This window comes from Macaca fascicularis, chromosome 9, assembly GCF_037993035.2.
Source record: "Macaca fascicularis isolate 582-1 chromosome 9, T2T-MFA8v1.1".
NCBI classification, from domain to species: domain Eukaryota; kingdom Metazoa; phylum Chordata; class Mammalia; order Primates; family Cercopithecidae; genus Macaca; species Macaca fascicularis.
The window spans coordinates 29,210,440-29,354,618 of record NC_088383.1 but is presented as its reverse complement, the minus strand read 5'-3'; the positions used below and the strand labels follow the sequence as shown (position 1 = coordinate 29,354,618).

General features: G+C 40.0%; 2 protein-coding genes and 1 pseudogene across 45 annotated transcripts; 1 reads left to right on the top strand and 2 right to left on the bottom strand.

Annotated features, from left to right (window-relative positions):
- Positions 1 to 17,985: 17,985 nt before the first annotated feature.
- On the bottom strand, positions 17,986 to 22,444 carry LOC123575535 (non-histone chromosomal protein HMG-17 pseudogene; annotated as a pseudogene).
- A 10,533-nt stretch (positions 22,445 to 32,977) lies between these two features.
- On the bottom strand, positions 32,978 to 125,003 carry WAC (WW domain containing adaptor with coiled-coil). Of its 44 annotated transcripts, none has more exons than XM_015455698.4 (15): positions 124,763 to 125,003; positions 123,732 to 123,768; positions 123,428 to 123,532; positions 122,014 to 122,209; positions 72,651 to 72,757; positions 66,282 to 66,397; positions 65,301 to 65,413; positions 59,871 to 60,179; positions 47,631 to 47,876; positions 45,204 to 45,326; positions 44,114 to 44,262; positions 41,592 to 41,710; positions 39,906 to 40,095; positions 38,510 to 38,637; positions 32,978 to 36,409 (listed from the first exon to the last, which is right to left on the bottom strand). In XM_015455698.4, exons 4-15 carry the CDS (start codon positions 122,150 to 122,152, stop codon positions 36,340 to 36,342), a joined length of 1,809 nt encoding a protein of 602 aa, XP_015311184.1. In that variant the 5' UTR covers positions 122,153 to 122,209; positions 123,428 to 123,532; positions 123,732 to 123,768; positions 124,763 to 125,003; the 3' UTR covers positions 32,978 to 36,339. The 44 variants fall into 44 exon arrangements, 31 of the variants coding, with proteins under 31 accessions (XP_015311184.1, XP_073857388.1, XP_045255698.1 ...); XM_074001287.1 differs by having other exon boundaries at positions 39,906 to 40,092; XM_045399763.3 differs by lacking the exon at positions 124,763 to 125,003 and adding an exon at positions 124,147 to 124,652.
- LOC141407619 (uncharacterized) lies at positions 124,190 to 136,437 on the top strand. Its single transcript, XM_074000838.1, has 5 exons — positions 124,190 to 124,200; positions 124,257 to 124,275; positions 124,313 to 125,328; positions 131,789 to 131,849; positions 133,233 to 136,437. Exons 1-3 carry the CDS (start codon positions 124,190 to 124,192, stop codon positions 125,180 to 125,182), a joined length of 900 nt encoding a protein of 299 aa, XP_073856939.1. The 3' UTR covers positions 125,183 to 125,328; positions 131,789 to 131,849; positions 133,233 to 136,437.
- The last annotated feature ends 7,742 nt before the right edge of the window (positions 136,438 to 144,179 follow it).

Sequence of the window (144,179 nt, the reverse complement as noted above, 5' to 3'; positions counted from 1 at the left end):
GTCTGGCTAATTTTTGTATTTTTACTAGAGACGGGGTTTCACCATGTTGGCCAGGCTGGTCTCAAACTCCTGACCTCAGGTGATCCACCCCACCTCTGCCTCCCAAAGTGCTGAGATTACAGGTGTGAGCCACCGCGCCCAGCCCTGGGGCACTGTTTCAAACTAGAAAATTCCTTCTGGAGGTGCTAATTAGGGATCATTTTAACACGTGCAAAACTGTGTTATTCAGATTGCCATTTTTTTCCTGGTTCCGTCGCAAAACCCAGTAGAAATCTGAGTTGGAAGCCCTTACTCCTGCATTAGAACATGGCATGGAAATGATCTGGTGAAACAGTGAATTAATTTTCATTGTGTTTCAGTCATTGTCGTCAGTAGTATCAGTTTTCCTGTACTGTCCAATGTGCTGGAGAAGGACTCTCTGCATAGGATTGTCCAAAGATAAATTTTGATACTTAGTTCTCAGTTTTGATTTTTCAAATCTCTGATCACTTTCTTTTTTCTTTTGTTCTTTTTTTTTATTTTTTGAGACAGAGTTTCGCTCTTATTGCCCAGCCTGGAATGCAATGGCGCAATCTCAGCTCACCTCAACCTCTACCTCCCAGCTTCAAGCGATTCTGCTGCCTCAGCATCCCAAGTAGTTGGGATTTTAGGCATGCGCCACCACACCCAGCTAATGTTGTATTTTTAGTTGAGACACGGTTTCTTCATGTTGGTCAGGCTGGCCCTGAACTCCCGACCTCAGGTGATCCGCCTGCCTCGGCCTCCCAAAGTGCTGGGATTATAGGCTTTTTATTTTTTTAGAGATGGGGTCTCGCCCTGTTGCCCAGGCTGGTCTTGAACTCCTGGGATCCAGTGATCCACCCACTTTGGCCTCCTGAAGTGCTGGGATTACAGGCATAAGTCACTGCATCTGGCTCTGATTACTTTCTTAATTCCTTTCTGTCCGCAGCAAACATAATGAACAGCAAGTTCTTAGAAATATTTGGCAGAGAGTTAACATAAAGTGATGACTGCAAGCAGAATAAAGTCATTCTCCTCTGTAGGTAACTCTTCTGCATTAACTATTAGGAACTTCCTAAATAATGTTACTTAAGTGATGTGTCGGGCTCATTCTCGATCAGTCCTTCAGGGAATGCCAGTTGTGGAGAGGATGCTGTTGCTGTCTTTCATGATGAATGACCCAGTGCAGTTAAAGGGAATTCAGGCCTATTTAGTAGGATGGACACACACACGCACTCACACAAACACACTCACAATCACCTGTCACCTTAAATGTTTCTACTTTAGGACAAATGGGCTATCTCACAATGACTTAACTATGCTTGTCCTATGGTGAAACATTGACTCTTGACATAGGTTTTATGTTTGTTTGTTTGTTTTTCTTTTGGAGACAGAGTTTTGCTCTGTCGCCCAGGCTGGAGTGCAGTGGTGCAATCTTGATTCACTGTAACCTCCGCCTCCTGGGTTCAACCAATTCTCCTGCCTCAGCCTCCTGAGTAGCTGGGATTACAGGCGCCTGCCACCATACCTGGCTAATCGCCCGGCTAATTTTTTTGTATTTTTAGTAGAAATGGGGTTTCACCATGTTGGCCAGGCTGGTCTCAAACTCCTGACTCAGGTGATCTACCTGCCTCAGCCTCCCAAAGTGTTGGGGTTACAGGTGTGAGCCACTACGCCTGGCCAACATTGGCCTTTGGAATGAGAAATTAAAAACCATGTTCATTCATCCTGAGATTGTCCCCCCATCACAGGGTCCTACATTCCTCATCAGTGATGCTGAGAGATGAGTGGGGCATAGGGCGTCAGTTCTGACCAGTGGGAGTCTCCCAAGCCACAAGGGATGGAGACAATTGGGCTTTCTGGTCTTACAGTCAAAACCCTATCCTCCCAAGCCTATTTCCCTGAGACTAGACTCTAAGGAGAGAGGCAAGGGGAAATGCTGTGGCCTCAAGCCCTCTGGACGATGTGAAGTTTGGACAGTTGGTCTTGAGCAGCAGCTAGACAAAGATGAGCCCAGAACGACAGTAGTGGCTGAGCAGAGGGAGGGGGAAAGGACAAAGGCTGCCCTGATGCATGATGAGGGCATGGACAGGGGCACCAGGGCCAGGGGCAGGAACCAAACTTTCCCAAAGTCCTCAGTGAGTTGACAGAATACGTTTTTTAGTAAACTGGTTGAGGGTCATCCAGAGCAGGATGATTCTCCCTTGATATCTTCCTCGCTTGAATTTTTTTTTTTTTTTTTTTTTGTGATGGAGTCTCACTGTGTCACCCAGGCTGGAGTGCAGTGGTGTGATCTCAGCTCACTGTAACCTCCACCTCCCGGGTTCAAGTGATTCTCCTGCCTCAGCCTCCTGAGTAGCTGAGATTACAAGTGCTCACCACCACGAGTTGCTAATTTTTTTGTGTTTTTAGTACAGAGACGGAGTTTCACCATGTTGGCGAGGCTGGTCTCGAACTCCTGACCTCAGGTGATCTACCCACCTTGGCCTCCCAAAGTGCTGGGATTACAGGCAGGAGCCAACACGCCTGGCCCCATTCTTGGATTTTATGCACTCAATCAACTACCTTCTCACCTAAATTTGGTTGCATAGCTTTGGTGAAAGACCTCTCCTTCAGTGAAAAAATAATTTTAATACCTAATTCTTCATCTTACATAGTAGCACAATAAAATGCACCACATTCTGAAGAAATTTCAGAATTATGGGAATAAGAGTGAGGAAAATTCAGATGGACTACAATATCCATCACCTTAAACTCCAAAGACAGGTTGATATTTGCATATTTGTGTCTCAGCGTAGTGACTCACATCACACCTATAATCCCTAGCGCTTTGGGAGGCTGAGGCAGGAGAATTGCTTGAGGCCAGGAGTTCGAGACCAGTCTGGGCAACATAGTGAGATCTCATCTCTACAAAAAAATTAAAAAATTAGCCAAATGTGATGACGTGCATCTGTGGTCCCAGCTACTTGGAAGGCTGACGTGAGAGGATCACTTGAGCGCAGGAATTCAAGGACACGGTGAGCCATGATTATAACATTGCCCTCCAGCCTGGGTGACAGAGGGAGGCACTATCTCTAAAAATTAATTAATTAATTTAATTGATTTAAAAAACCATTTGGAGTCTGGGCGCAGTGGCTACACCTGTAATCTCAGCACTTTAGGAGGTCAAGGCAGGCAGATCACCTGAGGTGAGGAGTTTAAGACCAGCCTGGCCAACATGGTGAAACCCCGTCTCTACTAAAAATACAAAAAATTAGCCAGGCATGGTGGTGGGCACCTGTAGTCCCAGCTACTCGGGAGGCTTAGACAGGAGAATTGCTGAACCTGGGAGGCGGAGGTTGCAGTGAGCCGAGATTGCACCACTGCACTCCAGCCTGGGTGACAGAGCAAGACTGTCTCTAAAACAAAACAAAAAGCATTTGGCAAGCTGTGAAGATCCATTACTGGTATTCTATGAGACAGGTATCCTAGAAGGGACCGTGAATGGGAGAATGAGCTCAAAGGAAGAACAATGGGAAGATGCGGAACACAGACTTCTCCTGCTCACAGTCGTGCCTAAAGGCCACCATAGCTGTCTTTGGAATATCCAGCTCCTCAAATACAGTTCTATTGCTGGTGTTTGGTGTGTTCTACAGGCAGCATTTCAGTATGACTTACTCTAAACTGAAATGTTTCGGACTCCCTGCTCATGTTCCCTGGGTTGCTGACAAACAACCTACAGATAATCCCAGATGCCACCAGCACTTGGGATGCGAGGCCACTAGGCTACCGGGTCCCTGCCCATGCTAGGGAGCCGTCTTTCCCCACCCCCAGCTCATCAGCACTGGAGAGAGGAGGCAGGGGAAAGAATTGCCCCTAATGCACTGCTTTTGGTTTTTTCTTTTTTTCAAAAGTTGCACGAAGATAAAGCAAAGCTGTAGTTGATGCAGGCATGTTGTGTAGACGCTTGCAGTTCCACCGTCACCGTGCGCTCATTGGATAATAACACAACCCCAAGTAAAGGATGGTGGTTGCCGCTAATGTACTTCCATTCCACCGGGGTGAGGCCCACCAAGCAAATGGTCTGTTTGGAAAAAATATAAGGACATTTGCTCTCCTACCCAGAAATGACCTTTGAACTGAGAAGAAAATGAAAACATAGAAAGAAAAAAAAAGAATATGAATAAACATAACAGAGTTAGGTTATTGCACAGTGAGGTTCATCTTCTTCTAAAGTAACAAGAGTCACAACATGCATGCTGAAGTCTGATACACTCTCGATTCCTCCTTCCTGCTACGGGTTCCCCACTAATAACTTTATGAGCTCAGGCTGAAATGTCAACTTGAACTTTAGCGCTTGTGGCACAATCAACTATAACTCAGTTTAAGCTTACTTATTTTATTTGATTGAGTGTTTCAATTTACTCTGCACTTCCTGAGGTTCTTGGGTTAAAACAACATGATCTAATGCAATAAAAACTAGCAAAAATATATATTTATTCTTTATTTCCAGAAGCACAAGGCCAATTGAATCTACCCAAAGCATACCTAAACAGCGTTAATAAGCCTGCACGCTAAATGATTTTCTCTCCTTTCTTGGTGCCCACACATTCAATTGAGAAGCCCCTTGGTTTTGCAATGGCATATCAACCTACACAATTTCAGGACTAACCAAGCATGTCTGCAAGCTAAAAGGTGGTGTTAATAGTGAGTGCATAAGGAGGTTTCTGAATAGTTTTGAGGCAGATTAGGCCAAGGAGAAATAAGGTTTATTCTTCAAGGATTAATATTAATTTTGTAACTCCTGCCAGGAGTGTGGAGCATAAGAACTTTACAATTTTTTTTTTTTTGAGATGGAGTTTCACTCTTGTTGTCCAGTCCGGAGTGCAGTGGAGCAATCTTGGCTCACTGCAACCTTCGCCTCCCAGTTTCGAGCGATTCTCTTGCCTCAGCTTCCCGAGTAGTTGGGATTACAGACATGCGCCACCAGGTCCAGTTAATTTTTGTATTTTTAGTAGAGGCAGGGTTTCACCATGTTGGCCAAGCTGGTCTCAAACTCCTGACCTCAAGTAACCCACCTGCCTCTGCCTCCCAAAGTGCTGGGATTATAGGCGTGAGTCACTGTGCCCGGCCTGAACTTTATAATATTCTTGAAGACATAAAACCAGGAAAGGGGCCAGGGAGAAGCTGGTACTTGACTTGGACATTAAAGCAGGAACAGAAGATTTAAAAAGAGAGAGAGTGAAGGCAGGACAGCACAAGTGAGAGTGCCATGCATGCACCCAACAAATATTAATAGTGCATGAACTGGCTGGGTGCGGTGGCTCACGCCTGTAATCCCAGCATTTTGGGAGGCTGAGGTGAGTGGATCACTTGAGGTTGGGAGTTGGAGATCAGCCTGACCAACATGGAGAAACTCCGTCTCTACTAAAAATACCAAAAAAATTAGTTGGACCTGGTGGCGCACATCTGTGATCCCAGCTACTTGGGAGGCTGAAGCAGGAGAATTGCTTGAAGCCAGGAGGCAGAGGTTGCAGTGAGCTGAGATCATACCATTGCACTCCAGCCTGGGCAACAAGAGTGAAACTCTGTCTCCGAAAAAAAAAAAAAAGAAAGAAAGAAAAAGAAAAATAGTGCATGAACCATGTGCCGGGACCTGGACTAGATGCTAGGATACATCGGTGAATACAAATATCTCCTGGAACTTACATTGTCACGGAGGGAGACACACAATGGACAAGTAACATGTAGAGGTTACAGATGGTAATAGGTCCAATAGAGAACAGAGTTAGGAAGGGGTATGGGGGTCCCGAGTGAGTTAAAACAGAGTGACCTGGTGATGCCTCTCTGATAAAGTGACCATTTTAGTGAGACCACAAGGAATTAAGAGAGTGGGTTGTCCAGCTATAAGGAGGAAGTGTTCTGCAGAGGGTACAGTGAATGTAAACGCCCTGTGGTAGAACTATGCTCAAACAGAGAAAGCATGCATTCTCAACAGGCAGACAGCATCCCGAGGGAGTGAAAATTCATTCTTGGAAGATGAAGAAAAACTTACTCTTTTTTTTTTTTTGAGACGGAGTCTCGCTCTGTCACCCAGGCTGGAGTGCAGTGGCGCGATCTTGGCTCACTGCAAGCTCTGCCTCCCGGGTTCAAGCGATTCTCCTGCCTCAGCCTCCCTAGCAGCTGGGATTACAGGCACATGCCATCATGCCCAACTAATTTTTTGTATTTTTAGTAGAGATGGGGTTTCACCGTGTTAGCCAGGATGGTCTCTATCTCCTGACCTCGTGATCCTCCTGCCTTGGCCTCCCAAAATGCTGGGATTACAGGCATGAGCCATCACGCCAGGCCTTTTTTTTTTTTTTTTTTCTGGACAGTGTCTCACTCTGTTACCCAGGCTGGAGTGCAGTGGCGTCATCTCAGCTGACTGCAACCTCTGCCTCCCGGTTCAAGTGATTCTCATGCCTTGGCCACCTGAGTAGCTGGGACCGCAAGCATACGCCACCACACCCGGCTACTTTTTGTATTTTTGGTAGAGATGGGTTTCACCATGTTGGCCAGGCTGGTCTCCAACTCCTGACCTCAAGTGATCCACCTGCCTCAGCCTCCCAAAGTACTGAGATTACAGGCATGAGACACCACATCCTACCAAAACTTACTCTTTTAATGTATATAGCACAGATATAGATTCAGTAGATAACCAAACATCATATATTCATGGTATTAAAATTACTTGCCCCTGACAGGAGTGATAATTTTAAAAGATTGGAAAACACTGAGTTAGGGAACTAGTAAGGAAGCCAAAGTGGCCACAATGAAGTGAGCAAGGGAAAGTATAGAAGAAGGCAAAAAAAATATTGGGAAGTGGCTTTTATTCTGAGTAACACTGGGGATGATTGCAAGATTTTTAACAGAGCAGGGATGTGACTTAATTGAGATTTTAATAGCATCTCTCTGGCTGCTATGCTGAGCATAGACTGTAAAGAGACCAGTAGGAGGTGATTGCTGTATCCCAGGTGGAAGATGACGAAGCTTGGTCTGCAGTGGTAGAGGTGGAGGTGGTGAGAAGTGGGGGACTCCATATATATTTTGAAGATAACGCTGACGGGATATGCATGTATTGAATCTGGGGAATAAAAGAAAGATAAGAGTTGAGTATGACTCCAAGTTTGGCCAGAAGAACTAGAAGGATGGAGCCGTCATTGACTTAGATGGAGACCATTGGGAGAAGAGTAGGGAGAGGACTGTCAGCAGTTCAAATTTGGTGTGTTAAGTTTGAGGTGCCTAGTACATATCCAAACACAGATGCTGAGTAAGCAATTGAATGCAGGAGTCTGGAGTTCAGGGCAGAGACTCAGGCTGGAGATACAAATCTGGGTGTTATGCATTAGACATTAAATCTGTAAATTGCTTTAGGTAGTATTGTCATTTTAACAGTATTAATTCTTTCCATCCATGAGCATGGGGTGTTTTTCCATTTGTTTCTATCCTTGGCAATTTCTGTCACCAGTGTTTTGTAGTTTTCCTTGTTGGGGTCTTTCACCTCCTTGGTTTAATTTATTCCTAGACACTTTCCTGTAGCTATTGGAAATAGAATTGCCTTCTTGATTTTCTCCTTCAGCTAGTTCATTGTTTGTGTATAGAAATGCCGCTGATTTTTGTTTAAAAATTTTGTATCCTGCAATTTTCCTGAATTTATCAATTCAAATAGTTTTTTGGTAGAGCATTTAGGTTTTTCTACATATAAGATCATGTCATCTGCAAAAAGGGACAATTTTACTTCCTACTTTCCTATTTGGATGCCCTTTATTCCTTTCTCTTGCTTAGTTGCTATGGCTAGAACTTCTATTAATAATACTATATTGAATAAGAGTGATGAGAGTGGGTACAACATTAAAAGGAGGGGGGCAGGAAAAGAGGAACAGAGGAACAAAAAGAGAAAACTAATCAAATGAATGATCCAAACCCAGACATACCAATAATTATATTAAAGAGGAATGAACTAAACACTACAATTAAAAGGCAGAGATTGTCAGAATGGAAACTTACTCTATTTTTTTCTAAAAGAAATGCAGTTTAAATATAGAAACACATACATAGGCTAAAAGCAAATGGAAAAAGATGTACCATGCAAACAGTAAGCATAATAGGATTTGAGTGGCTATATTAAGGCCAGATAAAATAGACTTCAAGAAAAAAATATTTCTAGAGATGAAGAGGGACATTTAATTATAATTAAAATTATTCCACAGCTAATATTTTATTGAATGGGGAAAAACTGAAAGCTTTGCCTCTAAAAACTGAAACAAGACAAGTATACCCCTCTCATCACTCTTATTCAATATAGTATTATTAATGGAAGTTCCAGCCATAGCAACTAAGTAAGAGAAAGGAATAAAGAGCATCCAAATAGGAAAGTAGGAAGTAAAATTGTCCCTTTTTGCAGATGACATGATCTTATATATAGAAAAACCTAAATGCTCTACCAAAAAACTATTTGAATTGATAAATTCAGGAAAATTGCAGGATACAAAATTTTTAAACAAAAATCAGCAGCATTTCTGTACACAAACAATGAGCTAGCTGAAGGAGAAAATCAAGAAGGCAATTCTATTTCCAATAGCTACAGGAAAGTGTCTAGGAATAAATTTAACCAAGGAGGTGAAAGACCCCAACAAGGAAAACTACAAAACACTAATGACAGAAATTGCTGAGGATACAAACAAATGGAAAAACACCCCATGCTCATGGATGGAAAGAATTAATATTGTTAAAATGACAATACTACCTAAAGCAATTTACAGCTTTAATGCAATCTCTATCAAAATACCAATGACATTCTTCACAGAAATAGGGAGAAAAAATCCTATTATTTGTGTGGAACCACAAAAGACCTTGAAGCAATCCTAGCAAAAAGAACGAAGCTGGAGTCAGAACACTGCCAGACCCCAAAATATACTACAAAGCTGTAGTAACCCAAACAGCATGGTACAGGCATAAAAACAGACACATAGACCAATATAACAAAATAGAGAACTCAGAAATTAATGAGTATATCTACAGGCAACTAATTTTTGGCAAAAGTGCCAAGAACACTCATTGGGGAAAGGACAGTCTGTTCAATAAATGGTGCTGAGAAAACTGAATATTTATATGCAGAAGAATAAAACCAGACCACCACCTCTCAGCCTATATAAAAGTCAACTCAAAATGGATCAAAGCAGGTGGAAGGGGTGCATAAAAACATAAAAATAAAAATAATGGATCAGAGACCTAAGTATAAGACCTGAAACAATAAAAATACTAGAAGAAAGCATAGGGAAAATCCTCCAGGACACTGATTAGGAAAAGATTTTATGAATAAGACCTCCAAAAACACAGGCAACAAAAACAAAAATAAACAAATGGGATATATCAAACTAGAAAGCTTCTGCACAGCAAGGGAAGCAATCAACAGAATGAAAAAGCAGCCTACAGAATGGGAAAAATATTTGCAAACACCTTATCCAACAGGTAATTAATATCCAGAATATACAAGGAATTCTAACATCTCAACAGCAAAAAATAATCTGAGGTTGGGTGCGGGGGCTCACACCTGTAATCCCAGCACTTTGGGAGGCTGAGGCGGGTGCATCACCTGAAATCAGGAGTTTGAGACCAGCCCGGGCAACATGGTGAAACCCTGTCTCTACTAAAAATACAAAATTAGCCGGGTGTGGTGGCACACACCTGTAATCCCAGCTACTGGGGAGGCTGAGGCAGGAGAATCACTTGAACCCAGGAGGCGGAGGTTGCAGTGAGCCAAGCTTGCACCATTGCTTTCCAGCCTGGGTGACAGAGTGAGATACCATCTCAAAAAAAAAAAAATCTGATTAAAAAATGGGCAAATTATCTGAACAGACATTTCTCAAAAGAAGACATACGAATGGTCAACAAAGATATGAAAAAAATGCTCAGCATCACTAACCATCAGGGAAATGCAAATCAAAACCACTATAAGATATCATCTCACCCCAGTTAGGAGGACTATTGTCAAAATGACAAAAAGTAACAAATGCTGGCTAAGATGTAGAGAAAGGGGAACTCGTTACACATTGTTGGTGGGAAAGCAAACTATACAGCCACTATGGTGAATGGTATGAAGGTCCTTCAAAAAGCTACAAATGGAACTACCATATGATCCAGCAATCCTACTACTGGAAATTTATCCAAAGTCAAGGAAATCATTAGATCGAAGAGACACCCGTACTCCATGTTTATTACAGTACTATTCACAATAGACACGATATGGAATCAACCTAAATGTCCAACACCAGATAAATGGATAAAGAAACTGTGATATTTATACACCATGGAATACAATTCGGCCATAAAAAAATGAAATGTCATTTGAGGCAACATGGAAAGAACTAGAAGACATTATGTTAAGTGAAATCATCCAGGAACAGAAAGTTAAACACTGCATGTTCTCACTCACAGGTAGAAGCTAATAAAAGTTGATCACATAGAAGTAAAAAGTAGAACAGATCCTACTAGAAGCTGGAAAGGGTAGGGGAAAGAGAGGAATACGGAGATTTGTTAAAGGATACAAAATTACACTAGGAAGGAGGAATAAATTCTAGTGTTCTATAGCACTATAGAATGACTAGAGTTAACAATAATATATTAATATTACAAAGTTTCAAAGAGCTAGATGGAAAATATTGAATGTTCCTACCACAAAGAAATGATAAATATTTGTGAAGATGGATATGCTAATTGCCCTGATCTGATCACTATAAATTGTATGTATCAAAATATCACTATGTACCCCATAGGTATGTGCAATTATTATTTGCCAATTTAAAAAATAAACTAAATTTTAAAATTGTCCATTCATCAGGAAGACATAACCATATGTGTGTATATATATCTAATAATAGGTGTTTGAAACACATGAAGCAAATATTGATATAGTTAAAGAGAAGAGAGGCATTTTCACAATTATAGTTAGAGGTTTTAATATCTCTCAGCAATTAACAGAACAACTAGGTAAAGAATAGAAAATACACAGAAAGACCACGCATGGTGGCTCACGCCTGTAATCTCAGCTACACAGGAGGATTGCTTGAAGCCAGCAGTTTGAAACCAGCCTGGGCAACTTAGCAAGATCCCATCTTTATAAATAAATAAATAATACTTAGAAGTTCTGAACACTATTGACTACCTTCCTATAACACTACATCTAACAAGAACAGAATACAGATTATTTTCAAGTATGTGTGATACCAGGATAGACTATATATATGTATATTCTCTGACTATAATGGAATTAAATCAGAAATTAGTAACAGTAAAATAATTAGAAAAGCCACAAATATTTGAAAATTAAACACAGGCTGGGTATGGTGGCTCACACCTGTAATCCCAGCACTCTGGGGGGACGAGGTGGGCGGATCACCTGGGGTTGGGAGTTCAAGACCAGCCTGACTAACATGGAGAAACCCCATTTCTACTAAAAATACAAAATTAGCCTGGCGTGGTTGCGCATGCCTGTAATCCCAGCTACTCGGGAGGTTGAGGCAGGAGAATCGCTTGAACCCGGGAGGCGGAGGTTGTGGTGAGCTGAGATTGCACCACTGCACTCCAGCCTGGGCAACAAGAGCTTGACTCCATCTCAAAAACAATAACAACAACAACAAACAAACAAAAACAAAACAACAACAACAAAAAAACAAAAAACACGTCTCTGAAAAATCTATGGGTCAAAAGAAAACATTATCAGAGAAATTAGAAAAGATTTCCAACTAAATGATAATCAAAATAAGCCGGGCAGAGTGTTTCGCGTCTGTAATCCCAGCAATTTGGGAGGTTGAGGTCAGAGGATTGCTTGAAGCCAGGAGTTCCAAGACTAGTCTGGGCAACATAGTGAGATACTGTCTCTACAAAAAAATAAGAAAAAAACATTAGCCAAGTGTGCCTATAGTCTCAGCTACTCGGGAGGCTGAGTGGGGAGGCTCACTTGAGCCCAGGAGTTTGAGGCTGCAGTGAGCTATTATTGTACCACTGTGCTTCAGCCTGGGTGATACAGCAAGATGCTAACTATAAAAAAAAATAAAAAATAAAAATAAAAAAAGTGAAATACAGCCAAAGCCATGCTTAGAATCTAGATGCCCAGCATAGCTCACTCTAGTCTATATTTTGAATATTCCTGATCTTTTAATCCTGCCTCAACCAGGGAGAAGGTCTCACTGAATGCCTGGAGCTCTGCGAAGCCAAAGCTTCTTCAGGTACACACCCTCTTTTACAGGAGGCCTCGGAGCGGAAGGAGAAAGGAGCAGGCTGGCTGTGGTACACATTTACAAAAGATCCGCGATCAAAGGCCATAAAAGACAGCCGGTTTCTGCCAAGTCCGAGCACTTTAAACATCACCATTCTGAATAAACGACATGAGGAGATGCCCCAATAAGGTGCTGAAAACTGGAAAGGTAATTTTTCCCCACTCCCGTGTAGATACGTCATAGTCTTCGGCTTTTCAGTCCAACTCTGATTCAGTTTTCTAGATAAATAAACCCTCCCAAGACCTGATTCTGTAGCTTCGCCCGAGTGGACGTCATTCGACGTCAATGGAAGGTCTGCCAGCGTAAAAACGTCTTGACTGAGGCCTGAGCTGGTATTTGCTCAGGTACCTCCAAGGCTCAACAAGAGTTCTGCTTACGTGTCACCAGTAAAAGTCATTTGCCAAGGCATGAATAGTTTATAATCACAGTAGCATGGCAAGAGAAGTAGCTCTCACTTCTCTCTTGATTGACAGGTGTCAGTGTTGAAACTCATTTTGCCACCTCACACACCTGAACTCTCATTTCGCAGCTGCCTGTTGGTCTCCATGTTCTTCTGTTCCCTGAACCCATTTCTTGGTTAACTCAGATCACAGACACTCCCCTCCCCCAGGCTAGAGAGAAGCTCCTCGCTTCAACAGTCCACACTCACACCAGGACCAGTCTTGAGGCTGTGTCAAGAAGGCCCCACTTCCCTCTGTGTTCCTTTGGGCTTAGTGACCTCCACTATCTGGGAAGTCTTCCCTTTGTCAAACCCATACATTTTGCAAAGTTTTAAAATTTCATTTCCCGGCCAGGCACAGTGGCTCACACCTGTAATCCTAGTACTTTGGGAGGATGAGGCAGGCAGATCACTTGAGGCCACGAGTTCGAGACCAGCCTGGGCAACATGGAGAAACCCTGTCTCTACAAAAAATGCAAAAATTAGCCGGACGTGGTGGTGCACTCCTGTAATCCCAGTTACTTGGGAGGCTGGGGCAGGAGAATTGCTTGAACCTGGGAGGTGGAGGTTACCATGAGCCAAGATCGCACCACTGCACTCCAGGCTGGGAGATGGAGCAACACTCTGTCTCAACAACAACAACAAAAAAAAAAAAAGAAAAAAAAAATTCCCGTTGAATCAGCCTTAGCTGAGACAAAGAGAGTTGACTCCCATTCCTCCCATGATGCTCCTTTGTGTATTTTTTTTTTCACGATGGGGGTCTTCTTCTGTCCCCCAGGCTGGAGGGCAATGTCACAACCATGTCTCACTGCACCCTCTACCTCCCAGGCTCAGGTGATCCTCCCACCTCAGCCTCCCTAGTAGCTGGGACTACAGATGTGCGCCACCACATCCAGCTAATTTTTATTTTTGTTTTTTGGTCGAGATGGAGTCTTTCTCTGTTTCCCAAGCTGGTCTTGAACGCCTGGCCTTGAGCGATCCTCCTGCCTTGGCCTCTCAAAGTGCTGGGATTACAGGCATGAGCCAGTGCACCCAGCCAATCCTTCATGTATTTGAGGACCCTTGAATGACATGGACTAGCCCTATTAATGACATTAGTCACTCGAGTTCCTTTCTCAAGATTAGTCACCAATGTAGCTGTCCCATGGCCTCTCTTCCATCTCGGGGTACTGCTCCCTTTTTGCCAAGGTCAGCCCTGAATGCTCAGTCTGCTGAAGGCCTAACCAAGACAGCACACTGGCAGCCCTCAGCTCACTCGTCAGTTCCCTAGCAGTTCTGAGCCTAGGCTGTGTGCTGCTGTTCCTTCCTCCATGCCACCTCCCTTGGTGACTCTGTTTTCGCAGAGCATTGAGAAGCGGAGCTTATGGCAGGGCTTGAAAGGCGGGGACCCTACATGTGGCAAACAGCACTGATCACATCTGTGCCACTCCTTGGCACGCTGGATGGGGCAAGACGGCTTCAGTAGCTGCCTCTGCCTCCTCTGCCAAGAATAAATGCCCAGACCTTAACTTTTGTTTTTTTGTTTTGTTTTGGTTTTGGTTTTGTTTTGAGACGGAGTCTCGCTCTGTCGCCCAGGCGGGAGTGCAGTGGCGGGATCTCGGCTCACTACAAGCTCCACCTCCCGGGTTCAAGCCATTCCCCTGCCTCAGCCTCCCAAGCAGCTGGCATTACAGGCGCCCGCCACCACGCCCGGCCAATTTTTTGTATTTTTTAGTAGAGATGGGGTTTCACCGTGTTGGCCAGCATGGTCTCCATCTCCTGACCTCATGATCCACCCGCCTCGGCCTCCCAAAGTGCTGGGATTACAGGCTTGAGCCACCGCTCCCGGCCCCAGACCTTAACTTTTGTGAGAAGAACTTCCTGCACCATGTTCATTTCAGAGTGTGCCTCTTCTACTCACAAGACAGGGCTCTTCCCCAGCTGCAGCAGCAGCCTCAGGGCCACCACCTCGGGTTCAATGTGGAGACTCCAGACGCACAAGGCAGGGCCTGGAAGGGGCTCCAGGAGACAAGGCAGGGGGGATGGAGCACATGGGCAGCCTGCCTCTCTCTGCCAGTTTCATCCACCTCCGCCTGGGCCCCGCCATTCCGCAGGAGGAGAGGAGCTGGGTGTTGACGGGGAGAGAATTTACCTGCTTGGCACTCCAACCCATGGCTAAGGATCCTTCACCCACCAAACTTCACAGCAAGAAGGGTGAATGCAGCAGGACTCACCCTCCACCCCCCCACAGCCAGGAAGTAAAGGGAGGGCCCCCCAGTTCTGCACCCAAACTCCCTCTGGGAGCACCCTAGGCTCAATAAAGGGTTCTCCTTCCATCTTATTTTACTTCCAAATACTTATTTCCTTTTTATTTACTATTTATTACTATTATTAGAGACAGGATTTCACTCTGTTGCCCAGGCTGAAGTGCAGTGGCATAATCACAGCTCACTATAGCCTCGTCTTCTTGCCTCAGCCTCATGGTAGCTGGGACTACAGGCACCCATCACCACACCTGGCTAATATTGGTATTTTTTTGAAGAGACAGGGTCTTGCCATGCCGCGCAGGCTGGTCTTGAACTCCTGGGCTCAAGTGATGCAACCGCCTCGGCCTCCCAAAGTGCTAGGATTACAGGTGTGGTGGCTCACACCTGTAATCCCAACACTTTGGGAAGCCTAGGCAGGTAGATCACCTGAGGTCAGGAGTTCAAGTGCAGCCTGGCCAACATGGTGAAACCCTGTCTCTACTAAAAATACAAAAATTAACCAGGCATGGTGGTGGGCGCTTGTGATCCCAGCTACCCAGGAGGCTGGGGCAGGAGAATTGCTTGAACCCCGGAGGGAAAGGTTGCAGTGAGCTGAGATCCCACCACAGTACTCCAACATGGGCAACAAGAGCAAAAACTCCATCTCAGAAAAAAAAAAAGTGTGTGAAGAAGGCAGATTTCACGTTAGGTGTTTTTTTTTTAATCACAATACAATAATGAGGGTTAGCTTGAACACCTAATTTTTCACCTATTTTCCCCTTATTATTGAATTGTAAGCAATTTTCTTCTTGTCATTAAATATCTTGGAAAACAAAATAAACAAGTCATAAATTGTGAAGTAATGTTTGTAATACACACATCAATAAAAAAAGAGGATCTTCCCTATAGAAAGAGTTTCCTAAAATCCATATTTTATATGATCATTCTTCACTCATCAGATCACCAATATATAATAAGAATGACAGTGCCTGGGCCAGAAAGGGTGTGACAAAGGGCATTCTCTTCAATGTTGCTGGCCAGATTAACTGGTCCATAATGTTGGAGGTCAGTTTGGCATTGTCAAAAGTCTTAAAAATAGATATTCCTTTTGGCCCAGCAATTTTGCATCTCAGAATTTCTCCTAAATATTAAACAATCAAGTAATGTTACAGGTACAAGAATGTTATCTAAAGCACTATAAAAAATTAAGAAAAGCCTCCAGACCAGCTTATTGAAGCAGGCAAAAGAAATTTTTTAATTAAAAAACTTAAAAAAAAAAACCTGATGTCTAACAACAGATGGTTATCAGGAAATAAATGATGATATTGCTGTTCTTAGAATAATATGTGGGCAGTAAAAATAATCATGTGGTTCTATGTTCCTTGATATGCAATGATATCCATCTATATGTTAAGTGTAAAGAGAAGTTAACAAAACAATATGGATGGGATGATTCTAGTTTTGTAAAGATATATTTTGTTTGTATAAGTTAACTAATTAAAAATATCTGGAGAGATATGTGTGTGTGTGTGTGCATACATACATATATAAACAGTGGTTATCCTTGAATAGAATAAATAAAGGATATTTTATTTTCCTCCTTACATTTCAATATTTTCCAAGCAGTTTTTTTTCTTTGTTGATACAGGGATTCTGATCTGTTGCCCAGGCTAGAGTTCAATGGCACTATCATAGCTCACTTTGGCCTCAAACTCCAGGCTAAAGTGATCCTCCCACCTCAGCCTCCTGAGTAGCTGGGACTAAAGGCATGCACAACTATGTGCAATTTTTAATTTTTGTAGAGATGGGGTCTAACGATGTTTTCCAGGCTGGTCTCAAATTTCTGAGCTCAAACGATCCTCCTGCCTTGGCCTCTCAAAGTGTTGGGATTACAAGTGTGAACTACTGCAGCTGGCTTTTTTTTTTTTTTTTTTTAATGAGCATGTGTTAACTTTAAATTGGGCGTGGTTGTAGTAGTGGTAACTTTCCACTTTGGAAAAAAACATTTCACAAAAACATAATAAAATAGTTGTGGTCCTTCTACACGAAATGACTGAGCAGTTACCAAAAGTCCAATTTTGGTTTTGCATTTTCCCCCTAAGACAGAAAGCTCTATTTTGTCCACAATGCTCCTGGCAGAGGCTATGTTCCCTGCGTTCCCCCGCGTCTTCTCCCCAGCCCTTCTGAACAGGTTGGCTTGGTTCAACCTAAATAACAATCAGCTGGTTTGACTCTAAGTTAAGTCCTTGGAGCAGAAGGTACAGATTAGTTTAATCTCATAAATAAACTAATTCCTCTGGAAGCAAAGACAAGTCACAGCTTAATTCAGATCTTCTTCCAATCAATGAAATCCTCGCTGGTGTGGACCAGGCGATCAGCTCAGGCTAGCAGCCGGATGGGCAAGGACGCATGTGTCTGGCCAGGACCCTGGGACCCCAGCCAGTAACATACAGTACTAGTACCCTCACAGTGGTCATGTAATTTATCATTCAGACAGAGACCTTTTTTTTTTCTTGAGACAGAGTCTTGCTCTGTCACCCAGGCTGGAGTATAGTGGCATGACCTCGGCTTACAGGTATGTGCCACCATTCTGGCTAATTTTTGTATTTTTAGTAGAGACAGGGTTTCACCATGTCAGGCTGGTCTTGAACTCCTGACCTCGGGTGATCTGCCCGCCTCAGCCTCCCAAAGTGCTGGGATGATAGGCGTGAGCCACCTCACCCAGCATAGAAACACTTTTGAGAGGGATATTTAGGGTTACTTGAGGTGCCAGTTCAACAAACATAAGTAGAACATTGCCAAGAAAACCAGGCTGTAGGGTCGCCCTCCCCAAGGTGCTCATGGCTTTTAAGCTGAGATGGAGGCCTGCGGTCAGCACCTACACAAGCACAGTCCCACCTGCTCTGCCCTACTCAGGAATTCCTGAGAAATAAGAGCAGTCAGCTTCACCGGATTTATGGGTGACTTTAGGGTCTAACAGGGAGGGCTGAAAAAGAGCTCAGAAAACAAAGGTGGGTTCTTTCTTTTTTTTTTTCCAAGCCAAACTGTATCCAGCTTTATTAAAGATACTTTCCATAAACAATCATGGTATTTCAGGCAGGACATGGGCAGACAATCGTTAACAGCATACAACAACTTTCAAACTCCCTTCTTCAACGGACTACCCAAAATCAGAAAGCCACTGTAAAACCCAATGAAGTCTTCATCTGATGCTCTGAACAGGGAAAGTTTAGAGTGAGGGTTGACATTTCACATTTAACATGTTGTTTAACAACTTTTCACAAGCCGACCCTGACTTTCAGGAAGTGAAATGAAAATGGCAGAATTTATCTGAAGATCCACAATCTAGAAATGGAACCACTGCTGTTTTGACAGGTGCCATCTCAGTGGCATCACTGGGAAGTCCAGATTGCCTGACACACTGGTAACCAATGACTAGGGGTCAGTTCCCAACAGATGTCTGGGCTTAAGGGAGTTAAGTCTATGCTGAAAGATGGAAAGGGAGAAGAGGACATAAAAACAAATTTGTTTTTCCATAGCACAAGGCTTTTGTGCCAAGGTGGCCATGTGTGTCAAAGCCAGGGAGTCCCTCCTCCTGGGAACCAAGAGGAAGTCTCTCAAAACTAGAAGGGAAAGGTGTTTTCCCCACATCAATCCAGCTTTGAGACATTCTATTAGTGACATATGCCCCTTCCCCCAAAAACAACAACCAAGTGTTCGGTGTGCTAACAACATAGCTTAAAAAAAAAAAAAAAAAAAAAGACAAAATTCTGCATTTTTATAAAACCTGATAAAAAATAATATTTCAAACTGTACAGTCACCAGAAGTACACAGTTATCAAAAAGGCACACACGTCACTTGGCATCTCCAGCACCTTCAGCTTTCTCTGCCTGGTCTGTTTTGGCATTTCCGTTTTCTGCAGGGTTATTCCCCTCTTTGCCAGCATCAGCTTTTCCCTTTTTCCCTTTGGGTACCTTCTCTCCCTTCTTTGCAGGGGCCTTTTTAGGCTTGGGCTCTGGCTTTGGAGGAGCAGGTTTAGCAGACAACCTCGCGGATCTTCTTTGTGGTTCGTCCTTCACCTTGACTTTATCTTCTTTAGCATCCCTCTTCAGCCTTTCTCTTGGGCATGGTGGCGTCGGCGGCGGGACGTAGGTGCTGGACGCGGGATGCAGCGCGAGCGGGCTTTGGTCGGTCTGGGGGTCGTTCTTGCCTCTTCTTCTTCACACTGCTCGGGGTTCTTACTTTCTTATTTCACAAGCCTGGTTTTGCGTGTTTGGCAGGTGTTGCAGAAACCCCCTGAGCGGAATAGCCCAGTAGCATGCCTGGATAGAGAAACCCTGCTCCGTGCACACTTGCACGGAGCCGCCCTGAGTCCTTGCAGGCCTGCAGGCACAGACAGGGCCGCTTGGGAGGTCACTCCTGCAGCTTCCTGGGCGCTGTTATCTCCAGTCTGAGGCTGGACCCTGCTCTCTGAAACCTCACTCAGTCACTTTCTTTTTTTCTTTTCTTTCCTTTTTTTTTTTTTTTTTTTTTTTGAGACGGAGTCTTGCCCTGTTGCCCAGGCTGGAGTGCAGTGGCACGATCTCGGCTCACTGCAACCTCTACCTCCCAGGTTGAGGCAAGTCTCCTGCCTCAGCCTCCTGTGTAGCTAGGATTACAGGCGCCTGCCAACATGCCTGGTTGATTTTGTATTTTTACTAAAGACCGGGTTTCACCATGTTGGCCAGGCTGGTCTCAAACTCCTGACATCAAGTGATCCATCCTCCTTAGCCTCCTAAAGTGCTGGGATGACAGGCGTGAGCCACCGCACCTGGCCACACTCAGTCATTTTCTAAAGGAGCTTCTCTGAAAGACTAACATCACTGCTCCTCCCAATGACTTGAGGGATACCAAGACTAAAGGTGGAAATAGGGTCCCTCCATTGGATCACTGGGCCCTTCATGGATGCTGTGCTGCCCCCCACAGCCCATGGTGCTGCAGGGTGCCAAGAGCAACCTGTGCCATCCACAGCCTCCAATGCACCAAAGCTATGAGGTACCCTGTGCAGAACTGGGCAACCACCCATCTCACTCACTGCCAACTTTATTCTTCTAAAAACCTTGGAGTCATCCTCAACTCCTCTCTTTCTCTGAAACCATACATCCCATTCATCAGGCAGTTCTATTGAGCTGTCTTTAAAATCTCCCAGGACCCCGCCTCTTGTCACCATGTTGCTGCCTTGCCCTGGTCCAAGCTACCAGCAGGTGTACCTCGGTTATGGCGGTAGCCTCCTGAAGGGTATCCCTGCCTCTCTCCTCACCACCACCCCCCATTCAATGTGTTCTCAAGACATAGCCCTTGGAAATGTAAGTTAGATCATGTCACTGCCATGATCAAAACCCTCCAATGGGCACATCTTGCTTAGGGTAAAAGCCAGCGTTCTTACCAGGCCTCCAGGCCCTTTACCATCTGCACCATGTGTGCCCTGTTATGTTTCTCTCCTTCTCTTCTCCTTGTCTCCACACTGGTCACTCCATTCCTCCACACACTAGTAGTCCTGCTCTAACCTGGGGACCTTTGTGCCAGCAGTCTCTTCTTCTTATGTATGTATGTATGTATGTATTTATAAATTTATTTTTAGAGACAGCATCTCCCTCTGTCACTCACACCGGAGAACAGTGGTGCAATCTGAGCTCACTGCATCCTCGAACTCCTGGGCTCAAGCAATCCTCCCACTTCAGCATCCTCAGTAGCTAGGACTACAGGCATGCCTAGCTGATATTTTTTTCTTAAAATTTTTTGTAGAGATGGGGCCTTGCTGTGCTGCCCAGGCTGGTCTTGAACTCCTGGGTTCAGGTAATCCTCCCACCTCGGCCTCCCAAAGTGCTGGAATTACAGGCATGAGCCACTGTGCCAAGCAGTTTCGTCTTCATGACACTCCCTTAGCAATGGTCAAATCAACTCTTGGCATCAGTGTCACCTCTCAACCAAGTCTATTCTGACCACTCCATTTAAAACGGCAGTTGGTTCTTTTGGCAACATGCATGTCTGAATTTTCTTATCTGTCCTACTCCATATCACTTCCCACCTCCTAAATGACCACATAATTTACTTATCTATTATATTTACCATTTATTGTCTAATCCCCCACCGTGGAAGCTTGTGGGTTTCATGATGGCAGAGGTTTGTTACTGTTGTTGTTCACTGATGTATCCTAAGTACCTAGGACAGTTTCTGGCACATAAGCAGTTGCTCCATTAATATTTGTTGAATGAATGGGCTGAGTGCAGTGGCTCATACCTGTAATCCCAGTACTTTGGGAAGTCAAAGCGGGCAGATCACTTGAGGTCAGGACTTCGAGACCAGCCTGGACAACATGGTAAAAGTCCATCTCTACTAAAAATACAAAAATTAGCCAGGCATGATGGCACGTGCCTGTGATTCCAGCTACTCAAGAGGCTGAGGCAAGAGAATCGCTTGATCTTGAACTGTAGTGAACCGAGATGGCGCCATTGAACTCCAGCCTGGGCAACAGAATGAGACTTTGTCTCAAAAAAAAAAATTGTTGAATGAATGAGCAAAAAGACCATCTCTCTTTACGAATAGGCATGACACCTTGTCACTTGGGCATTGAAGCCACCATGCTTGTGCTCCTGCCTGTGAGTCCTAGAGTCTCTTGTGAAAATATTCCTTCCTCCTAATTCATAGGTACATCTGAATTTCAGAGATAATAGCACGCCTGAAATTAAACTCACCCCAGAGATGGAAGAAAACAGGAGAACTCCCTGAATGCAGCCTCTCCGATGTGGCTCCGTATCGGAGAACACATAGACGGTAAAATCCAGACTTAACCTCCCAACCACCCAATGACTACTTGGGCAGATGAATGACAACACCACGGGGTTGTGGCTTTTTTTGGTTATAGAGATTATTATATGGTGGGTATTTGATAAATGATTGAACCTTTTTATCTGCCTTTTTAGCCCAAGAAGCATGTTTGTAATTGCCATTACAAGGTGGTTGAGCATTTCCGAGGCTCATTACCATTGACTGGGCACCACCAGCTTGCTTGGTAGCTGCTCCTATGTGAGTCCTGTCTCGTAGCCCTGGCTACATAAATTAACTGACCTGGAATGGAAAGCTGACAGGTAAGAGAAATGTAGTGCGTGAAACAGTATGATATAGTTTTGATATTTGTCGTGGCCCAAATCTCATGCTGAAATGTAATTCCCAACGTTGGAGGTGGGGCGTGGTGGGAGGTGTTTCGATCATGGAGGTGGATTCCTCATGAATGGCTTGGGCTATCCCCTTGGTGACAAGTGAGCTCTCGCTCTGAGTTCACGTGAGATCTGGTCATTTAAAAGTGTGTGGGCCCCCCCTGCCCCCACTGTCAATCTCATTTGCTCCTGCTTTTCCGTGTGACATGCCTGCCCCCCCTTCACCTTCCGCCATGGTTGTAAGATTCGTGAGGCCTTCCCAGAAGTCGAGAAGATGTCGGCATCACGCTTCCTATACAGCCTGCAGAACCGTGAGCCAGTGAAACCTCTTTTCTTGATAAGTTACCCAGTATCAGGTTTTTCTTTACAGCAATGTAAGAACGGCCTAACACACAGTCATTGATGCAAAAACAAGTGACTAGTTAATGATGTTAATTCTCTTCATGACTTCTCTTTATTTTTATTTTTTATTTTTTTTGAGACGAATTTTCGGATTTCGCTTTTGTTGCCCAGGCTGGAGTGCAAGGGCGCCATCTCGGCTCACTGCAACCTCTGCCTCCTGGGTTCAAGCGATTCTCCTGCCTCAGACTCCCGAGTACCTGGGATTACAGGCACCCACCACCACACCCGGTTAATTTTGTAATTTTAGTAGAGATGGGGTTTCTCCATGTTGGTCAGGCTGGTCTCGAACTCCTGACCTCAGGTGATCTGCCCGCCTCGGCCTCCCAAAATGCTGGGATTACAGGCATGAACCACTGCTCCCAGCCCCTCTTCATGATTTCTAATTGTAGAAAGCAACAAATGAAGATGCAGTAGGGAGCCAAACACACACACACACACACGTATACACACACAAATACACACATGCACACATTCCTGGTTCAAATTAAACACTCTCAGGTGTTAAGTGTGGAATCAATTTATATTACTTTTTCTCTCAGAAGGATTTTTCAAGTTTCCTCCTCTTAAGGTTCAAAAAAAAAAAAGCTCCCAGGCGTTGGTTACAAAGCAGTCATTAATATTGCTTGCAGTTCTGCGGAGATAAAAGAGCATTTACTCACTGGTGAGTGCTCAACCCACTAACTGGCATCTGTCTGGCAAAGAGAAGAATGATGTGTCATTCAGTAGACTTGGCTTCTCCCAGCTGAATTCTGCTTCCTTTTATTCCTCTACGTGATCTGAGTAAAATAGTAAAGCTCAGAGTTAAGCAGGCCCATATGAACATCATCAGTCTCTTTACGCGTGTTTTTCTGTTTTAATTTTTGCTAACTCCTTAGAAATATAAACTTTACTATCTTACTAATGCCTGCTTTTCATCCAAGTATCATAGCTATAATAAATATAATTTCTTGAGCACTTTCTATGGGCCAGACTGGGCTGGGGCATTACCTACATGATCTCATTTAGTTTTTACAGCCACCATTCAGAGAAGATTACACAGCTGGGCACTGTGGCTCATGCCTGTAATCACAGCACTTTGAGGGGTTGAGGTGGATGGATCGCTTGAGCTCAGGAGTTCAATACCAGCCTGGGCAACACGATGAAACCTGTCTTTACCAAAAATACAAAAATGACAGTAGCTGTCATCCCAGCTACTCAGGAGGCTGAGATAGGAGGGTCACTTTAGCCTGGGAGGTTGCAGTGAGCACAGATCATGCCACTGCACTCCAGCCTGGGTGACAAAGCAAAACCCTGTCTCAAAAAAAAAAAAAAAAAAAAAAAGCCAGAGAAGGTCACCCAATCCCCTGGTGAGGCAAGAGGAAATCATATGCACTCTGAGAGCCGATTTGTGCAGTCTCATAACTAGAAATGAGCAGGGTTGACATTTGAACTCAGGTTCACCTGAATGTCTTTTTTTTTTTTTTTTTCTTTTTTTTCTTTCTTTTTTTTTTAGAGAGAGAGAGAGGCAGGGTCTTGCTTGGTCACCCAGGCTGGAATGCAGTGGCACAATTATGGCTCACTGTCACTGTAACCTCAACCTCATTCCTGGGCTCAAGAAATCCTCCCACCTCAGCCTCCAGAGTAGCTGGGACTATAGGTGCACCACCTTGCCCCGCTAATTTTTAAATTTTTTTTGTAGAGATGGGGTCTCGCTATGCTGCCTAGGCTGGTCTTGAACTCCTGGCCACTGCATTTCTTTTCACTGATTGTCTTGGCTGACAACTTGGTGCTCACTTTGGAGATTAATTCCACCTTGCCCTGTACTATAAACTCAACGTGTAGAGCAAGCCCAGGTCCTCCTGTGCCAGCTGAGTTCCAGCTTGTCCCCAAGCCTCTCAGGGCACTCACCTTTCTTAGTTTCTCTGCCTTCCAACCCAGGCTCTGTTGAGAATAGAGTTTTGCACAAATCCATGTTGTGAGTTCCACGTGAGCTGAGTTCCATGTGAACCTTTGTGCCCCTCTACTAGGTGCCCATTGTGTCCATAGTTGTTGAACTAAGCCTTGGCCTCCTCACCCATGACCTAACCCCTTTCCTAGTCTGTACAGGCTTTTGCCCTCTCACTTGCTGTCAGCCTCTGTCTGCCATCTTCCTGTACAGATCGATCACTGTTAGCTGGGCATGGTGGCTTACACCTCTAATCCCATGTACTTAGGAGTCCAAGGTGGGAGCACTGCTTGAGGGAGGCCAGGAGTTCCACACCAGCCTGGGCAATAGAGTGAGACCCCGTCTCTATAAAAAATTAAGAAATTAGCTGGGCATGATGGCGCATAACTGTAGTCCCAGCTACTCGGGAGACTGAGGTGGGAGAACCACTGGAGCCCAAGAGTTCAAGGCTACAATGAGCTATGACTATCTGACTGCACTCCAGCCCGGACAACAGAGCAAGACCCTGTCTCAAAACAAACAAACAAAAAGAGTCGCTGTCCACTTTGGGCTGTTGCTCACCTGCACTGCTAACCCTGTTCCACCCGCAGCAGCCCTATGTCCTTCTCCTCTAAGCCAGTCCATGGCATGGAGGTACAGAAGCCAAGTCAGCTTACACCGTGAGAGTGAATGGGAAGTAGATCCTTCCAGTCACAAGGCTTTGGGTTTTTCAGAGTGGTTAGAATAGGGTAGGCAGACGCTTCCTGCAGCTTCCATGTTGCTAAACAGTTTGCTCCTTTATTCCTTTCCTATGTCCTAGGCACGGTCTAGACTGCTGCCACTGCTCATGGATAAACGCAGATATAAGTGGCATGTGCATAGGGTCACCAGAATGGTAGCATTGAGGATCCTCCCCAGCTCAGAAAACTCTTATAAACACCAAATGATAAACCTGAGGCCAAAAGACAGCCAAAACCAGCCAAGGAATGATACACAAGGCAAGCATTCTCAAGGACACAAAGCTGAGTGTGCTGGGGCTGCCGTTTCGCATCTCACTTCCAGCTTGTCTGGACAGAAGAGCCTCAGAGCTATCAGCTTCCACAGGATGAGAGAGGTTCAGACAAAGAGCGAGAGCGAGTTTGCCAGAGTGTATGACTGCTTCCAGTTTGGGGGCCGGGGTCTTTATTCATTCAGTAATTTTTACCAAGCACTTTTGTTTTAGAGATCGGCTCTTGCTCTGTCACCAAGGCTGGACTGCAGTGGCACAGTCATGACTCACTGCAGCCTTGGACTCCAGGGCTCAAGCAATCCCCCTGCCTCAGCCTCCCAAGGAACTGGGATTACAGGTGGGTACCACTGTGCCCAGATAATTTTTGATTTTGGTAGAGACAGGGTGTTGAACTCCTGGCCTCAAGTAATCCTCCGACCTCAGCCTCCCAAAGTGCTGGGATGACAGGTGTGAGCCACCATGTCTGGCCTATGGCGCATGTCTCATGTGCCAGGCCCTACTCTAGGTGCTGGGGACCGAGCAGTCAATGAACAAGACCAAGTCCCTGCCCTTAGGGAGTTTATTTATTACTCGAGTAGCAGGAAAGAAATCATAAATACATTAAAAATAAAATGACCTTTCCTAATGCTCACAGATAAATTAGTGTAAGCTTAGAGAGGGCCACATGCCATGAAGAAAATACACAGAGTGGGCCAGGTACGGTGGCTCATGTCTGTAATCCCAGCACTTTGGGAGGCCAAGGCCAAACCTGAGGTCGGGAGTTGGAGACCAGCCTGGACAACATGGTGAAATCCCGTCTCTACTAAAAATACAAAAATTAGCTGGGCATGGTGGCGGGAGCCTGTAGTCCCAGCTACTTGGGAGGTTGAGGCAGAATTGCTTGAACCTGGGAGTTGGAGGTTGTAGTGAGCCGAGATTGTGCCACTTCACTCCAGTCTGGATGACAGAGCAAAACTCCATCAAAAAAAAAAAAGAAAAGAGAAGAAAATACCCAGAGTGACAGGATAGTGATACTAGGAAGGGAAGGTCCCCCGGGGAGGGGCACTGCAGCCGAGGCGTAGGAGGTGGAGGTGTGAAGGAACCGATCATGTGAGACTCTTGGGGGATCATTCCAGGCAGAGGAAACAGCTGGAGACAGCAGAGTGGATCTGCTCTAAGAAGGGGCGTTTGCGCAGCTCTTGAACAATGCTGGGTACAGATACCTAGAGGAAGAGGCGGGCATTCCCAGGAGAAAGGGGCAAGAGGAGCTGTGACAAGGGAGGGCACACACCAGCAGCAGGTAGAAGAAATCGGTGCAACGTAGGGTGGAGGTGGGCAGTGGCAAGAGCTGTCAGGGAGGGCTCTGGGTCAGCTTGCCGGCTGAGATGAGCCACCCAGTGACCCCGAGTCCTCTCCAACCTACTTCTCAGGAGAAGGCTGATGCTGTCCTATGAAGCAAAGCAGCTACTGTGCATGCTCCGGAGGGAGCTTGGCAAAGCCGGCTGAGGGCCTGAATGTTTCCATTCTAGGGTGGCTTTGTGCCCATATATTCTGAACCCAAAATCAAGATTCTTTGTCCATCAGGTATAAGTACACTTACGCTACAGGATGGACTCTGGAGGCCAATGGGGAGCTCTCCTGTGCTTGCAGCCTGTGGCGCAGTCCTGCTCTCAACACGTGGGTGCTGTCCACCTCCCTGACTCTGCAGAAGAAGCCACTGTCCACCCCTACCCAGGTAGCTCTGCAAGCAAGGTGACTAGAGCAGAGGCAGAAGAGGTTTTCGAGAGGACAAAGCCAGCAGTGGCTCAGTTGTGGAGAGAAGTGAGTCATTGTAGTTAAGCAGCCAGCACGTTGTATGCACTTGCACGGTGTCAGGCCCTGTGCTCAGGGCTTTCGTCACCCATATCCCTGCCAGTCATCCTACACAGGATAAAACAAAACGCAGCGTTCTCTAGGTCAAGTTGCTTGTCTGTGGCAAGTCAACTAGGAGGGGACAGAATGAGGGTTTGAATTCAGTAGATCACCTCCTGAGACAACGTACAGAATATCTTCCCCCAAAAGAGGTATGTTCATTAAGATAAGTTCTCTGTCATTTCCCACTTCCTATGTCTTTAGGGGTTTACTTGAAGTTCTGACATTTACTTTTGAAAGTGCAACCACCCTTCTCTTGCCCCATCCCTAGTTTCCCAGGGAGGCTTCTCATGGGTTAGTACTGGCTTGCTGAATGTAGCCCAACACCGCCACCTGGTGTTGAAGGCCCATGACAAGCCCAGTGACCACCACAGACATGGCTGAGACCCAACGGTCATGACGGCTGCTTTAAAGGGTTTTGTATTTTTTTTCGTTCTGACTCCAAAAGAACATGCTTATTGTAAAACATTTAAGTATGCTTGTAAGGAGTAAGTGGAAAAGCCTGCTTGCACAATAGAATGTGAAACCTACTCTGCTTTGACCTCCATAGGGATATTTCTCTAATTATTCCTATCCCCAAATTCCATCAAATTGTGTTTGCTTTTGTGATGACAGTTTTTTTTTTTTTTTTTTTTTTTTTTTTTTTTGAGACTGTCTCGCTCTGTCACTCAGGCTGGAATGCAATGGGGCGATCTCGGCTCACTGCAACCTCCACCTCCCAGGTTCAAGCGATTCTTGTGCCTCAGTCTCGCGAGTGGCGGGGACTACAGGCATGCACCGCCATGCCTGGCTAATTTTTGTATTTTCAGTAGAGACAGGGTTTTGCCATGTTGCCCAGTCTGGTCTCGAACTCTGACCTCAAGTGATCTGCCTGCTTTGGCCTCCCAAAATGCTGTGATTACAGGTGTGAGCTACTATGCCCAGCCTATTATAGTTATGTAGGATAACAGCCTTATTCTTAGGAGAGTCACACTGAAGTGTGCAGGGATACGTCCCACCATGTCTGCAATTGGCTTTCAAATGGTTCAAACAAGAGAGCATACAGAGACAGAGAAAGAGGTAGAGAAATAGGACCACGTTAATCACTGAATCTCAATGAGGAATATACGAGTAGGTGCTCACTGTATAAGTTCTTTCAACTTTTTATACATTTGATATTTTTCAAAATAAGAAGTCACAGCATCACTGTTGAGTGAGGACAGAGGAAAGACAGCTGGAATGTCAAACATCCACACTTAGGAAAGCTGACATGAGTGCCCTTCCATATGAGTGGGACTCCTAGGCGCTGCCTGGTGCTAACAAGCAAGCTGAATGATGTGGGATGGATTCCAGCCAAGAACCCCAATGGTAGCATTAAACCTTCTTGGAGATATGCAGTCTTCCCCTGCCTGAGAAGCTCAGTGGCCCCAACCAAACAAAACATGGTAAACTTTACACGGCATCAAATGCAATGCACCAGAGTGATTTGCAGCAAGAACCTCCTATTATGACCACCATCAGTGATTCTTTGGAAGCAGAGAGGATGCAGACAAGGGGGTCCCCATGACGAATGACTGCCAAGGCATCAATGCAAAGGCTTGGCATTTGCTCTGCAGTTTGCGCTGACCTTGTCCCCAGGCACAGTTTTCCTCTTTCCTGGTTCAACTACATGGGAACAGCTCAGTTCCTTCCTCTAGTGCTGGACACAGACACATTTCTCTTCCTAGGTTCTCACCTTCATTCTCTACCAGCAGCTTTTCTAACACTTTTGTGTTTTTACACTAAAGCAGGAAATGCTAGCTCCTAGCAAAGCCCACATGGAAAATAACAATAGGTGAAGAGACTCGATTAAAGTTCCCAAAGTGCTAGTTGATATCTTGTCTTGAGGGGTTAGGGCAGAGGGGAATGGGTGTGTGTGGAAGAAGTAGAATGAAAAGATCTCACCAGGATTGTGGGAACCAGAGAGTGCCACCATTTCTGAAGTTAATCGCTCCAGTCATCTGACAAATTCTTCTAGGAGACATGCATTTAACCAAAGTAAATGTTGAAAAAATTTTGCAATTCATTCACATAATGGAAACCCCACTGAGGAAAGCAGTGAAAAGGATTTTGTAATGAAGCCTCTCTTTCCCCAGATCTGCATCTTTTTGTCCCAGGGCTGCCTGCAGGGCTCCACCATATGACCTCATACCTGTGAGATTTCTTGAAGGCAATTCACACTGTGTTCAAACTGGAAATAGTTTTTTGCACATTTAAAAGAGGACCCTCGGCTGGGCGCGGTGGCTCACACCTGTAATCCCAGCACTTTGGTAGGCCAAGGCGGGTGGATCACCTGAGGTCAGGAGTTCAAGACCAGCCTGACCAACACGGTGAAACTCCATCTCTACAGATCACAAAAATTTAGCTGGGCATAATGGTGGGTACCTGTAATCCTGGCTACTCAGGAGGCTGAGGCAGGAGAATTGCTTGAACCTGGGAGGTGCAGGTGCAATGACCTGAGATGGTTGCAGTGAGCTTGAACCTCGGAAGCAGAGGTTGCAGTGAGCCCAGGCTGTACTCCAGCCTGGGCAACAGAATGAGACTCCCATCTCAAATATATATATATATATATATATATATATATATATATATAAAATTAGACAGTCTACAGTGCTATAGAATACTTTTATTTCTCCCATCTAGCTGTAATTTTATATCCTTTAACCAATTAATCAATTTCTCCCTATTCCCTCTCCCCTTCCCAGCCTCTAGTAACCACTTTCTATTTCTATGATATCAACTTGTTTAGGTTCTGCATATGAGAAGTATCTGTTCCTGGCTTATTTCACTTAACATAATGTCCTCCAGGGAATGACAGCCTTTCATTTTCTTAACGGCCAAATAGTATTCCATTGTGTATACGTACCACACTTTTATCCATCCACTGATAGACACTCGATTCCCTATCTTGGCTATTGTGAATAGTGCTTGCTGCAATAAACATGGGGTTGCAGATATCTCTTTGACATATGCTTTTCTTTAGATATAGGAAATGCTGCTAATGGAATTGCTGGATCATAGGTCATTCTATTTGTACTGTTTTTTATTTGTTTAAGACAGTGACTTGCTGTTTCGCCCAGGCTGGAGTGCAGTGGCGTGATCTTAGCCCACTGCAATCTTCGCCTCCCGGCTTCAAGTGATTCTCTTGCCTTAGCCTCCGGAGTAGCTGAGATTACAGGCATGCACCACTGTGCCTGGCCCTATTTGTAGTTTCTTAAGGAAACTCCATACTGCTCTCCATAATGGCTGTACTAGCATCACATTCCCACCAACAGTGATTGAGTTCCCTTTTCTCCAATCCTTGCCAGCATATTTTTCATCTGGTAATAGTCAAAAGTGGAGTTGATATCTCGTGGTTTTGATTTCCATTTCCCTGATTAATGGTATTGAGCATTTTTCATACCACTGTATTTTAGATAGTATCTTTGGAACTCTTGTGCTTGTGAAACAGATACAGACAAGTGGAGCCTGAAACTACTCTGACATTTTAAAAGTGAGCCCTCACCAACCATGGTAGTATTTTCAGTTTATCACTTTAACAGTTTATAAAGGTAATAAAATGTTAAGGCATCAAAATGTGGGGCAAAACATGAACTTTAAAAGACTTATTGACAAATATCTGTTGATTCTCCAACATGTGTTGATTCTTCTAGGTGATGGGGATACATAAGACACAAAAATGACAAAAATCACTGTCCATACATTCTGTTGTCCCAAGATAAAGCCTTTGAACTACTTAAAAGTGTAAGAAACATTTCATACTAGCACACTTACATACGCTGACCAAATTGGGCAATTAACAGAAGGCACCTTAAAAAAGGAAGCTTATTTATGGGGAAAACAGTGGCATGAAGTACCTGTTCAATCTTAATCTTCCCATCCATTGCAAAGGCAGGCAATTCTTACATCCTAGCCTTTTAAGATGGATATGGGTAGTACAGATGTTCTATTAGTGACACAGCTTAGAATGTGGTAAGTGCCTGGTTCCTGTTCTAAAAGCCAAAAGGGGCTAGTTGGATGTCAAGGCATCTTCTGAACCAGTTTCAGTCCTACCTAGTGAAACCAGGACAAACCCCAACCCCCATGCCTCACCCAATCCTGGCCTTAGAAGCAGGGTCACTTCCTACCAGTCCATCTCCCCAAGATTGGCACATCAGAAGCATCATCTCGTTTCTCATTGGCTTTACTCCTAAAATGTGTTCCTAAGAGGCTATGATTACTGGTTCAGTTGGTTACCCTTGCTTAGAGACTACATTTCATTAATGCTAACAATTTAGGACAGGTTTGCAGTTAGGTTTTGGTGACCAATTGTAATCATTTTTTTTAAAAAATGCTACTTGCTGTTCCTTTTCCATCTCTCAAGGTGAGGGGACCAACATCAAAACGAAGAAAAAAAATTCATTAACCCTTTTACATCTTCACAGGTTCGGATTCTGTCCAAAGCCCTTTATAAACATTCACAGTTCACTCAACACATCTGGTGTTGTTTTGAAGAAAACGTCAGTGAAGAAAGAGTGATGGAGGGTGCTTTTAGATGGTCTGAGACATCAAGAAAGGCAAAGAAAACCCAAAAAAAAGTCTAAGGCTGGTCTCGAACTCGAGCTCAAGCAATCCTTCCACCTTGTCCTCCCAAGTGCTAGGATTACAAGGGTAAGCCACTGTACCTGGCCCAGGAAAGGCCTCTTTAAGGAGACTGATAAGAGGCAGCAAGCTGTACCGATTTCTATCACGAGCTTTCTAGGCAGAAGAAATGCAAACCCGCAAGAGACTGCAGTGATGAAAACGTGGCAATAATCAGGGGCTTGAACGTGCAAGCCATGGTATGAGCTCTGGGTATTGTTCTGAGTATGAATCATTGCAGGATTACGTACAGAATGGCCTGGTGTCTACATTTCACTCTGTTGGCTGGAGAATAGATTGTGTATGTGTGAAGGTGGGGTGGAGAGAACCTTGGAAGATCTGAGTAGAAGCAGAAAGGTTAGGAGGTTGTGGCAGGGAGTTGCTTCAATGATCGTGGATTGGACTACAGAGGTAAACATTAAGGAAACATTTTCAAAGACAGCTTTGTGGGTCTTGATGGATTAAATATGGAGTGTAAAAAAAAATAAAGGATGACTTGATTTGGGTTTTGGGCAACTTTAACAATGACAGTGTCAATCACTAAAAAACTGAAAGTCGACAATAATCTAAGCACAAACCATGAGTTCTTTTTGACGCACATGCCGTGTTAAGGAAAGCATCTAAGTGGACTGTTTTTGGGAACTCAAAGAGATCAGGGCTGGAGATAATCTGGATGTAAAGTATAAAGTAGCACACGAATGGGATTTTTAGAGCCAAGAGCCTAGATGAGATCATCCAGGCAGGCTGCACATTAGGGCACTATCAAAGGTCATGATCAGGAAAAGGAGGGTACCGCAAATTAGAGCAGGACCTAAAGAGTCCCAACTTTATGCCACAATTTTCACTAACATGTTTCAGAGACTATTGAAACACACCGATTAAAATTTTAGCAGTAATCTGTATTTTAAATTTCCTTACTCAAATACAAATTATGCATTCTAAGACTTTCAAAACAGTTCTGAAATAACTGCACAATATAGTCAAAACATATTTATTACTTTTCAGTGTCATTTTGTACACTCCCGTACAAATACAAGAATATAGCTGTATTTACAGGTATTGAAAAGAAATCTGTATATTCAAACCCAACATCTAAATACAGTAGCTGGAAGTCCTGAACTACAACAGTTCCGGTGCGCAGAGTGAATTATTTCCCGCATTGCCTTCTCCCCTTTAAAACAGTTCCTCAAAGACACGGTGGTTTTTGAACATAATAAACTGTTTTGGAAATGGGTAACAATTCCTGGCAAAGTTTCAAGAACCTCCTTCCCAAGATTTTAGAAGTGTGAAACGTAAGATTTAGAAGAAAAATAAAACTACTCATTTGGGCTGTTAAAAGAAGCATAATGTCTTGAAACAGGGCTGAAACATGTTTTCAGTCTGGAATTACAGTCGCTTTAAAATCAGGTTAGACAAGTTAGAGAAATAAGCGTAGGAAAGCTGGATCTTTAGGGGAGTCTCTAATCTTCTTTCATCAAACATATTGTTACAATACCACGACATTTTAGAAGTTTGACTAGAGACTACTAATCTTTCAAAACGGGAGGAAAAAAAAACCACTCAAGAAGTTCCCTAGAGGCTATTCAGTATTTCTAATTATCTGAACCAAGGTACATGTTGAAATCCATGGCCAACTAGATAAGGAAATTCCAGTCCAGAACATTATGCTTGTTTTAATAGTTATTCCTATTCCCTAGTTAAAGTTAGGAGCTGGATACCATGTCTGTATTAAGGTGCAACATTTAAAATATTTCCACCAAATTTTGTTTTCTGTGTTTAAAAATTCACTACTGGCCAGGCGCAGTGGCTCACGCCTGTAATCCCAGCACTTTGGGAGGCCAAGGCAGGCAGATCGCCTGAGGTTGGGAGTTCGAGACCAGCCTGACCAACATGGAGAAACCCCACCTCTACTAAAAATACAGTATTAGCCAGGTGTGGTGGTACATGCCTGTAATCCCAGCTACTCGGAATGCTGAGACAGGAGAATCGCTTGAACCCAGGAGGCGGAGGTTGCAGTGAGCCGAGATCAGCCTGGGCAACAAGAGCGAAACTCTGTCTCAAACAACAATAATAATAATAATTCACTACTAAGAAATGTCAAATTAGGCGTTTTCTCCTAAATCTATGTGACTAATACATTTAGGGATGTAAACTTTAAAAAAAAAAAAAAAACATAGCTACACAGACCAGTAGACTATTAGCAAATCAAATTCAAATTTACCTAAATCACATTGCCATTTGATCAGGAAACATTTGCCTATTACAACAAGCTGCTCACTTCTTTCCAGAAAAGATACAATAAGGTTTCTAGCTTAACACAGCTCTTTGGGGTTTCATTTACATGCACTAATTCAATTCAGCATATGTTAACAATCTCACAGAGGTATGAACATGACAATAAATTAATGACATTTGTCTTACAAAGTACTCTTAAATTATAGGAAAATATCAGCTTCCAGTATAAGATTTTAATTCCTTTTAATTACACTGGAACATTTTTGTATTTTAGAAAACACCAACACTATCGCTTGCAGTTAACTTTTTGAGTTACTGAAAAGCCTCAACATTTAACTTCCATACTTTAAATATATGCTTAAAGCACAAGAACAATTTCAAAATTTATGTTAGCATCTGAGAATGTAATAACATTGACACTGATATCTAACATAAAAAATAAGCCCTTGGTGCTGGCAGTTTTGGAAGCACTTATCTTCCCCTACAGGAAAAAAAAAAAAAAAAAATCACCAGAAAACTCTAAACCTATTAAAAAAAGAAAAGAAAAGAAAAAACACCTTTCTAAATCAGATGGCAAGATTTTGAGGGTAAAAGATTTTTTGTGGGTGATTAAGTATTTTTTTTTTTCATGCAGAAACCCTTGTGATTTGATACATTACTGGCAGTGTGAAGCTAAGGCCATGTGACTAATATTTTAGCAAAGGAAAAAAAAAGTCAGGTAATTTTATAGTAGCAATAGTTTCTTTTTTTATTTTAATATACTTTAGGAAACAATATACAAAGCTGCGCTTTCCTGCTATTTTCAGATAACAGCAGGAAGCTCCAATTACACAAATTTAGCGTTTTGTGATGGCTAAGAACAGCAGTCAGCACCAGACTTGAACAGTTAGCTACAACACAAACATCCTTCCAAATGAAATGTAATAGCAAGACAGGTAAACCAGGGTTTAACAAATGACAACCACTTGGGAAGTGACTTAATCATTCTTGTTGAATTTCTTATTTCATTAAATATCTTATACACAATTTCCTGTTAATACGTTTTAAACAAAACCTCCCTTAAGGAATTATTTCAATAAAGTATAAATATTCAACAAGAACAGTTCGGATAAAGAATACCCAGGTAGTTCAAATTCTAATGTGCATTGACCGAAGGAAAAGAAAAATAACAATTTTTGTTTGTTTTAACATGTTTATTACAACAGATACAATTCACATCTGACTAGCTCTGTTTCCTCTTTCCCCTCCCACAACCATGTTCATTGGGCCATTTCCTTATATTTGAGCAATCAATGTACTTTAAGCACACATGCCTGTCCAGCAGTACTCTTAAGTCCATTCTTACGGGGTGCAAATGGATTTCAATAATTTATACAAACAAGTAGGTTATGCTCAATCACTGCAATTTTAAGCTACTGTACACAGGAATGAAAAGGTTATAGAAAAGTGCCATAGCAACAGTGCCTTAAGAAAGGAGATAAAGAGGAGCCTTAAAAAAATGGATAAAATCAGAATTTCAGAGGGAAATGGAACACACGGGAAATGAAAAACATTTCTCTGCAAAACAAATGGAGAAGCACTGCTCTTGATCAGGTGCAAGTGTGGAAACAGTTGTTTCATATTTTGTACACTGCCCATATGGTTCAAAAATCGTATCCTTAGACACAGATCGCCTGGCGCTTGCACTGAATTTTTGAAAATGCAAGATTTCTGAATGATAAATTAACCCCCCCAATTTTTTTTTTTTAAAAAAAGCTAATTTTGCAGACAGGTTTACATGTAAAAGGCTAGGTATTTAGCCACCTCAGCATTGATTAGTTTTGGATGTCTAAGCTCTGTTACACATGGCTTCCCATGGCTTCACTCTACAAAACATATTTACAACGTGAAGGATACATCTACAAGAAATCTACATTTCAAGGGTTTTACAAATCAATCTTGTATCTTTCCCCTGAATTGACTCTCACAGACCCCATCCCCTTGTCATTTCCTTTGCCCACCTTAACGGTCCAAAGTCTACTTAAATGCAGCTCAAAAATGTTAAGACTGGGCAACAGATTTACAGTTCCTGTTCTCAAAACCATGTGCAATTATTCACATCTTCACACCATGAAGGAATTCTGATTTTTTAGCTTTTCAAGTTCCTTAATTTGTTGTCTCAAAAATAGTATCCTGAAAAATAAAAGCAGACATTAGAATCTGTGTATATATACAAATATTACTGAAAACCCAAACTTTTATAATTACAATTTTTTAAATTAAAATAAGTGATTTCTGCCGGGCGCGGTGGCTCACGCCTGTAATCCCAGCACTTTGGGAGGCCGAGGTGAGTGGATCACCTGAGGTCGGGAGTTTGAGACCAGCCTGACCAACATGGAGAAACCCCGTCTCTACTAAAAATACAAAATTAGCCGGGCGTGGTGGCACATGCCTATAATCCCAGCTACTATGGAGGCTGAGGCAGGAGAATTGCTTGAACCTGGGAGGCAGAGGTTGCGGTGAGCTGAGATTGTGCCATTGCACTCCAGCCTGGGCAACAAGAGTGAAACTCCGTCTCAAAAATAACATAACATAACATAACATAACATAACATAACATAACATAACATAACATAACATAACATAAGTGATTTCTAATTAAGGCAAAATTTTTTTTATAATTTAACTATAAATTAGTTTATAGTTAAGACAAAGTAAATATTTAATACATAATATCTATTAAAGTATCAGGATGGTGAACGGGTATTTTAGTTTTCTAATTATTTATTTATTTATTTTGAGACAGAGTCTTGCTCTGTCACCCAGGCTGGAGTGCAGTGGCACGATCTTGGCTCACTGCAACCTCCGCCTCCCGGGTTCAAGCAATTCTCCCTGCCTCAGCCTCCCGAGTAGCTGGGATTACAGGCACACACCACCACGCCCAGCTAGTTTTTGTATTTTTAGTAGAGACAGGATTTCAACATGTTGGCCAGGCTGGTCTTGAACTCCTGACCTCAGGTGATTCACCCGCCTTAGCTCCCCCAAAGTGCTGGGGTTACAGGCGTGAGCCACTGCGCCCAGCCTTTTCTAACAATTTCTTAATAATTCCTTTGGCTATATAGACTTAAAATTTATTACTTTATAAACCGTATCATCACAAAGAAAGCAGTAGCTATTATACATGAAATAAACCTATACTGCATGTTTTCTGGCCCACTATATAGTAAAGAGTAGAATTAACCAGGTGTAAGAGATTAATCATTTAGAAGAGCAATTCTCAATGTAGATGTAGGTACATAAAAATGAAGCCAAAAACCAAAAACTGAAACACACAAACCCCACAGTTACCCAGATTCCCATGAATGTAAAAATATTTCCTGTTTTTACTCCTCTCTTCTGGGAACTATAATATTTATTGCCTGTAGCCATGAATTAGGCATAATCAGGCTGGCTTGATATTTGACTGTATATACTGTTTCCTAAGATGCAATAATGAATTCCTAAAAGTAGAATGATGTAACAAGCCAAAATGAAGTTTATGTTAGAATTACTTTCAGAGCAATCTGAGAGTACAAGAACCCAAGTTGTTACTCAAAGAGTACCTCTAGATATTTTAGTAACTGTAAATAAACTTACTTTTTCAAGTTGTACTATAAACTCCATTTGGTATTTACTAAATATTTATGGTTTCTTGACAAGATTAACTCTACCTGTAACTCTGTGACTTGCACAGACAGGACATAAAGCCACTGCCAAGTCTGTCCTCAATTCTGTAATAGGCATTAAAAAAAAAATACCTATGCTATTATTATTGTGACGTAGATATTCTACTTGAGTGAAACACTAGATCAAGAAATGCGACACAAGAGTTCAGGTGAAAAATACTGAGACAGCAGATACACTAAACTTGCTAGACAAATTCTTTCTATACTTTTCAAGAGATCTATTGGTGATGCAAGGACAAATAATCAGAAATTTCAATGGAAACACCCTCAGCAAGAGAGAACATTTATAATCAGTTGTGGTCAATATTTCATTTTTTTAATATATTATTGCAGCTTATGGAGTTATGAGAAAAGTCTAATGAAGCATTCATCATGGGTTAAGAGAAAATCGACAGGCTTTATCCATCACGAGGAATATTAATAACTTATGAAAATGCAATGATAGAATGTGATCAATGTATCAAAGAGAACTTTACATTTCATAAATAAAATGTCATTTACATTCTTTAGTTCGATTTAAGAATCATAATCCTGAGCAACATAAAAATGTATTTCAGTGAAAGACTTACCTTTGCTCTCGCAAAGTTGCTTGAATTTCACATACTCGGACTAAAGATCTTAAATTTTTTAATTCAGTACAAATTTCTGACATGTGAATAGTTCCCATGTTATGCGCTTCTTCGCGTAATCTTGATGCCTGTAATTAATGAACAAAACATAAAATATAAACATTAACATACACAAAATAAAACATTACATTTCTGAGTAAAATTTTATATTTAAGATTAGAGAATAATCCTTCTCCCTTAAATACACAAAAATGCTGGTGAATCTAATGGGGAAAATTAATTTCTTTTAAGAAACTGTCTATAAGGGTGGAAGGTACTTATTTTAGTATTTCTCTTCCAAGTTGGAGAAAATAGGATTTCCAATCTGAAGCTAATACAGCACTAAGAAAGAATGACGCATAATTTGTGGTTAATAAAAGATGCTGGGTCAGCCAAAGAGACTGTCATTTCTGCAAGTTCAGGAATTAGGTATTGATTCAAGAGCCTCACTATACTCCTCTCTATGGTAAGACACACGACATATTCTCTGCAAACTTTCGAACACCCCAGATGGTCAGTTATCTGATAAAAAGAGGCAAATCAACAGTAACTGGAATGTCCTAAGGTGTCTCACCCCAAAGCAAAATAAAACATTTTTTTTTTGGCGGGGGGGGGACAGAGTCTTACTCTGTCACCCAGGCTGGAGTGCAGTGGCACAATCTCGGCTCACTGCAACTTCTGTCTCCTGGGGTCAAGTAGTAATCCTGGTGCCTCAGGCTCCCGAGTAGCTGGAATTACAGGTACATGCCACCACGCCTGGCTAATTTTTGTACTTATGGTTAGAGATGGAGTTTCACCAATGTTGGCCAAGCTGGTCTCCAACTCCTGGCTGGCCACAAGTGATCCACTTGCCTCGGCCTCCCAAAGTGTTGGGATTACAGGTATGAGCCACTGCACTTGGCCAGTAGATTAACGGTGCTAATGGATTCTGAAACTATCAGAGCAGCTGAGTGGAAAAAGTACACTGGCTTTGAGCCACATCACTGTGTTAATGGGGTGACCTTGGGATCAAGGTTTTATGGACTATTTGGTCTTAAGGACTTCAATGGCAAAATGAGAAAACTCTTATCTACACTGCTTAGCTGTTTTAAGAAGTAGAGAAAATAAATATAAGGCAATAAGCACTGAGCTAACTGCTGAGTACCTGACAACAGGGGCTATAATTATGTTAAAATATTTTGTAAAACCAAAAAAGTTACCTTATATGTCAAATATTTTTTAAATGACTACAAAGTTAGAGATTTGTTATTTTAAGTATTGCTTGAATTCAGTGGTCTACATTAGATTTTCTAGAAGTTGATTAAGTTCTGTTTTGCTAATCACCCAAAGGTAAAATCTAGGCTGTACGTTAACATACCTGCTTCTCTGCATGATCTGCAGGCCATCCTTGAACGTGTTTTATGAGATTTTCACTGAAGTGTGCTGCTAGTGCAGGCGTTAATGAACACGTGGATCGGGCAGAAGAATTCTGTGGTACGACTGTTGCATTTGATGCATTACTACTATTAGAAGTATGATTGGGACCAGGTGAAGGACTTCTCTGGCTACTAGAAAACAGAATTGAATGTGTAATATGTTTAAAAGTAGTTTCTGGGTATCCTTATCCTATAAACTGCATGTTAGTACCTTTTATTAACTTAAAGATACCCAAATTCCTAAGAAAAATTTGTTATTTTAACATCAAATAAAGAGAATTAACAATCCAAAGTATATTATTCCTCAAAACACTTTAGGGGGAAAAAGCCTTTTTAACACGACTGTCAGAGTCTAATGTAAACTGTACTCTCCAAATCTGAGAGCAGAACCTGTTAACTTTGTGTACCACAAACACTAATAAGAATATAACTAAAAAATGGTCACATTTTAACAGCTATAGATATAATGCACATGTGAAGACTGTCTCATATACATCTAGGTAAGGGGAAAATATATATTGCCTTTGTTCAACGTCAGAACTGCTGAATCAGAGGGTGAAATAATGTGAAGCAAAATACAAACATTTTGTTGGATAGCACTGAGCAAGCATAGTGGCAAAACAAAACCAAAAAAATAACACTCTGAGATTGTTTATCTTCTTTTAAAACTGAATGGTTTGGGCCAGGGTTGGGGATATGGTGGCGAGAACCAAAAAATTTAATCACCCAAGTTGATCTCCTACCTGCTTCACCAGACTTGGCTCTGAATGAATTTCAGTTATTTCCAAAAACTAAATCTCCCAAAGGATGAAGAGTTTTCATCACTGAGGATATTTAAAATAATACTGCAGCCTCTAAAAACAATTTAAAAGAAGAATTTCCCAAAAATGTTCTGAGCAATGGCAACATTGCTGGAGTAAGTAGACAGCTTCCCAAGGTGATTAGTTTGAAGGGAACAACTCTCATTTGGAGGTATAAGTTCTGAAATGCTTGTTTAGAAAACAACAATAAAAACAACAGTTCAATTATTTTGCTACCTCATAGCATGAAATAAAAAATAGGAAAATCAATCAAATGAAAACCATTCATTCAACAAATGTCATTTAAAGTTGTGTTGTTAATGAACACAGAAAAGTGCTAACACAATACAGCAGTATAGAACTATCTAAAAGTCATCTGTATAGGGTCACAGTTAAGCTACTGGGAAAGCCTGACATACACGGGAAACATCGGCCCAAGTTTTAGATAGGAGACTTTGGCTTTCATCAATATACTCAAACCAAAACTGCTATGAGGAGGTTACAAAGCAATGTAATTCCAACAAATATTGTAAAATCATGTGCCTTTCTGGTACAAGTATCACAAATCTTTACCCCATCATATTCCACTGTGTAAAATTTTAAAGAGCCACTTTCTTCAAAATAACCCGGGCTTTACTACTAGAGACAATAACCTACCTCTTGTATACAGGTTTGTCTTTGTAAATTTTACAACATATAAGCCTACTTTAGAGTATTCATGGAGTTTAAAGTTGTTATATTTTACAGATACATCTTCAAACAATGCAATATACCAGTATACTATCATTAAACAAAACAATGTGGTCTCAATATACAATATCGACGTACCTTGAGCGCTGAAGACTTCGAGGAGAGACAGGTTCATGACCTTGCTGCTTGTCAGCAGTTACAGGCTGCTGTGTGGCTGACTGTGACACTGGTCCTTGCTTAACTACTGGAGTACTAACCTGAAATGTCAAAATCTGGTGAGATGGTCTCCAAATCTAATCCACATCTCTCCCCCCAAAATCTAGGTAATCGTCTTAGAACATGTAAAATATGGTGTTTTAAAGAAGACTGTCAAGTTCTAAAACTTCGGTATCTCATTTCTTTGTAAAAATGGCCCAAGGTCATAAAATTACTTCCCTATCAAACCAGTGTAAGAAACTAGCTCTCCTCCTTTACAACTCAGTTTTCTTTCCAATACATTATTATCTCTTCTGATTTGTTACTTTTATATCAATAAAAGTAAATATGTATGCTACCACATCATACACATATGGATGCTTAGATTTTAATGACATGGAGAAACAATGTGATTCGGCTATCAGAAAATGAGTTATGGCCCATATAAAGTTCATCATGAGTGTTTTTCAAAGAGATGTTACTCTACAGAGGTAGACTGAAGTCCATGATTGCCAATCAGGATACATATTATATTCAGAAGCCACAGAGAGAAAATAAGCAGTTTAAAATATAAGCTCTAAATTGAGGCACAAAGGCAGATGGAGTCCTTTGTGATAAGCCACACCTCACTGCTGTTTTTCTTTTGGTGGGGTGAGGGGATATGATTAATAATTCTCCCTAACAAATCTGGAACGTCCTGCTTAACTTCTGAATATTACCTATCAATTCTAGTCAAGTCTTATAAAGAACATTTTAGTAAGCACTAAAAGCTCAAATGTTCAATTATTTTAAAAACAACTTGAAGAAGTTTTCGGAACACAAAAAACTGATAGCTATCTGTTTAAAGGACTTTTTTTTTTTTTCTTCGAGACAGGGTCTTAGTCTGGTTGCCTAGTCTGGAGTGCAGAGTGACGTGATCTTGGCTCACTCCAACCTTGAATTCCCAGGCTCAGGTGATTCCCCCACCCCAGCCTCCTGAGTAGTACAAATTGCCATGCCCAAATAAGTTTTTTTTGTTGTTGTTTTTTAAAGACAGAGTTTTGCTCTCTCGCCCAGGCTGGAGTGCAGTGGCGTGATCTTGGCTCAACTGCACCTCCACTTTCCAGGTCAAGTGATTCTCATGCCTCAGCCTCCTGAGTAGCTGGGATTATAGGTCTGTGCCACTAATTTTGGTAATTTTAGTAGAGACTGGGTTTTGCCTGTTGGCCAGGCTTTTTTCAAACTCCTGGCCTCAAGTGATCTGCCTGCCTCGGCCTCCCCCAGTAAATTTTCAAATTATTTTTGTAGAGATGGGGTCTTGCTGTATTGCCCAGGGCCTAACTGAATCCTCCTGCCCTGGCCTCCTAAGTGCTGTAATTATGGGTGTGCGCCACTGCGCCCAGCCTGCTTAAAGGAGTTGAAATGCTCAGTTTACAAGTGACTATAAAACCAATACTGCCACTTATTTCACTTTTAACCACTATTTACTATACTCTTAAAATATCACCCTGAAGAAAAGTTCTAAGCTCCAAAAATAACCTATCTTTTGCTGAAACTCACATTTTAATTCTTTCCTCCTTAAAATACTGGTGAATGATAAGGAACTGCATGACAAACTAACAACTGTAACTTGGAATTTTAAAAATCAATCTAAATTGGCCCTAAAACATGCATTGATCAATGGCCAAGGTAGGGAAGGGATGAACAAACGGGAAGACTTAAAAGCTGACCAACCACCTCTTTCAAGTTGTATTTCAATGCATTTTTATTTTTGGGCTGCTGCTTAAGATCTTACAAATAATTGTTTGGCATTAAAAAGTTTGAAACAGCCCACTGTTTCAAAACTACTCAAAAGAAATTCCCCCTATATTTACCATTTAGCCCAGAAATTTTCTAACTGCACCTATGGAGCCAACCATGTGAGATTCTGCTGGGACAAATACAGGCAATATAAGCTTAGTAAAATGGGTCCCTGTATTCACAAACACCTAGGTTTCAAATTCTGACTCTACCACAAAAACTAGACTTAACTGAGAGTCTGATTTTCTTATCTATTAAATGAAGCAAGTGATGCTCATGATGTGAAAGTTGAACATACATTAAGTTCTTAGCACAAAAACTGCCTCATTTTTGAAATACAAATATGGCAAAGTTGCTGGAAAACATGTTCACTCATGTCTTTTGGAGTCTGAAAATTCTACAAATATTAAGACTCACAGTATACCCTCTTTATCTCACTCTCCATGTGACAAATCCCAAAACCATTAGGGAACAGACTCAGAAGGTGTATTAAAGCAGCACAGATTCAAAGCCCCCCTCTATCCCTCAGTGAACTGAGAAATTCTAGGCTGCATCTACTATCATACCTGTCATCCATTCCACCACTACACCTCATTCTCATAGAGCTTTTTCTGTAACAGATTCTAAAATGTTATTGATTTTCCAAAAGTAGTTTCTTTCCCAAATATCCCTCAAAGGTGACATACCTTTGGCTGTGATGAAACAGGAGGAGTACTGATCAAGGGTTTGATAGGGACTGTGTTAGTTTGAGGTGTGCTTATTCTTGGAGAAACATATGATCTTGGGGATGACGCATCAGACGTTAAAGACATTGGAGACTGATTAGATGGCTGGGCTGTAAAAGAGGGAAGCAATTAATTTTAAAGAAAAACAAAACAAAACAAAAAAACTAAGTCCTTTGTAATATATGTGGTAACAATCTTTGTATCACTCTAAACCCCCCACCCCCATATTACCCAGAGAACACTTATCGGAATAAATCAGAATCTGACCTTCTCACTGGGCCACACTGACTAAGTGAGCTGTGTGTTCAGAGGTAAGCACACCCAGTGTGGCCCACTCTCCTTTATGTGGCTGGAACAGGAAGCTAGGCCTGAACCTATTCTCACATGGAAGGCCTCCTCACCATCCTTATTTCTTCTTTCTTATTCTACATTTAGGCCCAGGTATCCCACGCAGTCTCCTGCTCATGAGGCTAGCCAGAGGGTTGCAAGAGTCTTTGCACCATTATACTTCCATTCCAGACAAGGCATTCCTGCTGTTTATCAGCTTTCTGACAAAGTGACCCTTTCACTTCCCATTTGCTCCTACGTGTATCTCTCTCCATTTGGATACCTTCATGAAGAGGGATATCTAATTCAAGGCAGAAAATGAGCATTTCCATATTATCCAGTCAAAAAACATCTAACGTCAATCTGAACCAAACTTCAACTCTTCAAATACATGCAATGTTCACAAAGATATATGGCATATCATAGTTTACTTTCAGCTTTGGCATAAAAAAACTCATTAACAAAGTCTGAATTAAATGCTGTATTAAATAATTACAGATTTGATGGCAATACCTTAAGACAAATGTCAAAACTTGCTTCATCTAAAAAGAAAGGAAATAAAAATACTACTGTATATGCCAGTGTTACCAAAAAAAATTGTAGCTAATCTCTTAAAAAACAAACAAAAAAAAACAGAAGAAAAAAACTACATACAAAAAGGGCTATTAATTCCAAAACAAAATCAAGATACCACTGTAGAGATATCTAAGATGAGTAAGAATACCTTGTGTAGAGAGCTGAGCAGCTTGAGAAATCAGAGACGTTATGTTGAAAGCAGATGGTCCAGCAGTAAGAAACTTATGAATTATAGACTGCAGAGAGGCTTGTGTCACAGCTGCTGTAAGAACTAAAAACACATTATTTCATACATTCGTATAAAAACAAGAGGCTTATGTGGCATTAGTAACAACTTGACAAGGAAGAGAACCCACAAGAAACTGGAATATTTCAATCTAGAACTCTCAAAATAAAAGCCTACTAGGAGTAATACAATGGGTCCCAAGATTTGAAACAATCTGAGGCACAGACAAAGAAACTTAATGGGTTTACAATAAAGGTAAACCAACAGAATTTCTTTTACACTAATAAATTAAGATGATCACCTGAACAAAGTCTCTCTACAAAATTTAATGAGTGTTCATAGGAACTTCCAATTACGTCAGAAACCTATTTGTGAGTGTTCAGTATGTTATATGAAATTAACTGGATAAACGATTGCTATTTCATATGACTGCCTTTTTAGACAAGCTGGCCATTCAAATCCTACATCAAGATCCACCCTAATAATCTAAAAATGGATAAAAAAAAGGGAGTATTGGCTGGACATGGTTAGCTCACAACCAGCACTTTGGGAGGCCGAGGCGGGTGGATCACCTAAGGTGAGGAGTTCGAGAGCAGCCTGCCCAACATAGTGAAACGCTGTCTCTATCAAAAATGCAAAAAATTAGCTGGGCATCGTGGCAGGTGCCTGTAATCCCAGCCACTAGGGAGGCTAGGGCAGGAGAATAGCTTGAACCTAGGAGGCGGAGGTTGCAGGGAGGCGGAGGTTGCAGTGAGCGAAGATTGTGCCATTGTACTCCAGCCTGGGCAACAAGAGCAAAAACTCCATCTCAAAAAAAAACAAAAAACAAAAAACAAAAAAAACCCCACGTATTTAGAAATACCATGTATTTTTGATGTGTTAGATATTTTATTATTGACATTAACTATTATTTCTTCAAGCATTTATTCTGGAGACAGGGTTGTGCAATCACAGCTCACCACAGCCTTCACCTTCCAGGCTTAAGTTATTCTCCCACCTCAGCCTCCCAAGTAGCTGCAACTACAGGCGTTCACCACCACGCCTGGCTATGTTTTTGTATTTTTAGTAGAGATGGGGTTTCACCATGTTGCCCAGGCTGGTCTCAAACACCTGGGCTTAAGTGGTCCACCAGTCTCGGCAAGTGCTGGGATAACAGGCATGAGCCATGGCATCTGGCCTCCTCAAACTATCTAAAAGCCCCACTTTGCCTAAATGAAACATTTACCTACCATACAAGAGAACTGTGTGGTTAGAGAATAAAATAAAAATACAAAGAAATTAAGGACAGTAAGAACAGACTAATGACCAACTAGCCTGAGATAGCTTTATTTTTAGGATAAGAACTTAACCACTTAACACTACTTTTATAAGTATATTATGTGAAAATGTACACAAAAAAATTGATCATTTTATTTTTATTTATTTATTTTGAGATGAAGTCTTGCTCTGTCAGCTAGGTTAGAGTGCAGAAGCACCATCTCAGCTCACTGCAACCTGCGCCTCCTGGGTTCAAGCGATTCTCGTACCTCAGCCTCCTGAGTAGCTGGGATTTACAGGCATGTGCCATCACGCCTGGTTAACTTTTGTATTTTTAGTAGAGACAGCGTTTCACCATCTTGGTCAGGCTGGTCTCAAACTCCTGACCTCAGGTGATCCACCTGCCTTGGCCTAAAAATTGATCATTCTCAACAGAAAATTTTGCAATGCTCTTAGGAATTAACATGTGACTCTGAATAGTTTGCAAATTAAACTGCATCTGTTTTTATTCAGACTTTTTCAAAGTGGCTGCCTAAATATTCTGAAACATAAATAGCATTACTGAAAAAGCAAGGCTGGAATTAAATAATGCAATTCACCAGAAAAAAATGGCAGTATTTTATCTAGTACCCATCTCCTCCCTTCTCAGAATTTTTTAAAAGTGTTTTAAGTAGCTACCCGAATTCCTACTTTTCTAGTAATTAGCATATTTTAAATATTCTGAGTAATTATTTATACAGATTTTTTAGAAACATACCAGAAGTTTTTATACCAATTTCAACAAATGCTCTACTGTTTTGATGTAAAATTTCACCATGAACATTACATACATAGAATGGCTTATCTCCAGTAACTACCAGACGCCTAACAAGTATTGAAAAATATACACAAGATCCAAGCACCACTAACTCAATTATACTACCAATGGTCTTAAACTACAATGGATATAAATTTCCAAACTCAAACCAAAAAAAAACAATATTCAACTATAAATTTCAAAAGAAAACAAAGACCATTCCTAAACTGAGGATTTTACTACTTACATAACTTTGCACAATGCAAATAAATTTTTAAAAACTTACGAAGATTTACCTTCATTTATTTTAGATATGTCCACATTAGAATTATTAAGCTGCAGCGTGGCTTGCAAAGCAGGAAGCAATTGTCTAAGAAGATTTGGGTCCTGAAGTAAGGGAGGTATCGGTGACTGTGGAACAGGAGAAACAGGGACCGCTGAAGCAGATGTTGGAGGTGCAGATGTGGGGTTCAGTCCAGAGGCAGAAGATGTGGAAGGAGTTGTGCAAGAATGTGATACGGATTTGTCTCCTGATGTAGATTCTAAATAAAAAGACAATAAGCCTGAAAAATTACTTGAATAGAGAAAATTAGAACAAACATCAAAAGAACATCTCTCATGTGCCAGGCGCCTAACATAAGTAATCTCATTTAACCCTTACATTGGCGCACACAGAGGATGCTCAGTAAACATTCAAGTGACTAGAATAATGATTTAGACATTTCTCACCCTACTTCGTAGGTAAGAAAGCTGAACAACAAAAGTCAGATAAACCTGAAGCCATAAAACCTGGTAAATCATACCCATATCTGATTTGAAAAGTACCAATCTGTCCACTAGCAACGCTATCTCAAAGACAATTATTTATTAACCACATATTCAAGTAAGCTTCCATTAGGATAAAGGGACAATATTATTCTACAGAATTTAATTTATATCTCATAAAATAAGGTGAAAAATGTTTATGGCCACAATAACAACCTACCTAAATATGACACTGGTCTTAACACGAATCAGGATAGGTACCAAGGTGGTTACAACCAGAATGGGCTAAAGACATGATGAGAAAAGACTTTTATACTTAATAACTGAGTTTTGTAACTACATACTTCCCTCCTGTAATTCAATATATAAGGCAATGAGCTATTTGTTTCAATTAAAGATTATTAAAATTTAAAAGGACACTTTCATAGTAAAAACAACCCACCTTACAGTATTTAGAAATAAAGGATGTATAAAATATGCATGGAAAATTATTTGAAAGCTGTTGTTTCAATTATTTATATAGATTTAAAGTACCTGTAATCAAAGCCCCAAGAGCACTGTTAATAGTATTTGACAAGCTAGTAACATAAATCCTGAAGATTCCATATCCTGAAGAAAAAGAACACTGCCAGCAGGACATGTCCTGCCAAATTTTTAAAAACTTACATTTAAAACAAAGCCAGTTAAAGATAGACTGAACTTTTGTGCAGGTATTTAAGTCTTTAAAACTATTAGAGGAAAACACAGAAAGGTATCTGTAACACCAAGCAGAAGACGTGTCAAGTTACAAAAAGCAAAACAATTATATTCAAAGTGGTAATCAGAATATTTAAAGAACTTCTATAAGTCAAAAAAGACAAACCGTCCAATAGAAAAATGTACAGAAGACATTATTTCAAAGAAGGAACTTGAATGCCTAGGAAATTCAAGAAAAGATGCTCAACTTCATTATCAGGAAAATGTAAAATAAAGCAACATAACCCTTTACACTCACCATAATGCAAAAATTTAAAAGTTAGACAATACCAAATGTTGGCAAAGAGTAATGAGAACATTTACTTAACATTTCTGGTGGATAATAAATTGATACAACCACACTGGAAAGTAATTTGGTATTATTTAGAAAAGTTGAAGAGACAAACACTACATGACCCAGTAATTCCCCTTTAGGTATACATCCTCAGAGAAACTCAGATATATGTAAATCAGGAGAAATATTCAAAGACTATCAGAACAGCATTGTTTGCTTTATTTTAGCACAAAACTAGAAACGATCTATTTAAGATTTTCAAGATCATATATACAGTAATAGCAAGCTTACTGAAAACAGACTTGCCTATGAGTCTTTTTACACTACTATAAATGCTCAAAAGAGCTAGGGATAATAGCTCTCTAAAGTGTGGATCTTATACCTGATTTAAATACAGTTCAAAAATGTGTTGATTAACCATGATGAACTCAGAAGGACTAAGATATTTTTATTTGTGTAAGGGTATACACTTTTAAAGGAGGGTGCTTGAATCCAGCAGACTGCCTATTATTTTCAGCTTTGCTGTTCTGGAGTCATAGACAAGCATAAAGAAACTCGAATAAAACGATAAAAGCTTTCCTTGTGAAAATTCTGCTGTCAGATGGATGTGGTGGCTCATGCCTATAATCCCAGCATTTTGTGAGGCTGAGGCAGGTGATTGCTTGAGCCCAGGATTTCAAAGACCAGCCTGGGCAACATGGGAAAACTCTGTCTCTACTAAAAATACAAAAAATTAGCCAGGTGTGGTGGCCTGCGCCTGGGGTACCAGCTACTTAGGAAGCTGAGGTGGGAGAATCACCTGAGCCACGAAGTCGTGGCTGCAGTAAGCCGTGATCAAGCCTCTGCTATCTAGTCTGGGCAATGGGAGTGAGACCTGGTCTTTATTTAAAAAAAACAAACGAACAAACGAACAAACAAAAAAACCCACTGCTGTCAGCTATTGTATTTTATGCGGCAATCAATTAGAGTCTATTAGCAGTATTCTCCAGATCGCATCCCTCTTAAAGGTTCTTTCACACACAATTTGGGGGCATCCTGATTAATATTAATAATGAAATACACTGTTTCTACTTACTGCATGAATTAAACTAGTATTAATATCCCCCTGAAATTATCTTCATTCTTTGTTATTTCTGTAAATTTTCTTCTGCTTTTAACAGAAACAAGTTGGAGAAGAAAGTGCAAGGTGTTTACAACTTTATTTGATGCTACCAAATCTACGAGACATGAAAAATTAACAGAAGGGCTTAAAACTCCTTCAGTGTTGCTCATCAAGACAAGCAAAAGGGAAAATACTCCAAAATCAAAAACAAATACACATCATCATTAACAAAAAACAGCAAAAACATCCTTAATTTCTATTTAATAAGTTTATTTACCCCAACAATAGACTTCTTTTGCAGTTTTGGGGAATTATAGGTGAGTACTGTGGAAATCAGTTGATCTTACTTAGTATTTATGGGACTCCTGGGCAAGTGACATCTCAGAAGGCCAGAATTTCTCTATGAAAAGGTTTGGTTTTATTAAACCTTCTAAGAAAGGTGTTAGTCCTCAACAGACTGCTCATCGGAATCACTTTTAAAGTTAAAAAACTAAACGAAACAGATACCTGGGCTCCAAGCCACATCTACTGAACGGAAGCCTGGGCATATCTAACAACTTGTAAAAGTTCTATGTGTGATTCTGGCACTACTTGCTGTTTATGCAAAAATAGACTGGAGAACCTCCAAGGTTCCTTTTAACTTTAAAAACAAAAGAAAAACAAAGCAAAAAAGAAAAAATATAGCACAACGTGGGGAACTGAGTTGAATAAGGATACAATCAAGGACAGAAGCAAAATCTTTCATCCAGCAGGTCTTCAGCATGCTGTATTTACACTTTATTGCTCCACTCACTCAACCAAAGACACACATACAAACGTCCTTCCATAGCATGTTGCAAGTTATTTATATATTTCTTATGTCACATGCCTCAATCTACATAAATAATACTAATAGCGGACTGAGTTTCATAATGCAAACATAAAATGCTATTCTGAGAGGTAGTTTTTATAGTTTTATCACTGAAATATTATAAAAGGTAAAAGTTTTATATTTAAAGTGTTGGTTGGGTGCCCCTTCCCTTTGGTTTGGAGTGCCCTTACTCCAAATCTAGCATATTACTCAGTATCCTCTATTACATAACATTTATTATCCCTCCTTTGTACTAGGAACATGAGCTTCCTCAGGAGAGGAACTGTGTTGTACTTTTTTTTTTTTTTCTGAGATATAGTCATTCTCTGTCACCCAGGCTGGAGTGCAGTGGCGCGATCTTGGCTCACTGCAATCTCTGCCTCCCAGGTTCAAGTGATTCTCCTGCCTCAGCTGGGATTACAGATGCATGCCACCACACCCAGCAAATTTTCTGTATTTTTAGTAGAGATGGGATTGTGCCATGTTGGCCAGGGTGGTCTTGAACTCCTCGCCTCAACTATCTGCTCATCTCGGCCTCCCAAAGTGCTGGGATTACAGGAATGAGCCACTGTGCCCGGCCTGTTGTACTTTTCTCTGTAGCCCTTGTAGAAAACAGGACTTGGCACCAAAATGGCATCAACATAAACTTGTTGCCTGGATGCCAGTTAATGACAGCATTCTTCAATACAGGTAACAGGAGCATGTACACGTGCATTTGCATTTAACTTCTAGGCCAATCATCTTTATTGGCCTCAAAACTGATAATGCTAAACAAACAAAAAAAAAAACTTGATAATGCTGGGAAGGTAGGCCTTATGCTTCCATCGATGTAACAGTCAAAGAAAATGATGAACAGCTCATTTTATGCTATATTCATAAAGCTAAGTAACACTATGTAAAGACAAATTTAAGTTATTTTAAATAATCTTATAAAATAACTCAAACCACCTTTTGTAAACACAAAGGCAATAAAACTTTGGAATAATTTTAAAAAAAACAGTGTATTTTTAGTATACAAATACCTAATTTTCATTAACACTTTCATTTGTCTGAAACCTTTTAGGCTAATTTGTTAGGATATGAGGCTAACATGCTTAATAACGTTTTACATGTTTGCAACAAACTGAACATCAATACAAAATCCACATCTTTGAAAACAGCTAAACACAAATGAATTTACATAAGAGAGAATGCAGTGTTTCTCATTAACAACTCAGTTCAATGCATTCTTCTGCTCTTGAAGAGTATCAGCATGACTCTCATTGCTTCAATGCAAACTTTTCCAAGCATTCAGGAAACCTAGACTACAGATCAAGCTCGTCCATGAGGCCTAGGACAGCTTTGAATGTGGCTCAACACAAATCTGTAAACTTTCTTAAAACATGCAATTTTTTAAAAAGCTCATCAGCTTTCATTAGCGTATTTTATGTGTGGACCAAGACAATTCTTCTTCTAATGCGGCCCAGGGAAGCCAAAAGATTGGACACTCCTACTTTAAATGGTCTTTCATAATCACTCTTTGGTAATGGAATACCTGGTTTTAGCTCTAGTGTTGACTTGTGTGTGCCTATGATCTTTCAAAAGATATTTTGTGATCTCTTCCTAAGCTATTTTAAACCTTCCTTCACTCTCCCATTTGATATTTCTGTGCCTTGTGTATCTCTGACCAATTATTTGGTATGTGCTATAAATGTCACCCTTCAATTTTAAGTTGTAAGTATTTGCTTTAAGAGACAACACTTCTTAATGCTTTGTAATTATAAATAATTCACTTGTATTTCCAAATTCTGCTGGGGTGGGGGGTGGCAGCTTACCAAAGACTAGACACATAAAAATCTGTTGCTATAACCTCTTTCTAGGGTTTAAATTATCACTTCAACTCTTCCTATAGGTACGCTTGCAAACTACTGTAAATAAAGCCAAACTTTATTTCTGAGCTGAATTTTTCTGGTATCTCAAATCCTTTTCAATATACGGAAGATCTAAAATGATACTGGTAATAAGTGCACTTCTAATCATTACTTTCCTGTTGTGTTTCGACAGTTGCTCTAATACTGAGCAGGACAAGGGAACACGTGAAACTCAAATTACTGCTACAAAGGCAGCCTGCTTTATTTTGTAATAGTGGTGTTACATGGGAGACACAGAGCAAATTATGAAGATGTATGTAAGTGTAGTAAGGAAAAAAACATAAAGTAGGTAGGTGACAACACCTAAATCTGACTTTAATTTTTAAATTCATGAGTATTTTTACTCATGTATCCTTCTAGATCTCAATGCATTTATAAATGTACATAAATACACTGATGTTTTATAATGAAGACAGTATCCTTTAACTTGTTTTATTCAACTGAGAAAATCTTCATGTTAATACATACAAAAGATAAGCAATTTCCAACAGACATTGCTAAAGTGACATCCCATACTAGCAAGACCCACTTACACACTCCACATACTGTGCTTCCCAGAAACATTCCATTGTTGTCACTAGTCTCAAGAGTGAAAAATATCCTCATAGTAATCTTAATTTTCAACATGCACTAGCAATCTTTCTCTTGCATTGTTTTTATCCTGGTAAAGTATACACAGCATCAAACTTACTATTTTAACCATTTTACAAGTATAAGGCAATGTCATTAAGTACATCCACATTTCTGTGCAGCTATCACGACTATACGTCTCCAGAACATTTTCATCTTCCCAAACAGAAACTTAACACCCACTCCCACCCCGGACACCACCGAACAGTCCCTGGTAACTACTATTCCAGTTTCTGTCTGTATGAATTTGCCCATTCTAGGTACCCTTGTATATGTGGAATCATAAAATGTGTCCTTCTCCTCCTGGCTTATTTCATGTAATATTCTTAAGGTTCATCCATGTTGTATGTAGCATGTATCAGAATTTCACTCTGCTGATGAACACTTGATTGTCTCTAATGTTTGTTCTGTTGTGAATTGCTAAGAACAACCACATGTAAGCACGTTTGAGTCTCTGCCTTTCTTTTGGGTATGTATCTAGAAATGGAACCGCTGGATCCTACACATAATCCTATGTTTAACTTTTTGAAGAACATACAAACTATATTCCAGAGTAGCTGCCTCATTTTACATTCCCACCAAAAGTACAAGGGTTTCAATTTTTCCACATCTTCCGAAACACCTATTTCCATTTTTTAATTATAATAGTCTTCCTAACGGGTATTAAGTGTTATTTCATTATGGTTTTTGAATTGCATTTCCCTAATGACTAATGAGGTTGAGCATCTCTTCATGTGCTTACTGGCCACCAGAATGTCTTGTTTGCAGAAATGTTTATTTGAGTCCTTTGCCCATTTATGAACTATGTTGTTTTATGTGGTTGAGCTGGACTTCTACGTATATTCATTCATACCTTATCAACATACATGATTTACAAATATTTTATTTCATTCTATGAATTGCATTTTCACTCCCTTTGATGTACAAGTTTTTTAATACTGATGAAGTCCAATGTGCCTGTTTTTTTCTTTTGTTGCCTGTGCTTTGGTATTATATTTCAAGAAATCATGGCCAACTCCAATACCATTTAGATTTTGTTTCCTTCCAAGTGTCTTAGTGTTTTAGTTCTTAACTTTAGGTCTTTGATCCATTCTCAGTGAATTTTTGTATTTGGTGCAATTGCCCTTTTCTTATTTTCTGTTCATAGTCTTTGTCTATTGTTCCATTGGATTGTCTTTCTCATAATGCTTTGTATCTTTTTATGTATCTTCAACATATCTTGTTACCTATGTTTCAAGTATTTTCTCCTGTCTGATAGTTATCTTTCAACCTTAGCTTATTGTTATTAACTTTCCATAAAGAAGTTTTAAATGTGTTATTTGTGGTCAAATTTATTAATTTTTAAAAAGACAAATCCATTTGGGTCTTGATGAATATTTTCCTTACCCTCAAACTACAAACAATATTTCCTAATACTCTTTTGATCAGTTATTTCTTCATTAAGTTGACTAAACCTAGTTAAACTTAATGACTAAGACTAAATTCCTACACCAATGTATTCCATTATTCAATAAATATTTGAATAACTATGGCCAATCTTTATAACTTTTCATGAGTAGTAACCCTGAAAATTATTTTAAAGCAAATCAACTGAGTGCTACCACTGCCAGTTAATGACCATCTACATCAGCTATAAGAGCCTAGCTTTAATACATACTGAAGTTTTTGACTTCATTCAATTGTCATTTAGTCTACAGATAGCATAAAAACAGAAGGGAATTTTACTTCAAGTGACTGACTCACACCTCATATTAACATGACTAGTCTGTCCTGCCCATTACATATGGCACCAGCATGTGAGTATGTGATTATTTACATACGTTCATACTGAGAGCTAGCTTGAGGTTACTAAATAGGTCTAATCCTATGGCTACTTTGTTTTGTTTTCACATTTATCTCTGCTAATAAATCGTAATTCTAAATCACTAAATAAGGAACTTATTGAATAAGGTTATTAAACTCTCCTGACAACCTGGTCATAGCAAACAGTAAGGACCCACGTTTCCTCTTTTGTCATTTCACAAATCTGGAAGGGATGACAGAGTTAGAGCAGGTTTAAAATGGCCACTGGGGAGCCAAATGATACAACTCAGTTTTACATTTTTTTTTTTTGGTGTATCAGAGTTTCTCTTTTTATGGTTGTCCAATAAAGTGATCATATATAGATGTTCAAATGTTCCCCTAACAAACAAATATAGACCTAAATGGGGTCACCTCACTCCCTTGTTTCACTCTACCTAACATCAAGACTGTTCTCTGCAAAAGTAAAGAGCTCTGCAGCTTTCTCTACCCTTCTGACCACTCACACAGGCACAAACCTTGAGTTGACCTTAGGTTCTTTCTCTCAAATGACACATTGGCATCAAACAGATATAAATCCATTGCTGGTATGCTTTAATCGGATGCACAACACATATACAAACTTCTTTTTCTTCAAATACTTTTTTAACCATGACCAGTGCAAGTGCTCCCAACTCTCAACACCTGTTCTTATAGCATCCATCTACAACAAATATTTATACATACAACATGGATGCCTATACAACATCCATTACACACGTTGTATAGGCATCCATCCAACATTTACACACTGTTGTATAGGCATCTACAACAAACATTTACACACTGCCTATTATTTGTCAACCACTAGGAATAGAGCAGTGGTTAAGAAAGACAAAGACTCTGCTCTTGTACACAGCATCCACCACTGACAACTTTAGACAGAGCTCAGCTATACTATTAGTGCTTAACACCAACAGGCCAACCTGATTTGAACCATCAGTGCTTAATATAAATTATTTAATTGTTAAGAAAAACCTAAACAAGTAAAATCACTAAGTTGATGAGAAGAGTCAATAGAAAGCTTAATTTAAATAACATGGATGTCCCCGTTGAGGAAAAAAAAAATATATGTCAAATAGACACTTCAGAAACACGAAGAACAATCTAAATGAACAATCTAAACAGACTAAATGGAAAACAACCTGTAAAGATTACAGTTGCTATAAAACTTATCTAAGGATGTAACAGTCTTCAATTAACATACAAGGAGAAGTACTTGGAAAGGCTGCACAATTTCCCCTATATAATAAACAGATAATTCCATGGTAGGTAATCGAGTTTCTTCCTACAAGTTTAAGAATACTACATATAAATTAGGCACATAATGCTTGTGATTAGCAAACACACTTCGTGAAATTTAAACTCGAATCTACTCTGTCAGAAATTTTACATTACGAGCATCCGAACTGACATAGATGTGCTGTATGTTAGTCTTTCATTATATTTGGTTTTGAGGAAAGAACAGGGTTGTGGAGAAGCTGCCTCTAACACTACATGTTTGAACTGGGGTAATGTTTAGGCTCTTCATTTCTAAGACAGAGATATTACCACCTTCCCTCACAGTGTTGTTTTAAGGAATAAACTAAAATGAACATAAGACAATTAGCATCAAACTGCATAGGGAAGGGTTAGAAGATGAATAAAGTATGAAATACAGTAAAACATAATGTTGAGCCCTAAAGGGGATATAATCTAATTGAAAAAACTGAAATTACAATGTTTAAGTTTTGTAACAATAGAGTACTGGATTCAACAGGACAGCAATCAAAGAAAGAACATGTTCTATTTAGCAAAAGCTCAGGACAGGAAAGATAATGGCAAGTCCTAAGAAATGTCCAAGTTTGCAACAGATGAATTAGAGAATTAAGAGTGAAATGGGTGGAGATCAAGCTAGCAAAACAGACTGCAACCATCCTGTCAAGTGCTTGCTATAATCTTATTAAGTATGGACTTTATCATTTGGATGTTTAAAAAACCACTAGAAGTTTCTAAGCAAGGAGCTGACACAATTCAATTTAAATTGTATAATGATGCCATTGTTAAGTGGATAGACTGGGTAAGAAGATAATCAGAAGATTATTTCAAGAGAACCTGGCCAGGCACTGTGGCTTGCACCTGTAATCCCAGCATGTTGGGAGGCCAAGGCCAGAGGACTGCTTGAGGCTAAAAGTTTGAGACCAGTCTAAGCAACACAGTGATTTTTACAAATTAACAAACAGGCCGGGCGCAGTGGCTCAAGCCTGTAATCCCAGCACTTTGGGAGGCCGAGACGGGCGGATCACGAGGTCAGGAGATCGAGACCATCCTGGGTAACACAGTGAAACCCCGTCTCTACTAAAAATACAAAAACTTAGCCGGGCGAGGTGGCAGGCGCCTGTAGTCCCAGCTACTCGGGAGGCTGAGGCAGGAGAATGGCGTGAACCCGGGAGGCGGAGCTTGCAGTGAGCTGAGATCCGGCCACTGCACTCCAGCCTGGGTGACAGAGCGAGACTCCGTCTCAAAAAAAAAAAAAATTAACAAACAGAGAGAGATGATCTGAATTTCAGTAAGTGAAATCTCCACGAAAGATTTTTACAATTAAAAGAGAGAATCTGAATTTCAATGAGTGCTAAGAAAGAGCGCCCAAGATTTGTCAATGGGTGGGTGGGTGAGAATGTTTAAGAATAAGGCAAAGTTAGGGAGAACAGTGTTGTCAATTACTGCAAATCTAAGAATAAATTGTGGGAAAAGGAGAAATTAGGGACACATTGTATATGAGGATATGTAACAAATACTGAGAGTTTACACCTAGACATATAAGTCTGAACTAGAACTAAAGATTTGGTAGTCATAACAGTAACAAAATGACTACCAAGGAATATGGTGAACAAGGAAAAGAACCAAACAGAGAAAAAAAGGCTGAGATGCTGATATGTAAGAAGCAGGAAGGAACAGAAATAGGCAACTGAAGGAGGGTAGTATCACAGAAGCCAGAGGAAGAATTTCAAAAAGGAGTTTAAAAGTGTTAAATGTACAAAGGTGACATGGGATAAATACTTTCAAAGGGCCATCAGAATTCTAACTGACAAGGATTTTTAAAATAAAGTTTTCTGTGAGCAAACTGTCAAAATTATAGGAACTTAAAAAACCAAAATGTCCTCTGGAAAATATAATAACTATAGCATTAATTCAGATTTCATCTCTCAGTATTTCTCTTTGCAAATTTAATTCTGTCACAGGGTAAATCCGACATGTTATTTATAAATGTTGGTACAAACCATCTTGACCGAATTTGACATCTGGAACAAGCATTAATCTGACACATTATGTACTGTATGATATATAAAGTATATGGCTGAATAACAAGGAAAATTCAAATAACATGCATAGTACATACGCATGTATTACAAACATATAACATGTAATATACGAAAATTTCAAACAACATGTATTGATAGTTTAGCTTCTGCTCAACTATAAATATTAATCTATATTAATCTAGATTTTAAGGGGGCTACAAGTTCTTTTTTAGGATTCTTTAAAATCACACTGTAGTTCAAGGAGAGGGGAAATCAGAAACAAAAGAAATTCAACTATTTGAGCCCTTTGCCAACAAATTAAATCAATGTGAATTAACGTATCAAGCCTCTCCTAAACCCACAGGACATTTAAAAGTGCATCAACACTTACTAATGGTCTGCTAATGGATTTACCCGTGACAATTTATTTACTGCGTTTTAATTTCCTTAGACTCTTAAAACATACTATGAAGTACAAGTTTCAGACTGTGAATGGTCTATGCAAATTTCATCACACTGCTTATGTTGTGTCACACCTTCTAAGTAGCTGTTCTTAAAATTTTTCTGTAACTTTTTAAACATGCTGTGATTATTGACACTGAGTTGGATAAACACAATTTGGGTTGCAATGTTTAACTTCCACTCCTCAGACTTAAGGTCCAATTCAGACATTAACACTCCTTATCTTATGGCCCACAACTTAATTTTCTAATCGCAAATTGAAACCAATAATGAAATGTTATACAGAATTAGTTTTAAAATATCTCTATTCCTATTAAGTATTAAGAGAAAACTGAGACGATTTATAAACTGTCAAGACAATGATCACAAAAACAGAAAATTGAAGAGACAGTTATTTGACTTTAAAAAATTACTTAAACCATTATTGTTACACATTAAGCACCTGACTTAATCCAGAGGCAAGAAACAGTTCTGAGGCTGGATAATTATAAATTAAAGAAAAAAGCTAAATATTGCTAACTCTACACCTAACTCTACACAGAAACATTCTAAAAGACTTTTTAAAAAATTTATAATTCGGAGACTTATAAGCCAAAGGAAATAATGTAATATATAAGAAACTTAGAAACTATAGTTCAACGTGCAGCATCTAGTAATAATGGCATACCTTTTCTTTCTGTTTTCTGTGCAGGGACAGAAGATGTGGGTGTAGGCAGTTTTGATAAAGTAGATGCTCCATTAGCATCAAATGATTTCTTTGGCTGGTGATCAGACTGTAGCGTAAATGGACTAGAAGGAACAGTGCTTGGGGTAGCAGTTGGATGAACCACTGGTTTGATGGGGTGCTGTACTGGCGTAGAACTACTGTGAGTCTCTGCTCTTGGCAGTCTGTAGTCTCTGTCATTGTGTCTGCTTGTTTGAGACAAAATATTCTGTGGGAGCAAACTACTGGCATCACTGGAATGCTTGTCTTCCACTTTAGTTCACAGTTCGAAAAAACAGATGTTGGAATGACAGAAGGGGGAAGAAAAAAGATTACATTAGAATCCTACCTTTAACATCAGCTAATTCAGCAACATACTTGTACTTACATATTCTTTTATAAAACTGCAAACCCAGTTAGTGTCTGCAGTTTACCACTGGCATGTAAATATGCAATACTGGAAGAAGAGGAGTTTTTGCTCAACTATAAATATTCATCTATACTCATATTTCAAGGGGGCTACACATTTTTTAAGGATTCCTTAGAATCACACTGTAGTTCAAACAAAACATACCAAAAACAACAACAACAACAACAAAAATCAACATATGGAGTTATAATACCGTCTCATAAAAATTTTTAAATTGTTTTAAAAGCAGAAAAAATAAATGCTTCATTGTTTTACACTATGGGTCATAGATTTTAATAACTGAATTATTCACAGTGGTTCGACTGCAAAGGAATATTAGGCTTTATTAGCCTGGTCTTTCTAAATACTACATTAGCTAATTAGTTGCCTCTAAAGCAGTTTATACGAAGGCTTAAATGAAATCATTTTAAGATGACTGAAGTTATGATGAACTGTGAATACAGTAAGTAAACCAATCTGTAGTATTTTTAGTAATGTTACAAATAACCAGAGAGTTAGTAATAAAATCATGATGCATAATGCTATTTGAAAATAGAAGTCCAACACCCGCAGCACAGTCAGAACAATCTACTTATCGCTAGGTGTATTAAAAACAAATCCTCTTTCAATTTAAAGCCACAAAAATACTTTAAGCTCAGAAATACTGAAAACAGTTTAAAATCTATCAACAATTTAAATAGCCACAAAAATACTTTAAGCTCAGAAATACTGAAAACAGTTTAAAATCTATCAACAATTTAAATAGCCACAAAAATACTTTAAGCTCAGAAATACTGAAAACAGTTTAAAATCTATCAACAATTTAAATTCTAACACCATGATTCCTCAAAACAGTACAAAAGAAGGAAAATTTCAACGATCATGTTAAAGTTCATTCGAAGTGTTCAATCTAAATTACAATATTCCCAACAATAACTAAAGAACTAAAATAACCTCCAAGGAGAGAAATAACCTCCAAGGAGAGAAATGACCTAAAATCTAAGCATGTGATGTACAATAATTTTACTAAAGTATGCCCTCTCTGTTGATTATTGCATTGTTTTTTCCAATTTACAGCTCCTCCAATTATAAAGACCAAGACAAAACAACGAAGGAGGAACATTCAAACTAGAAGTCAGTTTCAAAGTTGTCAGTACACAACCGCTACATGGTACACCACAACAAAAAGTACCGGAATACCATCCAAAAAAACAATCACATCAAAGCACAAGGTCTTCTGACAACGACTTAATATATAAAATTTAGTGTTATAAAGGATACAATATAAAAATCTACAAAAATGAACAGAATACAAACATCTGTTGTATGACAGTAATATATCAGTAAGCTATCAACTTGCATGAATATAAAATTTTAAAAATTTTATTCTACAGTTTCTACCTGCAATGAGGATACTACTAAGACAGAAACCTTTAGGGACAGACATAATAGGATAATATCATGCCCAACCCTGTATACAATTTTTATTTCCTCAACCAAGAAAACTTCCTTTCAGTTCTATAGGGCTAGTCAAAATGTATCAAGCACAGGTACTCCAATGGAAATTAAGGATGATACTTCTAACATTTTTAAGTTAAAAAGCAAAAAGGGCAGCAGCATTACAGGAACGGGGGAAGCTATAGCTGTAACAGCTTTCTATACTTACAACTCTAAATAAACACAGTTAAAGCAGTACCTATTTGCCACCCTCCCAGAGCGCAGTGCTTTGCTTGTCCTGACTGGAGAGAGGGGAGGTATGCTACTGGCATCTAGTGAGGAGAGGCCAGTTTTGGTGTTCAATAACCTACAAAACAGGAAAGCCTTCCATAACAAACAATTACTTCACCCAAAACGTCATTAGTGCTTCTGTTGAGAAAGGTGTCTCTAAACATAGAGCCATCAACATATAAAGCACAGATTCGCAAAAATAAAAATTAGTAGCAGTTAATAGCAAATTAAAAACTTTATCCATATAATTTTCAGCATCAGGTTGTGGAGAATATTAACATTTGATAAAATATTTTATGTTTTTTGGTTTTTTTTTGAGACAGTCTCACTCTGTCACCCAGGCTGTAGTGCAACAGCACGAATCTTGCCTCACTGAAATCTCTGCCTGCCTCAGCCTCCCAAGTGGCTGGGATTACAGGTGTGCACCACCATACTCAGCTAATTTTTGTATTTTTAGTACAGACGGGGTTTTGCCACATCGGCCAGGCTGGTCTCAAACTCGACCTCTGATGATCTACCCGACTCGGCCTCTCAAAGTGCTGGGATTACAGGCATGAGCCACCATGCCCAGCCTTTGTTAAAATATTTTAGTGCTTTACAAACACTTAATATATTGCAAAAAAACAAAAACAACGAAAACCTCATTAAAACCTACTTTATCTCTTTACATGTAAAAATCTTCCCAATCCTTCCCCCTCTGCCATCCCCTAAAGTTTTTTTTATTGGTAGTCAAGAACAAGCTTTAAGCCACACTCTACACAAATACCAATATACTCAACACAAGGGAACACTCTGCCAACATGTTTCTGATAGACTAAGTTAAACACTTGAATGGCTTATTGACTTTATTACTAAGTTGACCAATCTTTAAAAAAAGCAACACAGCTAAGGTTCTTTCTCAAACACTACCTAACTCAAAAAAAGTGTGAAACACGACTACATTTCAACACAAGCACAGACACAATGACTCATCATTTGCCTATCTAGGAATTTAAGTGAAGGCAGTAATCAGACAAGTGGGCAGATATGAATCATAATCTTGTTTATAGTAGGGAAAGGCTGAAAACTTCCCAAGTATTCATTGATAGGGGATTATTTATTGATGAAAGTTTACCTATGCAATCAATATAACAAATGCAGAAATATAAACAGACATAAAAACATATTCCTGATACATTACTGAATAACAGGTAAAAAACAGTAATATAGAATCCCATTTTTGAAATACATACATATGTAATTTGTATACACATTTATAAGCATACAGAAAAAAGTATATATTCCAAAATGTTTCAGGGTCATGGAATTTAAACGTTTTACCTAATTATTTACAAATATGGCATACTTTTGAAATCATGAAGAAAAACAAGTTACTATTTTTATACTTATCTAATACTTTTTTTTTTTGTAGACTCAGAGTCTTGCTCTGTCGCCCAAGCTGGAGTACAGTGGTGAAATCTCAGCTCACAGCAACCTCCGCCTCCTGGGTTCAATCGATTCTTCTGACTCAGCCTCCTGAGTGGCTGGGATTACAGGGCGCACCACCACACCCAGCTAATTTTTGTATTTTAGTAGAGACGGGGTTTCACCATGTTGGCCAGGATGGGCTCGATCTCTTGACTTCGTGATGCGCCTGCCTCGGCCTCCCAAAGTGCTGGGATTACAGGCGTGAGCCACCGCGCCCAGCCATCTGTCACTCATTTTCTATGCATCCCCTACCCTGCAATATGTTCAAAAAACCCACAAGCTGGGTGTAACTTGTTTATGTCTAGAGGAAAACCTCTCTCTCATTTTTAATTGACAAAAGTCAGTTAATTAAGATATAAAAAGAAATGGGACTAGAATCTAATTCTTCCACCTCAAAATTCAATGTTCAAAATTCAATGTTCTTCAATATGCCAACTTCAGTACTTTATATCATTTAAAAAATTATATACGATTTCACTGATTTAAAAATTTATTATTTCACACTTAATCCTGCAGATCTGTTACTGTTTCATCTTAAATATTGTCTCCCATCAAAAACTCAATAATCCCTCTGAGACCAAACACACCCCCCAACTTTTTGGTTTGAGTTACAGGAGCAGAACTGAAGCACTGAAGTTTAAGAATTCCCAGAAAACATCACCTTGAAATTCCTCCCAAAATTGCAAAACGAATCCTAGAAGTCTACGTGACAGTTAAATATTTTTAAATTTTTTTTTTTTTTTTTTTTTTTTTGAGACATAGTCTGACTCTGTTGCCAGGCTAGAGTGCAGTGGCAAGATCATAGCTCTCTGAAGACCCAAACTCCAAGGCTCAAGTCATCTTCTGGCCTCAGCCTCCCAAGTGGCTGGGACTACAGCTGAGTGGTTAATTTTTAATTCTGTGGATACTGGGTCTTGCCATGTTGCATAGGCCAGTCTCAAACTCTTGGCCTCAAGCCATCCTCCTGCCTCGGCCTCCCAAAGGGCTGGGATTGCAGCAGGCATGAGCCACAGCACCGGGAGTAAATTTGATTCAAGGTAAGGGAAGCCAGTGGAAATAGAGTACCTTTAATAAAGCTTCAAATTTGGAGAATGAATTACAAAACAAATGTATGGGATACAAAATTGTCCCACTAGCACAAAATCTGGCCTCAGAAGAACAATGAAGTATGCCCACAGTTTGATTTATAGATGAAGACCACCTTAGAACAAAATGGCTTAAGTTTTCTATTAGACATTTTAAAATTGTGTGCAAATTCAAACTAGAGATGTTACACAGATCTATGATCATGGTGAAATTTGTTTCTAAATACAAGGATAAACAAGTTACTCACTGGTAACATAAACAAACAAACAAAAAACAGTAGCTACTCTCATGTCACTTGTGTGTGGCTACGATTCAATTATTAGACTAAAACCTGATGAGATCTGTGTCCAGTTTAATAGGACACAACTTAAGGGCAGGCAGGTAGGGTGGGAGAGGAAGCTCCTGTTTGGGGAGATCAGGGGAAACCAATCTAAAACAAAATTCTACTGTTTGCAATTCAGCTCCATTATAGCCATAATGCGCAGCAGGAAACACATACGTATGCTACTCTACCATGTATCTTTTCCCTTTTCGGGGACCAAAATGGTGGCGGGTAGGGGATAATAAATCCAACGTAAAAGAATCTCTACATGTTTTGTATTTATTTTAATTTACATATGTAGATGGCGATGGACACAGATTTGAAAAATAAATAATACAAATAAATCAAACATACATTTCAAAGAAAAAAAATTAATACTTACTTCCACTGGCAAACCCACTAGTGGCTGTTGCTTGCATCACCTCTCTTCTGTAATCTCTATCTTTTGGGAAGCTGTTGACTGCCATCTTGTTTGCTTCTTTTTGTCTCTGTTCTCTAAAAATAAAAAAAATAAGATAAACACATAAAAATTACATCGAGGGCATGAGTTTCCATAATAAACAGCTCTGGCCAAATGCCTAACAAACGGTTATATAAAAAACAAAAGCAGTGAACATGGTCATAATTTAACTGGTGTGGGAGATGGAACGTGGCAAACAGAAACACTAATGTTTCTCACTAATGGCAAAACTATACCAATTAATTATACCACTAACGCCATAACCAAAGCTCATCAATTTTAACTCTACATGTGAAAGAAACATTATGGTCTTGTTAAGCTATTAATATTTCCATCAAAATTAAGATGCATAAATGTAGGTAAGTATTTTATTAATTATACTGACTATTCAAAAGGCCTTTGTGGACAGCTGCCTAGCTGTCCTAAAATTTTTCTTTTTTTTTGGAGATAGCATCTTGCTCTATTGCTCAGGTTGGAGTGCAGTGGCACCATCATGGCTCACTGCAGCTGTGGCCTCCTAGGCTGAAGCCATTTTCCCACCTCAGCCTCCTCAGTAGCTGGAACTACAAGTGCATGCTACCACTCACAGCTAACTTTTTGTAGAGACAGGGTCTCACTATGTGCCAGGGCTGGCCTCAAACTCCTGGGCTCAATCAATCCTCCAGTCTTGGCCTCCCAAAGTGCTGGGATTACTGGCACAAGCCACTGCACCCGGCCAGGTTTTTGTTTTTAAAAGTAAAGACAAATTATGGAAAAAATGATGGGGCAACCAACCACTGCAACTAAAAAGTGTAGATGGGTAGCACCATAAAAAAGCTAAATTAGAATGTTTAATGCTAGAAGATGTTAACCTGTAGAACCAAGCTAGAGAAATAATGTTTAATTAGATTAAAAGCTAATTACCTTTCAAGCCACTCTTTTGGTTTTTCCCACTGTGAAACTTCTGTTCGACAATTGTAGTAGTACTTTTTCCCAGAAGAGCTAATATGCTCAGACCAGTCATCTGCAGAATCATAAGGCTTAAAAATATATTTTTTACAATTAGAAAATGTTAATACTATGTAATCACATGAAATATCAAGAACATCAAAGCACACATACAGGAAAACACTTATGAGATAAAGGTACTCTGAACTAGAATGCAATTATCTGCATAAGTATTTATAAGACCTTAGTTTATGAAAGGCTTCAAAGAATAGAACTTCATAAAATACCAAAATTAAGTAGCATAAAAATTAGATTGTTAGACAAAGAAAACTGTGAAATTAACATCACCTTGATTTTAGAAAGCATGACAAAATCCCCCACAATTTTAACTGTTGAAATCCAGTAACATGGGGGTGAGGAATGCACTCTAGACTAGATGATGGCGTGAGATCGTCAGTTCTAAACTCTAAGGCACAATAATAATTACATATGGTATAAAAGAGAACAATCTTGCCTGTATTAACTGTTACTCAGTGACAAAAGGAACCAAAATATGTAAACATAAACAGAAAGCTAATTAAAAGCTATAAATTTGTTTCACCTTCAAAATCGACAAGATGGATCAGGTACACCTAACTAAAATCTTGTTCTCATGTAATATACAGGATTAGCAGTATCACTCATATTCCCATAACTAAAAATGGTCTTTCAAACATTCTCAGATACAGTCTCTTCCAGGTATTTTTACAGGCAATGTAACATCATAATGAAATTAGAAACATCAGAAAGGCCCAGTTTCCATGAAAAGAATCTCACAAAGATTAGTTAAGTTTCTGATTGGCCCCAGGAAATCTGGTAGAATCTCAAGTACCTTGGTTGAATTCCTTAATTAGTTTTTCAAAGGAGCTTACTGAAACAACATTGATTATATTTTGTCAAATAGCTAGAAAAGAGGATTTTGAGTGTTCCCAACACAAATGTTGGAGATGACAGACACACAAATTACTGATTTGAACATTATTAAATATACTGAATGTATCGAAACATCACCATATATCCCATAAATATGTACAATTGTCAATTTAGAAAAATAAAAAAAAATTTAAAAATATTAAACCACTTGAAAAAAGTAAAATGAAATAACGTACTATACTATCATAGCCTATCCTTCCAGGTTCACTGTATTGTGATACAATTTTCAAGCCTGAGGAAACAAAGTCTTATTCACTACCTTACCCTTGGCCCAGCTTTAATTTTAACAACTAGGAAACAAGCTGAGACAACATATAGACTTAAGAGCTGTCTATAGCTCACAAAAATAGTGATTTATCAAAGGACAAAAGACTCTGGTTTCCAAAGGCCTATTATTTCCACTAAATTAAAACCAAATTCTGGAAATTCCCCTAATAATTCTCACGGCAGTTGGAAAAAGATCACAGACTCTGTCATATATTTATATGCTCACGTTTACATCTCAAAATAATGAGGGTGGCAAAGCAGTCCTGTACCCCCACACCTCAAAAAGCAGTGGAGAGTTAATTCTCAATCCCACTAGCTTCCAGAAGCCTACAATCAAGCTTTAGGAGCCCAATCACAAAGGGCCAAATTCAGAAAGTTCTTCTCTACCACCCCCTCCTCCCTATACATAAATTATTATGCAACTGATCCCTTCTACGGATGTTATCTGGAAGATTTGGTTTGCTTGCCAAGTGGTTATGTGGAATTACTGGATTGAAGAGGTACAATGAGATTTGAGACTAGTGGACAGAGGACACCAGAGGTCAGCATGGTCTAGGCCAGTGCTCTTCCAAGTGATGGTTTGCCAACTTATCCTGGAGGAAATAAGGAGTTTGCATTTGAATATATAAACATACTGTTTCTTTCACAGAAGTTGTGCTTTAAGAGAAAAAAAAAAAAAGTCAGCTGAACTAAACATTGTATTTAAGTGATTAACATTCTGGCACAACCTCCAGGACAGAAAGTTCACAATCAGAGCACTGGTCTACCACGCTACATTGATTTTGCCTATCAAATTGTAGATTAGTTCAAGCTGATGTCTTACACTTAACAAAATTCCAGGGTAAAGCATACAATCACATATCAACAACTTTATTTTCTCCACCCCACTGCCATCCTCAAGGGGTTAAGGAAAAAGAAACCCTTCAAATTATGGGATAACTTTTACAATGCTGATGTGCAACAGCAGGTGTCAAATTTCTTAACTTTACAAAAAGAATATCTAACATTGAGAACTTAAACAAAAGGCCTGCAAACATTTAAAGTTTTCTAGATTTGGCCTGGGATGGTTGCCAACATACGCTCTAAAGCAGCTCTCCAAGTGTTATCCAGGAAACCTTGGGGAACCCCAAGACCCTTTCACAAGACCAAAACTATTTTCATAATAATACTAACATGATTTTTTTCTTCCTCGTTTTATCACAAGCATACAGTGAAGTTTACCCAGAGGCTCAACAAAACACTGGATGTATCACAACAGATTGAATGAAGCAGCAGATAGGAAGTTATGAAATTCTAAGTGTCTTTTTCTATTAAGTCAAATATTACCAAGATGTTCAATATCTATTTTTTTAAAAATTAGTTACTTTTCATAAAGATGTTACATATGTTACCATATAATGGGTTTACAATTGATATTTTAAATGAAATATTAAAATTTCACAGTTTTAATTTTTAATATGGTAGATATTGATGAGACTCAAACTTTTTCTTTCTGTTTTTCCCCAAGATGAGGTCTTGCTATACTTTGCCCAGGCTGGTTTTTAACTCCTGGGCTCAAGTGATCTTCCCTCCTCAGTCTCCCGAGTAGCCAGGACTACAAGTGACAAGCACCTCTCCTGGCTCAAGACTCAAAAGCTTCAAAGTATGCAGATGATACTTAGTTGATAACAAAAGGAGCTGGAATAGGAATGCAAACTCATACAGGATTGAACTTAAGCACATCTCGGCAAATTAAAATTGGCATAGAGTATTTAGAAGGGAAAATCTCAATTACAGTGTTTTTAAATAAAAATAAGCAATATTTTTTCAGCAATTCACAGCCCCCTTTGAAAAAATCAAATATGCACGACTAATTTGGTCTACAAGTCATACCATGATTTTTTATTTTACCTATTTTTTTTTTTTTTGAGACAGGGTCTTGCTGTCGGCCAGGCTGGAAGTGCAGTGGTGCAATCATAGCTCACTGCAGCAGCCTCAACCTTCTGGGCTCAAGCAATGCTTTGCTTCCAAGTAGTTGGGACCACAGGAACACACCACCACACTTAGCTAATTTTTTTTTTTTTTTAAGAGACAGGAGCTTCCTATGTTGCCCAGGCTGGTTTTAAACTCCAAGCCTCCAGTGACGCTCTTGCCTTGACATTCCAAAGTGCTGGGATTACAGTTGTGAGCCACTGCAACATTCCCATGATTTTTATTGTGAAGGAGGCATTCACCAATCTTTTCCTGATCTTTACCAGAAGTCAGGCTCTGTGGTAAACACCCCACAATAAATGTTTGTCATAGGACTTAGCAGGAAGTACATTAAATGTCAACGCCTTAATCTGATACTGAAAATAAAAGATAATTTAAACTGGGCTTTTAATAGTTAACTTGATTAAAAAAAAAAATCACCCACATACCCAAGTATCTGTGTAGATAACTCTAAAGCCAACTTTTCAAGTAAGATTAAATTTACAGTTTGTAAGGGCTGTTTGTGTCATTTCCACTAGGTACATTATAATACAAAAGACCACTACTTATAAGTTAATTATGTACCTACAGGTGAAATCAACAGAAACCAAAACCCAGATTCCAGAAACACAAAACATATCTGTTCTAGTAATGGTCTTCAACTTTCACTCACATAATTAAGTTCCCTGACACCCTTATGATTTGAATCATTCAAGCTTCTCTGATGCCCACTATTCATTCTTTCTGATTTCACTGGGTTAAACCCACTGCTCTAAAATCCAAATAATCAAAATCTGTCTTCCCTGAATGAGGTGTTTGTTTTGTTTGCATTTGTGTTTTACGAAAAAAACAATGCCCACAAGGGCTGCTGCAGTAAGAGTAGACAAATAGCAAACCTAAACTGTCAATGACAAGTGGAACTTCAGGTGTTACTTTGTAAATTAATAGAATGTTTTCCAGGAAAACAGGCAGATTCATTCTAAAATCCTGAATATACATCTCACTGAAAATGATTTGCTCCCCTTTCTCCCCACTCGGCCTAATCCTCCCTTCCCTACTTGAAGAAAAAAAAAAAAGGAAAAAGGAAATGCCTCATCACAAATAGTTTGACGATAGTATGCATGAAGTACTTAGCAAGACTGTTTTCTCAGTCTCAATCCCACCCCCTAGGATAGTCCGCTCTGTGATGCTAGGGCTGGGACAGTGCAAATTACTCTCTATTTAGCCAGGTGGCTTCCTTCCTGTTAGAAGCATTAATTAGATGAATGAAAGGTAGGAGAAAGGATCAGCCACAGTTGTTACCAGCACTGGACTACCATCCCACCACTAGAACTAGCTTCACCATACCCTCAGAGGTATTACCACGAGCTCTGTGGGGCTCCTCCTCTAGACTAGTAGGTTCTAAAACCCCAAATTCATCCTGTTGTTCCATAGCCCTGAGTGGTGATTACTGTATGTGTTACCTCAGGGTTCCTCCTTTTTTTTCAGTATCTGCTTAACCAATCCCATATATTTAATTCTGTGTTACAACAACATGATTTTCCTTTCTTTTTTGAGACAGAGTTTTGTTCTGTCGCCCAGGCTGGAATGCAATGGCGTGATCTTGGCTCACTGCAACCTCCGCCTCCCAGGTTCAAGTAATTCTCCTGCCTCAGCCTCCCAAGTAGCTGGGATTCCAGGTGCTTGCCACCACACCAGGATAATTGTTGTAATTACAGTAGAGACGGGGTTTCACCAGGTTGGCCAGGCTAGTCTTGAACTGCTGACCTCAAGTGATCCACCCGCCTTGGCCTCCCAAGTGCTGGGATTACAGGAGTGAGCCACCGTGCCTGGCCACTAGTGAAGTGCCTGGCCAACAGTATAATTTTCTAAATGAACACTAATACTATCTATTTTTATCCAAATATTATCCTAATGTCTCAATTTTCTATGGAAATGTACTATTCACACTGCTTCAAAAAGAAACAAAAAAATCTGAAGGTTTTTCAACGTCAATTAAGACACGATGATCACTCAAATACTCAAAGTAAAATCTGTTGGACTCAACCTACACCTCTGACGGCCTTCTCATTGTTTGTTCTTTCCCTATCATGTATTTTCCACACTGTTACCGGAGATAATTTTTTAAATTGCAAATATGATCTTATTTTACTGATAATATCCTTCAATACCTCTCCACTGCCTTATACATGTCTAATTAATATTCCTTGGCATGACATAGAACTTCTCATGATATGCCTCCCACTTACCTCTGTAAATTTAGCTCCTGCCATTTTCCCACACCGTCAAAATCCCAGCAGTTCTCTAAATGTGCTACACTATTTTACACTTCTACATCGTTAGGAGCTCTATTCCTTTGTATGCTATGAATTCCAGAGCTCGTTTACTGCCTAAGTTATAGTCAGACTGTTGGGAAGTATTAGTTATAGTTTACTATCTTCCTCACCCAAGCTGGGAGTCCTGTGTTGAGTGCCACCCCAAAGCAACTTTAACAGGCACTGCTGTTTACTTTTCTGTCTCTACCGCAGGTCCCAAATTTCCTTTAAGATGGGCCATATTCTATAATATATTCAGCTTAGCATATGCCTGGTGAATTAAAACCTTATTCTATGGTGAATTAAAAACTTCATTGAAACCTATGACTTAAAAAATTCAAAATAAGTTAATGTCATTAACCTAAACTTCTGAAAATATTTAAAATCCCTCATTGGGTTTCACGCCCTTGTGGACAGGTAACTGTATATCCCTAGTGTCTGGGAGAGTGTGTAAGACACAGTAGATAATAAATATATCCTATAAGGAGTTTACACACTATGGAAAGAAAGCTTAAGTTAGACCACTTTATAAGAAGTTTCAGCCTGAAGTTATTTTTATCTCAGATATCACAATGGAAAAACATTGCTTTGTACAGGAATCCTAATTAAGTAATACCAAAGATACTAGCTTCTCACAACGCTCAGTTCCATTAAAAAGACTGGCTCATTGGTTTAAAATAGGATAATGATATCAAGTAAACACATTAAGACTGTGATTCAAACTTTTTAAGACATTAGATTTTACAAGACTTCCCATGGGTTTTGTTTTGTTTTTTGTTTTTTTTTTTTTTTTTGCAATAAATTTCAAAGAAAAAATATTGGACATGTTTATAATACTTACTGCATCTGAAGTTTTGCTCGGGTTATTGCTTGGATTAGAAGAATGTGAATTTGAACTATGAAGAGCACTGTGGTTGTGTGAATTTTCTTGTGGAGAGTAACTGGTCCCTTAAGAAAATAAAGAATACAGTGAATTACAAGTAAACTGTATTTAATGTTTAATCTAAACTGTTTTCTATCATACATTATTGTATATCTCTAAATGAACATCTTACATAAGCATTAGGAATATATACACAGTCATACTTTTTATAGTATATAAAGTATCTGTGAACCTACTAAAGAAGTGGCTTTATATGCCCTGGAACAACAGCATATAACAAAACCTTTTTGAGAGAAACAAAACCTTATCTTTATCATTTGTAGCAACTTCTGGGTTTTCTTAAAGTTTTATTGGAGAAAAATAGAAGTACAACGTGCACAGAAAAATGGCACAAGAACTCAAATGATACAGAACTAAAAGTCACTGTTATCAGTATGTTTTTGCAACTGTATTTCAATTTCTTAATAGTTTCCCCTATTTGCCTTTTAATAGCTTTGCCAATTTTTCAAATAAAACAGCATCAACTTTTTTCAAGAAGTTAAAGAGTCTTAGGGAAGGTGCTCACTTATAAGATGATAAAGATGATCAAGAGTCTTTTCCTAACAGGTCCAACTCTATCTAAAAATTGCTTAAGAGTAACTCAGGTTTTATGAAAATCTGTACATGCCAGTGACCAGAGAAAAAAGTTTCTCTTGCTTTAAGAAAAACCAGGGTGTAAAAATCCAGACTTGCAAAAACACTTTGACAAATGACACAAAAAGGTTCACCACAGAAGTCTAATGTTAGTATTTCAATTTCATTCCACATAATTCTAGATTTTTCAGCAACAAAGTAACATAATCGAACTGGTATTTTTTTTTAATAAGTGATCTGGGAGTGGCATGGAGGCTACACTATTATGAACAAAAATGAAAAGTGCAGAGAGCAATTTAAATGCTCCAGTGGTCCAGGAATTATTAGTGAGAACCAGGGTGGATAAATGTAGAAATGAGTTAGGAATATTATTTCAATCAATAGAAACAACTAAATGGTAAGAGCAAAGGTGAACTCAGATAGATGATGACTATAAGGTTTTAGATATCCAAGTGAAAATGGTCCGCAGATTAATATAGAACTAGGAATTCAGAAGAAAAGGTTTAAGTAGATGTGGATTTGGAAGTGTTTTCTGTTACAGGTCAAAGGTAGGAGAGGGACTAACTGCTTTGTGTGTAAGCAGCAAGCACTAAAAGTTCATGGATGAAGTAAGAGTATGGAAGGAAAAAAGGCAATGGCCAAGATTTACCCTCAGATAAGGGTCTGCTTACAATGGAAACTATAAGCAGATTCAAAGACCCAAGAAAGCTAGTTATGTCACAAACTATCAAAGAGAATTACCTAACTACAATGGTTACTTAAGAACAACGTAGGTGGTATGACAGAGGACATTTCCTAAGAAGCCTGATGCTTGAGACGCCTAATGGGTTCTTCTACTTATTTTGATTTATCTTGCTGTACAGTATTATATTTATATAGAGAGAACACCCTAAAACCCCCTTGTAATAACAGGAAGCAAGAAATAAATCCTCAATAAAAGCTCTAAGAATGAACACAATCAAGAAGAAATCAGTCAAAAATAAGGTGAACACTTTGGGAGGCCGAGGTGGGTGGATTACCTGAGGTCCAGGAATTTCGAGACCAGCCTGACCAACATGGTAAAACCCCATCTCTACTAAAAATACACAAGTTAGCTGGACGTGGTGGTTATGTGCCTGCAGTCCCAGCTACTCGGCAGGCTGAGGCAGGAGAATCACTTGAACCTGGGGAGTAGGTTGCAGTGAGCTGAGATCGTGCCACTGCGCTCCAGCCTGGGCGACAGAGCAAGACTCTGTCTCAAAAAAAAAAAAAGAAAATGAAAAAAGAAAAGAAAAAGGGGGGAAAAAAAAAAGACTGAGTATGCAGGAAAAGTTAGCAGAAGCCCAGAGACTGCTATCTTTAGAAAGGCTTTCTGGCACAGCTGGCCCTTGACAGACATGTGGGAAGCTAAATTTCCGGAGGGATCTCACAACCATAACTGATAAAGAGGTGAAAGAGGTGCTCACTGAGGCCAAGCACAGTGGCTTGCACCTGTAGTCTCAGACTAGGCAGAGGCAGGGGAATCCCTTGAGTCCAGGAATTCAAGACCAGCCTGGGTGACATAATGAGAACCTGTCTTCAAAGGAAAAAAAAAAAAAAGAATTGTTCATTGTACCTAAGCTGTTTGGGTATATAGTATGTTTTGTACTGAACAGCTGCTTTCCTACTGGAGTCTGAAATTTTGGTACATGCAAGGCGAAGAGTACATATATAACTCACCAAATCCAGTAAAAGCAGTGCACACTAAATCTCTAGTGAGCGTCCCTGGTAGACAACATTCCACAAGTGTGTCAATTTGTTGCTGGAGGAATTAAGTGCATCCTGTATCACTCTCTTAGGCAAGAATTCTTGGAAGCTTACACCTGGATTCCTTCAGATTTTGCCCCATGTGCCTTTTCTCTTTGCACCTGTCCACTGTAGTAAGTCACAGTCATAATAATGACTATGTTGAGTCCTGAGAGTCTGAGAGACTCACCAAACCTCACAAATGGTTTTAGGATCCCAAAACGCTTAGTAACAAAGGAAAATTAACACTTCAAGTTTTAAAGAAAATATGAGATCTATGCTGAAATTTCTACTTTTCAGATATAACTCCGAAGATTTTTTTAAAATCAGATTTACAACTGAATATAAGAAAGAAGTAGAAATAGTAATATGGATTACTAGAATATATATGCACTACTCGCAGAGCTGAGATTTCCCTGAAATTTCCCTAAGTTTGTCGACAGTGATGGGAAAAAAGCTAATCTTACTGACTGAAATAAACCCCAGAGTAATCCATTAAAAAGCCTGGTTTAGATACCCCACTCTGACATTTATTTGCACACATTTTTGAACGTTATGTTCTATGCTTAAATCTACGAAATGGAAGTGCCACATTCAAGGTTTACTGAAAGACATAACAGGTTTTCTACAAACATAAGGTGTATTATAAATGAGGTCCACTGACCTCTCATGAGGTTAAGATCCAGGAATTCACTCCACTTTAGTGACTATTCCTAAAGTCAATGAAAACTCAAATATTGACAAACATTCCAATTAATTATACTTCTAAAGAAACGGTATGCTTTCCACCAGCCTGATGGAAGTTACCAACTAACTTTTAGATCTAGTATATGTGTCTTCACAAGGCACAGCATAATAATCAAGTCTTTATAAAGCATCAAGGCACACCGGCCTAAGACTTCTCTAAAAGAGAAAATAGAATCAGTTGTTGATGGGGAAATTATTTTCAAAGACAGGAGTTTTTTGGATAGGGACCAGATTCCACATTCTATGGAGATTTACTAAGACTGCTTACCAAAAACAAAACTTGAAATGGGTGAGAAGTAAGATAAAGACATTTTTGTAAAAGACTAAGAATAAACTAACATTCTCAAACAGATTTCAAATTTACATAAGAGGTTTTATACAAAGCATGGCAGGCAATACATCTTTAGATTCCAACCAGAAGGATGCCCTTTGGACCTGAAGGTAGCGCAGATTTGCCCCTGAATAAAATGACAATAATAAGGTAAATAAAATTAACTGTCTCATAATAAAAGCTTCAGCTTATATTACCTTACATACTTTTTTTGGTATTTCATTTGAGACTTTTACTTAACTCATTCCAAACTGAAGTAATACACAAGCAGAAGAACAAAGTGATTGTGCGCATCCTCCCCCGGGCTGGGGTAATGGTGGTTATGATTTTCTAGAGCCATACCGAAAAGAAGTGCTACAACACAAAATTCCTTTTAAATCTCCTATCTTAAAATATCACATGAATTTTTATATGTGACCCCACAAGTTTTAGATTTCTCTTATTACAATACAGAATCTAAGGCTAAGAGAAAGAATACAGTAAGACTTCTGAACATATCCAGTAAGAGAAGAACCGATGCATAAAACTTGAACTCAGAATTTCAATCCCAAATCCAGTGAGTATTCAAGTACACAAAGGAAGATAATATATACATGCTGGTGAGAGACAGAGTGCATAAAGGGTACTTTTTACTGTATAAACAGCATTGCCTCCATTCCTTCATTGGGTCACACACTGACCCAAAGAAGCAACGGAGGTAGTGCTGTTTATACAGTCAAGTACCTTTACGCACTGTGTATATTACCAAGGAAAAGCTCGTTATTTAACGACAAAAAAAATCATCTACCCAAGAAACACTGTATCAGTGAATAACTGGGATAAAAATGTTTTAAATGCTGTACATTTAAACCAATCTCAAGAAATTAAAGCTAGGACTGATAAAGTTAAGTCTTAAAAGAGTCTAAGAAAACATGCTATTGGAAATGACTCCGTTTTGGGAGAAGGGCAGGACAGATAAAGGGGTTCTATACTTAAGCTTGCAACTTGAAGAACTTAAATGGTGAGCAAAATTCTCCCTTCCAGTGCTTAACCATGGCAGATTATAAAATGGAGATGTAACAACATGACTGGATGCTAGTTTCAGACCAGAGTCCAAGGGTCGGTACAAGAGAATGACATTTTCCCTGACAAAATCTGCAGTATTTCTGAGAGAATAATCCCTATCTGGCATCTTCTAAAACTTCAGAAGCTAAAATTTAAGTGTGAGAAGGACTATAACTTATAACTTATAGTTTCAAAGAGTGAGGGCCTAGGAGAATAACCAGAAAATGGTCCAAAAAAATTGATCAAAACATACCTGACTCAGCAAGAAATGGACATTAAGCAATTACAATGCCCTTCCATTTACAAAAGGGAACCAGGACATTAGGAGTAGGGAAAGCAGAGGGAGGATATACAACTCTATACGATTAAATGACAGTGGGAACGGCCATCAGCTTTCGAAAAGGTGGAACAACAGTTTTCAGTCTACTCAGGAGCAAAACATTGTGGCTTTTATGTCCTTATTCAGACCATGACAACCACCAGAATATATTACCAGATCCACAGACTTAGAAGTCTTAGTTAGTCTTTACTCTTTTTAAGACACTAAGGAAGGAACAGGCATATCTGTATACTAAATGAAATAATTCAAGGACATCTACCATCCGACACTGCTTTCAAACAAAAGCAAAAATAGGTAGCAATGAATAAAACTCAGTAGTGGATCTGAATCTTTAGTATATTAAAAATTGTAGACTTCAAGGTGGTCTTTCTCAGAGATTCTAATTCACAGTCATTTTTAATTTTTTTAAAATTGTTTTGTTTTGAGACAGGATCTCTCAGTTACCCAAGCTGGAGTGCAGTGGCACGATCTTGGCTCACTGCAACCTCTGCCTCCCGGGCTCAAGAGATCCTTGAACCTCAGGGCCTCCCAAGTAGCTGGCACCACAGGTGGACGCTACCACATGCCACTAATTTTTGTATTTTTAGTAGATTCGCTATGTTGGCCAGGCTGTTCTCGAACTCCTGTCCTCAAGTGATCCACCTGCCTTGGTCTCCCAAAGTGCTGGGACTGCAGGCGTGAGCCACCACGCCTGGCTTAATACCTGAATTTTTAATAGGCATTCCCAGGATGTTTCTAGTGTAGTTAGCACCCAGGCCACACTTTGGGAAACACAGGTTTACAAAGCCAAATAGTAGAGGACACTCAACAAAATCTCCTCTGAGATGGCAATATGCTAAAAATAAACTGATGATCATACCCTCTTCACTTACAGAGATGATTATACTCTACAGGTCTCTTCCTAAGCCTTTTCCAGTACCTTCCAAGGATCCTCCTCTGTTACTTTGAATGCTGTACTACCTTTCAGGGTCCTTGGCCTTTCATCACTACTAACCAGCGGCCAGAGTACTTAAAAAGGGATCACCAAGAGAGCCACATATCTGTACTATACGGTATTCTTTGCTGTAACACGATAAATGTTTTCCTTGAAAAATCTTGAATTCTGCAAAACTGCATATTAAAAATAAAAAGTCTTATGGGAAAAATAGGAACAAAGACATTCAAAATTATGCAACTTTATTATCAGAGTACTAATAACTTGAATAGCACAGGCAAGCAGCTCAGCATGGTTATCAGTTACTTTCAAGAGATAATAATGCAAAAAAAAAAAAACCCATTAGGATAAAAATGTAGCTATTTGGGGGTAAGAACATGGAAATGGAAATGAAGTTCTAAGCATTATCCTTGACTAAAAAAAAATCTTTACACATGAACCAATAATACAACTTTAGTTTATAATAATGGCATCCTGCAATTTACCAACTGTATATCAAGAAACTTGGTGGTGAAAAGCAAAACTTACAGCTAACGAGGCTTTGTCTCTCGGGGGAGGGAAAAGTGGATCACAAGAAGTATTAACAATTTGACAGTTGGCTGTACAGTTACTCCCTCTACATTTGTGCTATTCAATGACGGTCACTGGCCACACATAGCTATTGAGCACTTGAAACATTGCTAATATGAATTGGGATTTTCTGTATGTGTAAAATATATACTAGATTCCAAGACTTAGGGAAAAACAAATGAAAAATATCACACTAATATGTTTATATTGATTACATGAAGTATTTTAGCTATATTTGGTTAAATAATAAATATAATTAAAATTCCAGATATTGGCTACTAAAAAAACTTAAAACTGTGTATCTGACTCACTGGAAAGCACTGCTCTAGATGAAGGTGCGCTAATACTTAGTGAAAGGGGGCCAGGGATGCCTACTGTACATTATACATGTCTCCCAAAGAACTGTCTAATGTCTGAAAATAAGCTGCTTGTAATTAACTGAGTCTAGAACCAAAATCTGCTTAGCACAGCATGCTGAATTTTCCAGGAATATAGCTGCTATGCAAACTGTACTGTATAAAACTTAACTCATTTTTACACATGAACCAATACAACTTTAGTTTATAATAAGGTCATTTTTTGGAACACTTTTATCAAAATGTTCACTACTTGGAAAAATCTCACTACTGACAATAATGCTACATATATATAATACATCTGCCTTACATCTGTCACAAACAAATGACATTAAGTAGATTCCTTTGTTAACAGTTAGGTCCAAACATTGAAGTGGCGGACATAAACACAAGATGATACAGTGAACAAATTTCATTCTTTAAAAAACAGCACTGCCATAGCTTATCTTAAACATATATATATATATATATATGGGGCTACATATTTTTAGCACAGTGCTACAAAGAGTTTGTGAAAATTACACATAACATTCATTCTATGTGCAGGTAGTAGCAGGTAATATACGTTATTATGTATGTATTACTATGGCGATTTTCTACCATACAGTTATGTGTTGCTTAAAGACAAGGTTAAGCAACATGTTGTGAAGCAATTTTGTCTTGCAAACATCGTAACAGTGTACTGACGCAAACCTAGATGGTGTAGGTTTGCGTCAGTACACAACGGCCTGTTGCTGTTTATACCAGCAACAGGTATAAACACAGGTATATACCACATAGCCAGACACCTTGGCTATGTGGTATAACCTACTGCTATGTGGTATAACCTACTGCTCCTAAGCCTTGGCTATGTGGTATAACGTACTGCTCCTGAGCCATAAACCTATACAGCCTGTAACTGTACTGAAGACTGTAGGCAACTATAATACACTGTTAGTATTTGTGTATCTGAGCATATCTAAACATAGAGAAGGTACAGTAAAAATATATTATGGGATTGCCTTCACATATACAGTCCTTCATTTATGGAAACATCATTATGCAACACGAGAGTTTAAAAATTACAACTTTTGTGTTTGAAAAGACACTATCAAAAAGTGAAAAGACAACATGTAGAATGTTGCTAATCATACATCCATATAAGACTTTTATCTAATTCTACCAGTAAGAACTCCAGAGCTCAATAAAAATAATCTGATTAAGAATGAGTAAAAAATCTGAACAAACATTTCCTCAAAGATGACACACAAACTTTCAAAGTGTGTATCAAAGACGAACAATGGCACTAGCCATTGCGGAAATGCAAACCAAACCTGCAGGAAGTAACACTTCACACCCACTAGAGTAAGTATAGCCAAAAAGACAGGCAAAAACAAGTGTTGGTGAGGATGCAGAGAAACTGGAAGGAACCCTCTCATACACACTGCTAATGTGAAAGTAAAATACTGCAGCTACTTTGGAAAACAGTCTGGTAGTTCCTGAAAATGTTAAGCATAGTTATCTGTAGCCATACAAAAGAACAAAATCATATCATATATACAAACAGAACACTGGGTACTCAGGGACATAACGATAGCAACCAACAGAAACTGGGGACTACTAGAAGGGGAGGAAAGGAGGAGATAAGGGTTGAAAAATTAACTGTTGGGTACTATGCTCACTACCTGGGTGATGGGATCATTCGTATCCCAAACCTCAGCATCACTCAATATACCCAAGTAACAAATCTTCAAATGTACCCAACTAAATCTTAAACAAACAAAAACTTAAAAACAGGATATCCTCTATTAGTTGAAGATATATACAAAATACTAATAACAAATAAGTGCTATATTCCTGGGTTAAATAAAACATCAATGTTTACCAAATAATAAGTTCTAAGCACCATTAATGTAACTTTTTCTTTGATTCATTCATTCATTCAAACATCTACTTGTGTACCTAAAATGTACTGGCATTATACTGGCAAACAAGAATAAAGCAGTGAAAAAGAGACCAAAAAAACCACCAACCAACCAATCAGTTATATGAGCCAGCAATTCCACGCCTAGGTATATATTCGGAAGAAATGAAAACACAGGCCCAAACACTAGTACACGAATGTTCATAATGCATTATTCTTGGCCAGGCACAGTGGCTCACACTTGTAATCCTAGCACTTTGGGAGGCTGAAGCAAGCTGATTGCCTGAGCTCAGGAGTTCGAGACCAGCTTGGGCAACATGGCAAAACCCCGTATCTACTAAAAATACCAAAAATTAGCCAGATGTGGTGCTGTGTGCCTGGAGTCCCAGCTACTGAGGAGGCTGAGACAGGAGAATCACTTGAACCCAGGAGGGGGAGGCTGCAGTGAGCTGAGACTGCACCACTGCACTCCAGCCTGGGCAACAGAGTGACACACTATCTCAAAAACAGCAACAGGCCGTGCGCAGTGGCTCACGCCTGTAAGCCCAGCACTTTGCACAGCCAAGGCAGGTGGACTGCCTGAGGTCAGGAGTTTGAGACCAGCCTGGCCAACATGGGGAAACCCCACCTCTACTAAAAATACAAAAATAAGCCAGGTGTGGTGACGCGTGACTGTAAACCCAGCTACTCGGAAGGCAGAGGCAGGAGAATCACTGGAACCTGGGAGGCAGAGGTTGTAGTGAGCCAAGATCATGTCACTGTACTCCAGCCTGGGGGACAGAGCAAGACTCTGTCTCAAAATAAATAAATAAATAAATAAATAATAATAATAATGTATTATTCTTAACAGTCAAAAATAAAAACAAACCAAGTGTTTACAATTGATAAGAAAACGTGGCATAATCATACAATATCATTTAGCAATAAAAACAAATGAATACTAATGCATGCTACAACGTGAATGAATCTCAAAAACATGCTAAGTGAAATACCCCAGTCACCAAAGATCATATATGGCATGAGTCCATTTATTCAAAACATTAAGAACAGACAAATCTGTCGAGACAGAAAATACAGTAATAGTTTCTTAGAGGTGAGGGCGAGGGGGGTATTGGGGGATGACAGTTACAGGGTAAGTAATGTATTAGAACACTGGTGACTACCAATTGTGAATATATTAAAAATCAGTGAACTATACACTTCAAATGGCTGAATGGTATGGTATGTGAATTACACATAAATAAAACTTATGCCCCCACCAAAAAAAGCAATCTACTGTACTTTACGTGTGACTTTAATTTGTCTAGCTTAGACACAGACCTTAATTCATCAGTTCTCGACACCTAATCCCATGGGATGCTTTGAATATAAAGTGGTGCACAACTGTGAATCTGGAATAAGCTGTATTGACATTCTCTTATGGCTTAAATGTACCTTACATGCTCTGAGAATTACTGGAGGAAAATTTTAACCCAGGAAGTGAAAGCCTAAGTACTGATACATAACACAACATGGGTGAGCCTTGAAAACACTAAGTGAAAGAAGCCAATCACAGAAGACCACACACTGTGTAATCACTTTATATGACATATCCAGAAAACAAAAATCTAGAGAGACAGAAAGCAGATCAGTAACTGGAGAGCTGGGCATTGAGAAGAAAAATGAAAGTGACTGCTAACAGGTATAGAGTAACTTTGGGTGGAGAGATGATAATTGGTATGTGAATTTCATCTCAATTTTTAAAACTCACCAGGAATTCCAGACTACCCTGGAGCAATATAGGGAGAGATTTTGTCTCTACAATAATACTAACAAATATCTTTAAAATAGAAAAAAATAGCCACGGAAAATATTTTTTAAAAGTTGAGATGGCTGGTCTAACCAAGTTAAGAGCCACTCCCTTCAGTGACATTAGCAATCAGGCAATCTGGGCTTCAGTTCAGACTTTGCCTCTACCTAGGTGGGGGCCTACCTTTGGTCACCTGTCAAGTAAGATATTGCCTGACACTGTACAGGGCTGCAATAATCACAACAAAGTCTGAAATGAGATACTTACGAATGTTACTAACTCCTTTTGACTCCTGCCATCTGACTTTTCACTAAGGAATTAGCTAAGATTTCAAGAGTAAGGTGTTTTTTTGTGTTTGAGACTGAGATTCGCTCTTGTCATCAAGGCTGGATTGCAATGGTGCGACCCTGGCTGGTCTAGAACTTCTGACCTCAAGTGATCAGCCTGTCTCCGCCTCCCAAAGTGCTGGGATTACAGGCGTGAGCCACCACACCCAGCCAAAAGTAAGATTTTTAAGATCCTTTATACATTCTGTATCTCCTCTCCTCTATCTCCCACTCTATTTCTTGGTCGTGTTTGATTTCTCAGCTTAAATACTACATCCTCAGAAAAGCCTTTCTTGACCACCCAATTTAAAGCAAGCCCCCATCATAGTACACATCTCTCCTTAATAGCTTTTTTTGTTTTTTTTTTTGAGACGGAGTCTCACTCTGTTGCCCAGGCCCAGAGTGTAGTGGTAGTATCTCGGCTCACTGCAAAATCTGCCACCTAGGTTAGAGCAATTCTCCTGCCTCAGCCTCTCAAGTAGCTGGGATTACACGCACCTGCCACCGCGCCCAGCTAATTTTTGTAGTTTTTGTAGAGATGGGGGTTTCACCATCTTGGCTAGGCTGGTCTTGAACTCCTGACCTCGTGATCCACCCTCCTCGGCCTCCCAAAGTGCTGGGATTACAGGCCTGAGCCACTGCACCTGGACAATAGCTACTTTTATGCAGTGTAATTACACTACATCCCATATTGCTCCATTTTCTTGTTTTTAAATTAGCTAAGTAGTTATTCTAAAGGAGGAAAGCATTCCTCTGAGAGAAAAAATACAAGTTAGTGTAAAACAGTAAGTTTTATAAAAAATTATCAAATTATAATAAGATTCTAAAGGGTGAGCAAGTAATATAGTTAAAAAACTGAGTATTATCCCTTTTCCAAGCTGACTGATTAGAGTTACAAGAACAGAAAGCAAAAAGAAACAGAGGCAGGTACCTGCACACACACACAGGTGTCTTCAAATAAGTTTACCTCCTGACCCTAATTAAGAAGTGGATTTCAACTTTGGAAGCCACATGGAACTCACTTCTCAATCTGAGGAGGAGTGAAAATGAGCACAAAGGAATCTTCAAGTACATACTGTGCTTTCATCTGTCTCAGTTACATTAAGATAGTAAGGCAAGCTACAAAAATCATCTCACACAGGAGATTTCAACTTGGTACAGTAGACAACAATCTTCAGTCAAGGGACACATTATTCACAACAGCATAAAAGTAGGAAAGTACATGGTGATAAAGATTCAGAGGGCAAAGCACAAGCAGTCTGACAGTAACATGGTTACTGCGCTTGCGATGTAACGTATGTGTAAAGCTATTATGCTAGACTACTAAGGGGCCTTGGATACTAAACTAAAGAAAGAACAGATCTCATCTTCTGAATAACAAATTCCAAAAGTATTTACTTTTCACTTTTAAGCATTTTTCGATGCTTCTGAATAGTACTAGTGGCATCACGAAAAAGCACATTAAAAGTATATATTTAAGGGCCGGGCATGGTGGCTCATGCCCGTAATCCCAGCACTTTGGAAGGCCGAGGTGGGTGGATCATCTGAGGTGAGGAGTTCAAGACCAGCCTAGCCAACATGGCAAAATCCCAGGTGTGGTGGCAAGCGCCTATAGTCCCAGCTACTCAGGGAGGCCAAGGCAGAAGAATCATCCGAACCCAGAAGATGGAGGTTGCAGTGAGCCGAGATTGCACCACTGAACTCCAGCCTGGGTGACAAAGAAAGACTCCATCGCCAAAAAAAAAAAGAAAAGAAAAAGCGTATCTTTAAGGATACCACAACTAAAGAAGAAGAGTCTTTCTAGAAAAACAGTTATCTAATTTTTCCCCAACTATTTAAAGCCACAGAGTTTTTACCTTACACGGCTGGTTGTTCATCTGTCAGATGTTAATTCGTATGTCAGCCTTTCCCTGACCAATAACTACTCTGCCTACCTCACTGTCACTACTGTTTGAATCACTATTTCCTTTTATATATTTTATATTGTCTGTCCTTCCACTAGAAGGGCACAGGGATCTTCCTGATATACTATTGCAATAATTTCATAATTACAACAGTGCCCAGGTCTGACAGTAGACTCCAAAATAAAATAAACGCATGAATGAAAGTCCAATACTTAAAAGTGGAGATGCTCCTATTGCAACAAGGATAGTGGGTGATTAAGGATCAACTCTTAGTTCAGTCTGTTCTTAGAACCTCTGGGCTCCATACAGCATCATTTAATAATAAGGGATACAGAGAATCTCTGCAGATGAGCTGCCAAAGACTGGTGATAACAAATCTTAGGGTCATATCCAAGAATATAAACATCATCTATTAAATACAACTGTTACAGCATACCAAAAAAAGTTTTAAGACAACACACTATACCTGTAATACCCACTAAAAATACTTAGAATAAAAGTTGATAATCAGTAACTTTAAAATTACTCTAGCCTCCACTCTATCTGTACAAAACAAAATAAATTGGAATAGTACTTTTCCTAAAAATATGTGATATTAAAGAGAGAAAAAAGGTAGCATATTACAGCAGAGTTACTTCAAGAAAAACTTTAAGTAAATTCTCCCTTACAGATAAGACAATTTCAATGCTGCTCATGTGTCTCAGCTGAGACATGTGTACACAAAGCAGTATTTATTCTAAAACTGCATCTGTTTTGGGTGCTTAGTCATCCTGCTTTTGAGCTGAGGCAACCAGAGGTGCATTTTTGGATAGAGCCATTGATAACCTAATATTGGACACTTTTGGTGCTGTTGAACTATGAAATGGTTGTTTATTCAAGGGAAAGTACATATTGCCGCACTGCCTAAACCAATTTTATACACAAAAAGAAACAGATGGAAATGTTACTTACTATAAGGTACTGTACTAAAAATAAAAACAATCTCCATGATTACTGGAGGGGAAGCCCCAAAAAATCATACTTGTTCATGTTCAATCTACATACCAATTTTACGACAACATGCTCTAGACATCTCTTCACTCTCCCTTCAGTCCCAATCTTTCCATTCCCCACCAACCTCCATGCCCAACCACAGCTCTAGCCAAACTGAGATTATAGAAGTTCATTGAGGAACGGTTTCAAACATTCATAGATTAATTCTCAGTGTATATACGCACCAGAAACAGATTCAATCATAAAAGTAATCAACTGCAAAATGCTGACAAACAGAATAAGAGAATTCACAACTATATACACCCCTTAGCACAGGAATACAAAATGTCTGAATAATCAGACTGTCAAAAATATAATTCTTAAATGTTAATGTCTTTAAGATATGCTATCAAACGAGCGCAGTTGATAAAATTCAAACAGATTTCCAACAAAGCATTAACAACTAATTGTAGGAATAGATGAAGGTTTCCTCAATATGAAAAAGTTTTTGCACAATAATCATTTACCACCAGGAACAAGAATGAAATTCTCGTAAGTCTAGTTTTACCATTGTTTTTTAAAACTGTAGTATTATTTTATCTGATTTTCTATAAAGAACAGTTATTAGTATCCACAGGCTACAGAAAAACACTTAGAAAAGTAAGTTTCCTTATAGTTTTTCTGTATGTACATATTGTAACCAAAAATAGAATCATGCTACTTTGTGCGGGGATTTTTCTATTTAGTATCCAGGAACTTCTTCATTCATCAATAAATGTGCCTCTACACCATTGTTTTTAACAGCAACATTATACTCCACATGTACAATGCATATACTGAATGTAATCACTGTGACATATGTGTTCTCTAATTACTATTTATCTGAGTGTTGGAATTCCCAACTCATATAAAAAGAACTTAGGCCGGGCACAGTGGCTCATGCCTGTAACCCCAGCACTTTGGGAGGTCGAGGTGGGCGGATCAAGAGGTCAGGAGTTCAAGACCAGCCTGACTAACATAGTGAAACCCCGTCTCTGTAAAAATTAGCCTCGCGTGGTGGCAGGTGCCTGTAATCCTAGCTACTCAGGAGGCTGAGACAGGAGAATCGCTTGAACCTGGGAGGCGGAGGTTGCAGCGAGCCAAGATGACGCCACTGCACTCCAGCCCGGGTGACAGTGCGAGACTCTATCTCACAAAAAAAAAAAAAAAAGAACTTAGCAGTATCTAATATTGAAATAATCATATGAAAGTTATCTTAAAAGACCTATTTCCAACTGACTTAAAAAGCCATTAACTCAGCAATTGGAATAATGTATTTTTGCAAACAACTCAGAAGAATCAGACATCAAATTGACACTGAAAATTACATTAAAAGTAAACTTTCAAAAAGATGACAGTTTGAGAACATGTTTCTGTATTTGCCCTCTATAACACCTATCAAAACTAAAGGGACTAAAAAGAAAATGTAATCAAATCTAACAAGTGAAGTCGTAACTCAACAAACCGTCTCTGACAAATCGTTTCAAGAGACAAATTAAATCCACACTGAGGCCGAGCGAGGTGGCTCGGGCCTGTAATCCCAGAGCTTTGGGAGGCTAGGGTTGGCGAATCACTTGAGCCCAGGAGTTCGAGACCAGCTTGGGCAACATAGTGAGACCACCCCCCATCTCTACAATGGTGTGGTGGTACCTGCCTTTAGTCCCAGCTACTTGGGGGGCTGGAGTGGGAGATCACTTAAGCCGAGAAGGAGAAGGTCAAGGCTGCAGTGAGCCATGATGGTGCACTGCACTCACTCCAGCTTGGGCAATAAAGCGAGACCTCATTTCCATTTAAAGAAAGAAAGAAAAAGAAGAAAAGCCCATACTGAAATGCAGGAAGGTACAAATTCCAATTCTTGTCAAGACTACATACTCTGAAAACTTATGGCAGGCAGAAGAGGTGGGAGAGAAGGGTCATCTGTACCAATAAACTGCCTTTTTTTGGCCCAATGATGTAGAGAATTCTCAGAAGGGAGCCCTGCCGCCACCCTACATCTTTGCCTGGATCCCCAGGTGTAATCTCTGAAAAAAGACTTCATCAAATACTGTAAACCTTCAGAGTAAATATGTAACCTCCTCACTTTATCGCTCTCTTCCAAATATATGCCTTTCGTACCTCTTTCCTTAACCTGGTCTCAGATTACAAACATCAAATTTTAAGGGCACAATTAAAATAATGTCCAAAAGAGTAAGACGCAGAATCAGAGAGTAATCATACTATCCACACACATGATCCACTCAAAACACACACGCACAAAGCCTGTACAGACATGGAAGTGGGGGTATACAACACAAAGAAAATACTTCAAAAGAAATTTCAGGAAACCAAAAACTTTAGGCAAACAAAGCCCCCCCACACAGGGGGAAAAAAAAAGGAGCTGGAATTTAGAGGAACTTAAGGAAAAAGATGAAAGTATTTAAAAAATTAAAACCACATTAGAAGTAGCAAAAGAATAACATGGCTGAAAGCAATGTCAATCACAAGGAAACAGAACACAGAAATACCATAAAGCACATCGGAAAAAAATGTAAAGTACTTAGAGATAAGATGTCCAATATGAAAGATGAAATCAATATATGCAAAACTGAAGGTCCTGGAAAAACAAACAGGGAGGACATTCAAGGGGATAATAAAACAAAACTTCCCTGAAATAAAAGAAGATCTGAATCTGCAGACTGAAAAAGACTCACCACATACCAGCAAAAACAAAGAACCAAAAAAAACTGACACATGTCCTCATATCCTGGTGGAGCTGCTGAATTTTACCCATTAAAAAAAATTCTAAAAGCTACCCAGCAGAAGCATGTCACTTACAAAACAAAAATGGGATGATGTTGGACTTTTCCACAGCAACACTAAATGCCAGAAGACAATGGAGTAATGTCTTATGCTAAGAGAAAAAAATCGGATGTGACCCAGAAAATTATTTTTCAATCTGAGATGTCATTCATGAGTAAAAGCAATAGGAAGACATTCTCAAATACACTGGGGAAGAGGAAACTACAGAATACAGACAATCAAAAGAAAAATCAACATACATTTGCAAATGGAGTAGCTGTACTTTGAGGACTGGCAGTGTACACCAAATCCAGCTAAACTCACCTGCTTACTGTCTGAGATCAACAGCCACTGATTACCATGTGCTTATTTTGACAACTTTATTTGTTTTGTGTCCAAGGACTGACATTATACAGTGAATACATTCTTTACACTTTTTCTATTTTTTTATAAAAACAGTCAACACTTGCCCCACCCTACTCCCAGCATATGCACATACAAACGTGCACACACAATAATCATTTAACAAACATTTAATTTACTGAACATTTACTATATAGCAAAGCAGGTATAAGACACCAAAAGAGTAAGACAGAAATTATTCTTCCCTGGAGCTTTGTCTGACTTTCCAAGCTTTATCAGGCATCGAACAAAACTGAAGTGCTTTTTAAGATTCCTAGTTCCATACCACCACTTTTAATAATCAGCAGATTTTCAGATATCTTTAACCTCTCAGGTGATTCTGACAGCCAGGTTTAGGAACCACAGATCTGCAATAGCTACAACATATACTACAACCTCTTCAGATCTCCTGTATCGTCTAAGGCAAAGTAAGTACCTTCGGTACTGTATTTTACTCTAATTTTTTTCAACACAATGGCAGTACTATAAGTATAAATGTCAGATTCTAGATTGTGCCACTGCTTTCTGCACACTCTTTAGTATTTTTAAACATTTCGAAAATACAGAGTGGCAGCAAAATTACCTGTGCAAACATACTAGCCCAAGAGTTTGATAGGCTCAAAATGAATTACCTTAAATACAAACAAGAAGTGTATTTGTTATAATCTGTACTGACCAAAATTAAAGTGCAGGTTGTACAGAAAGAGTTGCTTGTATTATTTTATGAGCAAAATGAAAAGCTAATTTGGTGCATTTAAAAATTAGCATCTAGCAAATTCCTTTTAAAAATTCAGGTATTAGCGTAACAACCTACAGAATAATTTAATGAGAGGACAACAGATAAAAACAGTAACAATTTATAATAATACTATTTGATAATTGATGACAATAAGCGAAGATTATTCTGCTTATAACTGTCACTAGAACATTAAGCAGAGCTGGGTGGGGTGGTGTACACTTGTAGTCCCAGCTACTCCAGAGGCTGAGGCAGGAGGATTGCTTGAGCCCAGGAGTTTCAGGCTGCAGTGAGTTATGATTGAACCACTGCCCTCCAGCCTGGGTGACAGAGCAAGACCCTATCTCTTTAGAACAAAAGTAAAAAATGTTAAGCAGCTAACCTGTCATATGAATTTTGCAATTGCACTCTTGGGAATTTATCACAGAGATACAAAAAGTTAGGCTGACACAAGAATCTGTACATGAATGTTGTAAGAGCTGTACTGCTAACAGCCTTAATCTGAAAATGATCCACATTTCCTTCAATGGCGTATGGTTAAACAAACTGTGGTATATTCAAACCAGCAGTAAAACAGGAACATGTAACAACTTGGATGGTTTTCAACGGAATTTTGCTGAGTGAAAAAAGCACATTTCAAAAGGGTAATACTATACCATTTATACATAACACATTCCTGAAATGACAAAACTAGAGACAGAACAGATTAATAGTTACTAGGGGTTATGGGAGGTTCGGCTGTGCCTTTAAAAGAGTAGCACAAAGAATTCCTGTGATGGAACTGCTCTGTATCTTGACTGTGGCAGTAGTCGCCTTAACCTATTCAAGCAACAACAACAAACTCAACCCTGCATGGAACAAAATACAAACACGGACACACAGTGCATGCAAATCTAGTAAAATCTCAATAGGGTCAATGGGGATTATCACTATCAATTTTGAGGCTGCCATACTATAGCTATGCAAGGTGTTACCACTGTGGCAAACTGGATGAAGGGTATATATTGAATTTCTCTGATTATTTTGTAATTGCAGGTAAATCTAGAACTATCTCAAAATGGATTTTTTTCCCCTAAAAAACTAGCTAAATGTAAATAGGTGAGGTTTAAACCCAAGTATAACCCTTTTATGTCTACTCTCCTGCCTATTAACAAGCATGAATAGTGTGGTTTTGTTCTCCTTGTCCCTAATGACAAAGACATTGTTAGTGGATATTCTTTTGTCACTGCTCCTCAGTATCGCCACTAACATTCCTTAATCTCCACTAATGTGTTTCATCACTCCCACTCCTCCTCTAACCACCATGGCCTTTTCTCTGTCTTCTCTTCTTCCATCTCTACGACTTCAGTCAGCATCAAAAATTAATCCAGCCGGGCGTGGTGGCTCACGCCTGTAATCCCAGCACTTTGGGAGGCCGAGGTGGGCGGATCACAAGGTCAGGAGATTGAGACCATGGTGAAACCCCGTCTCTACTAAAAATAGAAAAAATTAGCCGGGCGCAGGGGCGGGCGCGCCTGTAGTCCCAGCTACTCGGGAGGCTGAGGCAGGAGAATGGCGTGAACCCGGAAGGCGGAGCTTGCAGTGAGCCGAGATTGCGCCACTGCACTCCAGCCTGGGCGACAGAGCGAGACTCCGTCTCAAAAAAAAAAAAAAAAAAATCCAAAAAACTCATTTTCGCCTTCTAGTTACAACAATATTATCTCCCCACAGGACATTTTCCCTTCCCATTGTTCTTGTTACTAGGGTTTTTTTTTTTTTTTTTTTTTTTTGAAACAAGGTCTGGCTCTATCGTGCAGCGGCACAATCTTGGCTCACTGCAACCTCCACCTCCTAGGCTCAAGCCTTCCTCCCACCTCAGCCTCCTGAGTTGCTGGGACTACCGGTGTACACCACCATGCCTGGCTTATTTTTGTATTTTTCAGTAGAGATGAAGTTGCCCAGGCTGGTTTCAAACTGAGCTCAATGGATCTGCCCACCTCAGTTTCCTGAAGTGCTGGAATTACAGGTGTGAGCCACCACACCCAGTCTTTTTCTTCTACTTTCAGATTGGATGGCGTTTCAGAAAACAAACCTCTATTCAAAGAGTATTTTACTATAATTCTCATTAAAAATACTGCCTACTAGGCCAGGCCCAGTGGTTCACGCCTGTAATCCCAGCACTTTGGGAGGCCAAGGCAGTGGATCACAAGGTCAGGAGATTAAGACCATCCTGGCCAACATGGTGAAACCCAGTCTCTACTAAAAATACAAAAAAAAAAAAAAATTTGCTGGGTGTAGGCAGCATGCACCTGTAGTCCCAGCTACTCAGGAGGCTGAGGCAGGAGAATTGCTTGAACCCAGGAAGCAGAGGCTGCAGTGAGCCAATATTGTGCCACTGCACTCCAGCCTGGGTGACAGAGCAAAACTCCATCTCAAAATAAAATAAAATAAAATACTGCATACTAAATCTCTTGTGTTGCTATCATTAAATTGCCATAAATCTAAAACATGTTGAAGAACTAAAAAGACTAAAAATACCATATGTCAAAATATACTATAAAAATTCCCAAACTTAATTGATTACTGTTACGAAACACAGCGTTTTAAGAATTGTAATACATATTTCCTAAAATAGAAAACGGTTAGCTCTTTTGTTTTTCCTCCAAAATCTCACTTGTTCTACCTCCTAGAACATAATCACTAAGGTGGGCCATTAAGTGAAAATTAAGAAAAGACAGGAACACTGGGTATTACTAAACTTCCCAACTAGAAGGAAAAGAATCAAATTACTTGAAAAGAGTAATGCTAAAATGCTCGGTCAGATGCGGTGACTCACACCTGTAATCCCAGCACTTTGGGAGGCCGAGGCAGGCAGTTCACTTTAGGTCAGGAGTTCGAGACCACCCTGGCCAACATGGTGAAACACCACCTCTACTAAAAATAAAATAAAATAAAAATGAGTAAAATAGTCATGCTGAAAGAGTAATATAGTTCTCTGTACCTAACTCCAAAGAATTTTACTCAAACATAAAACACAAAAGAAAATAAAATTTTTGATTTTATTACACACTAATAATTGTCACAGATTTCACCATTTCATTTATTCTTCAAGAAAATCTTTGCAGAACGTAGTAAAAAATACATTTTTCCAGTCTGAAAACAGCATTTAAAAAAAAAAAAAAAAAGCCCAAAGCCACTAAGTGGGAAGACAACCACAGGTTAGAGTTTTTGCCCTAATACTAACTTTATTATTTTCATTCTGTCACTGTCAGTAATGCACTACAATTTATACAACATCTGATATTTGGTTACAGGACAGCCACAATGTAATTAGTTTAACCTCTTCAAATAAGCACAGAATGAGCTAATGTTTACTACCTTTATTATCTCATAAAAATGTTCTGAAAATATATTCAAATTCAGAAACAATAACACTCACTAAATCACCATATCATTCAGCATCTACTACGTGCAAAGACAACACATATCAGACCAAAAATCATGTTGTAAAATATTAGATCACTGTATCAGACCAAAAATCATGCTTGTAAAATGATCAGATCAATCATTGTATTTGCAACAAATCTTCAAATATTGTCACTGCTCTTAAGAAACTGGAAAAAACACATGGAAAATCTATTAGAAAACTGGCTGGGCCTGGTGGCTGATGCCTGTAATCTCAGCACTTTGGGAGGCTGAAGTAGGCGGATTACTTGAGGTCAGAGTTTGAGACCAGCCTGGCTAACAGGGCGAAACTCCGATTCTACTAAAAATACAAAAATTAGCCAGACGTGGTTGCGCACACCTGCAATCCCAACTACTCAAGAAGCTGAGGCAAGAGAATCATTTGAACCCAGGAGGCAAAGGTTGCAGTGAACCAAGATGGCGCCACTGCACTCCAGCCTGGGTGACACAGCGCGACTCCATCTCAAAAAGAAATTCTATTAGAAAACAGAACTAATCTCAGCTGTCTGTAGCATATCACAGATCATAATCACCTCCTGGTCTCCGCACCCTACCTGCTTCTCATCCCAACTATTCCAATTCAATGGGGGTAGAGGGTGGTTGGGAAGGTGTTGATGGTTTTGGGGTAAAACAATTCCACCTCAGATAAGGTATTAGATTCTCATAAGGAGTATACAACCTAGATTCCTCACATACACAGTTCACAATAAGGTTCTCATGCTCCTATGAGAATCTAATGCTGTGGTTGATCTGACAGGAGGCGGAGCTCCGGATGCAATGCTTGCTCAACTCCTGCTGTGAAGCCTGGTTGCTAACAGGCCACAGAAAGGTGCCAGTCTGTGGCCCAGGGGTTAAAGACCCCCTGGTTTCAAAGACCCTATATCATTTCACCCATTATCCCACCTAGCGAAAAAACTTCAGAGCTCCATAATCCTTATTTTTTCCCCACAGGGTCAAATTCCATTAAATATACACATGCTCTAATGTAAATTGTTTATGACATCTTTAAAAAACAAAACATTTAAAAGTGAACTTTTCATTTTGGGTTAAATTCTTGTCAAAGGAAAATCTGTAAAACTGCATTTTGGATAAATCCAAAATAGAAACAAGATAGTCAAATTAATGGGAATGACAAACAACAAAATCAGGACAATTCTGGGAAAAGAAGGGTTAGAGAATAAAACGACGGAGAAAGGGTGGTAGTACTTTCTTTATGTGTAATTGAGTGGCGAGTACCCAGTTCTGGAGAGCTGTAGCAGATCATCACCTTGTATGTTCGTGTAACTTGGACATCAATATTTCATGTTAAAAGATAGAACATAAGCTAAAATATTTTTAAATATCCCCAAATCCACTGATACTGCTCTCCATCAATGTCAATGCCCTCTAGGTTGCAGATTCTCAGTTATTACATTATCTGATCTACTGGTAGACCTAGACACAGTATACACTCACATATTCTTGAGACATCCTCTTCATCTGGCATTCAGTAGACTCTAGGTTCTCTTTCTACCTCACATGCCACTCCTCTGTCTCAAATTTGCTAGTCTCTCCTCATATCCTCGACTCCTCAACATCATAGTAACACAGGGATCACCCCAAAGCCTTAATAACTTCCTCTGTCTACAGCAGAAGTGTACAAATTAGGAAAATCTGCCTACTGGTCAAAGCTGGCAACACCCCTTCACTTCCATCTTGCCTGTGGCTGCTTTTACACTATATAGGCAAACTTGAATACTACTGCGTTTGCAAAAGGCTCTATAGCAGCAAAGCCAAAAATATTTACATGTGTCCTTTACAGAGTCTGCAGGCTCCTGGTCTTCACTCAATTTAAGAGTCTGGGTGGAATATACTAGTTTCACGGTTTTAAATTCCATTTACATGCAGATAACCTCAGCCCAAATTCGTGCCTTCAACTCTAGACTCTACCTACTTATTTGCCTACTCAACATCTGTTTGGTGTCTAAACCAGAATCTCAGGCATAAGACAACAAAAAAAACCCCAAAACTCCCGATTCTCCTCACACCACAAACATTTTGTCTATAGTCTTCCTCATCCCAATAAACAATTCCAGCTAATGCCTGCTTCGGCTTAAAATCTTTCCCCCAACACACACTCCCACTCCCAACAGGATCTCGCTCTGTTGCCCAGGCTGGAGTACAGTGGCATCAGGACAGCTCGTTAGACCTCCTAGTCTCAAGCTGTCTGTGATTGCCCCTCAGGTGCCTCCCATCCCCTAGCAGCTGGTACTACAGCTGCATACCACCATGCCTGGCTGATTTTTAGATTTTTTATTTTATTTTTCATAGAGACAGAGTCTCACTATGTTGCCCAGCCTGGTCTCGAACTCCTGGGCTCAAGCAGTCCTCCCACATCAGCCTCCCAAAGTGCTGGGATTGCAAGCATGAGACATAACTCCCAGCCTTATTCTTCCTTCTTAACTTCCAGTTCATCAATCAGTTGATTCTTTCAAAATATATCCAGAATCACATTACATCTATTGTCATTACCCTAATCCAAGTCATTCTATTCAGAAGAAAAACCAAAATCCTTTCCAAAAGCCTGCAAGACCTTACATGATCTAGCCCTTGTGAGAAAGAAAAGAAACATCTATCTGAGGAATGTGAACCCTTTCATCAGGCCCGGAGAGGCAATGATATTTGACATGAAGTCACGTCTCTCTCCCTGCTCAAGCTAAGTAATCACCTCTTGAAGTTTCTTGCAATGGGGGTTCTAGACTGACACCAAGGAGCCATAAATTAACCTAACACTGATACGCTGGACACCTTAACTTATCCCTTATCATTAACGATATATAATAATAATCAATGTTATTTCTGTAAACCAATGGGAACTACCATCAAACATCCTTGTATCAGCCCACTCCTTGTTTCCTTGTCTTTACAAACCTGCTTGTCACAAATGCCAATAGAGCACCTCCCAGTGTTTTGGGGGCTGCAGTCCTCAACCTTGGTCCAAAGGAAATCTCTGTATTAATTCTGCCTCCATTTTCTTCTTAGGTCAACTCTTGTTACCCCTTCCCTGAACTCATCTAATACTTTCCCACCAGAAAGACACTGGCAGCAATCTTGTTTAAACAAACACTCTCACCATAAGGCCTGGACATTTACTGTTCTCTGCCTAGAACACACTTCCCTCACTTCCATATCCATAGGCTTAGCTTCCTCATTTTACATAGAAAAGCAACTCCTACTTCCCAAGCATATCTTACTACTTCCTTTACCTAGCTTTATTTTTCTACAAGACAGCACTATCACCAACTCATATGCTATTGCACCCAAAAGAACATCAGACTTAAACACACATACATCAGGTTTCTCGAGAGCAGAGATTTAACTCATCTGTTGTCTACCATACCCACAGTACTTGACACACTAGGCTGCTTGACATATATATGTACTACATTAGTATCTGATGGAAAATATTATACCCACCTCCAAAGCTTTATTTTACACATTCTATTCCTTATATTAACAAATTGAGCTGGGTTGATTTGCACCAAATGAACTACACATATTCGTCATTCCAGGATTTTCTGATATTTTCCAACATTCCAATAACACCTAAAGCAATACTTGACTTCTAAGGGCCTGCCAATGTTATCAAGTAAAAAACCTACAGTGCACAAAAATTATATTCTACTCTTTGCAATGTATCTTTATTACAGGACAGCACCACCTTTGGATTCCTGGAATTACTTGAGTGCACCAGACTTTATTGATTCATTGTAAAGCAAACTCACTATTATTTTAGTTGCCTTCATTAATACCCACTATGTTAGTCTCTGATACAATGAAGGCAATGAGGAACAAAGTAAAAAATAGAAAATTCTGGAACACACACAGGTGGCTCACTTGTTTTTTACAATTTATATTTATACAAATAGACTGCTACACATAACTCAAAATAATTAAAATTAAAATGAAATAAACCCAGCTTCCTAATGAAAATGAAACACACTCAGCCAATCACAGGTGGCCAAACAGGTATTACTTACAGTGTCTTGAACTTCCCACTTGGACAGTCGAAATAAGGCAACTGCTCAAACATTAAGAAATCAAATAATTTCTTTGTTCTGCTTCTGCATTTACCCTATATAAGCTTTCCCCTCAAACACTGCAGGCTGAGCTCCCTAACTGCTTAAGGTCTGAGTGTAAATCACTCTCATCAATAAAATCTTTAAAATTTAAACATTAGTGAACAAAGTGGCAACAAAAAAAAAGGAGCAAAATAATTTCACAAAGTTTTCTCTCTAAAAATTGAGTTTTCTTGTAGATATTTCATAAGGAAAGAGCTAGGCCAAAAGATGACACAGAAGGAATTTCTCAAAGTGTTTCAAATGACCATCAGACTATTCTCTTTTTTTTTGAGACGGAGTCTTGCTATGTCACCCAGGCTGGAATGCAGTGGCACGATCTTGGCTCACTGCAACTTCTGCCACCTGGGTTCAAGCAATTCTCTTGCCTCAGCCTCTTTAGTCGCTGGGACTACAGGCGCCCGCCACCACGTCTGGCTAATTTTTTGTATTTTTAGTAGAGACGGGGTTTCACCGTGTTAGCCAGGATAGTCTCGATCTCCTGACCTCGTGATCTGCCCACCTCGGCCTCCCAAAGTGCTGGGATTACAGGCGTGAGGCACTGAGCCCGACCCCTAAGAGTATTTTCTTAACATCTATCAAAATCTATCCAAAGACATTTTTCCACATTCCAGGACCATTTTAATAAAGCCATTCCTTTTTCTAAAGACACAAGGTCTCATTCTGTCTCCCCGGCTGGAGTGCAGTGGCACAATGATGGCTCACTGCAGCCTCAACCTCCTAGGCTCAAGCAATCCTCCTGCCTCAGCCTCTCAAATAGGTAAGACCATAGGGGCACACCACCACGCCCAGCTAATTTAAAAAATTTTTTGTAGAGACAAGGTCTCACTATATTCAGGTGGGTCTTGAACACCTGACTTCAGGTGATTCTCCCACCTTGGCCTCCCCATATGCTAGGATTACAGGTGTAAGCCACCACACTCAGCCTACAGCTATTCCTTTTTCAATTTTGACGTTTATACAAAAGAAAATCTCATATCCTTTATATAGCTAATGATACTGTGTAATATTGACAGTTTTATAATATTATTACATTGCTTCAACAGGTGATTTTTATTGGCACTGACAATGCATTAAATTATGCCTAACAGTTTATTAGTCAATATTACAAGGCACTCAAATTTATCTTTAAAAATCTGGTACAGGAACCCGAGTCAGGATATAAACACCTACATTACCAGTTATTAGAAAAGGGCTGTTCAACTTAAATAATTGTGACTTAAACCTATCAAAATTCCAATGAAATTTTTAACACACACACAAAAAAAATTCAAAAGTTTGTATGGAACATAAAAAGACCACAAATAGCTAAGCATTTTGAGAAAGAACAAAGCTGGAGGTATCAATTTTTGATTTAAAACTGTCTTACAAAGCTATGGTAATAATAAAAAGAAGTACGGTTCTGGCATAAAAACAAAAACACACAACAATGCAACAGAACAGAATGCCAAAATAAACCCATGCTTCCACGGTCAACTAATCTTTGACAACAACACACAATGAGAAATGGAAATGGAAAGTCTCTTCAAAAAATGCTGCTGGGAAAACTGGATATCCGCATGCAGAAGAATGAAATTGGATCCTTGTCATACACTATATACAATCAGTAACTCAAAATGAACAACAACTGAAAACATAAGGTCCGAGACTGTAGAACTCCCACAAGAAAACATAGGGGACGAAACAGCTCTTTGACTTTGGTCTTGGCAATAACTTTTTTAATATTACACCAAAGGTACAGGCAACAAAAGCAAAAATACGTGTGACTATATCACACTAAAAAGCTTATTTCGCCAAAAAAGAAAAAAATCAACAAAACGAAAAGACAACCTATGAAACAGTAGAAAATATTTGCAAACCATGTATCTGATAAGGGGTTAAGTATCCAAAATCTGTAAGGAACTCATCAGCTTGATGGTAAAAAAAAAAAAAAATTTTAATGGGCAAAGACATTCAATTTACCATTTTTAAAACATACAAATGGTTGATAAGTATATTAAAAAGTGCTTAGCATCACTAATCATCAGAGAAATGCAAATAAAACTGCAATGATCTATTAGCTCACACCTCTTAGGATGGCTATCATGGAAAAAACAAGAGATAAGTGTTGGTGAGGGTGCAGAAGAGGGAACCTTTGTACGCTATTGGTGGGAGTAATGGAAATCAGCATAAAGGCTTCTTTAAAAACTAATAATAGAACTACCGTATGATCCAGCACACCTACAACTTGATATATATCCGAAGGAAAGGAAATCAGTATCTCAAAGAGATATACTCAATATCTGATCAGTGTTCTCATCCTCCACCATCTCCCAGGTGATGTCTAATCACCCTGGCAAATATTCAGCAGGAATCCTGCTCGGCTGGTGTCTTAGTTTTCTGTCGCTATAACTGAATACCAGATTGTGTAATTTAAAGAAGTTCATTTAGTTCATGGTTCTGGAAGCTGGAAAGTCGTATAGCACGGTGTCAGTCATCACATGACGAGAGGCCCAGTGCACACAAACTGAGGTCTCTTTTCCTCTTCTTACAAAGCCACCAATGCCATCATGGGGGCCCTATCCTGGTGACTTATCTAATCTTACTTCCCAAAGGCTCAACCTCCAAAAACCATCAACGTATGAATCTGGGAATTAAGTTTCCAACAAATAAAAATTTAAGGAACACACTCAAACCACAGCAGTTGGTTTAGCCAAATCCCCCCTTACCACTGTATGTTTCCTCTTAGTAATTTTCCATCCACTGACTCCTACACTACTCCTTGGCTATGAATTCCCACTTGCTCATGATGCATTCAGAGTTGAGCCCAACACTCCCACCAACTCCAAGACCTGGTTGCAGTTCTTATATCTACTGCAATCGTCCCGAAAAAAGAAAATCTTCCTTACTGTGCTTTAAACAAGTATCACTGAATAATATATTCTCTAACATAAGGCAGGAATGTGCCTGGAATGCTCAAAGAACTACAATGTTCATGTGAATGAGTAAACCTAAGTGAAGAGCATAACTCAGAGACATGAGGCTGGAGAGGTAAAAGGGCTAGGCAGGAGTAACAAGGTGTAGGGTCTCATGAGCCACTTGCAAGGACATCTGAGAGGGTTTTGAGCAGAAGAGTAACTTGAGCTCATTCCTACATAAAGGTACTGAAGAGTAGAAGGTTGGAAAGTAGAAAGACCGGTTAAGAAGGAGGCTCAAGATTATTGGCCTGGCAATTGGGAAACTGTAGTTTCTATTTAACAAAATGCAGAAGACCTGAGAAAAGCAGGTTTGGGAGGGGAAAACACACAATTCCACTTCAGACACTAAAATACTATCATCATAAACTATTATATGTGACAACAGATGTGCTAAGTAACTTAGACTGGGGTTGAGAGGATAGAGGAAGTAACTTTTAAGTTGAGGCCTGAAAAATAAGGAATTAACTAGGCAAAAGGAGTTGACGGAGCGAGAAAGAAAAAGCATGTGTGAGATACCTAAGATAAGTCAGAACTCTTACCGTCTTCAAAGAACATCTTAAACAAAAGAGCAAAGGGGAGGGGGGTGGAAAAGTAGAAAGACATAGGAGTTGACCACTGCGATGTCTGTGCTTTAAGGGCAATGGGAAGACAACAAAAGATTTTTACAGAAAGAAAGAGCAAATGTGCTTTTCTTAAAAGATGATTCTGACTGCAATGTAGAGAAAGAACTGGGAGGGAATGGTGGGGTAGTATGACTTTTAACTCAGGGCAAGAGACAATCATGGCCTAAGCTATAAAAAGCGAACAAATTCATGAGCTATTTGTGGATATTGAGGATAAGGGAGAATAATGAGCTAAGCAAAGTAAAGGAAACCAAAATACAAAAATGAACTTAAGTTAGTACAACTCCTAAGTTTTATTAAACCTCAGTAGTTCCTTCCATTCCACAGCAACAGAAGCAAACAACTTTACAAATATTTACTGATTCTAGATATCTGCATTTTGAAAAAATCCATTTTCACAAAAAATAAATCACATTTACAGTCGTGTCTCAGTATCCACAGGAGACTGGTTCTAAGATGTTCCCACTGATACCAAATTCCAGATGCTCAATTTCCTTATATGAAATAGTGTAGTATCTGCATATAACCTATGCACATCCTGTGTACTTAAAATCACCTCTGAGGCTGGGTGCAGTGGTTTATGCCTACAAATCCCAGCACTGTGGGAGGCAGAGGTGGGCTGATCACTTAAGGTCAGGAATTCGAGACCAACCTGGCCAACATGGCGAAACTCCATCTCTTACAAAAATTACGAAAATTAGCCAGGCGTGATGATGTGCGCCTGTAGTCCCAGCAACTTGGGAGACAGAGGGAGGAGAATTGCCTGAACCTGGGAGGTGGAGGCTGCAGTGAGCCAAAATAGCGCCACTGCACTCCAGCATGGTTAACAGAGCAAGACTCTGCCTCAAAAGAAAAAAAGAAATCTCTAGAATACTTATGATATCTATTACAATGTAAACAGTTCTTATACCCTATTCCTTAGGGAATAAGAAAGAAGTCTGTACATGTTCAGTAAAGACACAACCACCCTTTTATTCCCCAAATATTTTCTATCTGTGGTTGGGGAAACCACAGATGTGGAATCCATGGATACAGAAGGCTGACTGTATTAACATTTATAGTCTACCTTATATACCTTAACCTTAAAACTTTAACTTAAAACAATAACTCTTCCCTCAATCTTATATAGCACTATAAAATCGTATAATGCCTTTGTTCCTCAACACCATAAGTGTCTTAAGGAAAAAAGAAAAAGTCATACATTCAAATACAAATACACAAGAATTTCTGAAATATGAAATTCATTTTAAATTTAAAAAAATTAAATCCACCAGAAATAAAAATTGTATTTGCCCAGTGGATTAAGTTTAAAATGCTTAGTATCTACTATTTCAAGAGTTAAAATGAGTATTTCCTGAATTAAGCAGAAAATGAATACTGTATCTGGCGGGCAACTTAAGATTTACTAAATTGAAAGCTGTATTAACATAGTCACAAAGTAAACTACTTTTTACATACACAAAAATTACTTGTAGACAAATAGTACATACAGTATATACACCAAAAACTATAAAAGATTTCTGTTTATAATAGTTGTGAAAATTTTCAACCTTATTTCTCAATTTAAACCTAATAAATTCAGAGATAACTATTTTCCTGTTCTATCCTTCTCTAAATACTGATGAAAATATTAAATGAACGCTGGGGAAAATATTCCATTCATCTCCACACAAACAAATGAAGCCATAAACACTACCTCTGGCAGAGAAAGATACCATGGGCTGGCAGGACACAGAACAAATATTTGAAAGCAGAAATTAAAGTACAAAAATCAAAAGGCTCTCCTGTACAGGTCTCAAATCATTTATTCTGAAAAGGACCTTGGAGATTATCAAATTCAACCTTGTGTCTTTACCCAAGGAAGACCAAAAAAAAAAAAAAACAAAACAAAAAAAAGCAGCCAAGTGGTTTTAAGATTTGCTCATTGTCAAAACACTAAAAACCAAAATAAAAATGACAACATACAGACCACAAGACTGTTCTAAAACCTTTTTTCTCACTTCAATTCTTGTTATCGAGTTAACAATACTCTCTAGCAGCATACAACCCTAAATGATACGTAATATCCAAACCCAAAAAGGAACTTCCTCAAACACATTAGAATCCAGTCAATATTCAAAGAGTTCTGACTATATGATTCAACATTTTCAGTTTTAAATTTTATTTGGTGTAACTCCTTAACATGATGCTTTCACATTTACATTAAAAACCCAAAGGCCAACCAATAAGGGTCTTCTGAAGTAAAACTACACAAAACACAAGCTCTCTATACGCTTCTTTGAATCCCTCCATTGATAGCAACATTAATGATATTGAAAGAATTACAATAGAGGCTGGGCGCAGTGGCTCACACCTATAATCCCAGCACTCTGGGAGGCCGAGGTGGGCGGATCACAAGGTCAGGAGATCGAGAATCCTGGCTAACACCGTGAAACCCCATCTCTACTAACAATATAAAAAATTAGCCAGGTGTGGTGGCGGGCACCTGTAGTCCCTGCTACTTGGGAGGCTGAGGCAGGAGAATGGCGTGAACCCAGAAGGTGGAAGGTGCAGTGAGCCAAGACCACATCACTGCACTCCAGCCTAGGCGACAGAGCAAGACTCTGTCTCAAAAAAAAAAAGAAAAATTAAAATAGAAAGAGCGGGTAGTATCTAATGTCATTAAGGAAGAAACAGGGCTAACAAACCAAAATATAAAGCACCACTCTGACCAACAAGCCTAATTTTAACCACCTGATTCTGATCAATTCTGAGTCTAGGCAGAAAAGCCATAATGATACACCACTGCAGCATCCACAAAATTAAAGTTTTTTAAAGTCAGAAGATGGCTTTTCAAAAAACCACACATATACCTAAGAATAAATACTAAGAGAAAAAAAAATTGAAAAGTAACAAATAATTTGCTGATTTTTGAAAAGTAAACAGTATTACAATACACATACAAGGGCTGGATGTGGTGGCTCAAGCCTGTAATCCCAGCACTTTGGGAGGCCGAGGCGGGCGGATCACAAGGTCAGGAGATCCAGACCATCCTGGCTAACATGGTGAAACCCCGTCTCTACTAAAAATACAAAATAATTAGCCGGGCGTGGTGGCTGGCGCCTGTAGTCCCAGCTACTCTGTAGGCTGAGGCAGGAAAAGGCGTGACCTGGGAGGCGGAGCTTGCAGTGAGCTGAGATCGCGCCGCTGCACTCCAGCCTGGGTGACAGAGCGAGATTCCATCTCAAAAAAAAAAAAATACAAATATTAGTTGGGCATCATGGCGCATGCCTGTAATCCCAGTTCCTAGGGAGGCCGTGAGGCAGGAGAATCACTTGAACCCGGAAGGCAAAGGTTGCAGTGAGCAGAGATCGTGCCACTGCACTCCAGCCTGGGCAACAGAGCAAGAATGCATCTCAGAAAACACAGACACACACACACACACACACACACACACACACACACACACACACACACTGTAGACAGGAAACATAAAAGCATTTAACTTGTTTAAAATGACATCAATTCTCAAAACATTGTTTCTGAAAAACAATTTCAGATCCTACATCATTCACTCCAATATCTTAAGCTAATTCTTTAATCTCTGGGGATGGGTTTATTAAAAACAATAATTCAGTGAAAATAACAGTAAATAAGATAAAAGGCAATGTGGTTTATATTGTTTCAAATCAAAAATAAGATGGGATTGAAGAGAAACCAAGACTGATCTGCTATGTGGCCCCTGGTTTTTCTACAAGATGTGAATTCAACCCCAAAAAGACTTTACAACTGAGCCACTGCTGGATTGTAATAGCTATATGCTTTCAATAGGTTTACCTGTAAAAGTCACAGTTTTACTGTCAAAATGCACAAGCTCAAGAGCTAAAGCATGCCCATGTAATAGCTGCATTCTTTTTTTTCCCCTGATACAAAGTGATGAAAGTCACTTTACATCACTATAGTCACGTTAGAAATAAAATCACAACATAATCAATCACCAGTTCAAAACAATTAGCCATTCTTAAGGCTACAGGAAATAGAGCACTACATCTGAGAAGTTTTAGGGATGTACAAGTAGCTTCAAAAAGCTTACTTAATATTCAAATACAGGATATTTGGAAAACAGACCACCACTAACACCACCCCAAAATATCCCCATTATTCTACCTAATTTACTACAAAGAAAAACCATAAAAATCTCCTATTCAGATATGAATTTAAGAGGGTTTGAGAAACGATTTGGGAAAGAAACAATAAAATTAGTAGAGTCTGAACTGCAAAATTTAAAATGTCACTTCAGTATTCAAATCACATACAGCTTTTTATAGGATTACACTAATGCAACAGACACTAACAAGCAGTGCTACTTAAGAGACTGATAATGGTTTGGAATCAGCATATCAATTATGTACACGATTTTTAAGTTTACATGCTTATCATTTACACACTTTCCTGAAAGCCTGAAGAGACTATTTGCTTCCTCCACAAATAATACAAAAGCAACTTCAATTCAAACACTATAGGAACTCTGTAGTAGTAAATTCTTACGATTTTACGCTTAAACGCACTTAAAAAAGAAACTTTGAGGGACACCAGTTCTCTGAAGGTTACTGCCACTCACCTGTTTCTGAATATGTCAAATGACATATAAGACATTTAACATTTACTGAGCACGTATATATACACCACACCCCCCCGCCCACACACACACACAAATCGCTGCCTATTAGGAGCTCACAGTGTAGCAGGCAAACAACATACGTAAATAATTACAAATCTCTACAAAAGAGCTGTAATAAAGATAGGCCCAATGAAGGCTTCATAAAATAAAGTGGGACCTTGAAGGAGTAAGAGGTTTGGCAAAGGAAAAAATAGTAAGGTAGGAGTGGAGAGAGGACAGTTTTGGCTATGAAAACATACAATGGGACAACAGCATAAAAAAAAAATGTCTAGGACTGGGTAAGTGCTTTTACATGACTAGATTATAGACAAGGCAGAGAGTGGCTGAGAAAAGAGTAATGTGGGACTTTGGGTAATGGTGGCTCATGAAAAAAAAATTTTTTTTTTTTTTTTGAGACTAAGTCTTGCACTATCGCCCAGGCTGCAGTGCAGTGAGTGGCATGATCTCTGCTCACTGCAACCTCCACCTCCCAGGTTCAAGCGCTTCTCGGGCCTCATCAGTCTCCCACGTAGCTGGGATTACAGGTGCCAGCCACCACACCCAGATTAACTTTTTGTATTTTTAGTAGAGATGGGGTTTCAACCATGTTTGGCTGGCTGGTCTTGAACTCCTGACCTCGTGGATCTGCCTGCCTCGCCCCCCAAACTGCTGGGACTACAGGTGTGAGACACTGTGCCCGGCCATAACTTAAACTCTTTAAACTTCAAGTTATATTTACACAAGCCAAAAACCTAGTCTGAGATGCTAACTTTCTGGCATGGACATAACAGTTCTTTTCATTTCAGTAGCGTCTTATGTACATAAGAAAATGCATCTGATAAGTATATGTGGAAGCAGAGAGAAAAACTCGTATTTGGACAACTGTCATCAATACAACATAATTAAGACCTCTAAAATTCAGGCTTTCAGGGTTAATGAAAGTAATATGTTTAAATTTGTAGTTAATTTTTACTCAGCTTCGGGTAAGGAATGAGACAATAGGTCTCTAAACAAGATATTGCAGTATTTTAAAACAGGGCAATGAGTTCTGGAAGTTGCCCCTAAAAGAAAAGAATCAAGGACAACTCTCCAGGCATTAATCAGAACAGGGAACAGTCAAGTTAGAAAAAGATTTAGGAAGATTATCTATAGAACATTAGGTGGTGGCTGTCTAACAAGCAAAAAAGAGATATGTAGGCCTGGAAATCAAAGGAGTAACAGAAGCATGAGATACCCACAGCTACACCCAGGTAGGGTCTGAAAACTGAGAAAGCAGCAAAGACAGAACACCTCAGCAAATAGTAAATTTTCAGTCGCAGAGCTCAAGAATGAGATTAAAACAGCAGTACAGAAAGGAAAGCCAACGCCATAAAAAATCAAAAAGTTGGCTGGATGTGGTGGCTCACACCTATAATCCCAGCAGTTCGGGAGGCTGAGGCAGGATGATCATTTAAAGCCAGGAGCTCAAGACCAGCCTGGGTAACATGGCAAAACTCCGTCTCTATAAAAAATGCAAAAATTAGCCAGGAGTGGCAGCATGCGCCTGTAGGCTCAACTACCTGGGAGGCTGTGGCAGGAGGATCACTTGAGCTCAGGAATATTTTTGAGGCTGCAGTGAGCCATGATCATAGCCGTGCACTCCAGCCTGGGTGACAGGATGAGACTCTGCCTCAAAAACAAGACAAAACCAAAACAAAACTACAAAAATTGAGTTTCTTAGCTGTACTAGCCACATTTCAAATGTTCAATATACATGTGGCTGGTGGCTACCACACTGGACAGCTAAGACAGCAAACATTTTCAACCACATATTCTATTTGATAGAGTTGACCTAGTCTTGCATTCCCAAATATAAATAGACAACTATAAACAGCAAGCATCTGAGAACCCCAGTAACATGGATATGATGCAATAAACTCAAACCAGAAAAAAAAATGTATTTAACATGAAAAAAACTAAAAACCCAAATTCTCAAGAATATTTCTAGTAAATCAGTCATAAAATCACAAAAAGCTATGAAAAACTAAAAGCACAGCACCCAAAATAAAACTTGGAATAGCTGGATGAAATTAACACAGCTTTAAATATCAGGGAGTTGAAAGAAGATGCCAAGGGATTCTCCGCAGAGTCCAATGTACACTTAATTATTATCTAACTACTGCAACTCACTAATTTACCAGGCAAGACAGAAAAAGAATAGAACCAAAAAACATCTAACAGGAGTTCCAAAAGGACAAAAGTTACAAACAAGTAAAAGAGAAGAAAAAAAAAGAGTGTGGCAGATGACTCTTCAACGGATAGTGTCAGACAAAAAGGCACTAAGCATTCAGGGTATTGTCCAGGGTCTTTAGAAAATTAAAATGTTGGCCAGGCGTGGTGGCTCACTCCTGTAATCCCAGCACTTTGGGAGGCCGAGGCAGCTGGATCACCTGAGGTACAGAGTTCGAGACCAGCCTGGCTAACATGGTAAAACCCCGTTTCTACTAAAAATACAAAAAATTAGCTAGGTGTGGTGGCGTGCGCCTGTAATCCCAGCTACTCAGGAGGCTGAGGCAGAAGAAATCACTTGAACCCGCGAGACGGAGATTGCAGTGAGCCAAGATTGCGCCATTGCACTCCAGCTTGGGCAACAAGAGCGAAACGCTCTCTCGAAAAAAAAGAAAGAAAATTAAAATATAATTAAAAAAATAGGCCGGGCGCGGTGGCTCACGCCTGTAATCCCTGCACTTTGGGAGGCCGAGGCGGGCGGATCACAAGGTCAGGAGATCGAGACCATCCTGGCTAACACGGTGAAACTCCGTCTCTACTAAAATACAAAAAATTAGCCGGGCGCGGTGGCGGGCGCCTGTAGTCCCGGCTACTCTGGAGGCTGAGGCAGGAGAATGGCGCAAACCTGGGAGGTGGAGCTTGCAGTGAGCCGAGATGGTGCCACTGCACTCCAGCATGGGCGACAGAGTGAAGACTCTGCCTCAAAAAATAAAATAAAATAAAATAAAATAAAATAAATAAAACGCACTAATTAGAAGTAATGAAAAAAGGCCTACACTTACAAAGTGAGATTTGTGAAGTTTCAGACCCAACAATAAAGGAGGAAAAACTAAACTTTCAAGCTGGGTGGTAGAGTAAATTAGGAGTCATACATCCCAATGGGTATCTATCTATGAAAAAGAACTAGGTTTGGTATCAGCTTCGCGTTTCTAACATTGAACGGTAATCAGCATTTTAGAAATATCTTCAGGAAAAACAAATATTCAAGGATAAATGATTTTTTAATATAGCCAAAAGATAATTTATTCAGACCTGAAAACAAAATGAAGACATTTCCCAATATGCAAAGTCTTAGATTACAATTCACAAAAAAAGTTGTAAGTCTTTTTTTTCTTCTTTTTTTGAGATGGAGTCTCACTCTTGTTGCCCAGTCTGGAGTGCAGTGGCATGATCCAGGCTCACTGCATCCTCCGCCTCCTGGGCTCAAGTGATTCTCCTACCTCAGCCTCCCAAATAGCTGGGTGCATGCCACCACATGCAGCTAACTTTTGTATTTTTAGTAGAGACGAGGTTTCACCATGTTGGCCAGGCTGATGTCTAACTCTTGACCTCAGGTGATCCGCCCACTTTGCCCTCCCAAAGTGCTGGGATTACAGGAGTGAGCCACTGCACCTGGCCAAAAGCCCTAAGTCTTTAAGCAAACATATGTAACAGATAAAGCAAAAAGTGCTTTTAAAAATGAGAAATGAAATCAACTATGCTAGAAAATTATCCTATCTGTCAGAAAATCCTAAATCAAATAAAGATACAAAAGACATACTAATTATTCATTACATAATTAAAAAGCTTGATCTACTGACAGAGAGCTTTGTACCCAACAGGAAATACATTATTTTCAAATATCCAAAAAATACCGACAAAGTATCCAGAGATAGTAACAATCCTAGTTCCAAAAAGCCAAGAAAATTAGAAACAGTAAGCCTAACAGTCATTTACAAAACTGACTCATTTAGATTTTTAAAATACACTTCTTAAGAGATCTGGGTTAAAAAAAAAAAATCAAAACTGAAATTACATTTAGGCTTGAATAAAAAATGAGACATGACTCTTCAACTTTCCATCAAAACCTATGCAATATGAACAAAGCAGCAAAGTTTATAAAATTTACATGTTTAAATAAATAAAATTGGTCAAACTCAAAGGGGAGTTTAACGGTCTAAGTATTTCATTCTATTTTTCCAAAATAATTAACACTGGCATTTATTTAACAGCTATATAAAAAAGGAACTCTCATAACTATGCAAAAATAAAAAATTATTTTAGTTTTAGAAAGTAGTACTTTGAGGCCAGGCGCGGTGGCTCAAGCCTGTAATCCCAGCACTTTGGGAGGCCGAGACAGGCGGATCACGAGGTCAGGAGATCGAGACCATCCTAACACGGTGAAACCCCGTCTCTACTAAAAAATACAAAAAAACTAGCCGGGCGAGGTGGCGGGCGCCTGTAGTCCCAGCTACTCGGGAGGCTGAGGCAGGAGAATGGCATGAACCCGGGAGGCGGAGCTTGCAGTGAGCCGAGATCGCGCCACTGCCTGGGCGACAGCGCGAGACTCCGTCTCAAAAAAAAAAAAAAAAAAAGAAAGTAGTACTTTGGGACTTATTATTTTAAAAAATCAAAGTATCATAACTGCGATTCAGGTATCTGTGCATATATTAAGTATGAACGCTTAGAAGACTGTCAAGGACCCAGCAGGCAGCAGAACAGAAACCAGCCCCAATAACCACAGAAAAGCCTGAAGGCAGCAGAGAACAGTACTTCTAGCAGCCTGTCACTCTGTACCCCAACTTCTCCAGCTTTCTTCCATTACAATGAATCTTTTCACAATCAACAAGCACACAATTCTATGAAGTTAGAACAAATTATTAAATGCAGAAATATTTTATCATGATCCTCTCTTCATCCTAACCAAAGTATTCCCAGGATATCATAATTCACTAGTATTGCTTTTTCAGCTACCAGAAAGGATTAGTTCTATGAATATAGAACAGGTCAGAACCTTTCGGAAGATGCCAATAGTAGTAGGTCATGCTCTTTGGGCACACTTTCATACAAAGTCAGAAGTAATTAAAACCTACACAGAAAGACTAGCACTATATTTAAATATATCAACCACACACATTCTAATTTTCCTTTAAGATGCAAATACTCCTAAGGGTAAACTTCAAGAAATCTTTTGTTAACACCTAAGGTTGGCCTAAGTATACTTTACTAACTTGGGGAAAAGCTATTTTTCAAACCGAGATAAAAGCTAAATGAAATTTACCACTGATGTGTCTCAGGACAGCTTTATCTAGAGACGAGGGGTTATGGTGGAAATGTAGTACCTAAGTACGTATTATCTAAAGTAACACCAGTGGCTCCAGATACTACCCAATATATCTCACTGGCCTGTCCAATTAGAAACTTCTCTACTGCTAGGCATTAGATACCCTTGCCACAGGATATTAAGTTAGCTATTTAATAGCAATCACTTACAAATCCTATCTGTGAATCTAAAAGGCTATAGAGAATTCTTTGAAACAAGAACACATTACACGATTTGCCAAATAACCACTCTAATAATCAGACTGTTAATGATAAAACTCACATTCTCCAATGTCCGATTCAGAGTTCCTCTTCCCTTCTGTGTACTCTCCCTAAATCTGCAGTTTATAAATATTTAAATTAACCCAGTGTTTATTTTAAAATTGTTTTCTTTTTTTAGACCGAGTTTTGCTTTTGTTACCCAGGGTGCAACGAAATGGCGTGATCTCAGCTCACCACAACCTCCGCCTCACGGGTTCAAGCAATTCTCCTGCCTCAGCCTCCCGAGCAGCTGGGATTACAGGCATGCACCACCATGCCTCGCTAATTTTTTATTTTTAGTAGAGATTGGGTTTCTCCATGTTGGTCAGGCTAGTCTCTCCCAGCCTCAGGTGATCCGCCTACCTCGGCCTCCCAAAGTGCCAGGATTACAGGCATGAGCCATCGCGCCCGGCATAAAAACTCAGTTTTCTAGGCTCCATCGACTATTGCTTTGATTCTAGGTAATGGGGATGGAGTCAAGGAAGCTATAACTTTAAAAGTTTCTCAAGGGAGCCTAATAAGCAGCCTAATTTGGGAACCATTACTCTAAACCTGCACTGCTTTTTTTTTTTTTTTTTTTTTTTTTGAGACAGTCTCACTCTGTCACTCAGGCTGGAGTGCAGTGGTGCAATCCCGGGTTCAAGCGATTCTCCTGTCTCAGCTTCTCGAGTAGCTGGGATTACTGGTATGCACCACCGGGCTCCAGCTAATTTTTGTATTTTTAGTAGATACAGGGTTTTACCATGTTGCCCAGGGGCTGGTCTCAAACTCCTGAGCTCAGGTGATCTGCCCACCTTGGCCCCCCGAAGTTGGTGGCATTACAGGCGTGAGCCACCGCGCCTGGCCGTTTTCTGTTTTTTAACCCTTACATCTATCCCTAAAAATCTCTAAACCACAAAGTCCTGGAGATGGGCAAGTTCCAAGTCAGAATGTTCCCACAGCCCACATCATGTAGGTCTCATCTGGCAAAGTGTCCAGCATGTTTCTTCCTAACTCTAAACAAAGCAAGCAGCAGCAGCTTTAGAAGTAGCTACAGATTGCTAATCTGACACTAAATTTAATCACAGGAGTAACAGCATGCCTAATAATCTACTCTGTCACAGTCTGGGCACTGAGGTAAATGCTTTAGAAGTGTTAGATACACACAATCTCATTTAACCCCGCAAGAATCCTACAGGGATGGACAGAAACACTCAGAAACTAAGTAGTATGTTAGGTCACTTAGCTATGAGTGCTGAACCAAAACACAAACCTAACTGAAAAATGATTTTCCTAATTAGCTAGAAATATAAAGTAGGTATCAATATTCCCTGAGCCCCAAATGAAAACTACTTCTAGTCAGTCCTCTAAGATGGAGAGTCAACACCAAGAATTTGTTTAATCCACTATGCAAATATTAATACAAGCTTAAAAAAAGGGAACACGATGTGAAACAATTTTACCAAAAAATCTGGAAAGAAGCTGGACTCAGTGGCTCACGCCTGTAATCCCAGCACTTTGGGAGGCTGAGGCAAATGGATTACATGAGGCCAAGAGTTTGAGACCAGCCTGGCCAACACGACAAAACCCCGTCTCTACTAAAAATACAAAAATTAGCTGGGCACGGCGGTGTGCACCTGTAATCTCAGCTATTTGGGTGGCAGGAAAATCACTTGACCTGCGGAGGTGAGCTTGCAGTGAGCCGAGATTGAGCTGCTGCACTCCAGCCTGGGTTGACAGAGAGAGACCCTGCCTAAAACAACTACTACAAAAAAAAAAAAAAAAAAAAAAAAAAAACCAATTCTGGAAAGATTACAGAATACATAGTTCAAGGACCCATTACCTCCAACCTTGCTTTGCATAAATATGGCATTTCAGAAGTCAAGCATACAAAAAACTTTCTTTAGAGAAATAAAAATACGTGTGCAAGTCAGACAGGCCAACAGGGCAATCACATTCTTCAGAACTGCACTGTCCAAGTCAACAACCACCATTCACATGTGGCAATTAAACACATGAAATGTGGCTTGTCCAAACTGAAATGTGCTGTAAATATTAAACAGACACTGGATTTCAAAGATCTTATACAAAAAGGGAATATAAAGTACGTCATTAATAGTTTTTAAGATATCAATTACATGTTAAAATATTTTTTATATATTAGGTCAAATATACTTAAATTGATTCATTTTTACTTTTTTTTAAGCAAAGCTACTAGAAAAGTGCACATACAGTTTGCATTTGTGGCTAACATATTTCCACTGGACAGTGCTGCTATAGAACCGTTATTGGAGTGAAGCATAGGCATCACCCGAGATCTTGTTAAAAGGCCGATCTTTGGAACCCACCCCAGAATTACTGACTATAGTATCTCCAGGTGCTTAGTATACACATTCAAGTCTGAGGAACACTAATCCAAAATACTGTAATTTCATTCCCTTAAATTATAACAATCCAAATTTTTTTAATCTATCCGTTCAGTGAAATACTATGAAGTTTCAGGCACCATTCTAGGTCACAGGAATACAAGGTGGTTAAAACATTAAAACTCACTTCCTCTTCTGGTGGAGCTTATATTCCACAGAAGGCAAGCAAACAAAAACTAAAATACAGTCAGCTCTGCTATAACATTTATTTCCAAATACACAAATTTGTTTGAAAGCTGATATATCAGAAAACAGCAAATTTCCCACCCATGTGTATTTTCACCTGTGAGAAACACTAGTTACATCAAGCTGCACAGGAATTCGCAAGGCACAGATACACACAGCTCAAACATCTAATAGGTCTTAGTTCATTATGAATTATGAGTCAGGTCCATTCACATTTGATGTTACAAGTTTTTGTCTCATATCAGGTATCTTCCATCCATCACTTCACAGTAATTCATGAGCTGCAACCCTTCCAATGAGTGGCCACTTCCACAGAAGTCAGATTTTGGTCAAGGTAAAGTGCCATTGCGGTGCTAAAGTATTCCTTAACTATTTTATATGTATAAAACTAAGTTACAATTTTCATTAGGTTCTTATCTTTTTAAAATATGTCACTGACAATGTTTTTGGTTACTGTGCTCCTAACCCCTTTTTCCCCATAAATTGGTGTGGTGCAATTTTGCACAGCACAGTGACCTTCAGGAATGCCCATGTCATGTTATAGCACAATGACTATAAGTAAATCATAACAGGTCACCTTTATACAAGGAAGGAACAAGCGGGGCAAGGAAAGAATGATGAGAATGACTGTTTCACGGTGTTCAGCATGGGCAGAGAAGGCCCTGTGAGAGGGTGACACCTAAGCAGAGAACACATTACTGGAGTGAGCACAGTAGGAGAAACATAAAGGTGCATAATATGCAGAACCCCCGAGACAGGAACAAACTTCTGACTGCAGGGCCAGTATGGAGAGAGTAGCATAAACAAGAAGATAGTAGAAGAGGCTGAAAAAATACCCAGACACCACATTACACAGGATCTAAGTCTTGCTAAGAAACAAGGAGTCACTGGAGGGCCGTGAGCTTGAGAGAGATGTGAGGTGACTGGCATTTTAACTGGATCACTGTGGCTACTGTGTGGGGAAACAATTATATAAAGCAAAATGAACTCAGGAACACCAGGGGGCTCTTGCAGAATTCAAGCTGAGAAAAGCTGGTAGCCAGAACTAAAATGATAAAGTAGTGAGAATTAGTTAAACTTGGAGTTTAAAATTTAACTAATGTGGCAGAGATAAAATTTTATGTGAAGAGACTTCCTTTCCAGTTTCAACAACAGTAGGCTAAATACTTTATAATTTCATCAGCACAACAGGAATAATACTGATCAGCCTATTTCAAAGAGCTACTGTGGAGTCAGATGAGAAACAATATAGAAACCCTCTGAAAATTATAAAGCATCGTACAAATCCTGAAAAGGACTGTTCATACAATATATTTACAAGCCCCAAATAACTGGTTTTGTCAGGAGGTGGAGGTCGCAGTGAGGTGAGATTGAGATCGTGCCACTGCATTCCAGCCTGGGTACAAAGTGAGACTCTGTCTCAAAAAAAAAAACACACACACACACACACAAAAACTGGTTTTGTATGATTAAATTGACAATGAATTATATCTAATGCCTGGTCTTTCCAGCATCATTTAACAAAATGATGCACTACCCCCCAAACAATTCTGCACAACAGAGTAAGGTAACAGATGCTTAATAGAGACAAATTAAAATACATAAATTTTCTGTGATTTACAGACCAAAACCCTCAGTGTGTTACACCAAAAATTTTAAATACTTCTTGCACAACTAGAAAACAGTTCAATTAAGACTGTCTTAAAGGATCTAAGGATCTAAGTGAACTCATTCCAAAATATTATGATTGTAAAATAGAAATACCATTAAATCATAAACAATACATAATAACCATGTCTAAAAATATAAAAAATGTTAAAATGTGATGATGAGAAGCCATAAGACAAATGACTTGGTGCTGGTGTTCAAATTTAAAAATTTACATGCACAGATGCTTACATCACAGACAGTTTTCTAAAACTAAAAAAAACGCTGAAGAGTTGGAACATTAAGACTGCTACTCCTTCAATCTTATTCCATTTCTCTTGAAACAGAGTATGTTTCCTGTGTTTTCTAAATTGACCAATGGAAATCCAGTGCAAACATTTCTGCATAGTATTATCACTGAGAATAAATCAATGAAAAAAGGTCATGTGTCACTATTTTTACTAGACAAAAAATACTTTAGTCAATAGTATTAAAATCCAAACATTAGTATATTAGATTACATACAATATTTCCACTTTGTAAACAAGTCTTTAGATATGAGGGATTAAGAGAAAATGGACTTTTCCTAGTGAAATTTGTGTCATGCTTCCATGTCAAAATTTATTTTTGAAAATAAAACACTAATGTGACAACTGGGCCTAGAACTACACAAATACATTTTATCAGCATACTATAATTTGGCACGTTGTAACCACTGAGGGAAGATAGATGAAGATATTAGGAGGATAAAAGCAAAAATACCTTCAAACTAATTCATGCCATAGTAACCACCACCAAATAAGCTTTCAATACAAAAGCGTTTCATCTCTGACAATGTACAAAAGTTACCAAAGTTAGAGAACTAGTTTCTAGATGCAGCTGTCGCTATCTCTTCAATTTTATTAAATTTTCCCTCATTTGTAAAACTGTGAAATAAGGATACTACCTGTTGTCTTCCAATGTCAACATGAATATCAAAAGCAACTGTTAATTTCTATAGTACTTTCTATACATTTCTAATGTTAGTAATTTCTAACATTACTAACGCAAAGCATATTTCGAAGTCATCTAAATAAGGACAAGACCATGTTGCTCAACTGCCAGTCTATTATTCAATGTGAAAGACTCAAACTTTACTAATTATATTTAAAAAAAAAAAAGACAAATTATCGCCAAATAATCCCTACTAACTCCTTCAAAATGTTAACAGTAACTTTTGTTTGAAAGTTAGGGAGATGAAAATACATTTCCAAATTTTTCCAAAGATATAGCTAAATGACAAGATAAAAACTTCACTATGGGCCAGATGCGGTGGCTCACGCCTGTAATCCTAGCACTTTGGGAGGCCGAGGCAGGCAGATCACTTGAGGCCAGCAGTTTGAGACCAGCCTGGAAAACACGGTGAAACCCTGTTTCTACTAAAAATACAAAAATTAGCCTGGCATGATGGCGCACGTTTGTAATCCCAGCTACTTGGGACATTAAGGCAGAAGCATCGTTTGAACCCAGGAGTTAGAGGGTGCAGCCAGCCGGCATCACACCACTGCACTCCAGCCTGAACGACTCTTATCTCCAAAAAAAAAAAAAACAAAAACAAAAACAAAAAAAACCCTAACGATTGTACCTTAAGGTTTTTGCTTTTGGTTACTTTAAACAAAAAATCATATGTTTATAGACAGATCACAGACTATATAACAGTAACTAATTTCACAAAAAAACCTTTTAATTATACTCTCATATAACCTCTCTTAAATTTACAATACACATTATTTCCTTTAATAAATCTTAAAGGATAAACTCTCTAACTCTTTATACACGTTATGTTAAAGTCTTTTTTTTTTTTTTTTTTTTTTTTTTTTTTGAGATGGAGTCTCGCTCTGTCCCCCTGGCTGGAGTGCAGTGGCGTGATCTTGGCTCACTGCAAGTTCCGCCTCCCGGGATCACGCCATTCTCCTGCCTCAGCCTCCTGAGTAGCAGGGACTACAGGTGCCCACCACCGCGCCCAGCTAATTTTTTGTATTTTTAGTAGAGACGGGGTTTCACCGTGGTCTCGATCTCCTGACCTTGTGATCCGCCTGCCTTGGCCTCCCAAAGTGCTGAGATTACAGGCGTGAGCCACCGCGCCTGGCCAGCAAGTCTTATTTTAACTAATAAGGTTTTTGGGAGTAAAAACTCACAATCCCCGATTTCTCATTTTTTATAGTATACCTGAAAGTCCTTTCATACGTTACTTCCGAACGAGCATTTTTCAATGAAATCCAAGATGCTAAGAAATCTAGTAATTACTGAAAAATGCTGATGCCAGTAAAGCCTAATCCTAAAGAAAACAAACACTTTACAAGTTCCACATTTGTTTAACTTGCTTTGTAAAATACAAGTTACAAATCGTAGCATATAGGTTATTATTAGTAAAGAATATCATTAAATCTTCAAATAAAAAAGAAATTTGTAGTTCAATGAATATAGAAAGTAACCTGCTGTAACCTTAAGTTTTTTACATGCTTAGAGCTTAGATAATCCAACTCACTTGCATTTGATTTTTGCTAATGGTCTTGAACTTATATACATTAATTCTTTTTTCTTTTTTTAAAAAAGAGACGGGTCTCACTCTATCAACCCAGGCGAGAGTGTGGTGGCACAACCACAGCTCACTGTTAACCTCAAACTCCTGGGCTCAAGCAATTATCCCACATCAGCCTCCCAAGGAACTGGGATTACAGGCACTAGGACTACATGCAGGCATCACCGCACCCAGCCAATTAAATTTTTTTTTTTTTTTTTTTTTTAGTAGAGACAGGGTCTTGCTATGTTGCCAAGGCTAGTCTCAAACTCCTGGCTTCAAAGGACCCTCCCATCTCAACCTCCCAAGCAACCAGGATTACAGAGATGAAGCAGTGCCTGGCTGCTTTTTTTTTTTTCTTCTTCTTAAGACAGGGTCTCAATCGGTCTCCCACGCTGCAGTGCAGTGACACAATCTCAGCTCACTGCAACCTCCACCTCCTGGGTTCAAGTGATTCTCCTGCCCTAGTAGCTGAGATTACAGGCACTCATCACTGTGCCCAGCTAATTTTTATATCTGTAGTAGAGACAGGGTTTCACCATGTTGGCCAGGCTGGTCTCAAAACCTGACCTCAGGTGATCTGCCTGTCTCAGCCTCCCAAAGTGCTGAGATTACAGACGTGAGCCACTGAACCCACCTGAATTCATTTTTGGATAAAAATCCAAAGTAGTTTATAATGCCTGCAATAAAAATCATACATATACACTTTTAACAAGTTAGTGCCAAACACATCATTAGCAATAAGAGAAAAAATAAAACACCAAAAATCAAATTATGACTAAATATCTCAGTATTAAATGAGGAAAAATCACCATTTTACATTTTTTAAAGATAGTATTAATATCAAATATTTACTCTCAATTCCAGAATGGAGATATATCTCATATTATATTCCTATATAATATAAAGGAATATGGCAGCCAGGTCTGTTAGAGATGGCAGAGCCAGGAATGGAACTGCAGTATTAGCTGGAAGACTCCAGAAGACAACAAGCAGCTAAAAAGAAAATCAGAAAGTGGGGCCTAACTTAGCAAGTGATTAGATCAGAAAAACATCAAGTTTCTTGCAAATGAAGCTGAAGAAACATCAGGAAAGATGCAAATTTTTAAAAACGAAAAGTTAACAAGTACCTGGAGTTCACATAGGCAGAAAAATGAAAAAAACAAAGTGAAGAAAAAATAGGTACAGAAAAAGTAAGTGGCTAAAACACCACTAGCTCTTAAGAGTCAAAGTATTTAAGAATAGCTTCAAGGCCAGGATCACATCTTGATTCCCAGGAGTATCACACAAATGTTGGCACACAGTAAATGCCCCACGTTTGCTGAATGAATAAGCAACAGAATGTTCCTGGGATTACTTCACCTGTAAAAGAATTGGCTGAGCAAGGTTGGCTGGAAATGATTGAAAGCATTTATAAAGTAAGTTTCTTTGAATGAAAAACTGACTTCTTGCATTTGGGAATATACTGGATCACAGTCACTAAAATAAGAGCCAACCTGGAAGATGAGGTGTCATATTTTGTTACAATCACCAAATTTTTCAAAATAAAGTACAGTATAGTACAACCAATACCTCCTCTCCAAGAGCTAACATTTGAAATGAAATCTGCTATAGAAGAGTGGTTGGTAGACAGTACCATCTCGGGTTTTACATAACACTATGGAAAACATACCCACAAAACTGGTAACTCTAAAAGTTTAATTTTGCACCCCAATAACTTGTAACACTTTAATAATCAAATACACCTGCTACTACTGTTACAGACAAAAACGTGGTTTATCTGCATAAACAGCACTAAGCTATAACTACATTCAATAGAGAACTACTTTCTTCTCATCCGAATTATTCAAACCCAGTGCAATCTTCTGACCAGTATTAATTTTCTCAAACCACTAATTATGTAGAGGAAGCCAATGTTTCTCAATATATGATCACAATGAATAAAGCTGATTGCTATCATAGGAGGACAAAAGGGACCAGAAGATGCAAGGTATTTTTTTAAAGTAAGCAAAATATTAACGAATTAGTTGCCAATAGGGGCAAAAAGTCACATAATACTTTACTCAGTTTTCTTGGAAGCTTTTAATATTGTAAATCTACTTAAGATATATTATCTACGTGAGCAACATGTTACAGTAGGAAAGAATATAGATGTCTTTACTAAAATTGCTTTGTTCCTTAATGCATGCTTTTGACATGAAATGTAATTCTAGCAAATTTAGGGCAAATTAACTCTGAAAATAGTTACTGAGAATTGGTTTTGTTTACTTATTCTCAGCCTCCTACAACAAAGAGCTTGAGGCAAACTTATAATTGAAGACAGATGACTGTGCAAAAGAAATCAGACTAACTTTTAAAAAGAGTATTTCAATGAACCAGGTATCAAAATCACATCAGCGAAACTGAGAATACTGAAAAAATGTTTACAACAAAAAGCAAGAATGTATCCTCTAAGTAATGAATAATTTTTTAAATCTAGGAACTATCCTGAAAAAACATACTGAGTTTTTAAATTCATAATTTATCATCCTAATTAGAAAACAGATTTGAACACCTTAAAAAGTAACAAACTGGGGCCGGGCGCGGTGGCTCAAGCCTGTAATCCCAGCACTTTGGGAGGCCGAGACGGGTGGATCACGAGGTCAGGAGATCGAGACCATCCTGGCTAACACGGTGAAACCCCATCTCTACTAAAAAATACAAAAAACTAGCCGGGCAAGGTGGCGGGCGCCTGTAGTCCCAGCTACTCAGGAGGCTGAGGCAGGAGAATGGCGTAAACCCGGGAGGTGGAGCTTGCAGTGAGCTGAGATCCGGCCACTGCACCCCAGCCTGGGCGACAGAGCAAGACTCCGTCTCAAAAAAAAAAAAAAAAAAAAAAAAAAAAAAAAAAAAAAAGTAACAAACTGAAGCAACAACAAGGATCTCGAAATAAACTTAAATCTTTGTAAGTACAAAGTTCCTTTCTTGGAAAAACGTCCTGCATTTTCCCATCCTTAACAAAGTATGTTTTAAACTATATTCATAAATGCATTCCCTTGTTACCAGACACTAAAGTCCACTTTTTTTTTGTAATGGAGTCTCACTCTGTCACCCAGGCTGCAGTACAGTGGCACCATCTCAGGCTCACTGCAACCTCCACCAATCAGGTTCAAGTGATTCCCCTGCCTCAGCCTCCTGGGTAGCTGGGACTATAGGCGCCTGCCACCACCACCATGCCCAACTAACTTTTGTTTCTAATAAGAGACAGGTTTTCACCTGTTGGCCAGGCTGGTCTCGAACTCCTGACCTCAAGTAATCTGCCTACCTTGGCCTCCCAAGTGCTGAGATTACAGGCGTGAGCCACTGCACCCGGCCTTAGAGTCCACTTTTTAGATGCTCACATCAGCATCTTATTTCTACAGTAACTTGTTCAGAGTAAAAAAAAAAAAATTGATAGGATTAAAATATTTTAATGACATAACCGAAAAGTAACTTTTTCAAGCTAGAAATACTCTGCCGCCTATTGTTTTATATAGAGCTATTGTTAAACGTATATGTCAAAGTTTCAACAAGAAAGATACTCACCACCATCCCTCTCTCTAACTCTGTGAGTATGAACATTTTTGGCCTTACTGTGACCTGTGCTGTCACTGTATTTGTTTTCAGGACTATCAGATCTCCGCAACATTTTATTTGGTGGTGAAGGATCTGCGGCGTCTCGCATCTTTTCATGTCTGTGATCACCGCTACTGGGGTGACTCTTCGATGAATACTTAAGTGCCTGTAAAACATCACCCCCCCAAAAAAAGAGAGAAAGAATTGAAACCTTAAACTCCCTAAACTAATTTAAACATAAATTTTGGTGTATTATTACCAAATTTTATGAACTTACAAAATTAAAATTTCCACTTTCTGCTTTACTCTTTAAAGTTTCTCAGACAAAAAACCTAATGCTTGTTACAATAAGACTCCTGCTACAAATCATAATACTAAACATTTAAAAAGAAAAAAAAAACTCCATTATCTTATATATAAATCAAACCACCTTGGCACACTGATTCTGAAAAAAAACAAATCTGGCTAGGAATATTTAAAACCATTTTTTGACAGTCAAAAGAAAGCTAGAAATTCAGTACTACTATAATCAATTTCTGCTGTACAGCTGATATACACAAGCACATGTATAAATAAGCACATGCATATTTTTGCAAACCTACAAAAAAAAAAAATCCACACACTGGTTTCTCCAATTCTTTGATTCAAATAAGGCATTTCAGACCTAACTTCCTTACTCTCACAGGTGTGGGAAACAATTTTAAGGTATAAAAATATTGACCAAAATAAACTAATGTGAGTACTATTTCAAACCAAGTATAATGCACTCAAAATAATCGTTTAGCTTTATTCTAACACATATCTTAGGACAACCATGATGTACTAGTCTGTTGCAATGTGTAATTAGCTATGCTTTGGAGGACAGATTCACTAAGGTTTAATTTTTGACATATCCAATGTTTTACACATCAGAGGACGGTGTTTTCAAATTCAGCTGTACAACACAACTATCAGGTAGAAACCTGTTCTCTGGGCCTTTAAGATGTAGAAAGTGTTTCTGTAGTTATTTGGTGGTTAACAATCATTTATGAGGTTTGCCTCCTGAAAACTGGGGCCACTTCTAGCATAATCCTTAGAACTTTACACGCAACGACTGCAGTAACAAAAAGGAACCCACCTACCTAGAACCACCTACATCAGAATGATTATCCAAGTACCCAAAAACCTCAATTCTTACAGAAACAAAAGTACCATCTTTTACTTATAACGCAATTAACTATACCAAAAATATTAAAAAGGAAAAGAGGACAGTACTCTATAACCGACTTAAAAGTTTTAAGTCATTTAGCTATTTATCCCAAGTCCTTCACTTAATTTTAGTATCTTTACATTAACTTTCAGTTCCCCCCACACAATAAATAAATAAATAAGCCTCGGAAGTCACCTATCATCTCATCCCATCGATTCCTTCACCCGCAAATAATCCAGTCAGGTCTTTCTGGCTGCAAATGATTCTTTTTTCCTAAATCAGCGAACTCCCTCCAGTCACCTGTCAAAATAAGTCACTAAACCTTGCTGGAGAGCACTAATGGAACCAAACCTCGAATTTTAAGGGGACCCGCGGTGCTAGTTTCGGATGTGTTGCACCGAAGGGCCTGTATCGACTTCTGAGGCCTGCGCTCGAGTAGCAGTCCCTCCCTTCCCCCTTCGGCCCCTTCCAATCCCTCCACCCCGGCCTCGGCTGGTACCTGGTAAGGCTGCGAGTCCCCCCTCCGGTCGTGACAGCTGAAAAACAGGAAGAGAAGACAGCGACATAAGACACGGCGGGGGTGGGGGGTCCGGGGAAGAAGAAAACGGGTCCCCCGCCGCCCCTCCCCGCGGGAGACCTACCCAGCGCCCCGGCGCCGAGCCCCGCGCGCACACGGCGCAAACCCGGAGCCTCCGGGAGGGCCGGGGAGGGCGAAACGCCGCAAAGCCGGGCCCCCACTCCCCGCCACACTCCGTTCCCGCCCGCCCGCCCGCGCGGCCGCTCCTCCTCCCCAACCCAATCCGGATCAGGGTTAACAACAAAAATGGCGGCCGGGCCAGCTCCAGATAAGGAGGAACAGCCCCCCCGCCGTCGCCCCCCGCCGCCGCCCGGACCGAAACGAAAAGACAATTTACCCATCACTGAGTCTCTGCTGTTTCCTCGCATACATTACCATCAATGCCCGGCCTGTGAGTGTGTGTCGGGGAGGGGGGAGAGCGGCCGCAAGAGGCGGGCGGGCGCGCAGGCGGCGGCGGCGGCGGGCGGCGGGCAGCCCCGGCACCTGGGCCCGGCGCGCCCTAGGCGACTCTCAGCACCTCCCAGTTACTGGCGCCGGCGCTCCCGGGCCATCTCCCTCCGTCGACACCACGCTCACTCTCAGCCGGGGCAGCGGCGCCAACTACACGGCGGCAGCGCGAACCGGGGGGAGGGGGGCAAGACGACGCGTCCGGCTCAGCCCCGCGGAGAGCGACTGTCTCCTCCGCCTTCTCCTCCTCCTGCTCCGCCGCCTCCTTCCCTCCTCCCCCCGCCGCCGCCGCCGCCGCTGCTGCCGCCGCCTGGTCCTTCTCCTCCTCCTCCTCCCGCCGCCGCCGCCGCCGCTGGTGCCGCCGCTGCCGCTCCACCAACTACATCCGGGCAACTCGGACGCTGCCGCCTTCGGGAAACCTCGGCAGTTTCCGCCGCGCCCCTCCTCTCCTACCCTCGGCCTTCCTCCCCGCCCCGCGCGGGTCCGGAACGCCGCCCTCTGCAAACCTCGGCTGGCTCCGGCCTCTGTCCTCCTCTGAGGCCTGGCTCTCCTCCTCGCGACCCGTCAGCGCTTTCCTTCTTTTCCTCACTCGCGAGTCCGGCCACCGCCGTTCCTCTTTAGGGATAGTCTCGCTCGGGCGCCTGCTCGAGGCTGATCCCAGGGGCTCCGGGCTGCGCGGGGAGGGAGCCGCCTTCCGGAAGAGGACGGTGGGGCGCGAGGGAAGCCATCGCGGACTAAATAAGGGAGGCTGCGGCGGCTGCGCGTGCGCCCAGAGGCGCCGCGGGAGGGGGTGTTCTGCGAGCTCTCCCGCCGCTGCCCCCGCCCCTGCGCTCTTGGGCGGGGAGGTCGGAAACCCCCTGGCGAGACCACGGGCGGACGCTTCCCGAAGAGCTGCCTGGGCTGCAGCTGCGGAAGCCTCGCTCTAGGAAGCGGGGAGCGTGCTGCGGCGCCCTCTGGCCGCTGCTGGAAGCCGGAACCTAGCCCGAGCCGCTGCCCCTCACCGGACGCTGCGCGCGCCATCGGCCCTCCGCGGGGCAGGGGCTGCTTTGAGCTCGCCGGGCGCCCTTTGGCCGTAAGTCTCACCCTGGCCCCGAGGCGGGAAGGAGTGCGTGCTGTCCCGGCCAGAAACGGCTAAAAGGAAGGGCTGAGGGGTTCTGTGCCCAAGGCGGAAAGCCGTGCGCCAGGGCGGCCCTCAGCGGAGATGCCTGCACGGATCCGGGAGCGCCGCTCGGGGCAGGGAATGAAAGGGGCGCTTGAGACTGGAGATTTAGGGAGATGAGTTCCTTGGGAACAGCGCTGAACCGTTTCTCTGTCCCACCCTACCCCCCGCTTATTTTTTTGAGGCAGGCTCTCGCGCTGTGGTCCAGGCTGAGCGCAGTGACGCGATCACGGCACATTGCAGCCTCGACCTCGGGGGCTCAAGGGATCCTTCCACCTCAGCCTTCTGAGTAGCTGGGACCACGGGGATGCACCACCACGCCCGGCTAATTTTTTTTAAAAAGTGTTTCCGGAGATAGCGTCTCGCTGTATTACCCAGGCTGGTCTCGAACCCTTGTCCTGAAGCGATCCTCACGCCTCGGCCTCCCAAAGTGCTGGGATTACAGGCGTGAGCCACAGCGCTCGGCTTTTTACCCCTTTCTAACGTTTTCCATGCCCATCGGTGCCCTGCCCCACCCTCTCTTGATCTCTAACTTTTTCCTCTGTTTTTTCCTCGCTGAAGTCTGTTGGCTAAAGAAAATTCATGTGCAAGTTCTGGATGTGAATAAAGTCCTGAGGTGTGTTAAGTGAAACTGCTACAAATTTGATTTTATGGACTGCTGCAGGCACATTGAGAGGAGAAACGTCAAGTATACCAAACAACCGTTAGTTGAGAGTGGTGGTATTCGGGTGATTGGTTGACTTTTTTTTTGCACTAAACTCTTTGTAAGGCAACATTAGTTGAATGAAAAGAATTGTGATAAACATAAACGTGATTAACACAGAAGAGGCAAATACTAAACAAGTCAGAAGAAACAAGACCCTCTCCAAATAAACAGTAATAAAAAGTAACTGATTTATTTGGTATCCAAGAAGTTACAATACTGCTAGACCTAATAGAATGAAGAGATGGAATGATGTAGGGAGAAAGGCTCTGAAATCACAACTGGTTGGAAAAAAACTTTAATTGTATAATCTTATTTGTCACATCCACCTGCCAGATGTAAAGCTTATTGCTGTTTGTGGAGATGTGCAGACCAATAAAAAGCCTATTTAATGAAAGTATCAGTAACTTAAAAAAAAAAAAAAAAAATTGCCAGTGACTGAAATGATGAAAACAAAAAAAATTCGGTAGCATCTTAACATGCAATTTCTGACACATTTGTAGTGAATCCATTGAAGACAAACAGGAGTACAACAAATAACAAATATTACATAGAAACTTTTTGAAAACTGGTAGCAAAATTACTACTAATTTGTTTGATAACTAGATGTCTGCTGAAATCGGTATAAACCATTTGCTCAAAAGTAGCCAGGGATGGTGATACCTGCCTGTATTCCTGGCTACTCCAGAGGCTGAGGCTGAACAATCGCTTTAGTGCAGGAGTTCGAGACTGCAGTGAGTCATGATCACACCAGTGCACTCGGCCTGGACGACAGAGGGAGACCCTGTCTCAAAAAATAAATAGCCCGGATGTGGTGGCTCATGCCTGTAATCCCAGCACCTTGGGAGGCAGAGTCGGGTGGATCATTTTGAGGTCTGGAGTTTGAGACTACCCTGGCCAACACAGTGAAACCCCATCTCTACTGAAAATATAAAAGTTAGCCATGTGTGGTGGTGTGCGCCTGTAATCCCAGTTATTCAGGAGGCTGAAGCAGGAGAATCGCTTGAGCCTAGGAGGCGGAGGTTGTGGTGAACCAAGATCTCGCCACTGCACTCCAGTCTAGGTGACAGAGTAAGACTCTGTCTTTAAATAAAATCACATTACCAAAAGTCTGATCTGCTCTCCTTTACAGAAATACTTTATCTTCACTTCTACTCTTGAACCCACAGACTTCATTCCCACACTCCTGAACCTGTTCAAGATCATCTGTGGCGTCCATGTTTTCAAGCCTGATTTTTATTTCTCAGTCTTCATCTCACTTGTCAGCAGTATTTGACACAGCTGATAACTTTCTTCTCCCTAAAGTTCCTTATCTTACCTACCAGGATTTCATTTTCTTTCTTGCTTCTCTTCCTTCCCAAATGGCTGTTCCTTAGACTTCTTACCGGTTTCTCCTTCTTTTCCAGCCTCTAAATGCTGGAGTGGCCCAAGATTCAAATGCCACAACCTGCACTCCTCTGTTCTCTCTCCCTAGGCAATCTCATTCAGATCTCTGGCTGGATGAAACCCACATTTGAATCTCCAGTCCACACCTTTCCTCTGAACACAAGGCCAACACTTAAGTGCCTACTGTATAGCACTGCTTGAGTTTCTAACAGGCATCACCAACTTAATGTATTCAAAACCAAACTCTTAATCTCCCCCACCCCAAACAAGTCCTGCTGAGATCTTCCCAATCTCTTGAAGTGACAGCTCCATTCTTCGAGTGAAGGCTAAAAACTTTGGAATCATCTTTGTTTCTTTTATATCTCACATTGACTCTATCAACAAATTTTGCCAACATTATCTTCAAAATGTATCCACAATCTGATCTCTGTAACCCACCTCCACCACATTCACTCTGGTCCAAGCCACCATCATTACATCTGGACCGTGGCAAAGACTTTCTAACTGATCTTCCCCTTCTCTGCCTGCTTCCACATTGTTTGCTATCTCATACAGTGCAGTAATCCCTTAAAAAGTCAGACAGTATCATTCCAATCTTAAGAATAAAAGCCAAAGTTCTAGCCATGATCCACTAGCCATATGTAAACTGCCTCATGTAAACTGCCTCTGGCCTCTTATCACTGACTACTTGCTCTTTTTTTTTTTTTGAGACTGATTCTCACTCTGTTGCCAGGCTGGAGTGCAGTGGCATGATCTTGGCTCACTGCAACCTCTGCCTCCCAGGTTCAAGCAATTATCCTGCCGCAGCCTCCTGAGTAGCTGGGACTACAGGCGCTTGCCACCACACCCAGCTAATTTTTGTATTTTTAGTAGAGACAGGGTTTCACCATGTTGGCCAGGATGGTCTCCGTCTCTTGACCTCGTGATCCACCCACCTCAGCCTCCCAAAATGCTGGGATTTACAGGCGTGAGCCAGCAAGCCCAGCCCTACTTTCTCCTTTTCCCACCATTCTACCCTCCCTCCCTGTTTCTCCAATATACCAAGCATGCCTCTGCCTCAGGACCTTTGCACTGCTGTCCCTTTGCCTGCAATCCTCTTCCCCCTTAGTACCTGCTTGGCTCACACGCTCACTTCTTCAGGTCTTTGCTTAAGTCTTGTCTTGTTTAATTCAGAACTCTATGTGATGGCACCTTACCACCACGTTGCTCCCTTAACCCTGATCTATTTTTCTTAGACCATTTGCAATATATTTTGTTTATTAGTTGTTTCCCACTAGAATGAATGCTTCATGTGACATACCATAAATATTTGTTGAATGAAAGGATATTTGCCTGCAGAAACATATACAACAAAGATAGCAAAATTGAATTCTCAAGGGGAAAAAGCATAGGTTCTATTTCTGTTTGCTTTGCAAAACAATAAAAGAATTATAAATCCAGTCCTGTTCTCATAAATAAGATGGAGAATAAAGCTATATTATTCCTAATACAGGCAAATATTGTAATAGATAATATTTAAAAATATACATGAATTTGCATGTATAGCAAATCTTAAACCAGATTATTTACACTGCTATCTAATGATAGCAATGAGTTTGCAAATGAGTGAAAGTTTGCAAATGAGTAAAAGACCCGTATTTCAACTGTAGATTGAACACATACCAACCCATAGAGGGGAGAAACTGTCAACTCATAGGTTATATGTAGGTTGAGCAAGATTTTAACGTGATTCTGTTGAAGGAAGAACCGAAGAGTGAAATCCTCAAGCCTCTAGTTGTGAAAGGGACTTTTTTTTTTTTTTTTTTGAGACAGAGTCTGACTCTGTCACCAGGCTGGAGTGCAGTGGCGCGATCTCGGCTCACTATAACCTCCGCCTCCCAGGTTCAAGCGATTCTCCTGCCTCAGCCTCCTGGGTAGTTGGCACTACGGGCACATGCCACCACACCCAGCTAATTTTTGTATTTTTAGTAGATGGGATTTCACCATGTTGGCCAGGATGGTCTCGATGTCCTGACCTCATGATCCATCCACCTCAGCCTCCCAAACTGCTGGGATTACAGGCATGAACCACCGCGCCTGGCCAAAAGGGACTTTTAAAAGCTTTGCTGCAATTTCTAAAACATCATAAAATAAGGATGTATTCCCTAAAATTTTCACGTACTTCATTTCTATCTGTTTTTTCTCTGTCCTTGCCTTCCTCACAAACTCAGCGTACTATAGTGATTAAAGGCATGGATTTTAGAATCAGTATGACATTACATAGAGCTCTGGCTACATTATTGAGTAGCAACGTCACCTTGGGCAAATTACTAGTCTTGAGGATTATCCTGCTTTGTCTCTAAACTTGGCTTAATAGGACGTAGTGCTTTTTGTGAAAAGTAATCGAAATTGTGTAAATAATTTAGCAGTACCTGGCACGTACATGTTTTACTAATGGTGGTTATTCATTTTTTGAAAATAGTATTGAAGTTCTGTGTGTCAAGTCTTAGGAACATAGTGTTAAGCAAAGTCACTTGGATTTTGCTCTTATGGAGTTTATATTTTAATTAAGTATAATACATAACTAAAAGGAGATACTTTGGGGTCTCAGATTTGTGATATGAAGCTTTCATTCAATTATGAGGAAAAATAAGAAATTGCAACAGAAATTACTGTCTAGGAAAGGGGAGTAAAAACCTCCAGGACGTCACCATATCAACATATGGTGTACCCTTCTAGGCAGGGATGATGTAAATGATGCAATCAACACATCTTGGGAGAATTACTTACTGACTCAAGATTGGCCATTTTTTAAAGTTCTACCAGGTAATAGATACTAAATTTCAGCTAATATTGAGAAGCATACCCTAAACCCTTTACCTGTGTCTGGTGAAACTTCAGCCTGAGTTAACCCAACCATTCATTTTCTGAGCACCACTGAGCAGTTGCACGCCGCAGGAGATTATAAAATAATTGAATATACTGATGCCACTTCAGCCCCATCATCACCAAAATCAAATGACATAGTAATTTAGAAAGTAATAAGTGCTACAGAGAATAGTGGGGTAAGATAAAGTGTTGGATGGAGGAGTAATGTTTTCAAGTAGAGTGGTTATTGAGCACGTGGCATTTGAGCAAAGACTTGAAAGTGATGAGGTAGCAAGCTGTACAGGTGTCTGGAAAGGAATGTTTCTGGGAAAGGGAACAGCAAGAGCAAAGGTCCTGAGGAAAGACTGTGCCTAATGTGTTCAGAAATAATAAGGAAAGCTCTGTGGTTGAAGGGTAGTGACTGAGAGGGAAAATATTAGGAAATGAGGTGAGGTTAAAGGAGTGGGTGGAGGAACAGACTGTGAAGGATCTTATAGGCCATTATAAGAATACTGGCTTTTATTCTGAGTTAATGGGGAAGCCATTGAAGAGTTATGAGTAGAAAATGACACGGCTACTATATTGAAAATAGTCTATATTGCAAGGAAAGAAGCAGGGAAACTAGTTAGGATGCTACTGCATTGCCTGAGTGCCTAAGGTTACTGTTTCAAAGCAGAAAGTAAGCTTATCTAAGGCCATTTTCTTTACTTGTCCTTTCTTGCCACCCCTCCCCCCCGCTTTCAGTTCACCTTATATTATCAGTTATCCCTTTGAATATTCAAACTCTCTTTCATCTGGATTATTTCCACTGGTCTTTAAACATATCTAAATCCTACCACTAAAAACCCTTTCTTGACCCTATACTCTTAACTGCTCACTTCAGCCAAACATCCGCTAAGTCTTATTTGTGGTACCTCACGTGTTTCATTCTTTATTCTCGTATTTACATTTTAAGTCACTATAGTTTGACATCTGCCCCCATAATATTAGCAAAATAGATTTCCCCAAGGCAGTGGTTCTTCAAGAGGCAGTGCTGAGTCTCCAGGGGGCATTTGGAAATGTATGGCAGTATTTTTTTTATTATCACTGCTGTATTTTCTGTAGGACTTAAGGGTGAAGGGTGCTACCGATATTTAGTTACCAGAGGTCAAAGATGCTAAACATGTAGCAATGCGTAGGACAGTCCTTTATATTTAAAAGACTTGTCCTGCTCAAAATATCAATGTTGTCTCATTTAGAAATAGTGTTAAGGTCACAAACAACTTCTTTGTATCTATGTTTAACAAACTTTTTTTTCATTCTTTTTCTTACTCGATCTCAGAATATTTGACCTTGATAGCAACTCTCTTTGCATCGCCCTTTTCTCTCGCCTTCTGTGGCACAACACATTTTGTATTTTCTTATTCCTTATTTGACTGCTTCTCTCATTTTTCACAGGCTCATCCTCGTCTACTTCACTACCAAATGTTGAAGTTCTTCAAGAATCAGTCCTTTGGAGGTGATGTCATTGAAAATGATGAGTAGGAAACTCCAAGAACGCATTTCTGCACAAAACCAGTCAATACATTGGCAAAAAATGTCAGAATCAATTTTATATAAATTCTGGAAATTAGTCAAAGGTTTATAGTAACCAAGGAAACATCTTTTTAAAAAGATGGCTGAGGCTGGTTGCAGTGGCTCATGCCTGTAATCCCAGCACTTTGGGAAGCCAAAGTGAGCGGATCATTTGAGGTCAGGAGTTTGAGACCAGCAAAAAAAATTAGCTGGATGTGGATGCGGGCACCTGTAATCCCAGATACTCGGAAGGCTGAGGCAGGAGAATCACTTGAACTTAGGAGGTGGAGGTTGCAGTGAGCCAAGATCGTGTCACTGCACTCTAGCCTGGGTGACAGAGCGAGACTCTTGTCTCAAAAAAAAATGAAAAGAAAAGATGTCTGAATCCTGAATCTCAGGAGCGCTTTCTATCATTTAAACTTACCCTGGTGCCACCTCCCTGTCCAGCTTTGAAAACAATGACCTGCATTTCTGATATCTGTTCAACGACCTGCGTTTCTGATATCAGTTCCTGGTGCCAAAGGGAGCAGAATGGACCTTGTTTTCTTTTTTTCTTGGTTTTTTTTTTGAGTTGGAGTTTTGCTCATGTTGCTTAGTCTGGAGAGCAGTAGCACAGTCTCGGCTCACTGCGACCTCCGCCTCCAGGCTTCAAGCGATTCTCCTGCCTCAGCCTCTCGAGTAGCTGGGATCACAAGCGCCTGCCACCACGCCCGGCCAATTTTTGTATTTTTAGTTGAAATGGGGTTTTGCCATGTTGACCAGGCTGGTCTCGAACTCCTGACCTCAGGTGATCCACCTACCTCAGCCTCCAAAAGTGCTGGGATTACAGGTGTGAGCCATCATGCCTGGCCATGGACCTTGTTTTAAAAGAATTATGGAGACTTATTTTAGTTCACCTAACTTGGAAATCTCCTAAGGAAGAAAGGTGATTACAGGCATTTGTCAAAAATTTGTAAAGGCAAGTTTATTATCCTCTGCCATCTGGGGCAAAGAATAATAGCTAAGACAAACAATAGCCACACCAAAAAGCCTGGGAGGAAAAGCTAGAAAGTAAGATATTTTGGAGAATAAAGGCTTTTAAAACATCCACATATACCTGAGAACCCAAAAGGCCACATGCACACCCAGGGTGAGCAAATACTCAGAAAAGACTTGAGAGAGCCTTAAACTCTCACCTCTGGCTAACCATCAGGCTCTACTCAAAATAGGAAGTGAAAACTAAGGTGAATTTGTAAGTTGCTTAGCTGAATGTTGAAGGTGTGCCCCAACACTTACACAGAGCCCACTGGTAAAGACTGAGAGTGTTTTCTTTTTGTCTTGGTTTCAGGCATTTAAGGAAATCTGTTTCTCTGTTGAATCACTAGCTGCAAATTAAGCTAATAGAACGGAAGCTCTACTGGTTACACACAGCAACGAATACAGACTTTGTAAAGTTCAGAAAAGTTACCAAACAATAGTAACCATAACAAGTACCAACAACAAACTATGGGGAGGGAGGAGAATCTGATTTCCAGAGTTACCACATTATAATACTATTCAGAATGTCACATTTTTAGCAAATATTACAAGGCAAGGAAAAACCAAAAAAGTATGGCCCATACACAGGGAAAAAAGAAATTAATAGAAACTACCCCTGAAGAAGCACAGACTTTGGATGTACAAAACAAAGACTTTTCATCAACTCTTTTAGATATGCTAGAAGAGCTAAAGGAAACTGTGAACAGAGAACAAAAAAATTAGGAAAGCAATGTCTCATCAAATATCAACAGATTGAAATTGTAGAAAGGAACCAAATAGAAATTCTGGAATTGAAAAGTATTATAACTAAAACTAAAAATCCACTATTAGCAGCAGACTGGAGAAGTCAGAAGAAAGAATTAACAGGCTTCAAGATAGTTCAATTAAGATTATGCAGTCTGAGGAGCAGAAAGGAAAAAGAGTGAAGAAAAATGAACAGAGCATAAAAGACCTCTGGGACTCTATCAAGCATACCAGTATTTGCGTAATGGGAGTTCCAGAAGAAGAAGAGAGACAGAAAGGAACGTAAATAATATTTGAAGAAATAATGGTAGAAAATGTCCCAGATTTGATGAAATACATGAATCTAGATATTCAAAAGGCTCAAAGAACCCTAAATAGGGTAAACTCAAAAAGACCCACAGCAAGACACATCATAATTAAACTGTCAATAGTCAATGACAAAGAATCCTGCAAGCAGCAAGAGAGAAGCAATTCCTTACGTACAAAGGATTCTCAATAAGATTAATAGCTGACTCCTCATTAGAAACCACAGAGGCCAGGAGGCAGTGGGATAACATATTCAAAGTGCTGAAAGAAAAAACTGTCAAGAATTCTGTATTCAGCAAAACTATCCTTCAAAAGTGAAGGAGAAATTAAGACATTCACAGATAAGCAAAACCTGAGAGAGTATGTCACTAGTAGTCCTGCCCTGCAAGAAATACTAAACGGATCCTTCAGCCTGAAGTGAAGACACTAGACAGTAATTCAGATCCACATGAATAAATTAAAACCACTGATAAAGATTTAAATACATAGGTAGATATAAATGAAAACAATAATTATATTTGTGACAATGAAAGCACAATGCATAAAGGTGATTCATGATGATGAGGAAAGGATGAAGTATAGGAGCAAAAATTTTGTGTACTATTGAAACTAAGTTGGTATTTATTTGAAATAGATTGTTATAAATGAAAGAGTTAATGGTAATCCCTAGAGCAACTACTAAGAAAATAACTAAAAATTTTGAAAAGGGAATAAAAATGGTATGCTAGAAAATACCTAATACAAAAAAGACATAAGGGAGGAATTGAGGAAGATACAGGGAAAACAAATAGCTAGTGGCCATGACCTTCCTTGTTATAATTGCATTAAGTGTGAATGCTTTAAACTCCATTTAGCAGATGGAGAGATTGGGAGAATGGAGTCTTTTAAATCTTCTAACTATATCATGTTTATAAAAGACTCACTTTAGAACTAAAGAAATAAGTATATTGAAAGTGAGAGGGTGGCACCTTAGTTTTCTTTTTTTGTGTGAGATGGAGTTGTTTTTTGTGTGTGTGTTTGTGTGAGATGGAGTTTCTTTTTGCCCAGGCTGGAGTACAATGGCACGATCTTGGCTCACCACGACCTCCACCTCCTGGGTTCAAGCAATTCTCCTGCCTCCTGAGTAGCTGGGATTATAGGCATGCGCCACCACACCTGGCTAATTTGTATTTTTTAGTAGAGATGGGGTTTGTCCACGTTGGCCAGGCTGGTGTGTTGAACTCCCAACCTCAGGTGATCCACCACCTTGGCCTCCCGAAGTGCTGGAATTACAGGCGTGAACCACCATGCCCAGCCGGTACCTTAGTTTTCTTGTGCTGCCATACCAGAATACCTGAGACTGGGTAATTTATATAGAGTAGAAATTTATTTTCTCACAGTTTTGGAGTCTGAGAAATGCAAAATTATGACATTGGCAGGCTTGGTTGTCTGCTAAGAGCTGCTTTCTGCTTCCAAGATGACACCTTATTGCTGCATCCTCTATAGGGAAGGAATGTTGTTTTGTTTTTGTTTTTGGAGACAGAGTCTTGCTCTGTCCAACTGGAGTGCAGTGGCGCGATCTTGACTCACTACAACCTCCACCTCCCAGGTTCAAGCAATTTCAGCCTCTCGAGCAGCTGAGACTACAGGTGCACACCACCACACGTGGCTAATTTTTTGTATTTTAGTAGAGATGAGGTTTCACTGTGTTGCCCAGGCTGGTCTTGAACTCCTGAGCTCAGGCGATCCACCCACCTTGGCCTCCCAAAGTGTTAGAATTACAGGCATGAGCCACCGTGCCTAGGCTTTGGGGAGGAATGTTATATCCTCAACATGGCAGAAGGTAAAAGGGCAAAAAGGAATGAAATTCCTCATCAGGGCACTTAATCTCATTCATGAGGGGAGGAGCCCTCAAGACTTAACCACCTCTTCTTGGGGGGGCGCAGTGGCTCGTGCCTGTAATCCCAGCACTTTGGGAGGCTGAGGCGGGCAGATCACAAGGTCAGGAGATCGAGATCATCCTGGTGAACACAGTGAAAGCCCGTCTCTACTAAAAATACAAAAAATTAGCTGGGCATGGTGGCGGGCGCCTGCCAGGAGGCGGAGCTTACAGTGAGCAGAGATCGCGCCATGCACTCCAGCCTGGGTGAGACTCCAACTCAAAAAACAAAAGACTTAGCCACCTCTTAAAAGTCTCACCTCTTAACACCATCATGTTGGCCATTAAGTTTCAGTATCTGAATTTTGGAGGGCACATATTCAAACCGTAGCAAGTGGAAAAAGACATTCCAATTTATCTCAGGTTCACATCAAAGATTCTTCACAATAAAATATATTCACAAGTCTCAGTTTTAAAAGATTGAATTACAAAGTGTCTTCTCTGACTACAATGGAATAAAACTAAAAATAACATCCTTAAACAACCAATGGCTCAAATAAAGATTAAGAGAAATTAGAAAATACTCTGAAATGAATAAAAACAAAAATGCAGCACCCTAAAACATATGGAATGCAGCAAAAGCAGTGCTCAAAAGAAATTTTATAGCTGCACATGCCTACATTAAAAAATACCTAGAATTGGCCGGGCACTGTGGCTCACGCCTGTAATCCCAGCACTTTGGGAGGCCGAGGCAGGCAGATCATGAGGTCAGGAGATCAAGACCATCCCGGCTAACATGGTGAAACTCCGTCTCCACTAAAAATACAAAAACTTAGCTGAGTGTGGTGGCAGGTGCCTGTAGTCCCAGCTACTTGGGAGGCGGAGGCCAGAGAATGGCGTGAACCCGGGAGGTGGAGCTTGCAGTGAGCCCAGATCGCGCCACTGCGTTCCAGGCTGGGAGACAGAGCGAGACTCTGTCTCAAAAAAAAAAAACAAACAAAAAACCTAGAATCAGCAACCTAACCTTCCACCTTCAGGAACTAGAAAAGAGGAAATCAAACCCAAAGCTAGCAGAAGGAAGGAAATAATAAAGACTGGAGCAGAGATAAATGAAATACGCAGTAGAAAATAGAATCCACAAGACCAAAAGTGGATTGTTTGAAACAATAATGTTCACAAACCCTTAAAAAGACTGAGCAAGACAAAAAGATTCAGATTACTAAAATGAGGAATAAAGTGGGGACATTACTGCCAATCTTACAGAAATAAAACGGACTGTAAGGAAATACTATTAATTATATGCTAACAAATTAGATAACCTAGATAAAATGAACAAATTCCTAGAAGCACACAAACTACCAAAACTGACTCAAGAAAAAACAACCTATAATCATACTAGTTTAAAAAAAAAAAAAAAGTAAACCAGTTAAAAAAAAAAAAAAAAATTCCAAGAAAGGAAAGATCAGACCATGTGGCTTTACTGGTGACGTAAAATAAGAGTGCCAGTCCTTCTCAAACACTTGAAGTGGGGAAGAGGGAATACTTCTTAACTCATTATATCATGCCAGCGTTACCCTAGTACCAAATCCAGAGAAAGACATCACAAGAAAATAAAACTACAGTCCAATATTTCTAATGAATATAGATGGAAAGATCCTTAACAAAAGTGAATCCTGAATCACATTACAAGGATATCCACAGAAAAAACTGTTAGAGCTAATACCTCAATGTCACACGATGCCCAGGATCAACATACAAAAAATAGTTATATTTCTGTATCCTTGCAATGAACATTTCAAAGTGAAATTTAGAAAACTCATTTACAATAGCATCAAAAAGAATAAAATACTAATAAACAAGATGTAAGACTTGTACACTGAAAACTACAAAACATAGCTGAAATAAATTTTAAAAAACCTAAATAAAGTAGGCATTTTATATTCGTGTATTGGAAGACTTTGAAAATGGCAGTATTCCCCCAAATTGACCAACGGAATCAGTGAAATTCCTATCAAAATTCCAACTGCCGTTAATGTAGAAATGGGCAGGTTGATCCTAAAATTCATAAGAAATTACAAGGCTGCCAAAACAGTCTTGGAAAAGAACAAAGTTAGAAGACCCACATTTTGTGATTTCAAAATTTATCACAAAGGTACAGTAATCAAAAGAGTGGTACTGACATAAGGATAGATATATAGGCCAATAAAATAGAATTGAGAGCCCAGAAGTAAGCCTATACATCTGTGGTCAATTGATTTTTGACAAAGGTGTCAATATAGATCACTGAGGAATGGAATAGTATTTTTAACAAATGCTAGGCCGGGCGCGGTGGCTCAAGCCTGTAATCCCAGCACTTTGGGAGGCCGAGACGGGCGGATCACAAGGTCAGGAGATCGAGACCATCCTGGCTAACACAGTGAAACCCCGTCTCTACTAAAAATACAAAAAATTAGCCGGGCGTGGTGGCGGCGCCTGTAGTCCCAGCTACGCGGGAGGCTGAGGCAGGAGAATGGCCGGAACCCGGGAGGCAGAGCTTGCAGTGAGCCGAGATGGTGCCACTGCACTCCAGCCTGGGCGACAGAGCGAGACTCCGCCTCAAAAAAAAAAAAAAAAAAAAAAAAAAACAAATGCTGAGGCTACTGGGTATCCACCTGTAGTAGTATGGATTTGGACCCTTATCTTACACCACATGCAAACATTGTCGAAAGAAATAAAATACCTAAATATAAGAATGAAACTATACAACTATTGGAAGAAAATATTGGGGTAAGTCTACATGACCTGGGATTTGCCAGTGGATTCTTAGATATGATACCAAGAACTCAAGTAGCAACATGAAAAATAGATACAATTGGGCTTGATCAAAATTTCAATCCAAAACTTAAATTTACACATCAAACGACACAAGAAAGAGAAAAGAGAACCCACTGAGTGAGAGAAAATATTTGCAAGTCATATACCTGGTAAAGGTCAAATAACTCTTAGAAGTCATCAATTAAAAGACAACCCAAGTTAAAAATGGACAAAGGACTTGAATAGACATTTCTCCAAGGGAGATATTCTAATGGCCAAGTACATGAAAAGATGCTTTGCCTCATACCTTCCACCTTAAGGGAAATGCAAATCAAAACCACGAGATACCACTTTCTATACTCACTAGGGTGCTGTTATAAGTGTTGGCAAGGATGTGGAGAAATTGGAAAGCTAATAAATTGCTGGCGGGAATATAAAATTGTGCAGTCACTGTAAAATAGTTTGACAGTTCATCAAAATTTTAAACATAATTAACATATAACCCAGCAGTTCTCCTAAATATATACTCGAGGATAGAAAACAAATATTCAAACAAAAACTTCTACATGAATGTATACAGCAGCATTATAATAGCCAATAAGTAGAAACAACCCAAATGTTCATCAATAGATGAATGGACAAATTGTGGTATATTCATACAATGAAAAACTACTCAGCCATAAAAAGAAGTTACTTACTAGTATATGTTGCAACATGGATCAACCTTGAAAACATGCTAACTGAAAGGAAAAGCCACATTTATATGATTCTATTTATGTGAAACATATAAAAGAGGCACAACCATAGAGACAGAAAACATTGGTGGATGCTAGGGGTTAGGGAAATGTAGAAATGGGGAGTTGCTGCTTAATGGGTTTCTTTTTTGAGTGATGAAAATATTCAGATTTAGGTAGTGATGATACTTGCAAACATTGTGAATGTATTGGAAGGCACTGAATTGTACAGTAAAATGGTTAAAATGGTGAATTTTATGTCATGTGAATTTTAGGTCAATAATTTTTAAAAAGTAGCCCCTCTCTTAGTCCATTTTGTGCTGCTCTAACAGAATACCCGAAACTTTATAAAGAACAAATGTTGGCTGGGAACAGTGGCTCACGTCTGTAATCCCAGCACTTTGCGAGGCCGAAGTGGACAGATCACGAGGTCAGGAGTTCGAGACCAGCCTGACCATGGTGAAACCCCGTCTCTACTAAAAATAACAAAAAATAGCTGGGTGTGGTGGCGTGTCCCTGTAATCTCAGCTACTTGGGAGGCTGAGGCAGGAGAATTGCTTAAACCCAGGAGGTGGAAGTTGCAGTGCAGTGAGCTGCAATCAAGCCATTGTCCTCCAGCCTGGGTGACAGTGAGAGACCCTTGTCTGAAAAGAAAAAAAAAAAAAAAAGGAAATATATTGGCCCACAATTCTGGCAGATGAAGGAGCCACATCTAGTGAGGGCCTTCTTACTGCATCGTAACATGGTGGAAGGCATCACATCATGAGAGAGAGAGCAAGAAAAGGTGCTTTTGTTACAAGCCCATTCCATTATAACGAACCCACTCCCATGATAACAATCTATTCATGAGGACAGAGCCATCATGATCTATTCTCCTCTAATTAGGCCCTACCTCCCAACACTGTTGCATTGAAGATTAATTTTCCAACACAAGAACTTTAGGGGACACAATCCATAGCAGTCCCTCTCTTCACTATTTTTTTTCCATGAATTCTTCCACTCCCGTGGCTTTTGTGTGTAGTTAGCATCCATACACAGATGCTTCACTAGAGGCAGTTTGTATCTCCAACCCACATCTTTTTCTGAGTTCCAGATGTTTACTTACCTACCACCTCCACACATGTTTCAAATGCAACTTTGAAATATAAAACTGAGTTCATTACCTTTTCTCCTAAATTTGATTATCTGTGAATGTTTTCTGTCTCACTAAAGATAGCTTCCAGTCGTTGAGGGTTTACTGTGTGTTGGGACTAAAGTAAGTGTTAATCCATTAATTCACTTAATCCTCACAAAAACCTCAGATAATACTATTTTCCATTTGCAGTGAGAAAGTTGAAAGGTAAAATAACTTATTGAGGCTGGGCGCGGTGGCTCAAGCCTGTAATCCCAGCACTTTGGGAGGCCGAGACGGGTGGATCACGAGGTCAGGAAATCGAGACCATGCCGGCTAACACGGTGAAACCCCGTCTCTACTAAAAAATACAAAAAAACTAGCCGGGCGAGGTGGCGGGTGCCTGTAGTCCCAGCTACTCGGGAGGCTGAGGCAGGAGAATGGCGTAAACCCGGGAGGCGGAGCTTGCAGTAAGCCGAGATCTGGCCACTGCACACCAGCCTGGGTGACAGAGCAAGACTCCGTCTTAAAAAAACAAACAAACAAAAAAAAACAACTTATTGAAATCGTACACCTTTTAAGGAAAGGCTAGCCCTCAACAAAAGCAGCCTGACTTTTCAGAGCCTGTGTTCTTAATGCCATTGCTATACCATCCTCTACCTTTTTCTAGAGACCTAGAAGTCATCTTTGTCACTTCTTTACATGCTTTATACAATTTATCATGAGGTCCTATTGATTTGACTTCCTAAATAACTCTCACTCCATCCAATTCGTTTCATCTGCTACCACCAGCCTTATCCAAGCAGCCGTCTTTTGTCTATACAATGGCCTCTTAACTCCCATATTCACTGACAATACCTAATAAAAATATTTATAAGTATAAATTTGTATCTTACAGGTAGGGAATTTATATTCTTCTCTTTTTATGCACAAGGAACATTTCCAAATATTAATCATAAGATTGACCAACTAGAAAACCTTAGTGAATCTCGAAAAGTAGAAATCTTAAAAGCTACTTTTCAGATAGTGCACTAAAACCTAAAGTCAACAAAGATTATTTTTGTTTCTTGATGATTTTAACTGCTGGTTTACTATCAGTCTCTCCAACACTCCCGCCTTAATTCTAGGTGACTTTAATATGCACATCAATGATCTTTCCAATATCTTGACCTCCAGGTTCTTGGACACCTCTTTCATTCTACTTAAGCCACTCCTTTGGTCGTTCCCTAGTTAGATCTGCTTATTACCATTAACTGCAAACTCAATTATCTCAGCTTCATGCATCCACCTTTCTGACTGCCACATCCTGTTTTTCCAGCTTTCCCCTCTAGATCCCTAGCTCCTAATAACTATTGAACTTTGTTGGTAATTCTTTTTTTTTTTTTTTTTTTGGAGACAGAATCTCACTCTGTGTCACCCAGGCTGGAGTGCAGTGGCGAGAACTCGGCTCACTGCAAGCTCCACCTCCTGGGTTCATGCCATTCTCCTGCCTCAGCCCCCCAAGTAGCTGGGACTATAGGCGCCCGCCACCACGCCTGGCTAATTTTTTTGTATTTTTAGTAGAGACAGGATTTCACTGTGTTAGCCAGGGTGGTCTCGATCTCCTGACCTGGTGATCCGCCCACCTCAGCCTCCCAAAGCGCTGGGATTACAAGCGTGAGCCACTGCACCTGGCCCTTTGTTGCTAATTCTAATCTATTGATTCTATCCCTATTTCACTGCCCCTCACCCTTATTTTCCTCTTCCCTTGGCTTAAATTCCATAGCCAGTCATTGATTGGATATTCCTTTTACTCACTGGCAAAACCATAACCCTAATCATTACTTATCTACTCCATTCTTGCTCCCATGTAGCTGAACATGACTGGAAGAAATTTGCAAGAGTTTCACTTTAAATTCTTGAAGACAAACCTCATGTAACCTCAAAATGCTGCCACTCAATCAAATTATATTTTCTCCAAGTTTATACACTTGTAGTCAGCTTGGGCTGCTACAATAAAATATCATAAACTAGGTAGCTTATAAACAACAGACTTGTCTTCCTTACGGTTCTGGAGGCTGGGAAATTCATGATCAAGGCACTAGCAGATTTCGTGTCTCTTGAAGTCCAGCTTTCTGGTTCATGGATGGTGACTTCTCACTGTGAGAAGGTATGGTGGAAGGAAAGAGGGGTCCTTTCTCGAGCCTTTTTTATAAGGACACTAATCTCAATGATGAGGACCACCGCCCATAACCTAATCACCCTCCAAAGGTGATTAGGCCTTCCAATACCATCACCTTGTGGGTTAGCATTTCAACATATGAATTTTGAAGGGACACAAACATTCAGAGCATAACACTCCCTTTTCCTGAGATGATTTTATATAATTCTCTCTTTTCAAATATCCAACACTCTATTCCCAGTCTTACCCTCAATGATAACTCTTGTTCCTATTTCCTGGAGTAAATTGGAGCAATCAGAAGAGATCCCCTGCCACTAAATCTATCTTTCTAGCAGCTTCTGAACTCATATAATGTTCTTTCCAGCCTGTTACTATACATAAAAGGATGATGTCCATGCTCTCATCTAAAATCAGCCTCTGCTTGTGTACTAGATCAGGGTTGACAAAATGCAGCCTGTGTCCCAAATCCTGCTTTGTTTTTGTACAGCCCATAAGCCAAGAATAGTTTTTCCTTTTTTTTTTTTTTTTTTTTTTTTTTGAGACAGAGTCTCATTCTGTTACCCAGGCTGGCGTGTAGTGGCACGATCTCAGCTCACTGCAACCTCTACCACCCGGGTTCAAGTGGTTCTTCTGCCTCAGCCTCCCAAGTAGCTGGGACTACAGGCGCCCACCAACACGCCCGGCTAATTTTTGTATTTTTTAGTAGAGATGGGGTTTCACTATGTTGGCCAGGCTGGTCTTGAACTCCTGACCTTGTGATCTGCCCGCCTCAGCCTCCCAAAGTGCTGGGATTACAGGCGTGAGCCACTACACCCGGCTAGTTTTTACATTTTTAAGTGTTGAGGAGAAAAATGTATATACAGCAGAGACCGTGTGTGATCCACAAAGCCTAAAATATTTACTGTTTGGCTCTTTCCAAAACTGAATCCTGTACTAGATCACATTCCCTCACACCTACTTGAGAATAACAGCAATTCTTACTTCTGTCTTCTACATTAACCAGTGTTTGCCCTCATTCAAGATTATTTCCACTAGCATTCAAGCCTTCTGTTATTTCTTCCATCTTTAAACAAACCGAAAAAATCTCCATGCTACTTTTCTTGCCAGTTACTGTCCTGTTTCTTTGCTCCCCTTCAAAACACAGCACCTTGATTTTTATTTTTATTTTATTTTATTTTATTTTCAGAGTCTCACTGTTGCCCAGGCTGGAGTGCCATGGTGCAATCTCGGCTCACTGCAACCTCCACCTCCCGGGTTCAAGGGATTCTCCTGTCTCAGCCTGCTGAGTAGCTGGGATTACAGGCAGGCGCCACCACGCCCAGCTAATTTTTGTATTTTTAGTAGAGACAGGGTTTCACCATGTTGGCCAGGCTGGTCTTGAACTCCTGACCTCAGGCGATCCGCCCACCTCAGCCACCCAAGGTGCTGGGATTACAGGCACGAGCCACTGCGCCCAGCCAGCACCTTGAAATAATAGTCTTTAGTTGCTGTTTTGAATTCCTCCTTTCTAATTCTCACTTGAACCTACTCTAATCAGGCTTTCTGCCCTG

Excerpts from the sequence above, each read along its gene's own strand:
- WAC (XM_065520449.2), bottom strand. The coding sequence starts at position 124,187 with ATGGTAATGTATGCGAGGAAACAGCAGAGACTCAGTGATGG. Across the intron at positions 122,229-123,732 it reads GGGGACTCGCAGCCTTACCA|GGGGGGTGATGTTTTACAGG; the intron begins GGTACCAGCCGA and ends TCTCTTTTTTTG. Across the intron at positions 40,096-41,591 it reads CGAAGTCTTCAGCGCTCAAG|TAGCCAGAGAAGTCCTTCAC; the intron begins GTACGTCGATAT and ends TCTGTTTTCTAG.